This window comes from Aythya fuligula, chromosome 13 (assembly GCF_009819795.1).
Source record: "Aythya fuligula isolate bAytFul2 chromosome 13, bAytFul2.pri, whole genome shotgun sequence".
NCBI classification, from domain to species: Eukaryota; Metazoa; Chordata; class Aves; order Anseriformes; family Anatidae; genus Aythya; species Aythya fuligula.
The window spans coordinates 10,708,996-10,830,891 of record NC_045571.1 but is presented as its reverse complement, the minus strand read 5'-3'; the positions used below and the strand labels follow the sequence as shown (position 1 = coordinate 10,830,891).

General features: G+C 46.1%; 1 protein-coding gene across 2 annotated transcripts; it reads left to right on the top strand.

The window, feature by feature from the left end:
* Positions 1-233: 233 nt before the first annotated feature.
* LOC116494383 (gamma-aminobutyric acid receptor subunit beta-4) lies at positions 234-63,001 on the top strand. Of its 2 annotated transcripts, none has more exons than XM_032196255.1 (9): positions 234-646; positions 4,307-4,395; positions 24,507-24,574; positions 41,948-42,168; positions 53,218-53,300; positions 57,526-57,663; positions 59,260-59,412; positions 61,628-61,872; positions 62,432-63,001. In XM_032196255.1, exons 1-9 carry the CDS (start codon positions 567-569, stop codon positions 62,807-62,809), a joined length of 1,455 nt encoding a protein of 484 aa, XP_032052146.1. In that variant the 5' UTR covers positions 234-566; the 3' UTR covers positions 62,810-63,001. The 2 variants fall into 2 exon arrangements, with proteins under 2 accessions (XP_032052146.1, XP_032052145.1); XM_032196254.1 differs by having other exon boundaries at positions 61,628-61,884.
* The last annotated feature ends 58,895 nt before the right edge of the window (positions 63,002-121,896 follow it).

Genomic DNA, 121,896 nt, shown 5'->3' with positions numbered 1-121,896 from the left:
TAGATAACTCACAGCTCCCCCCTCACACGCGCACACACACACACACCACTCTCTTTCTCCTCCTCCTCTTCTCTGAAGGTGGGTAGCAGGAGCCATGCAACATCTGCAGAACCGGATGGCAAAAGAGCAGGAGGAAAAATAATCCAAGTGGAGTGCTCAGGGGACGTTGAGTTCTTTTTTTTTTTTTTTTTTCCTTTTTTTTTTTTTTCTTCTTCTTCTGCGTACCTGTGAGATTCAATTTCACATTTTGCTAAGCCCATTTTGGGGCATTTTATTTTTCTTTCTCTTGGGATTTTCTCCATTGCCAGAGGATGTCTCTTGTTGAAAGGATGCTGAAAGGAAGAAGAAACGAATTCTTTGACTGGCACTGAAGGAGGGGGGGGGATATTTTTCCCCCACATTTTTTATTTTTTCTCATTATTCTCTTTCTCTAGGAAATCACTAACTGGGGGGGGTTGGTTTCTTTCTTTCCCTCCCCCCCTTTTCTTGGAGGGGGATTTCAGGAGATCCATCCTTCTTTCCCCTCCCCTCCAAAGATTTTTTTTTCATCCTTCGTCTTTGTGGAAATGTGGACATTTCAGGCAGACAGATTGAGTGGAATTGTCTCTGCTTTAGCAGCTCTTTGTCTCGCCTGCTGTGCGCAAAGGTAAGGATTGCGATCCCAGCCTGCAGGGGCAGGGGGGCTGACACAGGATTTGTTTGTTTTGTTTGGGGGGGTTCTCCATCGATCTGCGTGTGGGAAAGGGGAGGGGGTCCTTTCCCCAGATCGCTTTCCCTGCTGCCTGCTGCTGTTATTTTCCAATCCGTGACATTTTAGGGGGAGGAGGGATGCTCATACATGAGATGTGGAGCAGGCTCGCTGCAGACAGAGCCCACCTCACAGCCCACTTGCAGCACGCCCCCCCCCCTCCGTGCTTGACCTGGGGGGAAATGGCAAAAGGAGCTGTTTTGCTGGGGAACATGGTGTCCATGGAAGCTGAGAGAGTGCATGGCACTGAGCTGTGTGCATACGCAGCCGGGCACAGGGCTGCCTTGGCCATGCCTGTGTGTGTGCACACACGGTCCACACGCAGCCACACTCACATCCAAGCGTGCTGTGCCTTTACCAGAGCCCCGGCTCTGCGGTGCACAGGAGGCGATGCCTACGTCTGTGACTACACGCAGATTTATGGCATGCCACATAATCATCCGGGGGGGGCAAGCCACTCAGATACATCCCTGCATGTGCGCATTGATCGGTGCCTGTTGGGGTGCACACGCATGTGTATCACGACATGCCGACAGCACAACACGGGTTACCTGCTCTGTGTGTAGCCATGTAAATGCTCTAATTCCCTGCATACTCAGGCTGCAGCTATTCCTGCTGCATGCCTTGAGCCCTCCGAGCAATCCCAGCAGCCGGAGGCGTAGGCACCCATCCAGCCTGGACAAGGTGTACAGAGCACACCTGTTTGCTCCGGCACAGGCAATTACCTGCCGCCTTCACACACCAGAGCAGCGCTGCCTACTCCTCACCCTCCCTTCTCACGCGTGTGGGCAGGTGCCTTTGTACCTGTGTGCACCAAGTCTGCTGGGGTGGGAGCTGGGGCATTGCCTTGCCCAGCCACGCACGCTGAGCAGCGCACTCCTGAGGCACATATGCAGGTCGCTGCCCAGGCTTGCAGATCTGTATATACAACGATTTATGTTCCCATAGTTATAAACACGCACATGCGCAGTCATGGCCACCTTCTCCACACCATTTGGGCATGGTTCTGCTGGGTACGGACGCACACACAGGCATGCTTAGAGGCGGTGTCCAAGCAATCATGTAAAGAGCAGTGCCCACATCAGTAGCCTGTGCTCAGACACGTCCTTGCATGTGCTTTTGTATCTGCTTGTATCCTGGACCAAGAGTCCCCTGTAGTCCCCATGTACATCCCTGCACATCCTGGGGACAAACCACTCTGCCATGTGCACATGCCTCCAGCTACTCCCACACACCCCCGCCAGCAGCACAGTGTGCATGTATGTGGCTGTTTGGCTGCAAGTGTACGTGTGTATGTAAAGCACATGCACACCCACTCAGCCAGGGACACGGTATTCAAAAATTCAGTTCACAGGCTGGATGTACGTGCTCCCCCTGCTCCCTCGGCGGATGCAGACCCACATTTGCCAGGAATAGCACTTGCATGCAGCTGCTCGCCCACAGCTGGGCAAATGCACAACTTGCCTGTGCAGTGGGAGGGAAGTGGCTTTTTGGATCAAAAAGAGCACTGAGAGACATGAAACCTTGCCCATAAACATGATGCCAGCTTATACCCTCACAGGGCCAGCTGGTAGCTGAGGAGGAGGAAGGAGCCCTGCCTCCCTCTTCCCACTCTGCCCCTTTCTGCAGGGCCCCTGGCATGTTGCTTGCTGTCCCTGCCTCGGTTTCTTCGCCTCTATGAAAGAGGCAACACAGCTTCTGAGCTTGTGGCCTGTGAGGGGCTGAAAGGAATTGTCTAAACCCCCCTGAGAAACACTGAATATGGAAATCTATAAATATGGAAATGTGTACCCAGGAGTGACTATCTAGAGATAAATAAATGCTGGTGCACACTATCAATTCACAGTGAGTGCATACACAAAAACACAGTGCAAAAACTCACCTACCTGCATAGAAATCCACAGGTGCAGCCAGACCTTGCAAGTACAGGCACTGTGCTGTGAAAATGTCCACCTGTGTGCACCTCTCTAGCCTTTTTTCAGTGAACAAAGTGATGCAATCAAGAGCTATCTCTTTGTAAGGTGCCCAGTCGGGAGGGCATCTCAGACACAACCCCAGCACAAGTGCTGAGTGGTTTGTCCACGCACAAAGCTGGGCCTGAGAGGTGTGCTGCCTCACATTCGCACATCACTGCTCAGCTGAGAAACCCCTGCACATCCACAGCCTGGGCATCCAGAACCACAACGCATGCCCAGACTCCCTGGTGGTCCCATTGCCTCCACCCACACCTGTATGGGGAGCCTGGCCACCCGGGAGCCCAGCCTCTGGCACCCACAAAAGCCTGTTTACACGCACCTGCACAAATCTCATCCACACCCCAGCATGGACATCCTGACCTAACCTGACAGAGCAGGTTCTGCACCTGTAACCCCCTCCACGCAGACCTGGAGGTGGTCACGCACATGCACACATGCTCGAGCACAGCTGCCACAGCTGCAGCCCTGACATTTGGTGCTTTCCTGTGTCTGCATGTTTGCGTGCCCACGCAGGAGCCCGTGCATTCCCTGCAGAGTCAGCAGAGGGTGCAGACCTGGCTGTGTGTGTGCAGATGCACAGACGTGTCAGCACAAACCCTGGTGTCCGGAGAGGTGCAGGTCTGCCTGGCAGAGGTAGTGCTATGGTGCGCCTTGCTTTTGCCTTGGATGGATGTGGGAGGCAGTGTTGACAAGGAGACATGCTGTTTTGGTGGGTGACTGCAAAGAGCAGTGCCTGTCACCGGCAGGGCCCCTATTCTTATGCAAAACAAGGGATGGAGGTTGGCACAGGGGCTGGGTTTCAGATGAGAGAACCTATATACCCCGCAGCATTGAATAGCTTCAATATTTTTAGCATCCTCTGCATTCTGGTTTCCCACCTTCAGCTTTGCATTGGCTCATGGGCTGCTTTTACAGAGAGCCCCCTTCTTGCTGGAGGGGCTGGAGCAGAGCTGGGGAGGGCAGCAGCCCCCTGCCCTGCTGTCAGAGGGCTGGGAGGGACAGAAGCCAGGCACTGGCACACAGAGTGAAAGATGGACTCTCCTTCCCTTCCCTGCCTCTCGAGTCGCGTTGCTAAGAAGCCATGGTGATGCTGAGTGGCAGAAAATGAATGTTCACATGCCAAAGACTGTCTGTGTGCTACGGCCAGAGGAGCGTTGCTTTTTCCCGTGCCTCAAGAACACGAAGGCACAGCTGGGCGTGCAAGACAGCAGCGCTTGCACGGGGATGTGCTGGTGCAGGCTGCATGCTGGGGGCAGGTGTGCAGCAGGGACATCGGGGCATGACTGCTCCACGTTGTGTTGGGTGAAATGAGGAGAAAGTGGCCAGCGAGGTGGGCTGGTGGCCAGCAGCACAGGGCGAGCAGTGCCCACACAGGGGTCCTGCAGGATGGCCAGGACACAGACCAGCACCATGAGGCAGCATGGGGTGCGTGGTGCTGGGGGGTGCAGGGCATGCTAGGGGTCCTGGGGGATGCTGTGGGACATGAAGGGTGCTGAGGTGGTGCTGCCTGGCTGGGACCTCCACCCACAGGGCTGGGAGCACAAGGGATGACGAGCAACCTCTCTGTCCTTTTTTGTTTCAGCCCCTCCACTGGGAATATTTCTGTGGTGAAAGAGATCGTGGACAAACTGCTGAAGGGCTATGACGTCCGCCTCAGGCCTGACTTTGGAGGTATTGTGACTGACCAGCAGCATGCTCCCTCCTGCCTCACCTTGCCTTCTTGCCTCCTGGTTTTCCTCCTCCTCTCTATCACCCCTCTCCTCCCACCCTGCCCTTTCCCATCCCTGGCTCCCTGGTCTCCCCAGTGGAGGTCCTCCAGCTCCCATGCTGGGTGCTGAGCTTCGTAGTGCTTGGGTCAGCCAAACTCACTTGGGCCAGGTTCAACCTTGCTGAGAGCCACTGGAGAGCAGAATTGTTGGGGGGGGAAAGAAAAAAAAAAGAAAAAAAAATATTCCAAATTCAGAGTTTCTGTACACAGATGGGGGATTGTCCATGGTGGGATGTTTCTGGGGACTTTTGGCTGGGAGAGATGCTCTGGATTTTCTCTGCTCTGATATTACCTTCATCAAGGACCACAGGTTACACTTCTACCACTTCTGCTGCTCCCAATGCCAGAATTTTTGGCTGTTTTTCCTGCAGAGGGTTGGGGTGTCCACTGGCAGGGCTGTCAGTCAGTCTGCCAGGCTGCACCCCCTCAATAATGATATGGGATAAAATAACCTGTTATTTGCCACCCTGGTGGAAATAAAATATGAAATAAACCTTGGGTATCGTCATACTGCCAGGTACTGCTAAGGTCCATTATTGGAGAGAAGCAGGCAGGGGAGAGCTACCATGGTGGGGGGATTTGGAGTACTTCTGGCTTCACCTCCCAGACTTGGCTTTTTCCTGGGCAATGCAAGTTCCTCCTCGGGAGGATGAGTGTGGAACTGGGGGAGCTTCAGCCTGCAGGAGGACACGAGCCACGGCCAGGTGTTCTCCAGGCAGCTGCTGGGAAGGGATTTCATTTGTGGGATTTTGAGGGGATGCCAGGGCCAGATCAATGGTGGGCAAGGAAGGAATTTTATCCCAAAGGGACTGATCCAAAGCTCTGTGCAGCTGGGGGCAGGGGAATATCCCCACTGATTTCATCAGGTTTTGAAGTTACCCTGGTGCCAGGAGGGCAGTGTGAGGTGCTGCTGGCCCTGGCCTGGTGGGGGCTGTGGGGTGGGGGCGATGCCCATTCCTCTGTGGGGCAGCTGGGTGGTCACCTCAGTGCACGGGATACGGCTTTGGGGGGCTTGAAAGAAAATTGGATTCCCCCCTCTTCCTCTTCTCCTTTGAATGTGGGATATGGCTGGATTTGATTTAAAGGGTCTGTCCAGAAAACATAAAATGCCCTCTTAACTGACCAGCCCCAGTCACGAGAATTGGTGCAGTCACATTTTATGAGGGGGAAAACTGCAGAGGTGACATAAAAACTGCAAGGGAAACCACCTCGTAAGCCACCGAGGTGATTACAATACAGTAAAACAGCAGGTGACCCAGCTCCATGGGAACACAGAGCAGAGAGGCACTGAGGGTGCTGTGGGGAGCTGTGGGGGTCCTGGCACAGCCTGCACACCCTGCCCATGCCCCCAGGACAGCCAGCCCACCCCGGGACACATCGCCCCATCCATCAGCCCAGGTGCTGGCCATGCTGCCGGGTCTGTGCAATGCATGGGCTGGGCATGCATCGCATTTCTGGCTGTAAGATGGATGGTTTGGGGAAACCATCTCAGTTTATATGATTTTACCGTGAATACCCGAAGTACAAACTGCATTCTCCTCAGACAAGCAGAGAAAGGTAAAGACAGCAGTAGCTCTCTTTCCCTGTATGCATCTCACCATCGCCTTTCATCCTCTCTTGGCCTTCCCTCTGCTCAGGAGCGCAAAGTCCTGGCTGGCAGCACCCACAGTCATGCTGCTGGTGCTCAGTGTGCAGGTACACCCTAGCTCTCAGCGTGTCTGGCCCTCTGCCCTTGAGGATGAGCTTCTGTGTACAAAAATTGCCCCTGCAGCATTTATAAACAAGGGAAGGATGGGCTGAGAGGTGTGTCTGAACGCTGCAGATCGTTTGCGTTGCACACTCCTGGAAAAGGAGTAGAGGTCTCCTCGCACCATCGCTGTCCCCAGAGCTCACCAGTTCCCTGAGATTTGGGGCCAAATCCATTGCCAGGATAAATCCAGAGGGATAACAAGAGGGGCTGTCTTGGGGCTGGCCCCCAGTGACTGAGGTCTCTGGCTGGACAGGCAGCTGCCTGCAGGAGTGGGCAGGTTGGAGCAAAGCGGCTCCTCTCCCCTGCTGGCACTGAGGAACACTCTCCCCTCTTTCACTCTCCCACCCTGGGTTCTTTGCCTTCTCCACAACCATGATCTGACCCCAGTCCACCTGCAGTGCCAGGCTCAGATGGGTGCAGAAATCAGCCCACTGGCCTCAAAGCAGAGAATGCTGCTCCCTTCCTCTCCCTGGAGAAGAAAGGATTCCCAACAGCACCTTCTTGCCCTGTTGTCTCCATCCACAGGCCCTCCTCATCCCAGCACCCCCACTAACCCCCGGGATGCGGTGCTTCAACAGCTCCAAAGGAAACTCACAGTTCCCCAGTCCTCTTTTATTTTATTTTATTTTTTTTTTTTTTGAGAGAGAAAGAGAACTCCGACTAATGCCAAAAGGAGGACAGGCCTGCTGGGGATTGCAGTTCACTTTTTAATTTTGAGATGCCTCGTTAGCTCTGGGCCGAGCTGAGTGGCTGAGAAGCGTCAGCCACTCACTCGCCTCCCCTTTCCCCCACCCCCTGGAAACCCATCAGGGCACGGAGCAGGTCGGCTCTCAGGGGCCTGGGAGCTGAGCTGAACAGGGGGAAACATGGGAGAAAAGGGGAAAGTTGGAGCCAGGTAGGGATGACGCAAAAATCTGGGAACACCTCCTCCAGAAAGTCTCCCTGGATCAGCAGAGGCAGCCCAAGGGAGTCCCAAGCCAGGAGAAGTGGAGTGAAGAGGGTGCTGTTGAAGTGGATGCTGTGGGACCAGCAGGTACTTGAGTCTTTGGGACACAGGTGATAAATCCTTCTAGCCCATGGAGCCCTGGACATTCCCTTCTTACCTCCCAGCCACTGTCCCCCAGACCCCAGAGGAGCACACCAGGCCAGGGAGATGTAGGACACCGGCAGGGTTGGATATGTAGTGACCACAGCTCCCAGTTTTCAGGGGCTGGGCAGGGACAAAGGGCCGAGTGTCACTGCACCACGGGTCTAAGGGGCTTGGCCAGGACTGTGGTGGGGCACTGGGATGCCCAGTTCACAGGAGGGATTTGCAGGGCAGGAGGAAGACCCAGCCAACCATCTGCTGGAGATCTCTACCCTGGTACTGCAAGAATGTGGCAGCAGTGGGGAGCGAGGTTTTTTGGCAGGATGAGCTGGGGAGACGGGGAGCCTGTCTCACTGGGACACCAAAGGGCAGGTGGGTGGGATCCAGCTGGCCCGAGGGATGGGCAGCACAGGGGGCATTGCTGCCTTGCAATGGGTAGGTTGCAAGCCAGGCCACGGTGCCGCAAGCAGGATGCTCGTGATTTAGGACTGGAAGAGCAGAGGATGCTGCAGATCAGGTCTGGGAAGCATTGCAGAGCTACGGGTGGGGGAGAGGGGGAGCTTTCAGCACCCTGGTTCTTGTAAATGCTCTTAAGCACTTGCTTCCAGAAGCGTTAGTTCCATAGAAGGGGGAAAAAAAAGGAAAAGAAAAGAAAGAAAAAAAAAAAAAGAGGAAAAAAAAAAAAGGAGAAAGTAAATGAAGACTGTCTTGCCCCAGGGTAGAGAAGGCAATGAAGGACTGGCAGGAGGATCCCGCTTGAGCTCAGTGACTCAGCTGCTCTCTGTTGGTGCAACATCTCCAGCCCAAAACTTTGCAAGAGTTTCAAGCAGATCTTGTCTCTCCGTCTTTCCCAGGAGCTGATGGAAAGGGGACCCTGCATGGCTTCCCAGCATCATTTACTGATCTTAGCTAAAAAAGTAAGGGAAGAATATTCTGTGCTCCTTGCCCCCAGCCCACCTAGAAATTATAGGGTTCCTAGTGTTTCTCCTGGGTGACGTGCACAGTGCCTGAAAATGTGTGGTGAAAAGGGCATGATGCGGAAACCTTCAGGATTACACTGTAATTCCTGTGTTTCCACGCCTGTGGGTCCAGCAGTCTCCCTGCTCGTTTTTATTCAAACCTCCCTAAGGAGAATGAGAACTTGGTGGGGGGTCTGGGATCAAAATGAACCTGTGCTCTGCTCTGCAGCAGGGACCTGGCTTTCCAGCTTTCTTCACTTTGGCCCAATATCACCACTCTCCTCTGAGACACGAACCCCTCCTCAGCTGCAATACCTTGCCCTCCCTGCTTTGCTCCTCCTGCTCTCACCCCTCTCTGCTCCATCACTCCTGCACCCTCTCGTGGTCCCAGCCCCAAGTTCAGCAGACTTGGCGGTGAAATCCTTAGCCACTGTCTGCGTAACGCTATCCCTTGAAGCCCAGAATTGTAAAAATAAATGATTGCTGATGCATAAAGTGTTGCAGTGAAGCTCCGTCGGTGGTTCAGAGCTGGGGAACCAGCGGGGCTGGCAGCGGAGTGGCTGTGTTGGCTGGCACGACTGCAGCAGGAGGCGGCGGGGGCCCAAGCCCTGGCCCCACCAGCCCTGCGTGCCTGGGAAACAACTGGTCTTACTGGTGCTGTACTGGAAGGGAAGGGTATTTGGTGCCTTACGTAGTCAAGGCTGGCAGTGTTGCATATCGCTAAGGCTCCCTGAAAAGGTCCCTTTTTTCCACTGCGTATACAGCTTGGCCACTGAGCTTGTGGGTTTTTTGTTTTAGTTTGGTTTTTGCTTTTTTTTTTTTTTTTTTTTTTTTTTTTTTTTTCCATGTAGCTAGCTTGCTTTGACTTTTCCGAGGGGAAGGGGGAAATTTTAGGCAAAATGATTCAGACATTTCTGAGAAGAAGCCAAGGCACATACGTGCTGTTTTTTTTTCCTCCTTCAAAATGTTGGGGGGTGAAGCTGGCAGCAGGGCTGGCCCTGGTGCATGCTCAGCCAGGTGCCCAGCACCACCACCAACCCAGCTGGCACCAGCATCTCAGCCCCACCACCTCCACCCCAGCACAAAAGCCTGGCTAGACAGGAAATATCCCCTTCCTTCCCTGTACCCAGCTCTGGGTCCGAAAGCAGAGGGGTAAATATATAAATCAGAAGGAAAAAGGGAATAAATTAAGGAAGGAGAAGCCAGAGCTGTCTGGAGAAGTCAGCAAACCCCTGTGCCACCCAGGGCCAAAGCAAAGGTGGCTATGCCAGCAGGGCCACCAGTAGCCCCACTCTCCTTCCTAGGGAAAGGTGCTAAGCAAAGGGTGCTCTTGGTCAGTGAAACTGGCTGCAGCTGCGCAGCCCCCACTGCCTCCCCCATTTACATGACTTCTGGCTCCAGACCATGGGTCACATCCTCTCTAGGGCTAATCCAGAAGGAAGATGACAACCTCCTGCTGTTGTGTCTTACTTCATTAGCTGAAGTGGCAGGAAATGAAAGGATCCAGTCCTTCTTGGGACATATGTGGATGTTAACACATTGCCACATGATGGGATTTCTATTTTTTTCACTTTGCTCTTTTTATAGGAAATACATACTGTGATAAGGGCTTTGAGGCTGTAAAGTCTCAGGACTTCAGAAAAGCCAGAACTGAGGTTGCTCCCTGTCTCTGTGTTTGGTCCCCTTGTGAGGGTGCATCCGGAGGTGAGATCCAGCAACATCTTCCTCCTGCACGCCTCTCCAGAGGACCCAAGAGATACCTTTTATACATAGAGCTGCTCCTTCATGTTCCCCTCATTTAAAACCAGCCCGGGCTGGGAGCATGACTGTGGGGACTAGCTGAGGTGGTCACAGAAGATGATTAGGACAGGTTGAGACAACAAAAAACTGGAGTGATCTGCAAGTCTGGTGCAAAGCCTAGGACTGAGCAGGCGTGAATGTGTTTACACTTCCCCAGTGGGACACATCCAGTCTTGGAGAACAGGACCCAGCTACACAAACAGCTCCTGGCCTTTCCTGGAGGCCTCCCCCTCACTCGCTGCATGGCTATCAGGTTCTTCAGCAAATCAGGCAGGGACCCCACTGACAACGCTGTCCTTCGGCACATAATCCTGCGTCATCCTCAGAGTAAATCCATCCTCTATTGAACAAGGAAGAGGAATGAACAAGGATCCTGTGGATTGTTTAATTAAAAACTGCCTCCATAAGATACATGCAGCAGCGGGCATCATTCTACCTAAATTTTATCCCCTTTGTTTTTTTTGGGGGGTGCAGTAATATTTAATATATTACAGCAGTCCCTTCCTCCAGTGTAACGGAGCTTGCGACTCCTTTTTTTGTGTGTTGAGCATATTTATGTGTCCTTCTGTGGCCCCATGAGATCCTTATTTTCTTCCTTTGGAGACAGGAAGCTCTGGGTGGTATGACAAAGAGAGCAGTGAAGGTGGGTTCCCCCAGCTCTTAGAACAGAGTAAAATTGGATTTGGGTGTCTGAGCAATCTGGATGCCTGCCCTAGATCAGTGCTCGATAGCACCAAGTGTTGTTTGCTGGGTTTGGTAACCAGTGAAGGACATGGAGCCCTGCTGTCATCCATAGAGCCACTATATTTTCACAGCAACAGGAGCTGGTGATTCTCTTGTCTGTGACAAATCTGACATAGGATTATTGCATTCAGTTGCCTTCCTCCCTCCTTTTCCCCCTTTCCCTACCTTCCCACCCCTGACACAGCCACTTTCCGTGCTGCTGGAGCACATCCTTGGCAGTGCACTGTGGCTGGTGGAGGGCTCTGAGATCTCTCTCCCTAAAAGAAAGATGTCAACATTGTTTTTGCAAAGCATTTATTCCGTGATTTTTGCCTCTTTGCTTAGTCTCAGATTTTTTTTTATTACCAAAATAAAATGTATTCAAGTTATTGATTAGCAGAAAAAATCCAATAATTCTTAATTAATTAACTGATCAAAAGCAGGCTGTTGTTTATAGCCAGACTGGAAGATGCTTGCCATCTCACCTGGGCACATCTTTCTCCTTGATTAATATCTACATAACATTCAACCATTTCTGAGTCTATTCTGCCAGTAAACTTGCCTTCTAGGGACTGTCACTGCAAGCAAAATGTGAAAAGAGTGCAAAACCCATTAGTACAAGTCTTTTTGATTACTCAAAATATATTCCCACAGCCCTAGAGCTGTTCATCAGAGCAGCTTTACATATCTGCATTGTTCATTTCCTAAGACTCCCAATATCCCAGCTAGGCAGAAAAATATTTTTAACCCATAGAGCATGAAATGTAAAAGACCAGGGATAAGCTGTAGCTTTACTCTTACATGAAACACAGACTACGTGTGCATGTCAGTTTTCTCACCTATATCTGGTTCAAAGAAAAAAAAAAAAGGCAGGAGGCTATTAAAGTGTCAGGCTGAACTGATGTAATATGGTTCTTCAGCCATAGTGACAGCATTTGGTGTGGAAGACTCTAAGATTCATTCTTGCAGATAGCCCTTGGTGGGGTTTGTTAAGTGTCTATTTATATCTTGATATTTCATGTGAAATATCATGCACTTGTTAAAACATCACTAGAAACATGGGCAAGACAAATGAAGTGCTTAATGATGGCATAAAACCCATTAAAGGGATTCACATCATATACGTGAGAGAGGGAGAAATGCTGGTTGGTGCAGCCCTATAGCATGAATAGATCTGTCAGATAAACAGGTATTCTGTTGATCCAGTGATTGATCCTGTTCCCATTAAATGGAAAGCAACAAAGCTCTGCTCAGCCAGCCCTTCCTCCCAGGCTGTAGGAGCACTGCTGTTTGCTTTGAGCAGGGTATGAATTTCAGGCTGGTTTGGAGAACACTGATCATGCAATTCCTATAGGCTATTCTTCTGATTTGGGCATTTATTCTTGGTTCTGTGTCAGAGCTAAAAACTCTTTTTCTTCTCTGATCTTCCCTCCCTCCCCTTTCTGTTCCTTTCTGTTTCTTCCGCTCTTTGTACTCCTGCAGGAATAGTGCTGTTAAGTAATTGTGCACTTACAGACGTCTGTGCTTGTGACAGGGGTGAGCCTCAGCCAAACCTACCAGGGCTTGAATTTCCCTCCCCAGACCTCAGGACCTCTTAGTTCAAGTCTGGGATGGCTCGGAGTACAGTTATGGTTGGAAAAGAGCCTCTGTAAAAATTACATCTTGTTGTTCCATATTTATTCTCCCTCAGTGGTTTCCATGTCAAATTTGCTCAGTTTACCAGTCAAAACAAGATATTTCTACCTGCCAGCTCTGCCAGCTCAGCCTGGGCTCTGGAAATCAAGCTGTGCTCTCTCTGCTCTGGACATCATCACCAGCCAAAAAGGATTCTCGAACCGGGGCTGAGCTGGATGTGATTTTGATTATGCATGAATATAATTTGTTCTCAGGTAGTATTATGGGCTCTGTGTGACAGCGGCGAGGCCTCTGTGCTGTACAAATATTGACTAACAAATCTTCCACACAACCGGTGGGCTGATGGGCTTCTGCTAGCTCCATTTTACATCGAGTGGACACCAGGAGCTGGCAGCCTGTTGGGAATGACACAGAAAAACCTGGGGCAGAGCAAGGAATAGAATTGGGAGATTCTGCTTCCTGCTATTGCTATTTATTCACAAGAACACACCTGAGGGCTGTCAGTGCTCTGGTCCACTGCTTGGTCACCAAACCATGACCTTCCCTTTGACTGCAGTGGCCTGTGAAATCCCCGGAGGGAACGGGTACAAGTGCCCATTTCTTGCTGCAGGGCTTTCTTTAGGCAGCTTTGCCTCAGTGAGACCACCGTAGAAAACTCCTTCAGATTGGGGAAAGTTGTGTTTTGGGAAAGGCCAGTTTCAGGGGAGGCACTGTGGCTCTGAGCAATTCAGCAAGGAACACACACACAGGAGACTCTTGATTATGGTTTCCAAAGCTCTGAGTGTAAGATCAGAGGCTTCACTCCATGACCAGAGGCCACCCAGGTAATTTACGTGTGGGATCTCACAGCTAGAACAGTGTTAGGTGAGGAAGGAAACCTCCTCCAAATGGGGAGAGGAAGCTCTGCTAGGCAGAAAGGCTGTGTGGCAGGTCTGCAGGAGAGCCCAGTTTGCTGGCCTCTAGGGAAGGGTCTCAGCTTGGCAAGAAATTTTTGGAAGAGAGGGAGAGGGTAGACTATGATCTGATTTTCTCTTCTTATTCTCCTTTCATAGCAAAAATAGAACATTCATCACAAGTTCCCCTACATGTTTTTCTTCTCTACTGCACACTAGCTCCTTGCTAGTATTTGAAGCTAGAGAAAAAAAATTGATGAGTACTCAAGTTAATAATGCGTGATTATTATGTTGATGAATTGCTGGAGATGAATATATATGTAAAAGCTCTGCAAGATTCGCTCATCCATGCATCCTGAGTGAAAGCAATTATTTTGGTGAACAAATTGCAGTTAGTCGTATCTCTTAACAAGAGGTGCTGGGGTAAAAGGTGGCCTGGGAACTGGTCCTGCTGAATCTCCAGGGCGTTTTTGCAAACTGATCACTACCTGATGGAAACACCAGCCTGAGGGTCAGTCTTTCAGAAGCGACCAATGTACAAATCTGAATTCTTCTTCCTACAATGGTCTTGCAATTTTCAGTCATCACTGAATTTAGTGAGACTTTTTCTGTCTTGACACTAGGGGAAAAAAAAAAAAAAAGCAGAACCTGAACGAAACACATCTAAGAAATTAAGAAACTGGGAGATGAAAACGTATAATCCCATATATAACATTTGGAAAGGGGGAGGCTTGTTTGTGTGTGTGCTTTGCTTCTCATGATTTCTAACTCAGGCTCATGATTTTAATGTGAATGTCATGATATTTTCAGACCTGACTCACTGCTTTTTTCACTGGCAATACTTGCACTGTAAATTGTCCTGACTGTCACAAGCCTTGGGCACTACAGGACCCCAGAGCTCTGCTGTTGAGCTGAGCCACATGCTTGGGAAGGTAGGGGTATGGGAAGGAGCAGGTGTGTGATACAGAGAGGTTGTGGGGGGAGGCATCTGAAGGCAGCATTAGCAAAAGCCCTAATAGCAGTGCCTATTGGGAAGGACAAGGTGGACACTGAGAAAAGGTATATATCCACTAAGGACTTGACAGAGGTAATGATAAAGGAATGACTGTCTCTCCCATGGGCACCCCAGCCATCAACTCTGAGCTGTGTTGGAGGATGAAGGACTGTGCCCAGCAACAGCAGGAAATCACCTTGTGGGAGGGATGGCAGGGTGGCTATGGCAGGGCTGTCCTCTGCTCCCCTGGGATGTCCCAGCCCTGATTTCACTATTTTCACAAGTTTGATGTGCCCTGACCTGGTCATTGTGTTTTCTTCAACTGGATTCAACCCAGGAATTAGAGATAGTGGCATCATTTAAAGACACGTCCACAAGCAGTGATGAGGACATGTGACTAACTCACTAAAAATTGAAAACAGGGTAAAAAGGAAAACACCTTCTAGTTGTCACTTTGATAAAAATGATAAGTCTAGATATATTGTTGTTGTTGTTGTTACAAATACTTCCAAGACAGAGTAATAGATTGGATATGAACAGAGAAGCTTGTGTTAACCCATTTAAATTAATTTGGTTCGGCTCATTTTCAGCTAAGGGGATTAGATGGCTCGGGATTTGGTAACGTATGAAAGTGTTTTCCCAGAGAGGTCACATACTCAAGTACAGCCTTGGTCTGCAGTTGTTTGGGAGATATTTCCAGGGTATCACAAAAGAGAGCCTCCTCCACAAAGCAGACATTTACAAGTAACATGCCAGCAAAGCCCAGTGCTGAAGAGGTGAGGCAGGACACCTCTGTGCTCTGAGCCCTCTGGTGAGATGGGAAGCAGACTGGTGGGCAATGTGGGATAAGTTTCACCAGTTGTCAGCTGGTATGGGGGAAAAAGGACTAAATGGCCTCACCTTTGTGCCACCTGGAAGCCTCACCCAATAGGCCAAGGTGGGGTGGGATGCCCCACATATATAGTACCACCTCTGGGCCTGGGGGCTGTTTGGCTGTGGGCAGGAGGGTAGCAGTGGCTGCTTCTGTGGTTTTCCCAATTATTTATTTATTTATTTTTGTTTTGTTTTACTTATTTTTGAATTCCCACCTGCTGGGCAGCTGCAGATGTCCCAGCACTGGGCTTGGACCTAGTGGATAAATGCCTAGCTCTGTCTTGTGGAGTCCAAAATATTTAATGTCTCTGCAATTCTTTCTAAATTTCTGCCCCTGTCTGCATGTCCTACAAAGACAAGGAAAAGGCAGTGGTCTAGGAAATGGCAGCAGCAGGGTGTAAAAGGCTTCCCAGCCTGCCTGAGCTGGGGTCAGGTGGCTCTGGGAACACAAGAGGTGATGAGGAGATGCGGAAAACCTGAGCACTGAGTGCCTGAGTAAAAGCAGAAGGGATGGGTTTCTCCTGAGTTCTTCATAGCTTCCCTGGGTGGGCAGAGCTGTGCCCTGCTGCTGTGTTGGCAGGACTTGTAGGGGAAGAGGCTTGCCAGGATCCTGGTGAAGGTAGGAAGCCTTCTTGGGTGGAGAACTGTGGAGGTCAGTGTGGGTCTGATGGTTCATGTTGCTGATGGAGGAAAAATGCCTGACTTGGGTTGATCTGCTGTTGGTCTACAATGTGTGCTTGCTTGGGAAGCCCTGTTGCACTCCTGCTACCAGTTTTGATGGGGATTGAGAGCTGAAGGAATCTGAGGCACTTGGTGCCTCTGTTTTTCCCAGGCCCAGCTCTGCAGGAAAGGGGATAAAAGCAAAAATAATAATAATAATAAAAAAAATTTGCTCTGTAGACTGCAAAGCCAGGGATCTGGTCTGTGTGTGTGCCCTGGAGGACATATGGAGGAACGTCCCCAGAACTGAAGGGTGGGTGACTGATCCTTGCTCTAGCAACATGGTGCACACCAGGGTGTTGTCCTCACCTCCTGATGGCTGGATGTGGATCTACCATCTGCAACAGCCCTGCTCTAACAAAGAAACCAATGGTGGTGGCAGCCCTGCAAAGTAAACTTGCTGTGGTCTGGCCTGGGCATTGCCTACATCAAGAGATGGACTGTATTTGGAAATTGGTGGCTTTGGTAAGGTTATTCTTTAAAAATTGATTGCTCAGGACCCAATGGTGATGCCAGGTTGATAACTACCAGACTAGGTAAGGTGATACAGCTGTGTATGTTTGTAAATGGGAACAAATATCCAGTTTCTTTTCCCCTCAATTTGCTGTAACATTGGCAAATATATATCAGCCAGGCAAAAGATAAGCCTTCAAAAGGCTTTGGAAGGCTGTCTTCATCACTGAGGGTGAAATAGCTTTAAAAGTCTGTCTCCTGAATACTGACCTACAGTCTGTTCTACCAAGAACTCTGGGAAGTCAGGTTTTTTTCTTCATACTGAATGTCCTGTGCATGTACAAGTGCTTTGCTGAACTGAGCTCGCCAGTAGTACAGATGTTGTAAGGGTTGGTGTCTACTTTCTTGTTCCATTTTTAAGCCTGTACATTAAGATCTTGTTTTTATTCAGCCTGGGTAGCTGTCTACCAGCAATCTTTTAAAATCAACCTTGATTTAGCTTCTTCTGTAATCCTTCAATACCTCTGGGACAACCTTTACACTGTTCTTGCAGCCAGTTGATTGTTGTCTCTCACTTCCAAATTTTCATGGGATATTTGCAATATCCCACTCTAATACCTACTAATCCATTAAAAATACCCATGAGATAGATTAGGTAATCCACTGTGCCTTGCAGATTGTGCTCCTTAGCTCTCTGCTTTCCCTGGAACAGTTGCAGAACGAGCATTACATCTGCATTGGGAGAGCATTGTTCCTCCAGAAGGATCCCTCAGCACTGGTTCCCAAGCAGGTACAGCTTGCTTGAGAAAATCTTCTGTATTCACGTCTACAGGGACAGGCAACATAGTGAAACTGTGGCTGTTATTCATCAGCATTAGCCCTATGTTTGCAGAGGGCATCATGGGATAGTACTTGAGTGGTCAGTTCTGCCTGCTCTGCATGTGCTGCATCTCTTGGCTCTGCTGAAGAGTCAGCTTGATTGCTTGCTAAGATAAGCCTGTTTCTTACTGAAGTCCTCAACTTCCTCAGTGTTTGGATATTCCAAAGATCTGCTCAAGAAATATTCTAGTCCAGCCCTCCTGGCTTGTGAGTTGCCAGGGCCAGGAGATAGTATGACTCAGAAAAATATGTAGCTTGATTATCCCTTAGCTGTTCCATCAAACTTGTGTGCCATCCTTGATGTCACTGTCTTGGTGAGGGCTTATTCTACCTTCCCATGTCTCTTGGGAAGTCACTAGTATTCCCTCTTGTTCAATGAGTAGTGCAAGTTCAGCCATCTGACTGGGTGAGTGAAAAACCAGGCTGCCCTGCAGATCAGACTGGTGCAGGCTGGAAATCCTCATTAGCCTCCTCACCCAGGGTTACCCTGTGTCTGGCCTGATGCGGATGGATGGTGAGCCTGGCAAGGTTAGGCACAATCTTGTTTAGTGTTAGAGGCTCAGTGGCTTAAAAGGTGCCAAGCTATGTCCCTAAGAAAGCATGGCAAAAGGCAGCAAACCTGTCAGGAAGAAGAAACTCTTTTCTGCCAGATCCACCTGGAGACCTGCTGCAATCTACATGAATTGGTGGTGGTGGATATCCCTCTGCCCCTGCTGAAGAGTGGGGAAGCAGCAGGCGTGGCCAGACCTATATATTCTAGAGATCAGAGCCCTGTCTATTAGCTCGAAAACACACTTTCTTCATACGAAGTAAGCAGATTCCTTAGTAGTAAGAGCTCACTCAGCCCCAATGTTCCCCCACAGCCCTGAAGGCAGTGTAGTAGTTGTTGATTTGCCATGAGACCATCTCTGGTAATGTACTGCAGTGGCTAAAGCCCCCTTTTGCTCTTGTAAATTCAGCAGATGTTGTGGAGTGACCTGGTAGGGGTAGTGGGAGATCTCTGATGGATGTGTGCGACAACTCTGGCTGTTGTGCTGAGGCTGGCAAGCTTACTGCACAGCTATCGGCTGCGGGTGGGGGAAGAGGTCAGCAGTGAGTCATAGAAGTAAGAATGAAATAGAGGAAGAAAAAGGTTTGGAGGATGTTTAATGGATATTTAAACCTAGATTATGTTGGAAAAGTTTACGTAGGTGCTTAAGAGACCCTGCTGAACTTGGCACTTCCAGATGTCACCACAAATCAGAGATGCTGGATGAAAGCTGCTCCCAAAACATTTGTGCTCTCATGATATGTGGTCAACTCTTCTTGCTCATCCAGCAGTGTTAATGCTTACTGAGTTTGTGGTTAATGCTGTACCTAAGCTAGAAGGAAAAGAATGGGGAAGTTATTATTGGAAACTTCATGATTTGACTTGTGTTGCCTGCTGGGATGACATCTTTTAGAAGTTTTCCTATTAACTGCTGTAGCAGAGCCTTGGTCTTTCTTGAGATCTATGAGCACAGCAATTATGCAGATAGCAATCTGCAAACTCCTCTTACAGTGTTCTGTTGTGAAAAAACAGGAGCATTTTCATTCCCATGGTGCTGGGCGATAGGTGTGGGCTCCTCCACAGTGAAGGAGTGTCCAGACAGTAAGCTGGGCTCTGAGTTATCTTCTGGGAAGATTTAAAACAAACTATGGCCCAGGAATAATTAGTCTGTGAGCTGAATGCTATCTGAGAGCATATATTTTGGGAAGGGCAGTGGGATTTCTTAGGAGGTTATATGGCAGCATCCCTGCAGCAGCCCCTCTGCTGGCAAGCTGAATGTTGCCCGTTGTGCACCTCTGATACCTGGCAGTCCTTGCCTCCTAACTGTGTCTGTCAGCCCTTGTATAACCAACTCTTCACTGCACGTAGCAGTGACGTGGGCTGTGGTTTTAAGTTGTAAACAAAGCCAGGCTGCCCTGAGGTTCAGTGCTGTGAACAAAGCAGGGGCAGTGGCTCGGGCCAACCTTTTTTTGCGGAAAGAGCAAGTAGGTACTGAACAGTTCCGCCTCCTGCAGGAAAGCAGGAATAACACTGAAGGAAAAAGTCCTGGGAGTGAAATTAGCCGGTGTGCTGGTCATGCCTTTGGCAAGCCTCAGAATATCTTAATGGGCGGTGGATGGGGATGGTGACTAGGGGAAGGGGAGGGGAATCGGTGAAAATACAAGTAAGACGCTGCAGTCCCATAGCTGATATGTACCAGGAAACCTTGCCCTCTCTGTGTCTGTCTGTTCTGCCCTGTTTCTGCAGAGACATTTTTACTAGCCAATGCAGGGCAACCTTGTCTGGGACTTGCTGTTTCTGGGCTCTAGTGCCACAGCTTTCCTCTGTTGTTTGGAGAGCTGGGGAAGAGGAACATGCATGGGCATTGTGCCTCCCTGTACAGCCCTTGTACAGGCACAGCCCTGCTCTATATGTAGATTTAGTGGGTTAAAATTCATTTTTCTCTGACTGGCTTTGTTTATTCACCAGAAGACTTTAAGGCAGTTTTGATGGTGTTGCAGGGATCTTGGAGATCATTGATGCCATAGGCAGGCTCCAAACAGGGAACACTGGGGCTCATGCATAGAGCTGTGTTGAGTGATCTTCACTCTTAGCCAAAAGACAGTGCTGCACTCCTTTCTTCATGTATTGCACTCAAATGGCAAGAGTGGGGCTGCCCCATTGGCATCTCTAATCTCCTGCACAAATTAAGTAGGTCTCAAAATGGGTGTAGTGGATTTGGGTGTATTCATGCCCAGAAGCCTCTCCGAAGTGGTTTTAAGAAAATATACATTGGAGGCTTTTTTATTTCTGTGCTGGTGACGTGTCATCTTTGCTTCAGTGTCTGGTTTCTGGCTACCATGCTTTAAAATAGAGATGTAGACAGATTGGCAAAAGGCCAGAGGAGAACAGCACTAATTGTTATAGCTTTAGAAAACATGACCTCTGAGGAGAGGTTGAGGAACTCAGGTGCATTTAATCTAGGAAAGACAGTATTAGTGGGGGAGGGAGAAGGATGACATGGTTTCTCCGTACATAAAAGCTGTTGTCAAAGAAGGATGATTGATTTATTCTCTCACTATCATTGGGGGAATTATGAGAAAAAAATCAACTATACTTGCACTGCAGAGAAGGTTTAGTTTAGATATTCAAGAAAAGCTTTGAGTGCAGTGGAATGCAGGAGGAGATGGTCCAGGAGAGCTAGGGAATTTCTGGTATTGGTGGTGTTAAGTCTGTAGTCTGCTCCCATGAAGGTTATGGTCTGTGTGACCTCCCAAAGTCCTTGTCAGCCCTTTGTTCCTGCATTTTGGGCTAACAAGTAGGTTTTAGGCTGATGCCTGTCCCTTAACAACTGCAAGCTTTTGCTGTGCCAGCATTGCCAAGTTCACGTGGTCAGAAACGCATGAGCCAGGCTCCTCAAAGCATTGGCTGTAGTTCATAAAAATGAGTGTCTTTAGTAGGTGATAATATAATGTAAGTTCTGTTTACCTGCCCACTGTGTTAGAGCCTTGTCTGTGTCTGTATTGCAGTTGGACATCTGATGGCAGAGAAACCTAAGCTCACTCTAGTTTAACTTTCTGGGTTGGGAGTGAAGAGAGGGAAGTGTGGACTTTAATGCAGTTGTACAAGTAAGCATTGAGTGTCTGGAGACCTATTACACAGAATTTTGTGCTGTAGTCTTTGCTTCTTCCTGCAGCTGAACTACCAAGCTGAGATCTGCAAGAGATGTCTTGATCCAGGTTGCCATCACCTTTGGCTGTAGTGCGGACAGACCCAGACTTGGAAGCATGACCCTTCCTCTGCGGTTGTGCTACAAGAATGGCTTCTGTAGCAACATGATTCTAGGTTCTGGGGCTTTAAAGCATTATAAAATAAAATGTGAAAGTAATAACTAGTTGCTGGAAAAATATTGCAGATTAGCACAACTTGTTCTCTACCTTGGCTGTTTTTGTATGTGACAAGTATCACTTGCAGAAAAAGGGCTGATTTTATTATAACTCCTTTGTCTGCTTCCCTTCCAACTTCCCCTGAGTACATTTTTCAGACGTCAAACTGTTTTGAGGACAAAATGTTGGTGACTTTTCCAGTGGTGATGAGAAGCAGAGATGTGTGATGGTGCTATTCACCGGTGGAAGTGGCAGAATTTCTTAGACTCCCTCGCTTGTGGGCTTGCCTACAAAACTCTTCTACACATAAACATTTTCTTTAAGAGGGGAAAAGGTCTAGTTTGCGTGCATTGGTAAGGTACAGATAAAAGACACGGATCTTTAATATCAGGATTTCTTTTGCATCTTTTCAGATCCACAAACGCAGAGCTCTGCCTTTTGGACAAAGTCACAGATGACGTTATCCTGTATTTTAAATACCCTAGTTTTTGTATCCCTCTTGCCTGAAGCTATTAACATTGGCAGAATTGATGTCCTTTGTTTATTTTGTGTACTACTTACAGCCTGAATGTTGGGCACTGGTTGGTCTAGTTTTTCTATGGTCTGCGGAAAGAGGTAGGGCAAGCTTGTTTCTGCTGGCTGTGTACGTACATGTGCATGCATCCCCCTTCTGAGGAGACAGACTGCAGATTGGTCTTCATGACAGGGATGGAGAAGGTGAAATGACTTTCCTGCAATCAAGCTAAGAGCAAATCCAGTAAAGGCAGGACTTCTGCATACCTTCATCTTGAGTGCTAAATGACAATCTCGTGCTTGTGCCTGCAGGTTGACGGATCAATGCTTGAGGGGCTGCAGGCAGGTGATAGAGCTTCCCATGTGCTGTGATAGATGGGGCACAGAGGTGTTGGCAGTGCCCAGAGTGGCCATTGAGAATATTGTTGACAGTGTGGGGGAGCTGGGTGCAGGTGAGCCCAGACTGATGGGGAGCTGTGTGGTCGATCTCTGCTCCAGCACTTGTCTTGGAGCTGGGAGGTCTGGATCTTATCCACGGCTCTGACACTGAGTCACTGCATGACCTCAGGCGCTCAGATACCATGGTGATGAACACAGCACAAATGTCTAGACAGATAGATTAGATTGGATAGACTCTGAATTTGACAAATATTTGTATATCACCACTGTCAGTGCTCCCCTGTTATTGCCACCCAGTCCAGTTGTTTCAGTGGGTTTCTTGCACAGCAGGGGGAAGAGACACTAATTTTTTGCACCAAGGAAGGGACACCTAACCACAGTACCACAATGACCAGTGTTGACAAACTGGAAATAAAGCAGGTGGTAGGGCAGCTCTTGGAGGAAATGCTGCATGGCAGAAGGGCTCAGGAGTGAGCTTTTCCCCAGCTCTGTGGCAGCCCTGATGTGGTGGCCCTTCTTTTCTCCAGTAGCCAATTAGTCTCTAAGGTCCTCAGGGTAGTGGCGACTTCTTCCTCCTGCAATGGCTTGCATCACAACAGGGCCCTGGCTTCAGAAAAGAAGACAAACTACCAGAAGTGAGACTTCCTGAAGAGCTTTAGTGGTGCCACTGTCAGCTTCTGACACAAAGGAAGATGCAAGATGATCGGCTCTCCTGGGGTGTCTTGTGGTTACTTTCCCACCTGGTTCCCTGGTCACAGCTGAGCAGAGGAATACAGCAAATAGATGGCCAGGAACCTGCCCTGCATGGAGATTTCTGAAGGCTCTGCAAAGTCTCCTGAGCACCCCTCTCTGGTACCACTGACAATGAGCCAGAAGTGCTGGAGAAGAGCACTGCCTCTTTAAGGGGATTTACATAGCAGGGCCTAATTACAGTTGTTGATTCTGATGTTTTCAGTGTTGTTCATATTCCATTAAAGGATAATGCTGCTTAATTTGCAGCAGAGGGTCTCGGTTAACAGTGCACCCAATCACAAGGCAGCCCTAATGACACTACTTCCCTACTTCTGGTAACACATAATTAAAAAATCACTTCATTTCCAGTTGTGTGGTTCTCCCCTCTCCCCCAATCTCCTAATTACTTTCTAAGCTATTTCATGATTATCTGCAAATATTTCAGCATTTAGATCTACTAATGAGTCCATGGAAGAGTTAATACCTTGAGTGGCATCGTTGTTTGCCATTCCCTCTCTACTTCTGCATTGCAAGGAATCATTTTCCCCCTGGCATGTGTGGGAAGAGGGGACTTGGGTTGTGGTGGGATTGTTTGTGTTTTGGCTTTGGAACTGTGGGGATAACTGGAGATGGGTGGCATTCAAAAACCCCATCTCAAGCTGCAGAAGGTCTTTTGCTGTTTTTAGTAGTTGCTGTGTATCTTTGCAAATAGTTTTACACAACTTAAATGCCACTGAAGGGGCTGTTCTGTTGCCTGTCTGTGGGAGCTGCTTGTCAGAGGGGCTGAAGTTGAACTAGGTATAAGTCATTCTAGCTTGGAGGCTCACACATCTGGGAGTATTGGCTGAAATGTTCTTCTGACCTGAATCTACAGGTCTGTGGGAAATGGTAACTCAGCTTTTGCTGCATTTGGACAAGAGGGCAATAGGTCTGGCTGTGACAGCCCTTGGGTGGTATCTCTTCAAGCTCATCTTGCATGCTGCAGTCAGTGGCATTTACTGCAGTGTGAGAGTAGCTTGTTCGCTGGGTAAGGGAATATCTGCATTTCACAGAGAAGTTGTATACGGATATCTATAATAGCCCAGTGGCTGTGGGCAACAGGATGTGGGGTGGGATGTCCTGATACCAACAGTGAAATGGGGAATTTGTTCTCTAATCCCAGCTCTGCTCTGAAAATCCACCGTGCAAATGCTGCTTTCTCACTTCATGGGTCTGGTTCCTGTACTTGTCTGGTATCTTGGGTATTAAAACTCACTTGGGCATTTCAAACGGTGTGCTGCAGAGCTGGCAGGGTGATGGAGGAGTGATTTGGAGTATCTTTCCTGCCCACGTGTTACATGGGCTTGATTGCTGTGTTCTTTGTATGGTCAATCAGCAACACCTTATGCAAGTCCTCTGGGAGCTTTCTGATGTCTCTGAAGGCATTATTTGGAATAACCAGAGATAATTGTATAACTAGGGGGTAATTAACTTCCAGGAATTAAAGAATCAAGCTTAGTCTGCGCTACCCCTAGGGGTGAGTCTATAAAGCTGGGAGTTAGAGAAATCTATTCCTCTTTCGTCATTTGAGCACATGTGACTTTGAAATTCTTGAGACTTGGGGAATGTGAGGCTGCTTCAAATCATATTGCAGCATTTCTAGTCGATGCTGTAATAGCAGACAAGAGGAGAGCTTGAATATGATTCTAATCCAGTCCATTTGTGTTTCAGGTAACCCTGTCACAGTGGGAATGAGCATCCATATCTCCAGCATTGACCAGATCTCTGAAGTCAACATGGTGAGTCTGGGAGGAATTTAAAAAAATATATAAATAAATAAAGCCTAATAAACTATTCTTCCTCTCTCTGGTTGAGAGGCACACCCAAGACAATGGCTCCTTGGAGTCACCTGAGATCTTAGGGTGCCCTTCTAAAAAGAATAGTTACCCCCTGCTTCCGTAAACTCCTTCTGCAGGTCTTCCCTGCAGCTGGGAAGCTTTTGGAGGAAGAGTGGCACTTTTCTGGTATTGAATAAGTGTTTTTTCTTCTGATTTGGACACAGGATTCTGAGGGATGATGGGAGCTCTGATTTAAGACAGTTCTTCCTCACTAAAGCATATGGAATTCAAGCATGATTTCTCCATATGCAGTGGGATGAGAAGTTAAACATCATCATGCTGTACTAAATGAGATTTCCAAATTTCTTTCTCAGCATACTGGTTTTAGTCTGAGCCTTCCTATTTCTGCCCGTTGATTGGCCTTTGTCACTGGGACTGCCTGTCAATTGGCACCACAGCCCAGCTCCAGGCTCAAAAAAAAAAAATTTTTTTTTGCAAGACAAAGTTGGCATGATAGACCTCTCTGGTACACTCTTACCTTTGCTGGCAGTATTTGTGATGTGATTGAAAGACTGTAGTTTGCTTCCAAAGGTGAAGTAAATTCTAGTAGGGTTAGTGAGTGTCTCCACCAGAGATGCTCCTGTGAGCTAGTGTCTGGTGTTGTGGATGGAGAATCTCAGCTGGCCTCTCTGGAGCTAGTTGTATCTTATGCAGGGCAGATTCTCATCCCTTATCTTTCTGTGCTAGTTGCACGGATCTCTCCAAAATATTAATGCTTATTCCTTAAAGTAGGTTCTGATATTTTTCCAGTGACACAAAGGCGGTAGTGGTTTTACAGTCAGCCTGTGATTCCTGAGTTGAAAAACAGGCAGTGGCTTTGTATCCTTTCTGGTGGTAAGATGGCCTTTTCCAGATCTGTACTGGAAAGGAAGGAATCTAATTGTGATCTGCTTGTTTGGGGTGTCATTGATAGGCTGGAGCTTTTCATACCACTGATGAAAAACATCCTCTGCCCAGATAACAGATTTTACCCCCAACTATTCCATAAGGATTTTGGTTATGGATGGGATCCACATCTGGGCTTGTGCTATCTCTCAGAAGCCCTCAGCACCCAGCAGAGGACATGCATTGCACTGATCTGTCACCTAGCCCTGCCTTCCTTTCTCCTGTGCCCAGAGGCTTTTCTTCCAAGTTGCTTTGCTTTCCAGGAGGCTGGGTAAGGGAGAAAGGCTGACGGGGACCTTCAGGAGCAGCTGTTCTGTTCCTCAGTTCCAGACCTGTGTAGGAGAATCCTAGGCCAGTTTACAGTTCTTGCTCATTGAGCCAATTAAAACCTTGGTCTCCCAGTGCTCCTGTCCTATTTATCCGATTCTGTACTCTCCTGACCTGTTTCTCTGTCCCACCAGCTATTTTGCTGTCGCACTGGGGGAGGAGGGGAGATGAGGCAATCATCTGACTTGTCAATTTGTTTTCCAAACTGCTTGAAACTCCTGAATGTATCTGTTGATACATTTCAAGCTGAAGGGATGACCACGAGTCTTCAGGTTCTCATATAAAACAGTTTTTTATATTTTCTTATACAGAAGAGGCTTGGAAAGTGGAGATCAAACAAACTTCTGGGCCTTACTAGGAAAATAAAGATGAGCAGTGCTGATCTATGGGTTAAATCACTACCAAATATTTGCTGTTTCTTATTATTCTAAACTATGGAACATGCAGCAAATTGCAGACTCTCCCCATTCACCTAACCTTTAGCATCATCTATATGGCATGTTACACTTCAGTGTTAACATACAGAAATTTAGGTATGGACCTATGGCCCCATTGCATTGGGTAGCTGTGCTTGAGGTTAGGCTCAGCTTAGAGGAGACAGATGGCTTAACCCAATTCCATCTATCTTGCCTGTCAGGACAGAGCTCATCTCTAAGTCACCTCCTCCCCCGGTCTCAAATTGGATCTGAATTTTCCTGTGTGGTGAACGAGCTGTCACCCTCCTTGCTAGAGTCAGGCTGAACACTTTGGGGTCTGAGAGCATAGTCTAAGACCCTAGCTTGCACAGACCTCACTGGAGGGAGTGAGGGATTTGACTATTTGCCTGCTATAATTGCTCTGATCTTTCACTACAGACCTGAGAAGAGAGCTAGGTGCTGCAGAGGCAGGTTCAGAATGAAGCTCCAAGTGAAGATGTGTGTGGGCTAATAAAGGCTGCTCAAGCTCTTTGCCATATACCTGTTGTCAGGCATGCTGTGTCCTGGGCTAGTAGCCATTCTCTTAGCAATGCTTTCAACCCTTTCCTCATGAAAGCCACGTTCTCCCCTTTCTGGTGAACACCTTCTTTTCCTCTACCCCAAATTCCTGGGGCAAGAGGGTGTTTGGGGCTGGAGAGAAATCCACATCATTGTGGTATGCAGAGGAGAATGTTTCCCAACATGAACCTTCAACCATGTGCTGCTCTGGGTCTTACAGGTTTCAGGCAGCACTGTTGATGGACACTTTTTTTGGTAGTCATGGCTTTGTTATAATCAGGCTGGGCTCTAGGTACTCTGAGTTTATGCCACGTTCCTGTTGATGCTGCTATGGCACATCACTTCTATGCTTTTCTCATCTCTCCTGGCCTTCTGTACAAGTTGACAAGCACAATCTCCCAGCCATCCTTCATGTGTAAGTTTGGGAGGCTACTCAAGGTCAAGATCTATGGGTATCATGGTGAGGCATCTTCAAAAGGGGTTAAAAAATCAGAATCATCTTAAAGAACAAACAGGGAGTGGAAGAGTTCTTGTGTGATGCAAGTTTCCAGGCTGCAGAGATTTATGTGCATTGTTCTTTTGTGTGACAGATGCCCCGGGGAAAGGGCTGTCTTACCCCTGCTCTGGACATGGTTACGGGCAAGAAAAACAAGACATTTTTTGGCATTGTATGTGATTGGGGAAGGGACTGTGCAATGAATAAATTAAAGGCACACAAGTGGAGCTGGGTTGTCACGGCAACCAAATAGCTTCTATTGTTCCACAAGGAGTGTTATTACTTACTGCCCCTTGTAGGATAATTAATTAATCCTCAGACATCCTTTCTGGAACAATGGCCCTGGGGCTGGGCAGGCTGAGGAGAGCCCCCACCTCTCCCATCGCTGGGCTTCCTGGCACCTACTGGCTGCGTGATGGTGGGGAACAAGTGCTGCCAGGGACTTGCCACTGCATGATTCAAAAAGTTGTTTTCCATGGGAGTCCAGCTGGACATGGTGCTGTGGAGGAATACAGCTCCATCCGTGATCTAAGCAGCACTCTTTGCCTTCACTCCCATGGGAACTGTACTGCCAAAATGATGTGGTGACATTTCAGTCCCGGAGGCTACAGGGCTCTCTGCTAAGGCAACGCAGCTATGTCTTTATACTGGAGGTTCCCAGACACTGATACACGGAATGCATTGCAATTGCCTGTACAAGTTCAGTGTGTCCCGGTGCCTTGCTGTTACAAAGGCAATGCCTCTCCACCGCCTTGAGGGCCATGCCCCAGTGCCATGCCATGGTACAGTGCAAGTGGAGACGTGTCGGGTTAAAGGAGGTTCCTAGGTGCACTGTAATGATCTCCCAATGATGAGGAACCAGAGCTACTGCTTTTATTTAATAAAAAGACGCCTTGTTCACTGCAGCTGCTGCCTGTGTGGTCAGCCATATTTCCAAGCTCACTTGCTCAAGTAATGTTTTATTGCTGTGTACTCCTCTTAGCCCTGCTAAGCAATGCTGAGCTGCAGCCTCTGTTCTTGTCAGTGATTAGCAGGATTATTTGCTGAGCCAAGATCAGTGACATCAGTTGAAATGCCTGGGAAAGAATGCCAGGGGCCAGGCCAAACAGGTATTGGGGAGGGCACGTTTTACTGGCAGACCCTCTGGGAAGTGCTGCTCCATGAAGATGAAAGGCCTAGCTGGAGACTTTTCAGATCCTGTACAAATTTGCAAGCTGAGGATTTAAAGGCAGACTGAAAGGAGAAATATCGTCACAGTGATGTTCTGTAGCTTAGATGATATGCTAAGCAAGGAAGAATGGTATCTCCCAGTTCTCCTTTAAGGAAATAGGCTGGATAATTTATCTGGCAAATGCCATTTTGCTACAGGTGGTTGAGTTGTTTTAAGTGTGCAACAATGTGCAGCTATTTACAGATGCTTGGTCACATATTGGTGCTCAGTACTATGTTCAGACCTCTTACTATGGTGTCCAGTTACTGAGGAGTCTAGCAGTACTTCTGAACCAGGAGAATGAGAAGTGCTGTCGGTCTGGAGCTCAAGTCATTCTGCAGCTGGAGAAACATGTAAATTTTGGCCCTTGTGGTATGTGGCCTTAACGCTGTCTGAACTCACCATCAGCTTGGTGCTCTGGTTCAAGCAACCTGCTTTGCTGGATCTAGCTCTGATGGTATCTAGTCCCTACTGCTTCAGAAGGAGCTGGAAGTCTTCCCCTGTATGCTCCTTCAATGGACAGCTGAGGACTGGCCTGTTCAGGGTGGACTGAACTGGCTGCATGGTGGGTGTAGAGGTTGGTGCTTCCAGCCGCAGCCTTGTCTCTCTAATCTTTGCGGACATATTTTTCCAGTTCCAGACCGTTCAGACTCCCTTCAAGCATTAATGAACTATTTCAATAAAGAAAACAACCAGAAGTTTTTTATGCATTTAAAATAAGAGATGGTTACCCTTCATAATGCTTCAATTTTCCTGCCCTATGATCTGTGCAGTCCTAAACCTGCTCCCCCCTGTGTTTCTGCACGCCATAAACAGCTTGGAGCACGCAGCCTTTGTCGTCGTGATTTCTTTGTGGCTCCTATAATTTATTCATCCCAAGATGCTCTCCTACATCTGCAATAACATTGTTTCAGTTTGTTATAGCACTAGCTTTAAAGTTTTATAAACCTGGTGACAAGTTGAAAAGTTACAAGAGAATTATTGTAGAGGGCTAGTGTAAGAAACAAGGCTTCCAAATAGAAATGTCTGCTGCAATATACAACATGCTAAATGAACGATACCTGCAGGATGGGTGATACCTTTTTCTGGGGGACAGCCTGCAGTACAGACAGGTTAGTGTTTGGTGCAGAATACTTGGCAAGGTGCACCTTGATGTTTTGCTTCATTACCTCCTATTCCTGTATCATCACCTCTTGCCACGTTGCTGTCTTGTGGGACTGACTGTGCTCATGCTGGTGTGCTGTACTTGGTCACTTGGGGGCTTACAGAAGGAAGCATGTCTGCTATTTACCAACTTCCCAAAGCTTGTTTGAAAACACAGTTGTCATGTTAAGAAAATAAGTTATCCCTGCTCAGGAGAGATGTAAACTATGCCCAAGAAGTCTGAAGGCTGAGCACTAGGTGTTTTAAATTGCCTTTTAACACAGGACAAGGTGGATTGGGTGTGTAAAGATGTTCTTGACCAGGAAAGATCATTGTACAACTGGTTATGCCATCATCACTTGGGCACTACTCTTCACTATGTCAAATTTTCTCTCCATCAGGAATGTTTGAAATAGCCTCTGTAGAGGAATCTGTCCTGATGAGGCATTGCTGTTCTGTTTTCCCTGAAGTATGAATATGCACTGCCTAGCTGAATCTCACTTCACTATAACCAATGCACACTAATAACTTATTGTCTAGTAGGCATAGCTGGTGAAAGAAGGCAGTGTGAATGGACAGGCTCAGTATGAGAGTCTTTGCACTACACAGTGATTTCTTAAGCTACTTGCTCATGGACACAGCTCTTGGCCTTTGATCCATTTCAGGTAGACCCTCTGTGTCTGCAATAGCAGGCAGGAAACACGTTTGCTGCAATATGTTTCTGAAAAGGATTTTCCATTGATATGGATATCTTGAGTTTTTTAAAACAAGATTTATTTATTAAGGAGAGGTTTCTGCTACCAACATTTATACTACCATGTGTTCTCTTCAAATATATTGATAGTTTTTATTTAACTAAAATTGTTAACATTTTTTTCAATGGAAAAATGACATACAGATATTTTCTAGTTAGTCTGTTCTATGTTTCTGGACATCAAAAGGTCTTAAAACAAAGGTTAAAGCATTTACATCCTACAGTTAGAGGCTTCTGCAGTTATATGTTATGAAATACAGCAATGAGTGTCCTGTCATGCTTGTAACTGTTTCTCTGTAGCCTCAGGTATCTCTAGGCCCATGACACTACAATCTGAAGTGTGTGTGTGTACACTGTATGTAAGGTTGCTGAATATCGAAGACTGCCAAGATATTTGAAAGTTGAGACACTCTTAGTGCTGAGTTTAATGGGTGGTGTGCTGTCATGGTACTGCAGGGGCTGTAGGATTGCTGTAGGCTCCTGAGGTACTGCATGTAGCAGAGGATGCAGTGGTGCCTTGGTGCTGAAGAAGGGCCAGGCTCTCGTACTGTGGCATAATGAGAATGGTACAGCTCTGATTTACAGTGAGATCCCTAGATTTTGTGCTGGTATGGATGGATAGTGTTGTTTTTCTTCATATGCTGGGGGTTTGTGTGTGCTTTGAGTTAAGATATTCCAAGCATGTGGCTGAGATAGGTTTCTTCAGAGTTGGCAATGGTCTGTGCCTTCTGCTGCCAATCATGGCTTCAGTGCTACTTAGGTCATGCAGCTATTGTTGCTTCAAGTCCTCAAGTGCAGCTCTGTGATGCACTGGGTGGCTGCTTGGAAAATCAAATGGTGGCAGTTCTGTACACAGGACTGTTGGGGCTCAGCACCGATACAGTCTAAAAAGCCAAGATGTGTATATCTGTTCATACCACATTATATTTTAACAGATATCCCCCTGATTGTGCTGAAAAGATCCCTTGTACTAACATAGTACATGAGGACAAGCAAAGTACCAGACCTCAGGGCAGCTGTACTCTGTGATGGGATGTGGGAACAAGTATTGAAATTCAAACAAACAGTGGTCCCCTTTCTGCCCCAAAGACAGGGATAGTCCTTCCACAAGAGGGTGGGGTTCTTGTACAAAACAACTGAGAAAAAAGCAAACTACTGTGAATGAGTCCAAAGTACTCCACCTTTATAGGTCCCAAAATTGGTTATGAAGAGACTGGCCTGGCTTAAACTAGAAAATAGGTCAGTGTGACTCATATGTCAATATTTACTGCATTACTGGCAACTTGTAGAAGGGAAAAATCTTGCATCTTCCATAATATTTTGGAGATTATCCTATTCCAGTGACAAAATTCTCCCTGTGTCCTTGGTCTTGATGCTGGTTAACTGCAGAGGCAGCCCAGTAAATTCACTACATCTTAGAGTCAAGTTGCTAAGTAACAACCAAAGATCACCACACAATCTCTTCAAATGCAGTGGCCAGCAGAAAGCCAGTATCTTCACAAAGAGCCAGCAGTTTCTTCTGACATGGAAGTCTCAGATTTGGTGTGTAGCAGAGGGCAGTCAGGTAAAGCAGCAGTCCTGCGGGGAGGTGGCTCTGTGTGACAGGGGACAGCTTTAGAGCTTCTCCTGCAGAGGGGTCCCCTATGTTTGTGCTGAAGGGTGCTGATGTCTTGGTTCTTAATAATGTCCTTGAATGAAATATTTTTGTTGGTTGGATTGTACTGTTTTGACATGGACATAGATCAGTCGATAATGAGCTGTGGAAACCTTGCTGAAACAAGCTCTCAGCTGAAGACAGACTAGGAACTGCTGGACTGGAGTATGACTCTTTCCCCCTGAGGCTTTCTATTCTACCATGCTGATTTCCTCCTAGAAATCCTGTAGCATTCACAGGATAGCTTAATGGGAGGGTTTGCAGGAAGCCTTTTATCTGCGTAACTGGAAATGCTTGGCTATGGGCAAGCTGTTGGATGGACTGGCTGATTTCTAGCCTAAACCCAGGGTTTTTCAGCACTATTAAAACATGGTGGCAATGCTTATTGAGAATAAGCATTTATGTGCTTATTTAAGTAAGCATCCCCCCTGCACATCTTTCCATGATGTTGTTTTCCCTAAGGAGCAGCTCTGCAAGTGCCCCAGTATCACAAGTTTGAGCCTCAGGAGGGCTGAGTCAACCCTGCTTCCAGTACTGAGAGAGTTCAAATGACTGGCTCGCTAGGTGATTTCCCCAGTGAGAATATTTCTGTGCTTTCACTGAAGAGACTTAAGTTCACTCTGCATGTCGTAGATGACTCCACCCCACAGCAGGAAAGAAGTCATATTGGAGAGGATGAGAATCCATGGCTATATGGCTTGCAGCACGCTTTCAGCTGAACAGTGCTATGTATTGCAGTGCTCCATCTGTTCCTGTATCAGCCAAGTTATCTTTAGATCTGAACATGTCAGTGTATGGTGGTGGTATGAACCTCTTTGGTTTGCACTCCAGCATTCTTGTAGTAGTTAGAATTGTTACTGCAGAAAACTTTGTCCAGGATAAAAATGACTTTTTTTCCTGCTTAGGTTTTTATTCAGGTTTTTACACAGGCGGAACTCCCACAGCCTTTATATATATTTATATATATATTTAAAAGCTGCATGTATTTGAGAGCAGTGTTCCAAATGGCCACCTGTTTCAATAGCAGTGCTGCAGCATTGGAGAGGATTACTGCAGAATGCTAAAGTATCTTCCCCCAAGTGAGAGCTTTGTCTGGTTTGATTGAAAACTGAATTAGACCTTGAGGATCTGACCTGCTGACATCTTGTCATATATACATTTAAAGCGTGCAGCAATAGTGTACGTGCGCAAGAGTGCCAGCACCTCAATATAGAACCTAGATTGGAATACAAGTGCGTGCGTGCCGTGTTGCTATTTGAATATGTAAATAAATGGGGCTATATATAGCTCTATGCTATGTACATGTTGAGTGAAGGTGGCAGATACGGCAGCTGAATAGCTTTGCTGTTTCTGAATGCTGGTAGAGGCTCCCTGCTTGCTCCCTACATCTCTCCTGCTTGCTCCTACCCCTATCTGCCTTTCTGCTATCACAATTTTCAGGCCTCTGGAGAAGATCGTGTGTGGGGACAGGAGCTGTTAATATTCTGAGTCTGTGCTGAGTTGCTAGGCTACAGAGAAAAATGAACATTCAAGGAAAAAGGATGGTGAAAGGGAGAGGATCTGCTGAGCTGTTTGGAGACCCAGAAAGGCCCTCTAGTCAAATGAAAGGGATCTTTTTGGGGAAGGAGTCAGCGCACGCACGTGGGATGAAATGTGGGCAGTCCCTGCTGGCCCGGCACAAGCAGACTCAGGACAGCTCCAGACAGAAAAAGGGCAGAGGAAGAAGTAAAAGGATCCTCCAGCCCCTGCTCCCTTCTATGTCACTGCATGCAGGGCATGTGCAGCTGGCTGCCAGGGTGCAATGGGTCACCAGGCTGGGGTATACACTTTTATTCCAGGTTGGACGAGGCCCTGGGCAACTTGATTCAGTGGGTGGCAGGGTGTTGGAGCTGGGTGATCTTTCATGTCCCTTCCAGCCTAAGCTGTTCTATGATTCTATGGTTCTGTGAGGCATCCCTCACCCCTTCTTTGTAGGGTGCTTCACATGAGGCTCTAGTGAAGAGGGAAGCAAACCCAAAGCATGTTCATAGCTTTCAGGTTGGACTTCATCTCCCTCTCACTGCAGCAACCTACCACCAGAAGATCTCCTTTAACCTCAGTGTGACTGCAGGGGAAGGCAACTCATGGCTTTTATCTCCTTGATAAAACCTTTGCATTCCTAGGTCATGGATACACAAAGTACTGACCCTTTTATCCATCAAGAGTTTTCAGCTGAGGTTCAAGCAGACTTGAGGGTTTATAACACATCATCTGCAGTCTGATCCTGGTTTTCCTGGAGCCCAATCTAGTTCCTAAGCACTGACCCTCTTCAGCTGTTCCCTTCTGTAAATGAGCGTCAGGTATGTAGCTGTAGAGGCTGTGAGCCATCAGACCTATGAGGTGTCTTGTCTTCCTCTCTTCTGGAAGGCTGGCTTTGCTCTCTGCTCCCATTCCTGTCTGCAAGATTTGTTCCCTCTCAATATTGCTGGCTGTATCAGAACCCTCAGAAAAATTAAACAGTGCCTTCGGGTATTTTTATTATCTGGATACTTTATTTACCGAGCTCACATGGGCTCCCTGCCAATAACTTTCAGCCAGCTCTGCAAATAGAGCTCCTTGGCTCCAGGACTGTTGGTCCTGGTACTGCAGAGAGCACTCACTCAGCATGGACAAGGACTGCAGCTTGTTCTCCGCCATCCAATTGGCCGTGAAGTCAAAGTCTGCTTGCTTGTGGACCTCCACAGCCTGCTGAAATCTGTTCTTTAACTCCTGCGTCCTGTAATAAACTTGACTTATTCAGCAGGATTGGGAGTGTTTCATACAGCTGTATTTTGAATGCTATTGTCAGCTGCACTGCACCTGTCCATCAGGTTCATGTTTCCCCAGCCAAGACCTGAACAAATAAAGTGGCAGAATGATGGCATAGGCCAAAATGTGTGCAGTGCTGCTGGTGGCACTCTGCTCCATTGGGTTTACCCTGGCTACACCAAAAGCAGACTAACCCAGGACTGCTGGGGCTCTCTATTTCCTGTACCATTTCCACACCATCTTACCTGTTTACTCCTGGTCATCCTTTACAAGATCAAACGCTTGGGCTTTTTAAAGGAAATTAACACCATTTTCTAACCTGTTGATCAAGCTACTCTGTGTCAACATTGAGTTGGAACAGATGCACAGGGGTGTTATTTTAGAGTACCTAATACCAGTGGGTTTCTAAGCCCCTTAAAGGATTTTGAAGTTTCCTTTTCTCTTCCCCATTCCTCTAGCCTCACTTCATATAGTCTCTGGCAGTCAGTGTCTATGTAAAGGGCTGCAGGACCTCTCCTGTCTGGAGTAGGGTGTGATTAGATTGGTGTCCAGTAAAACCATTGGCAAGATGGTGAAAAGGATGTTTCATTTAAAAAAAAAAAAAAATAGTTCTGGGAATATTCTAGTGAAATCGCATTTTTCTGTTACCATGTTGCTGCTGATAGAAGCCTATAAAGTGTTGACCACTTGAAGTGAGCATTTCTCAGCAGGCAAGATGTAAGAAAGTCACTACAAAATTCTCTGAAGGTATGTGCAGAGGCCTTTGAAAGGGTTTAGGGAGCATCGCTGGTCTTCCAGAATCACTTTTCACTTGGCATAATCCAGCTTTCTTCCCCCAGCCTTTTGAGGGCTTTAGAAACTGATATCTTCACTAGTCACTGCTTAAACATCTCACTCAAATTTAATTTAGCTTAATAGGCTAGTTGTTGCATGTTTAATTAAATACAAATGATTATTAAAAACATATTTTTGAGCTTTAATGGCTGTATATTAGATACGCCCATATGTGTATGCAGCAGGGCACTGGAAACAGATGCTGTAAGGCAGAAAGGGTATTGCCTGGTAAGCACAAAAAGATGGGCTGGGGGAAGCTGGGTGGGAGATGGAAGAAGGGATGGGATACAGGCACCAGCACAGTTCCATGGTTTGTGGGTGTGCAGAAGGTAAATATGTAGCGTATCACAATAGTGCAGACAAACAGCAGCTTGCTGCCCTCCCTACAGTATCCTAAGCCAGTTACCTCTCTAATGTGCTTCTTCCCTGCAAGGAATTGCTCAGGTAGGGACCTGTCTGAGCTCCCTTCTGGTTTAAGTGAACATCTTACCTGCTTTTAGCTCCCCCATGTACTACAAGGAGTCCTTACCAGTTTCCAGACCATCTATCAATGTAATTTTGATTGTGCAAGCAATATTCTTTTGATTTTCTGCCTGAAAATTAGTCAAACTCATGCATCAGATACTGAACTTTGAAGGTGTGACCTTGCTTCTCTGGCATTAGTTAGCCATCTGGACAAAGCATGCCCTTCTGTGCTGGCTTGGTGTGGGAAGGTATAGGCACCAAGCATGAATCTGACCACCTCTCGTTCGGTGACTCCTCACTGTGAAAGAGGACAACTTCTCAAGTTATGATGAGATTTGGAGTGAAAGCTGGCTGGTGACTCAGAAATGGGGAGGCCAAACCACGCTGCTTTTGGGAGTAGAACAGGCTCTGGGTTTTGCCCAGCCACTAGCTCATGTGGAACTGAGCACGGAGACCAGACCAGCCGAAATAATATGAAATAGCTCAGAGATTCTGGGGCTTAAGAATAGAAACTGCCTGGCAATGATTTTAAGGTCTTGCCCAAGGAAGATGGCATGCTGCAGGTGGTGACTTTGGGGTTGCTGCCGGTACAACTGAATGAGGTTGCTGTTTGTTTTTTTTTTTGTTGTTCTCCCAGCAGGTGCTATGCTGTAGTCTTCTGACTTTCTCCTTTTAACCTCTGCATCCAGCTCGAATGGGGCTGTTAAGCAGACAACATATAGTGCTATTCTGTGCCCAGATGGGGCTTTGGTACACAGGCTGTGAAGTCTGAAAGCCTTGTCATGGGCAGGCCAACCCCCTTTAAGCAAAGGGTACAGCTAGGTACGTCCTGTCTGACATCTGCGGGACCAGCACCAGTCCAGGTGCTGCAGAGATGGGGCATGGCAGAAGAGAAATAGGGCAACAAGATAACACTTCACTTTCACACCCCTAGTTGTGGAGGATACAGCTGATATGTCCCAGTTTCTGGACATGCATTCAGCAATTAAACACATGCAAATTACTACAAAAGTAGATCAGATCAGTGAGGAGAAACATCTCCATGCAAAGTTCTTCTGAGGTCCTAAAGAAAATGAGTTCAAGAGCACAAAGACCTGCTGTGCAGGAGGGCACAGCATATCATATTTCTGTCCCCTTACATTGTGGACAGGTTGTGGGTGCAAGGTGGTTTTCCTGCTCCCCAGGTCAGGTGGACAATTGGGTATTTGAAATTAAGGGATGTGGAAGGAGATTCTGGTTTTCTCACCTGCTAAGCTGAAGCATAAGGAGAAGGTCAGTATCTAAAATAGTTGTCGCTTTATGTATAACAGTTGTCAAGCAGAACTTCAGACTTGTAAATCAGGCACTGGCTTGCACCAGAAGATAAATTAAAAGCAGAATAAAAGCAGAATGTTGGCAGAATACTCTCCCTATGAAAAGCACAGTAAGTACAAGAGCTGCTGCCTCCTGCCCTAGGCAAAGGTGAGGATCTAAAGCAGACTTTGTGCTGTCTTGGAGCTGGAAAGATTGCTATCATGTGTTTGTCAGATTAACTGGTGCTTGTTAAGGTCTAGAACCCATTGATTTGTCTTATCTACGTGGAAATGGACAATCCATTAGGAGGGCAAAGTAGCTTTCTAAAACAAGCTTGCTAAGTAAGGACTGTGGATATCTTGCTCTGTCCTTCCCATATTCTCCTGTACATTTTACACAGCTCTGATTCCTTGCAACTGATTGCAGGCACATTGTTTAAGGCTCCCCTTAAAAATAATTCTTATTTCCCCTAACACCTCCTTAAAATGAAACATACTTGAGGACTGCTTTGTCCTTTAATTTCTCTCCCAAGAATGACGGGAACAGGAGCTGGTGTTTAATCATCAAAGAAGTCGAAGCCAACAAACTGTTCATTAGTCTCTGGCAGTGGCAGCTTGGTTTTTACTAAGTCAGATGTTTCATTTTTCTCCCTCTTTCTGGAGCATCTTGGCTTTCCTAATGTTCTTTTATGATCTTGGACAAGGAGACCATATGTCATTTTCTTATATGGGGTAGGACTTTTATTTGGTCACTTCTCCAAAAGGAGATGATTTATCAAAGTCAGGGGTGGAGGGGAAATGGGGGACAAAGTGAAGTGGCATGGCTAGTGCCAGAGGTAAGCTGTAAAGCCTCCTTTATCCCCCTCATTGCTTACAGTACCTTATGAGTGCTTGGTGTGGAATGCTAGCAGCCTGCAGTAGTCACCTTCACTTTCAAAGCTCCCCCCAGAAAGGTACCAGCTGTTTGTCATACACAAAGATGGACTAGGCACAGGAGACATTCATATTGCTGGAAATACTGTGTTCTGAGCAAAGATTTGGTCCTTTCTCACGTAGTATTTCATACCATTTCTAGACCTCTGAGTCCACTGTAGCCTGTAACAAGGATGCAGACTTCTGCCTCTGGTAATATTTAGTACTGGGGGCTGTAGAGGTCACAGGACAGAAAACCAATCTGCCCCAACCTGCCAGTGACCCACATCTCCCAGCAGCTGTGCTGAGGGTTTATGAAGCAGCCTGCTCAGGAGGGATGCTTTAGGTGACTTTCTGTTGGAAGCTGGAGCTCCTGCCATGCAGCAGGAGGATCTGCATCCTTGGGTGGTTCTCCTTTCCTGCTAGTCCCTCCCCTTTTATGACTTGGAGGACTGTGTTTTCTACATTATGCCTGCACCTTTCACAGTACTGCTAAGTACCTGACCTCATGCTTTTTCCATAGGCTCTGTGGAAAGTTTTTTCCATTACCTTGCCCTCAATCTGTTCTTATATAGCAACCCGCTGCTGAAAGTCAGATACTCTAATTGTACAGCTGTTTTGTTTTTTAACCTGTGCAAAAATTATTTCCCCTTTGCTGCTTCCTGCTTCTGTCAGAGCCTTCATACTATTTTTGAATATTTACTTATTTGTATACTGCTCAGTAACCCTCAACTACCTAAAAGTGTGAGACTCTGTAAGCTTAAGTAGCACAGGGTTATGATTACTTACTGACTTAATACAGCCACTACAGGGAATCAGATAAGAGTAAGTCTGATCTGTACCTATTTTTAAGTGATGTAAATACAGTGGAGAGCTAAACTGTAGAATTTACTACCTACCACAAGGCTGCAGGTGCCAAAGGCTGAGATATTCTGAGATGAGACAAACTCTCAGAAGAGAAACCGAGTATCTCCAATTAAGAACGTATCAGCTCTGGCTCAGGAGATCATTAAGCCTGAAACAGCTGCAGAATAAAGTATCGCAACACAAAGACCCCATTTTTTCTTATATTTCTCCCTTCTGTTCTCTTGACTGGTGCTGGTGACAGAACGCTAATGTGTGATGACTTTTGGTCTGACACAGTACCACTGTCTCTGAAATGAGCACAAGCACACTTGTAAGAGTATCACTTTGGGCATAATGTGTGCCCTGTATGCTGATGTATCACTGTGTTTATTGTCTTTGGGGTTCTACAGGAAACGTCTTCCTCCATCCATACCTCTCTTGTGCCAACATTTCAGCTGATTACTGTTGTGTCCTCTTACATCTTTTTTGTTTTTGGGTCTCTGCTGGGTTTCAGAAAATACTGTAGTTATCAGTCTCTTCATCTTGCCTAGAGATGTATGCCAACAGCCCTGTCCTCAGTAGCTGGCAGGATGCACTGTCACTTTAGCATGTGAGGCCCCCAGGTAAGCTCCTCGTTGTTCTCTGGGGCTTTTCCTAGCCCCTGAGAGAGCTGTCCTCTCTCCTCGCGGGGAAGCAGCTCTGGAGTGTGAGTGCCTGCTGCTCCACATGTTGCTCTCACCTCTGCTTTGTGGATGCATCATGCAGTGAGGAGGAGGAGGAGAGAGGGAGTAAAGCTTCTGCAAAACCTGAGATGGAGGAGGTGCAGGGAGGGGAAGCTGGGGCTGACAGCTCTCCGCTGCTGGGCAGAGCAGGGTGAGTGGAGGCATGTGAAGGGGTGTCCCATGGGGATGGTCACGCTGAGCAGATTTCCAGCAGGCTCAGGTGCTATCTCAGCTTTGTGAGGGGCTGAATGGGAGCTGCAGTGCTGAGCACAGCTCTGCATGCAGCTGGGCCATGAGGTGTGCCTTGCAAGGCAGCATGGAAGTCTTGTAAATAAATAGAATGGAAATGGTGCATCGCTGGCTGCCTGTCCCACAGAGGAGAGCTGGGTACCAAGTGGGGTGAGAGGCTCCAGAAACTCAGGTGCTCTGCTCATACTGCAATGCAGGTCCAAAGTCACTGGGAGGGGTAACCAGAGAGAATATTTTCCTTAGCAGGGTCTTGACCAAAGTGAGAATGTTGGTGTCCCTGAGAGATGGACTGTGAGGCTTCTGAAGCAAGAGCTTAGCAATCCTTTAAAAAGCAAAGCAACACAGTTTCTTGGCCAGAAACCTGTCACTGTGTTTTTGCTCTTTCCAATATAATACAGAAGGTGACAGATATAGCTTTTGTATCCAGACTACACCACAGGTTCGCTCCATGACCTTTCAGATACGCATGTGGGTCTGGATTTCTGAATCATAGTTAGATACCCGAAAGCTGGCATACCCATACTGTGGGATTATTTGAGCTTGTTTTCAGAGGTGCTAACTCAAACCTGGCTTTGAGTAAAGTCAGTGGGAGAAGACGGGCAGGCAGGATGCCTCTCTGCTCAGCCCAGATGTTAGTGCATGAGCATGGTCCTTGCCAGCCCCTGGCACAGAGCTGGCAATGCAGAGCAGAAATGCCCCTCATGCATGGTCAGGAGGATTCCTTTGGCACTTTAAGTATCTGCTTAGGAAGAAACAACGTGTCTCTGGCCCCAGCAGTTCATTTGCATGCATTTGCAGAAAGCTTTTTATTTAAGGACTTGTGAAAAGTTACTGGCTTCTGTAAGGCTGCTATCAGCAAGACTTGTGAGCGCTGCTTACCCTGCCCACTTCCTAATCTACATCTTGTTAGCTGTCTTACCCAAAAAAAAATCTTGGCTCCTAGCCTACTTAAGACCTGTTGTGAGAAGATTTTTTCATTGATGTGTACAAGACCCCTTCCTGTACTACTCATTTATCTGAGAGGAAATGATTGTACTTCTAGCACAGTGCTACAACACAGTCTGGCTTTGTGGAAAAGCTGATTTGGGGCCTCTGGGTCTCCCCGGGATGTGCAGTTACTGTGCAGTATCTAGAATTTGTTCTGCAAAGCTGCAGCTGTAGGCTACAAAGCAGCTCTCCCTGCCCTTTGGAAAAGTCCTGACTCAGCAGAACTTTTAAGCTTCAGCTTTGTACTGTGGAACAGGAAAGGAAGAGGAGACGTATGGCATTGTGGTTGCTGGGAACGGTGAAGGAACTGCCCTTTACCCAGCGGATCATGCTCCACTGGTGACAGATTTCCTCCACATATGTCCCTCTCTGAGAATTGCACTGAACTCCCAACTTAGCTCATACACCAGGGCAAGTGCTAATAGTTTGTCATGGTTGGCCGGGGTTGACTCTGAATCCTTGGGCTAGAGGTGAGATTTTCTGTGTGCCTTTGGGAATGTCCTGAATTTCTGCTCAGAATGAAAGTGGACTTTACCAAGCGTATTGTTTTCATTTTTGCAGAACGAATCAGTTCTGCAAAATGAGTCCCTTCAGGTGGTGGAGGTGCAGACGCAAACATTTGGGTGCCAACAAATGTGGAGACCCACCAAAGGTCTCAGCAGTGGCAGGAGGGGACTGGACTGCTTTATGTCCCTGCCCTGAGGCCAGGCTGTGACACTAGCATGTTTGTCTCCTAGGACTACACCATCACCATGTACTTCCAGCAGAGCTGGCGGGACAAACGCCTGGCATACAATGACCTTCCTCTCAACCTGACCCTGGACAATCGGGTGGCTGACCAGTTGTGGCTGCCTGACACCTATTTCCTGAACGACAAGAAGTCCTTTCTGCATGGAGTGACCGTGAAGAATCGCATGATCCGGCTCCATCCTGATGGGACTGTCCTATATGGCCTGAGGTAAGTTGGAGGGGAATTCCTGTTGGTTGTGGCTGTGAAAGATGCCTCGTCTAAATTTCCTCCATTTTAAAAGAGTTTCTGGTATTTTCTTCATGCACACTGACTACACAGATTCTGAAGTGTTGTGCAGGTTTAAGCACCTGCTCTTTCTCCAAGCTAGACCTGGTTGTTTCCTTCAGGTCTCTGAAGTTCCCTGTAGTGCTGTAGACAAATATTGGAGATGGGAATAGTTGGTTCTGTGTGTTTCAGGTCACTGTCATTCGTGTTGCATAACACTTCCATTTGAAACACTCATTTTCAGTTCCTTATAATTTTCTGCAAGTTTGGCCTATGGTGATGAGACTTCATTACTCTGGTATCTAATGCTGAATACCTGTAGCACTTGAGTAAAATCACTTTAGTTATTTTTGAGTATGAGATCGTAGACGTTTCTGTACCATTTAAAGAAAAAAAAAGTCTCTTTACCAGAGCAATTTTGATAATTGAGCTTTGAAAGTTGGTATCTAGTAGGGGAATGGTCCTCAGCGAGGAGGCTTTTTATGGTGTCTGGAGTAAATTTACTGGCAAGTACAAAGGCTTTTTGAAAGTGTGTTTGTTTGTAGGGGAGGTGACAGAGTTTGGCCTCGCTGTGATATCTGGATCTGTAGAGGTGCCAGGGCAGGTAGGAACATCAAGTGGGAGGAAGAAGGGGGCTAAAAGGGAAGTTTGCAGCTGTAGATAAGTGTGCACTTTTGGATGTTGTAGGTAAAATCTAAGCAATGATTTCCCCAATCCTGTATTTGTCTGCTTTGAGCTGTTTTCCTAGTGTGTTTTCTTTGTTTTTATTGTTGTTGTTGTTTTTGCTCCTTTTTGACTACCAAAATTCACAGCTGGCTTTTAGACCTGCCTCCACATTCACAAATGATTGTGATAGCAGCTCTGGGCTTACGTCCCAGTGCAGCAAAGGGGGAGGAAAGACCTTTCTTTTTCAAAGAGGGTACACCCACCATTCCCATTTACAGTATCAGCTCCTCTGCTGCTTTGTGTTTTGTGGCAAGGACTGACTTTCTATGATGATTTCTTCCTTTTTAAGTAGCAGGGCTGTTTGGGGGAGGGTGGGGCTGGATGTAGGCACACCAAAGTAGGAGGCTGCACAGGACATCATCCTGCTAGGACAGCAAGGTGGCTGTGCCCAGTGTTTCCCTATGGCAGAGCTCTGGGGAGCTGTAAGAAGCAGTGAATGCTTGTGCTAAGGGACAGGCAGGGGTATGCTCCAGCCTGTCGTGAAGGAGGGGGCACAGAGTGCCATGAGGCTCAGGCTGCTGAGCCAGCCCACCTGAGCACGGAGCTGCCTCCCCCAGGCTGGTGGGCACCCTTAGCGTGTACCTGCGCAGCGCATGGCGCAGAAATACTCGTGTATTTTTATCAGCTGCCATTTAGTCAGCTCTGACAACAAGCAGTGTGGATCCAGCTGCCAAGCAGTGAAAGTCCATGGAGGGTTTGCAGGGCCAGGCTGTTGTCTGAGCACCTCCTGCACCATCCCTGCCCTTGCCCTCCTGTGGGGCCCTGCATTGCGGGTGGGGGAGCTCAGCTCCCTCCCAGACAGGGCCTGGGTGAGATGAGGAAAACTGCATCCAAGCCAAAAGAAAGAAAATGACAGCTGTTTGCCCCTGTTATTTCTAGGGCCATAGTAAGAGCCACCTGTGTTGTTTTAACTTTTGGCTGGTTTTCCTGGAAGCTGCTCTCTTGCCCCTGGAGAAAAAGGCAACTGCAAAAACAAAGCACTGAGCAATTGCAACTGCTCTTCCCAGACTGTGCCTCCAGCCAGGGTGGCTGGCTTTCACTGCCCTGAAAGCACCGGGGCACTAGGGAACAAGCCAGGTGCCCTGAATGCTTGAAGTCCCTCTAGATTTACCCATAGTGGTATGGGCAGTGCTTTCCTTAAGGCTTGCTGTCTGGACTGACTCCTGCACCTGTGATTTTGCTGACAGCAAAGTGCTAGGTGCAGTTTTGCAGGTGCAAATGATTGTGGTCGTATTCAAAAATACATAGACATATGCACAGCAGGTGCAAGCAGGTAAGAAAATGGTCTGGATATTCACCTGTGCTCCCTTCATCTTGGTACAAATACACCCATGCTTGCTCTGCAAACAGGAAAGAAAGTGCAGGTCCTTCTCCTGCATTATGAAGCCTTGTCTTCTCTTGCATTTTTGGAAGGATCTTTAAAATGGAGTTGCCTTGATAGAAGAAGGCCAAAGGAGGCATTTTCTGTTGTTGTTTTTTTTTTGTTTTGTTTTGTTTTTTCCTTTGTTTACCTGCTTATTTGTTTTTCCTCAGGCAAGATGCCACAGCTCTGTTCCTTCTCCTGCTACCTTCTCACCAGTCGCTTCCCCCTCCTTTGAGCTGATCCTGTAGCAAAGTGACTCAATCGTGCTATTTGTGGCACAACAGTCATTTTTCTTTCCAGCAGCCTCTGATGTCAGAGACTGGGGAGGATGACACCCTGGCAGGCCCCAGCTTTCAGCGAGTGTTCAGGCAGGATCAGGCTCAAACCCCGGATCAGACCACAAGGTCCGAGTTAGCTCACATGGAGTCAATGGGTATTTCGTTTGACTTCAGTGAGGACAAGATCAAGCTTCAGATAACTTGTTTCCACGAGTAAATGAAGCTCTTTATTCTGCCGCTCTGCTCCATTGTGGAAGTTGCATGTCAGAAAAGCATATGCTTGTTTTTGATAGAATTAACGAATTAGTGGATGAAGGGAGTGCAGCAGATGTAATACAGCTACATCTTAGGAAAAGCGTTCGATACAAAAGCTTACTCCAAAATTAATTCACACTGGGCTGGGATTAAAAGCCGGTTGCCAGATCTCCGACAAAAGGAATGCATAAACAGCCACGGGCTGCGTCGGGGAGGCGACGCTGGGCTGCAGGACCAGCGCTGGTGTTTCCCAGCTCCGTCCCTTCCAAGCTAGCAGATGGCCCAAATCCCGGGGTCTGGAGCCCAGATCCAGCCCCGGGGATGCTCCAAGCAGCTGAGGATGTGTGGTCTGCAGTGGGAGGATGCAAACCCAGCAGAGCCAGCGGGGTTTTAGGAGATGGAAGGTGGTGAGGTGGGGTTGTGTCTACACTCCTCTGACCCCCAGATACCTTGAAGGGATTAAAGGTACCTGCAAAGTATGGGAGAGGTCACCTGGAGCACACAGCAAGGAATGTGCTAAAGAAACGAGGAAAGGCTGCAACAGGAAGGGAGGCTTAAAGGAGCTGCCCACAAAGATGAAAAGCAGTCAACTGTTGGTGTAGGGGAGGGAGGTGGATAAGATATTGAGGAAGAGCTGTGTAGAACCAGCTGGATTTAATGCATTTTTCCTCCTAATGGCTTTTTGTCAGAAATTGCATTGGTTTCATCAAATTTTAAACAAAAAAAAAAAATAGGGAGAAATTTTTCATTTAAGAAAAAAAAAAATGTTTCAAAGTGTTGATGTTTCAATCCTAATTTTATGCAGGGAATTTTTCACTTATGTCAATAATTCCCTCTCTATTTCATGCTGCTTGCACTACCACTGCTGGAATTTGAGAGTTATAGGGAGAAACATCGAAGCCTTTCTCTGAACCCCCAGAGACTGTCTAGCCTACCTCTGCCATAATATTCAATAAGCTTTACATTAGCACACATATAGGCTATACATTATGGTCTGATATCTGTATTTCCTTTTCTAGACTATGCAGTTTCCATTTGGTAGTGAAGCAAGTTAACATTCATCAAATGTTGATGTCGTCAGTATTTTCCTATGTTTCCAGAGACCTAAAAATAGAAATAGCTGTAACAATGCTGAAATCCTCATATGGTAATTTGAAATCGCATTTGAAACCGGCTTAAAAACACCCTTCGGGGAAATCTCGAAGCTATTTGATTTCGTTCCAATTAAGGACCAAACTGAATTCCAGCAGAACAGGTGCCTCGAGGAGCTCAGCATCCCTGTGCTCACGGGGGAGCGGAGGGCCGGGGCGCGGGGCAGCAGGCGCGGAGCCGAGTGGACAGCGAGCGAGATGCAACGCCTGGCTGGCAAGGAGCCCAGGCGATGTGAGCTGAGCAACTGAAAAACTGCAGAGGAATTTGATGACGGAGACTAAATCCTGTGCAGGGAGAATGAGGGATCTCCTCCTGCGAAGGTGGTGTAGCGGTGGGGGTGTGCGTGTGTTTTGCTTTCTTTTTTTTTTTTTTTTTTTTCTTTTTTTTATTCCTGCCCATGATAGTCACCGCAGTGAGGTGTGGTTTGGAGACAAGGCAGTTTGTGTAGATGCAAAGGAGCCAAGGCACAGCAGGGCACTGAGCCCATTGGGAACGCAGACCCCTGCTTTCCCCATCAGTGTAAATGCCTGTTCAGGGCTTGAAGCAAGGCGGAGAGAGCTGTTATAGATCAGATATCTCAACACTTGCAGTTTAAACCCGAGTGAAGCTGGATATATTTGCTTTGGCAGCACATGGTTTCTGCTTTTCACAGGGTTAAGTTCCCAACAGCCAGCTGCTCCCTGCAGTGTAGCTGCTCCTGGGGGGTGTCAGCCTTTGCACTACAGCAAACTGACCCACTCCTGGGCCAGGCAGCAGCCCGAGCACCACTTGTAGCTCACCTTATGCAGGGCAGAGACCCAGGTGAGCTGAGGCACATACAGCATCCCTCCCACCCGCTCACCCACCAGCAGGTTGCTGCGTCGTGCCTCTGGGACTGCCCTCCCTGCTCAACATGGTTTGGGCTCTGCTGGAGCTCATCTTCTTTATAGCACCCATTTTCAGCCCGTTTCTTGACCAGGACCCAGCTATGTCTGAATTACATTCCCCAAATTCAGGCCTGGGATTATTGGTTCTCCAGTTGGTATAAAGGGTTCTCTCTCTCCTGTCTCGCTCGGAGCCTGCTGTTTGCAGACATGTCCTTGCTCTCCCTATGGGTGTTCTCTGATTTTTATGGAGTAGGGACCTGGCAGGTTATAACTGAGCAGTATTCTCTACACTGAGACCCCTGAGCAGCAATTTTCTCCTTCCATCTTGCAGGCCAGAAGAGAAGAAATCTGCAGTTTTTCTCTTTGCTTCCCCCTCCCTCCCCAAGAGAGGTTTCTCTGGAAATGTGCGAGATGATTCAGTCTCTACCCTGCCTCTAGCAGCTCTGCCTGCTCCCTCCGCAGGTTAGGCAAAGGCAACAGAAATCTTTCCTTTGGCAGCCTGGGTGTAAGCAGCTGGGCTCGTGTCCACCCAGCTGGGCTCCAAAGCTGGTGCTGCAGCCTTGCACTGCTCACGCCACCCAGCTCCAGTTCAGAGATCTGGGTGTGGGAGAAGGGTTTGTTCAGTGGGTGAGGGGAAATGAGAGTTCAGTTAGGAACCTGACAAATCCCCATGTGCATTTTGGTCTTCTAGGGCCAGAATGAGGGACTTAGCTGGAAGCACTAGTCAGGCACAGAAGTGCCTGCATCCACACTTCAATTCCTATCCCCTGAAAACACGTGCTTTTTCCTCTCCCAGGGTGGAAAACAGGTTGATTTCGATTACTGGTACCCTGAATACTAGTTTAGAAGAGCTTTTTTTCTCCTCGTCTAATTTGATTGCAGCGCATACTGCTGTTTATCAAAGGATGCCTATGCAAGCACAGATGCTTTTGGAAACAGAGTGACCTTAGCAGGATTGTGCCAGGACTTATGGAGTCGGTTTTAGGCCAGCAGACACAAGGGGAAAATATTCCATATCCTTGCCTTGCTCTTGGTTCTAACATGACCTCCAGGAGTCTGCAAAGATCAGACCATGTTAAAAGAATGGCAAAATCCACCATGGGTTTATAAATCCCTCCAGGCCCTTCAAAGTTTGTGCTTACTGCCAGGCAGAAGGTGACATTTGCCAGCATGATTTTTATGACTGACTCTGAGAATGTACAGAGTAAAAATTCGATTTCATTTTTTTCCCACATTCAGCAAAAGAGCAATTTTGCCTCTCCTTCTACTCTCAGTTATCAGAATCCCAGTACAAGTCTAACTTATCCCTTGAGGGGGGTCTGCACATGTCCTGTGAAACTCAAGCTGCTTGTGTGCTTTCTCCTCATTGCTACAAATTGAGCTTTGGGTGTCTGTATCACTGGGGACAGGAGCATCTTCAGCTTCTCAGGTAATCTGAAATCCAAAAGGTTTCAACCAACAACTTCAACTTTTTTTTTTTTTTTTTTTTTTAAATCCTTAGCTGTGAGGGTGTTTGAATATTTGTGTTAGTCCATGGATGACGAAACTTACTCCATACCTGCAAAACAGACAAAACTGTAAGTGTAGGCACATGCTGTTCCAGTACCACTTAACATTGACCCCAGAAACCAGTTTCAGGCACATTTAGTTCACTGATATACACATAGTTATGATGCAAACAGTGAAGTATGTCATTTTGTAAGGATGAGTTTAAGGAGAAAGGGACCCTAATTGCTTTAGGAACCCCTCAAAGGTGAATGTCTTTGCTTCTCTCCAACCCAGCCCTCCTTAGAGAGGTTGGACCTGCTTGGATCCAGAGGATGAACTAGTGGCTGAGGGCCTCCAGAGCTGAAGTTTGGTACAGGGAGATCAGACCTGGGGAGCTGAAGGGACAGCTCCTGTGGAGGAGGCAAGCAACAGGGTAGGAGGGAGATGGAGAGGGTAGGATTTAATAGGTGGGAGCTCCACAGCGCTCTGTATTTGAACTTATATAATCAATCTAAATAAGACAGAAGAAGCCATTAATAAGTAAACAGCGATGAGGAGGATCGGGAAGGGAATGAAAAGGGTGGTGGCATTCAGGTCAGAGAACTCACGGAGGGCTGGTGGTGTGCAGGAGTCTGAGCTCTCCCCTTGGAGCTGTAGCCGTGGTGGGATGGTCCCATGCTGCTGCTCACAGAGCAGGCAGCAGGCTGAGGCTGCACTGCTTTTCCATGCCTGCCTCTGCCTTGGTGGTACCAGTGCCAGGTGGGCATCGCCGCCTCCTTGTAACAGAGACCTAGCACTTACCTGGTGGGACTCGGAGTTTTGTGGCTGTCCTTCTCGAAATGATCCCTACCTCCCCGGGGGCGGAAGGACTCTCCATGGTAAGGCATCTGTGTTGCCTCAGCTTCTGCTTGGATCTGCTAGGTGCTGGCAGAGCAGGGGGATATCCATCAGCACACAGCCTGCCAGAGCTGCTTGACAACTCATGAATGCACGTCCCTTCTTTTTCTTTTTGGAAATGTACAGTGGTTTCTCCCTAGCCCTGTCTCCCCTTGATGGACTGCCTGCCAGCTGTGCAGCAGAGTAGCAGGGAGGGCACTGAGGACTTGGCTGCTTTGAAAGCCTGCAGACTTGAGGAGCAATGATTAGGGCAAGGGCACAAAGATGTCTTTTTTGTGGGAAGTGTGAAGGTTGTGATGCGAGGGGGATGACCTGGAGGCCTGCAGAGGGGACAGAAATGGAGGGAGGAGAGGGGAGCTGGAGGTGGCGGGTGGTGGTGGCCAGGCTTGGATGCTTCACTGAGAGCATCGTGTGAAGGGCAGACGAGCCTCTCCCCTCTGATGGGCAGCATCTCTGTGAATCGCCATCAGAGCAGATGGAATTCACACCACACACATTTTTGAATTTAAAAGGGGAGGGATGGTGGGTAAAGAAGCAAGAGAGGGGGTAGGGAGAGGGAAGATGTGGGCTGGCCAGGAGCCAGCACCTCTTGCCAGTGCCACGGGGAAGGTGGCACCCTTTTCTGGCATCCCCTCTGGCCCCACACTCCCTGCTCTGCTCCACTTGGGTCATGTCTCCTCCGGGCACTGCACTCTGTCTAGAGCTGTTTACAGGGTGATGGTTTGTTCTGTCTCCTCATCTCCTTTCACACAGAATGAGTATCCACTCTGCTTTCTGTCTTTTAACCTCTCCTTCTTCTCTGGCTTTCCTTCCCCAAGCTCCTTCACCCCCTGCTTCCCCTGATCCCACCCCTCCGCTCCCTTACCCCGGTGGCCTCCTGTCCTGCACTATGTGCTCTCCTGCCCCTCAGCCCTGCCCCTGCCTCCCCCATCACCACTCGTGCCATCATCACTCTTCTGTCTTCTGGGAGCAGGCAAACAGAGCAGTGATGCTGTGGGTCATGCATGAGCAGGGTATGGCAAAGGGCTGTTGGGGTACAGGATGTTTTTTGAGGTCCGATATATAAATAATTAAACATCCTTCTTTCCTTTCTGTGATGCCACTTTTCTTATCCCAAGAAGGGTGGTTTGTTAAGGCTTAGGAAGCCCAGAGACAGAACCCAGCACCTCAGGCCAGCTGCTCCCCACCTAGTTGTGCTGCAGGAGCCAAACACCCAGGTGGTCCCACAGTGCCAGTGCCCATGGCCTTGCTGGCTGCCCCTTGCTGTGGGTGCAGCACTGCAGCTAAAATGCTCCAGACAAGCAAGTGGCTGCAGTCCAGTGTTTCTCTGCTAGAAAAATAGAAAAAAATATATCTGTGTGCTTACTTGGTCCCAGTCCTCACCTGTCCCAGCACTGTTATGTGGGCAGGTCAGCATGAGCCTGGGGCCTCGAGCCAGCTGTGGTATCTCTGTTGGATGCTGAGCTGTGCAGTGTGGATGTGCCCACCCTTTAATTTGAAGGAAAGAGAAATTCTTATCTGATTTTTAAGGACTGATGCCCTCTTAATCTCATTTTTCTCCTTTCTGTCCTATCTGTCCTGAAGTTCTCTCCTTTTTGAATCAACAGGGATAAATCCTGCTCTGATGTAAATCTCTGCTGATGTAAATTGGTGTGATCTTGCAAAAATCATTGGAGTGGCTCTGGATTTATGTTGGCTGTTAGTGTGAGCGGGATTTGGCGCATGGAGTGTGGTAGCCATAGCTCACTGTGTCGTGCTCTGCATTTCCAACCAGCACTGCAGGTGACGAACAAATCCTGCCGAGAGGCACGAGGGTCCCTCTCCATCCAGAACAGGCTTCCCCTGGATGTCCTTAGCGCAGCCACGTTTGCCAGCCAGGCTGCGACTCAGGGATGGACACCGCAGAAAGGTTTTAGCCTGCAGGGTCCCACAAATGGGGTGGAAAATTTTCATTTAATCCATTTTTGCATCGCACACTTTAGGGGAAAATCGGAGAGCGCGTTTGTCGCCGCTGTTTCCCAGGGGTGCGGTATAATGCATACAGTACAGCCGTGTGCGGCACAGGGGATGACTCACACCCGGCCGTGACTCCCTGGTCTCTGCGCCTGGCCGGGATGGACCATGCACCTGCCACCGTGGGCTCTCCAGGCAAAGTTTGGCTCCCCCAGGTGTGCCTGGGGCTGTCCCCCGTGCCCAGGTGGACAGGGGTAGGAGAGGTGTTGGGTTGCCTGCAGTCCTCCCCGAGGTGCCGAACCCGGCGGCTGTGAGATCAATGCGTGCAGTCCCAACGCCGCGGTGATAATTTGTACGTGGCTCCTGCCCTGTCATCCTTCTCCCCCCCTGTGCTTTCTCCTCCACCCCAACTGCATTATGGATAAAAGGGTTAAGAGCTCGCCCGGGCCCCCTGCTTGGAGAGAGGGCAGTTGCAGTGTTGTATCTAGACCCAGCGAGGATATATATAAATTCCCTCCGTCTCTTCGGATCTATTTATAGCACGGCAGGCAGTGGCAAAGGCTCTCCTCAAGGCTTCATCTCCTACAAACAGTCTTCACAGACAGCAGAGAGATAAATTTAGCACACGAGATTTCTTAAAGAGCCAGCAGCTCCGCGGGGCCACTCGCCCGCCCTGCTTTGGCCCCCACCCCAGCACCCCCGGGCTGTGCTCTCCCACGGGTGCTTGCACCCCCGTTCTGCCACCACCCCCCCTCCAATTTTCCATCCAGCTTCACCCTTCCTGCCCCTCCTTCCCCATTCTGCTCTCCTTTTTTCTTTCATTGATGCTTTCTCTCTTTTGCTGGTTCGCCATCTCATCCTCTCTGCTTCCTTGTCTTTTTTTTTCCCCCCCTTTTCTCTGTCTCCCTGGCCACAGGGCTCAGAAGATAAAGCTTTCTTGTTAACAGTTCACTGGTTATGCCTACATAGTAAAAAATGTGTGGCTTGATTAATGCCTTCCAGATGGTTAATTGAAAAAAAGAGGGGGGGGAATGCACCAATCTCTCCCCTCTCTTCAGCACTCTGCACACATACACTGCATAGGAAGAAAACTGCATTGAAGGGTGAGGGGAGCAATATATTTGAGAAATGGGGGCAGCCTGCTAACTGTAGGGCTGGTAAATTAGCGGCTGTTCTGCTCTGTGCCTGCTTCCTACCCGTTCCCTCATCTACCCCACTGCAAAATGCCCCATCCCAGAGAGCGACGCTTCTCTGTAACACACAAGCACCCTTCTTGCACACGTGTGAGCGCTCCATGGGCACTGAGTGGCTCTGACACCCCCAAAGCAGCACCAACCCTCTTCCTCTCCCCGTACTTATTTTTATAGGAGATGTGCACACGTGCATTCATGTGTCAGGCAAATCTTGCTCACAAAATCACTCACACAAGAGTGAATCTGTGAGCAGCGCCGCCAGCTCATGGTCCAGGAGCAGGAGGGCAGTAGGTACAATGGAAGGATTGGGACTGCAGTGGGGTTCTTGAGGCAATTTGGGAAGGAGAACAAGGGAAAAACATGGTCAGTCATTCTTCCCCCTAGGTCATGGCCAGGCAATTTAATTGATGCATTTTCAGTTTATGGACATGTGTCCTCTGCCTCACTCTAATAACCTGACATGTCTCTCCCCCTCTGCCCATAGCTCTGCCTACTCCCAGTTTCTTTGTCTTTCTCCTGGAGAGACAGAGGAGGAACACAAATCCCTCCCCACCTTGCTAATAGAGACACTGCCTTGCTGACGTGAGTCACGAAGGTTTTAAGCCATGCAGTTGAGGGTGAGCCGCATCCAGCCCCCCGCACACCTCCCTCCCGCCCTCCCACCACGGCTCTCCCTGGTTTCCAGGGAAACAGCGGCCCCAAATGCTGCCTGACTTTCACGTCTGCCTTTCATTTCTCCTTCTTTTTTTTCTTTTTTTTTTTTTTTTTTTGTAATAATAATAATAAAAAATATATATCCTATTTTTTTCCCCTTCTTTCAGGATCACTACCACGGCTGCTTGCATGATGGACCTGCGGAGGTACCCCCTGGACCAGCAGAACTGCACGCTGGAGATCGAGAGCTGTGCGTATACCACGCGATGCCACGCGCCAACCTGCCCCAGCCAAGTCTTCCCAGCCCTGGGCTGCCTCCCCCGGGTGTTAACCCCCATCCAAGGGTGTGCCCTGGGTGGGACCGGGCTTTCTCATCCAAACTCTATTCCCTGGGGACCTCATGGGTGAAATGCCCAGGAAAATAGAGATCTAGCAGCAGGCTGGGCACTAAAAGCACCATTGCTTTTGGTAAAAAAGCCTCCCTTAGACCTAAGCAAGCCCTGGAAAGCTGTCCTCACTGGTGGCTGAGCCTGCTCTTCACGAGAGGTGGGACCAGAGCTCTCCACAGCCCCTCCCTGCTTGGATTTTCCTTGGACTCCCATGAAAAGCCTCCCCTGACCACTCTGGCGAAGGGAGGTTGGTCTCTCCCTCATAAAAATGCACTGCAGTATCCCCGCAGGAGCGGTCCAGAGCAGCAGATCTCACAGTAATGATGATGCAGCTTCAGTGGTGATTATCAGAGAATTGCTTTTTTCATAAAAGAGGTCCCACGGCATCGGTAGCCGGCAGGCACGGTGCTGCCTCCCCAGCCCTGCCCGTGCCTGGCAGCCCTGCTCCCGCTCGGGATGCACAGCGATAGCAGTGCTTGGCGTGGTGGGTAATGGGATGTAAATGAGGTCCTCCTGGAGGCACTAATGGCATGTCATTTCTGGCACTCCTTCGTATTTTGAGAATAGTTTACGGTACAACCAAGAAAACAGAAGGCAGAGAATTACCCACAGTTCCCCATGTTGCGATTTTGTTCTTAATGGGACATGTCAAGCCAATTTGTTAGTTGAAGTTACACTTCCTTACAATATTTCTAAGATCTACGCAGAGATGAAGAGACTCATGGTTCCCTTCCTAAGAGCTTTTGTCTCTCACACTCCTGCACATCACAAATCCACAGGGCTCCATTTTGTTTGCTTCCACATCCACACAACTTTGGAACAACACTCCTTTCATGCCTGGCTTAAAAAAAAAAAACACACTGAAAACGAACAAACAAGAAAAACAAACACCAAAATAACCCTTTTGTGTTGCGGGAGCATTGGGTTTGTGAAGCAGCAGCATGCAGCTGGGGTCTCCTTCCCCACAGCAGCCTGTGGCACTTGCCTGCAGGAGGTAAGCCCGGGCTGGCAGTGCCTGTTGATCCAACCCCCTGTCTCGAAAACAGCCCTCACCCCATAAACCCTCTCCTAGCTGTGTGCCAGGACTGAACAAAAAAGCGATGAGGCAGGCAACAAACAGGCCATTAATCTGACATTTCAAGACATTGTATCAATACTTTATGATATTTCAGGTTGAAATGACTTATCTTTGTGAAAGTTCTTTTGCTTTTTAACATTAAAATGGAAACTTCGTTTTCCTTTCTAAAGCTGCAAATCAAAGTGGAACGTTTATTTTTAGACTGAACAACCTTTCCCTTTAGAATCACTTTAAAAAATGGCTTCTCAGAAAAAAAAAAAAAAGTGTTTGATTTCACATTGCATAATAACAAAAAAAAAAAAAAAAAAGATTGGTACCCAATATCAGCAGGTCGTAGAATAAATGGAATAGAGCTAGTTAACTGTGAGATATCCTAAAATTAGTTACTGTAATTTGACATTTTCACTGCTGATCAGGAAGTAAATTTGAAGTCACTGCTGTTAAATTTGTGGATGATGAAGATAGCAGCCTGCATGGCTTGCTTGCTGCACATTTGAATACATCCCGCATACATCTGAACACAGCTAAATGCAGAGGTCTGGGCACGGGACTGAGGGACAGTCCCTGCCCGAGCATTGGCCAGGGGAAATGATGGAGGGATCACAGCCCCAAGCATCACTGCTGGAGGTTTCGTGGCAGGGCTCTGACAGAAAAGGCTGGAGTGAGCCTCAGTTATATAAACCAGGGGAGCAGTGAGTCAGAGAAGGGAATCGATTGGCCTCTGAATATGTTGCTGGTGAGCCTGGGAAAGGGGCTCTGTCTAATTTTGGTTTCCATAATTTAGAAAGGAAGTTGAGAAATCAGAAGAGGTTGAGAAAAGATGCTAAAAACCGTGCGCAAGCTGGAGCAGATGTTTTGCAGTAAGAAACTTAAATAGCTCAGCCTGGCTTGTTTACTGCAAAGGAGGTGGAGAGGTGACTTGTTTACAGGCTGGGTGCACCTCTGCAGCAGGGCAAGCGCTGGGTGGAAAGAGCTTGGTAACCTCAGAAAAACACAGAGCGACCACCAGTGTCTGAGAGTCTGAATTCAGGTGGAAACTCACACACGATGTTTTTAGCTGCGAGCATGTTTGAGCCACCGGAATCAAGCATCGGGAGCAGTGAGGGCTTTGCTTTTTCATGATTCTTTCCACACTTAGTGCCTTGCTCTGGGAGATGCTGCAGCCAGATGCAAACACCAGGTCCTGTGCACAAAGCCAGGGTAACTAAGGCAGGGCAGCAAGCTGTGACACCTTCGTGTCTGCAGCAGGGGAGATGACCTAAGGGTGCCTCTGAATCCCTGTGGTCTCGTGAGTCTGGGTGCTTTACCACTTAGGGCCATGGAGCAGAAGCAGCTGTCAGGGAGGAGGTGAAGGCCTGGCTTGACTGATTTTCACCAGCAGCAGATCTGGCACAGCGTTTGGAAAATTGTTATTACTTTTTTAGCACCTGTGAATAAGCGCAGTAATGACCGTGAGCACAGGACGTGGGCTTGGACACTACAGAGTCATCAAATAACTCAGTTTGGAAGGGACCTCAGGGTATCTCCAGTCCAGCCCCCAGCTCCAAGCAGGGTCAGCCATGAGATCAGAGCAGGTTACTCAGGGCTTTGTCCACTCAGGAGCTGCAGCGTGACACCATCCTCAGAGGTTCGGATCTGAGCTGGGGGAACCCTTGGCACTTAAGGTTAGGTAGAATAATTCCTGCTCTTCTATTCAGCAGCTCTTCGTTCCCCTGCTGTCACTAACAACCTGGTGCTGGCTCTGGTGGCCACTCTCTGTAGTGGATGTTGGCCTTGCTGGGTGCTGCAAGCCACCTGCCTCTGCTGCCAGGGCTTGTGGCTGAGGCTGGCTGTTGTGCTGCAGCTCAGGTGGTGAATAAAAGCTGTCTGTGGGTACAGGTGAAGTTTGTACTCTGAACAAAGCGTTCCACAGTGCTGTACTACAGCCTGTGTATATGTTGGTGCTTCTCTGAGCACAGAGGTGCTCCCATGCAGCTCTACTCTTTGCTTAGAATAAGAGGACACCCTTGTCCAGTACCAGCCACGGTGCTGCAAAGCCTAGCTTGCCAAAAGCAATGTTAATTTTCAAGTGGAGATGACTCCTTGCCCACAAGGGCAACAGGCAGGGCTGTGACTATCGCTCTAATGGGAGCAGAGCTGCATGATTTTGTCCCCTGGGCCTTGCTCCCAGTGAGGCCAAAGCACCTGGGCAGTCTTTCTCCTGGGACTGTGCCTGTGGGCTCCTCAGCATTTCCAGCCCATGCAGCTCTGCTATCTATAGTTCAGGGTCAAAGCACGAGGCTGTACCCTCAGCTGAGTTAACCTCTGAACAATTCCATTATGCTGAAACATAAGGGATGAGCATTCATCACCATGCTGCCTTCCCTTCCTTTCTTCTCTTGTTAGTGCTCTTTCAGCCAGTGCCTGGCAAAGGCAGTCTCCAATCTCAGAGGCTCTGTCCACTTCCCAACTCCAAACTTTGACTGAGAGTATTTATAAGAAGGAGGTGCTCTGATGCTCAAATTCCTTTTCAATCACTGTTGTAAATATTTTATTTATTTTTTAATCTCTTGGAGTTTTTAATACTTGGAGGCTCTGTTTACCTAGTCTACATCAGAATGTATTGTGTGATCTCCCCCTTCTGGTAAAAGGAGGCAGTTTATAAAAAGCAAATTGCAGTGTTTGGTGCAATTTTTGGTTCAGATGCTCAAGTCCCTGTCACGTTAGCCATGGAGATTATATAGCACAAATCAAGACTTGGTGGACCATTTCCCACATTTTTTTCCTGAATCCTAGACAGAAGGAGGAGTTCTGACCTTTTTTTTTTTTTTTTTTTCCCTTTTCTTTGGGGGACTGTACTGCCAAGCTCAGCTGAAGAAAAGTACGTCAGCAGGGCGGAGGTCTGCTTGCTGTCTGATGGTGTGGGCTTTCTTTTGGATCCTCTTCCAGATCACCTTAGAGAAAATGGGGGTGTCATCTGCTGCAGCTTGTCAGCTTGGTTTTCTCTCTGTGCTTCTCCACCTCTGCAGATGGTTACACGGTTGATGACATTGTCTTCTTCTGGCAAGGAAATGATTCTGCTGTCACGGGGATGGAGGTGCTAGAACTGCCCCAGTTCACCATTATCGAGCAGAGGCTGGTCAGCAGGGAAGTGGTCTTCACCACTGGTAAGTGTCTGCCCCAGGGATGTGATGAAATACATCAACCCTCTGCTGATCTAGGTCAGTGTGATTGCTCCTCTGATCTAGATGCTGAGGCTTTAACTTAGGATCTAGGCTTTAGTTTAGGGTCCTGTTCCTTTGAAAGAGAGGCATCTGCTATATCAACATCGTTTGATTTTTTTGGATGCAGTTGTTTTAATTTCTTAATCAAAACTCCAGCTGAGCTCAAAACAGAACCTCCTTAGAAGGTTCTCAGACTTTACCTTATTTTTACATGGTTTGCAACTGTCTCCTAAAGGCAATGTAGGTGTAGCAGCAGACATAAGAATATTTGACTTGAAAAGCAGGTGGTCTATGGAATGAAAGAAACCCATCTGCACACTGCAATGAAAAGATCTGGAAGGAACGCTTGGGACAATTCAAATACTGCCAGTTGGAAAGTTGGAGGGGTTTGGATTTTGGTTGCTCTGTTCACTCTGATCTGGCATGGAGCTCACTGCCAAAGCAGCAAGCCACACACCTGTTACATGGTTTTTGGAAAGCCGTGAAATCAAAGCCAAAGTCCATCCGTGGTGGTGGCAGATGGTGATGTTGCAACGGTACCTCAATAGGCATGCCAGGGGCAGGGTCCCATTGCAGTGGTAATCTAGAGATCTATAAGAGGCAGTGTTTCTCCAAAAGGAGTTTGCAATCTAGATAGATAAGACCTTCAAAAAAAAGGACTGGTGAAGTACTGTATTCAAGCTGTGCAAATGGCACATGTTGGTAAGAGAACATAACCTCCTTTTTCCCAGTCTACCTCCTTGATCATTAAAGAATGTTGTTCTCCTTTTAGCTTAGCTGCCAACCCACAATTATACTCATATTTCAGGCTGCTGTGTTGCCTAGGGAAGGAGGTGAGAAGGAAGAATGGCCTGGACGTTGTTTCAGTGAGAGACACAGCTTCGTCTCTGTAAAAATGACCATGCTCCAGTGGAAGGACAGTAAAAGTCCTTATTGTTGTCACTGTCCCCATTAGGTTCACTAAAAGATTAGTAGGAAGTTGCAAGAACTTAAAAAAAAAAAAAAAAAAAAAAAAAAAAAGGAAAAAGACCTACAGATTAACTAACAGTACTCTATTTGCATATGAATTTGCCCAGTCTGACCATAACCCATTTTTAGAATAGCATGGGAAAAATACAATTCAGATCTTCATTGTTGTTTGGAGGAAAAGCTAGCACATGAAACGTAGGAAAATCATCTCACTGAATCCAGATATAGGGTTAAAATCTCCTGTGTACATCTATGTCTTATTGGAACGTACCATAATGGCAGTTTCTGCTGAGTACTGAACAGACATTATCCCATGATGTCTGATATAATAATGTAACTTATGTAGAACTTCCTTTCTTCTTAATATTCTGAGCCAACTGAGCAGACTCTGAAGAGCCCCTCCCTAAAGCTGATGAGTCTGCAAAACCTAATGAGAGAGAGATTCCTCATTATCACTGGCTCTTGAGAACGTTTTCCAAATAAAATTTCAATTTCTAACCCAAGCTCCTACCATAAATACAGCCTCACCCACCTCTCAGACAACATCTCCCTCTAATATCTCATTGACAGGTTCATATCTGCGCTTATCCTTGAGTTTCCGGATCAAGAGGAACATTGGTTACTTCATTCTGCAGACCTACATGCCATCTATCCTCATCACCATCCTGTCCTGGGTCTCCTTCTGGATCAATTATGATGCTTCTGCTGCACGAGTGGCGCTGGGTAGGTATCTTTATATTTTACACTGAAGAAGGTGGTTTTTTGAGGGAGAACAGACAGTGCAGCTCTAAGAAAGAAAACACTTTTTTCTTGATGAGGTAGCAACGAAACAAGCTGTTATCCCAAATGAAGAACATTTCTTCTGAGAACAAACTGGAACTTTTCATCCTGAAGTGTGACTTTTTTGGTTCAGAAGTATTATCTCCTAAGTCTGAGTCAGTAAAAGTTACATTATAGATTTCTGTAGGTGCAGGTTCAGACTCTGTAACAAAGGCATAAATGGTCACAGCTTCTCAGACATGTGAGATTGTGACATGCCATGAACCCACCAGTTCCCTCACTCTAGTTTGTACTTGTTTTCTGAAGCAGAGAAATCTGGGCACCTCTTGGCCAAGAGGTGTGCTGGGAGCAGTTTAGTTAGATGGTACATGCTGAGAGTGGATGGCCAAAAAGCAGTAAGTATAGTGAGTGAATGGCTAAACCTTTAAGAAAATAAAGAAAGTAGCATTACACATTTTCATGATATTTTAGGCCCTATACAGACACTTTCTCGTAGCTGAAGACCTTCATAACCAAGTCAAATGTGGGACAGTAAAGTCCAAGTTTTTCTTAAGCATATGTTCCCCTAAATAGAGATGTTTTCCTACGAGAGGAAGAAAAAAAGAGATCTTTTAAGCAACAGAAGGGAAGTGGGGGTGGATTGCAGATGAGGATTTTGAAGAAGGAACAGGAGAAAAGGGGGTTGGCTGGCATATGAGAATGGGGCTGTGCAACATGATAGAAAGTTCAGAGGAAATAAGAGAGCCAAAGAGGGAGAAGAATTTCAGCTGGGGGGGGGAGGAGGGTTAGGACTCAGGGAAGCAATGAGGCACAGATAGAGGCTGGGTCTTACAGAGCAATTTGAGGGTTTAAATTAGCTCTAGAAGAAAAGAGAGTTTGTGAAGGCTCGGAGGAAGCGTGGTTTGTACAGAGACACATCAAGAGATGATTTGGCTGTACTTGTTTGGGAAGTCTGGAGCAGGAAGGGGACAGGAAGAACATGGTAAATTGAAAGGGTAAGTTGCAATGACAAGAGTATAATCAGTGAGAGAAGAAAAAGAGATCGTGGCAGACATTGCTGGCACAGTGAGAGTATAAGCAGAAGGGTGGACACGAGATGCACAGCTGTTGAATTTCTGCTGACATCTGGATTCAAAGGAGAAGACAGAAGCAAAACATCATAGGTCAGAACTGCAACAGCTCTCGCTAAGCCATTCCTGACAGCTCTCTATCTAACTTGTCCTAAAAAAGCTCCAAAGAAGTAGACTCTGCAATCACCTCTGGGCACTGTACCTTCAGATTTGCCTCTTCATACAGTCAAAAATCTCTTCTTCGCCTCTATCCTAGGTCTCCAATGCAATTTGTCTAGTTTTGGTAGACACAGAGAACATTCTATTCCACCTCCCTCCTTCCTCCCCCCCCTCCTATTTTTTTGCACAAAGCTTCTGGATATTGAAAGACTGTTGTCATATATCCCTTCTGTTTAGTCTTCTGTGGACAGAAGATTATGTTTGTTTAAGATGCAGGAAATATAACTAGGCCTAAAAAGGAAAACATGAGAGGAGTTTGTACAGATAACTGAAGTAGTGAGGGGTAAAGCTGGTGAGAGGAAGGTGCAAATGTATAGAGCCAAGGATGTGGACAGAAGCCTATGAGGCAGGTAAAAGGAGGGCCATGAAGTAGGAATCCCTTCTCTCTTTGTCATATTCATGGCACTGGAAAGACAAAGCAGATTAAAAATTCATGTCAAGGATACTGAGGCATTAAGTAGTGCCCAGGGAAACCTAATGAGTTCATGAAGTAGAAAACAGGGAGAAGAGTGAGAGACTAAGAGAAAAACTGTGTATTTCCTATCACAGTGAGTAAAAGAAGGACAATCAGAGAGCACTTGGAAAGCTGAGGTCCAGGGAATGTTGATCCACATTGTTCTGATGATACTCAGCTTCAACATTTTCTCCCACTATTGATGTTTTTTGTTTTTGTTTTTTAATTATTATTATTATATATATATATTTTTCTGCATTAGGCAGCTGGGCTTAGAATAATGACAATTTTCTGCCCAATTGCTTCCAACCTTTCTGAGGTTCAGTCCAGCTGGGAGGAGTGATGGGGAAACTGAGATAGGCATTTAAAGAAACCACCCCACCTTGGTAACAGAACACCTACCCTCTCCTTACAGGGGTCACCACGGTACTTACAATGACTACCATCAACACCCACCTGCGAGAGACTCTCCCCAAGATTCCTTATGTCAAGGCTATTGATGTTTATCTCATGGGTTGCTTTGTCTTCGTGTTCCTGGCACTCCTGGAGTACGCTTTTGTCAACTACATATTCTTTGGGCGAGGCCCTCGGCAGCAGAAAAAACAGAGCGAACGGATCAGCAAGGCTAACAATGAGCGCCACCGTTATGAAGAGAAGAGGGTGAGAGAGCAGGTTTGTCTCCTTCTTTCATTGTGGGAGGAGAATTCAGTCTCTCCACTGCTCATTCAGTCCTGGGTGAGCTGTGGTGCAGCCTTTCTCCTCATCATGAGAGAGAAACTTCAGTTCCCTTGTGTTGTTAACACAGATCCACTGAAGTTTGCAGACAGATGCCCAGAAAGATCTCTCCCCAGTGATTACTGGGATTTTTTTCTCCTTGATCATTTGGTCATCATCCTCAAGCCAATCTCATCAGGACCATCCTCTTACACGGACAGGTCTAGCCCAGAGTACCCCTGTGGTTTTTGGTCTAATCTGCTGGCAAAATCACGTTGCCCCACTCACAAGTTTGTTGCAAGCACAGGCTCCAGCCTGTGGGCAACCAGCATTGATGGACAACCTTTGCAAATGCATAAGTCCAGCTTCAGAGCCCACTGGTAATCCAACCAGTACTGTTACTGGTACACAGAAAACAGTTCAAAATCATCCCTGGTGGCATAGCCATGTGCACACTGTGCACAGGACAACCTTGCTACCTTTCTCTCTGTCTTCCCTGTTCTAGGTTGACCCCTACGGTAACATCCTCCTCAGCACTCTGGAGATGAACAACGAGCTGCTGGCCACGGACATGATGAGCAGCGTCGGTGACTCTCGAAACTCTGTCATGTCCTTTGAAGGCTCAGGAATCCAGTTCCGGAAGCAGCTGGCCTCTCGGGATGGATTTGGTCACCACCCAACCCTGGACCGCCACGTCCCGCTGACCCACCATGCCGCAGCCCGCAACCGTGCCAATTGCCGTCTCCGCCGGCGGTCATCTAAGCTGAAGCTCAAAATCCCAGACCTGACAGATGTCAGCACCATTGACAAGTGGTCACGAATCATTTTTCCAATCACCTTTGGATTCTTCAACCTTGTTTACTGGTTGTACTATGTAAATTGATGCCTGCAGCCTCCAAGAGAGATAGGGACAGACACTCAGACAATGACAACACAGGAGTGTTGTGGTCTTTTGGGTTTGGGTTTTACTCTTTACTATCATTATCATTTATTCCTTTGATTCATTAGATTTATTCTAAGCTTACTCTTCTCTTTTCAGCACATGTAGAACCACGGAGTGTTGGGGGGGATAAGGGAGAGAAGGGTATATGGGAGGGGATTTGGTTTCAGGGAGGGATGTGTTTGTCTTGATTTTGGTTTCCTGCTGAAGGACTTAAATCATTGTAAAAAAGAAAAAGAAAAAAAAAAAATAAGAAAAAAAGGAAAAGAAAAAAAAAAAAGAAAAAAAAAAGAAAAAGAAAAAAAGACATAAAAAGAAAAAAAAAAGAAAAAAAAAAACAACAAAAAAAGAAAAGTTTTAAATGGGGGGGAGGGAGATTTAAAGAAATTGAGTCAAAAACTGGTGGGGGGGATAGGTTATCTTCGGCTGTGCTCACTAATGCGCTATCCTCACTTCCATTTCACTACTGAATTTCATCTTTCTCTTCTCAGTATTACTATATTTTTTTAATCTCTCTTCTGTTGCTGTTCTTAACCCCTTCATGTTTATTCTTTCATAGATTCATGAGATAGTGGGTTTTCATTCTCATGCTATGAGATTTCTCTTTTCTTTTTCTCTCTCCCTCTCTCTTGCTTACAAGCCTAAAAGAATCTTTTAAACCAACAAATAAAAAGAATATTTATTTTGGAAGAGCTGGGAAGGGGGGAGGACAGGGCAATTATTTGGGAGGGAAGGGGCAATGTGGGGGTATAGGGGGGTGGGAGGAGGGAGCTTATCAAAAGCAAAGGCACATTTGCAAGTTGCCTTTTTCCACCTTCAGGAGTCTGCAAGATGTTTTTCCTGTGTGAATGGGTGTGGGGGTGTGTGTGGCGCATCTGTGTGTGTGTGTGCGTGTGGATGTAGATATGGATGTGTGTGTGCAAGCATGTTTTCTGGGGTGGGGAGCTGGGGAGGGGGGTTTTGTAATGTCTTTTGTAGAAAGAGAACTCAGATGACATTTAACCGGCAGTGTTTTGGGGGGAATAGCAGGGTTTTGTTTGCTCATTGCAACTTAGTGAGGTTGGAGGTTGGAATCCCAGCTTGTACTAGAGAAATAGGGCTGGGGACAGTAGATTGTGCAAATATACTTGCTGAGGAGAGAGAGGGCTTTGTGGATCAGCACTGGGATGGTGCCATTGTCCACTGCTGGCATCTGATCTAAACTGGTTTAGTCCTGAAATGAGGGCTTGTTCCTAATCATTTCCACCCTGCATCTTTCTTACTGAGTTTTTGGGAGAAAAGCAGTTACAGGACTCTGAAAACTCAGCCATTTCCCCCCACTACCTGCTCTTTTTGCCAGACAAGGGACTTCACACTCCAGTCTACCAAGTAACCATAGCCTACAGCAAGGTGCAGGAAGGGGTGGATGTTGTTTAACTCATTGTGCTTCAGGATGAAAAAAAATCCAGAAATGATAACTATTCCCTTTCCTAAGAACTTCAGAAGCAAATAGTGGGCTGGCACCCTCTGATGTGTACTGCTTCTATCTGGCCTTGCTTTGTGTCTGTTAAAACACGCGGAGTGTAGAGAAGAGGACTCTGTGTTCCTTCCTGCAGAAGATGCAACTAAGGATACAGTAGAGTTCTGTGGAGCATCATCCCTCTGGAAGACAATGGTCTTCAAAAACTGGGCAGGCTGAAGGTTGCAATGAAAATGCTGAGCTTGTCTGTGCTTGTGGAAGCCCCTAAGTCTGTAGCAGCTTACATCCACAGGCACGTTATTAAGGTACAGAAGGGTAACTTGGCCTTGGATGGCAAGGTCAACTTTTTTCCAAAGGAGCCAGTGACTTTCAGAAAATCACTGAATTATTGGCCACTTTGGCAATCACTTATGATTGATAATCTCCCTTATAATGTTAATAAAAGCCATGAATATAATAAATTCACAAGTGCAAAACTTTAACCTTAGGGTCATTCTGCCATTCCTGGAGTAATGATGAGAACCTTTTTCTTACCTGATAGAGGTTTTTACATGCCAGACACACAGACACAAACACATGGCCTTGAATCCAAACATCCCTTTATTTTCCTGCAAGCATTCTCTTCCTTTTTTCTTAGATCCCATTGTTTGGGAGAGCAGAGTGATCCTCTGAGACCAGGGAAACTCCTGTTTTTGAGATAACAGATGCATCTAATGCACAGTTTCTCATTTACTAATTTATGTCTGTACAGTGCTATGAAAATGTGAATCACTATAGGCCTGACCTAGTAACACTGAAGTCACGGAAAGTTTTGTCTTGACTTGGATGAAGTAGGATCAGGGCTCATCAGAGTAATAAGTATTGTTATTTTTATATCAGTAATGTGTTTTATGCATTTTCTACTGGTAGAATCCTAAACATAAATGTAGAGCATTCATTCTTCTTGATCATCCCCAATCTCTGTCTCCCTCTCATGTTCATGCATGCACACATTTAGTCCAGGCCTCCCTGGACTCACCAAGGTTTTAGCACAACTCTTAAATCAGGATTAGATTCCTAGCTGCCCTGCAGAACAGTCTCTTGCTGGTTTCCACATTTGAGTGATACTGTTGAAACTGGGTTTTCCCAATGTGGTTGCAGTTTATTGTTGACATGGGTCTGTATAGGAATAAGAGTGAAAAGTGAACAGAGCTGGATCATAGGACTAGTGCTGAATCAGGTAGTTTTGTCTGCCTGATACGTAGGAAGTTAAAGGTTGGCCAGAGAAGAAAGTTACACTTTCAAGTGGGGTTTAATTTGGAAATGGCTTTTAAAACCTTTAATGGAAGTCATAAAGTTGTATTTTATGACATCAACAGTATAACGTAGGTGGATATACGCATGCCAGATGGAGGCTATCTAGCAGCAGGTTTGGTTTTTAAGGGGAATCTAACTAGCTGATTGATCATTAAATAAAATATCTAAACACTTATCCTTTATATATGTGATTGCAGTGTAAAGGGTGGTCAGAACGACAGAAGGAAGAAAAAAAAAAGGCAGTTGTAAGAAGCCTGTTAAAGACTGGAGGGAGAACAAATGGCCACATGGTAAGAAATGATGAAGCTGAGGGAGATGACTCAGGAACTCCGGTAAAATGGTAGCTGTAGTAGAAACCTGACAAACTGTGCCAGGAGTTAGGCACCTGAGAGCTCTCTCAGCTGGTCCCAAAGGCCAGCAGTGGCACACAGATGTGAAGCAAAGCTCAACTATGCTCTTTGCTGCTTGGGCACAGAGCCCTACAGGGAGGGGGCTCCTGCCAGCCACTTACAGACCCATCCAGCCCTGCAGGTATAGCCCAAGGCCTCCAGCAGCTGGAGATCAGGCATGGGGGCGTCTGTGTTTACTCTTTGAGGCTTCAATCAGAGATTGAGCCCAGAATTTCATAGTGACAATCCAAAAGCTTTCCAGGGAAAAAGCACTGCTCAGCTGATTTCTTCACCTGCTGGGATTCAAAGCCAGGCTCCTTTGCTATTGCCTCGGTTCTCTGTTGGCTGGGTTCTCTTTCTTATCAGGAGTCATCCTAGTTTCTCTCTTTGAATGTTTCTGACCTGTCATTGCCAGGCCAGTTTTACTTCATAGAGTCAGTCTTAGTATATCCAGACATCTGGACTATTTGGTCCTACACAATAATCTTTGCCAAAGAGTGTGCGGTCAGGACTTTTCACAGTTCAGGAACTGCCTTATAATTTCTGGTGACAGAGCAGGATGCTTGGAGAACAACTGAGTCCTGTAAGTCAGATGAGTAATAGAAAATGTGGTCCTGGATGAGGGAGGATTGCTGAAGGCCTTTAGACATGCTCTCCTCCAGGATCTAGGTGGCACCTCCATTTTCCCCCTCCATAGCTATGTGTCCACCCCTAAGATAGGCAACAAACCCATGTGTTGCTGTAAGGTCCAGTGATCCAGAAAGGAGACAGAGGATTAAAAAAAAAAAATGAGTTTTAATCAAAGAAGGCTGAGAGGTTTCAAGCCATCACAAGCATGAGGAAAGGAAAGGCATGAGCCTCTAATGCAGTGGGTACAAAGCTCATGTTATTGGAAAGTTGGAGGAGATTTCCACTCTGCGCTTGTGTGCCCATTGCTGTCTACCCTTGCTTCATGAAAGGGGAGCAGTGGGAAGGAAACAGTGTGAGCACTGTTCTGAAAAGGAGCTGCTTCTGGCTTTTGCTGGAGTGATGCAAGAGGCAATTCTGAGTGGAGCTTTGTTTGTCTGCAGCCTGGGACAGGGCTGCTGCTTGCAGGGTCTTGGTGTTTGGGCAGACTTTAACACGAGCATGATGGAAGCACCAGGCTGCCTGAGGGAGCTGGTCTGGAGAAGGTTTTGCAGCTTTCCCATGCATAACAGCCTAAGGCAGGCATGTGGAGGAGGAGAAGGAAGGGGAGAAACAGAAATGAAATCTCTCTCAGGATATACATGGCCAACATAACTCTATCGCTTCATTTTCTGATACTGTATAGTGCTGTCACTCAGGGACCTTTAGGAACTAGGACCTTGGGACTGTAATCCTACCTGTCCCTCTCCTATCCCCCCTTCACCTTGAGAATTCCGAACTGAAGAGAGAATGAGAGAAAGAGCAGAAGAGGAAAATAAGAGCCCTGGTAGCAAACCCCTGCTATTCCATGGGTGAAAGTAAAGCTTTGGTTACTAAGGTAAAAGGAAAATATATACCTTTATATTCATGTCTTCAAGCATAAACCAGCCCGTAGTGTATATAGGATAAGTTCACAGTGCATGAAACAAACAGGACTATAGGTCTTAACTGGCATCCAGCTTTCTTGCATGCACATCTGACACCATGCCAGCAGCTTATGTCTTGCAAATAAGTAGGGAACCTGCCAAGGCTTGGCACTTCCTCTGTCCAATGGACAGCACATCCACTTCCCAGAAATAGAGCCATGCGGGGAACTGATTGGGCCAGTCTGTTTGACCAGATCTGCTCCAGAGGCCCTGGTACGAGGAGATAAGGGGTGGGGGAGGGAGTTGGTTTTGTTTGCCTTTTTGTGGGGAGGGGGAAGAGGTGTTAAATCTCTGAGCTGTATCAGGCAGAAGCAAAACCTCTGGAGCTGCAGACCAAAGGACAGTGGCTTTAGGAAAGGTGTTTGCTGAAATCCTGAAGGAATGGATGGGATGAGGAAGAGGTGGTTGGAGGGAGAGAGCTGTAATCTTAGAAGCAGAGCTGAATAGAGAGAAGTAGTGAAAATACATGTGCAATACAAAAGGTTTGAAAAGATTAGAGCACTGGAAACCGGGGACGTGCAGTGAGCCAGACAGGCTGGGTGCAGCTGCAGGCAGCACTCAAGGAAACCCAGCCATGGCAGCAGTCCCTGGTGGGCACAGACCGCAGACTCTGGGAGATGGTGAGGGCAGGTACTGGGAAAGGAGCCGGAGACTCATGGTGCTCTGCTGTCAGAAAGAGCTCAGTCCCTTTAGGCAGGGACAATCATTTGCATCTGGACAATGTTGCAGGAGCTGGGCTGGGATATGCAGGAGAGCCACCGCCGTCCCAAGCTGGGACAGCGGCCGAGCTCTGCCCTGGTGTCAGAGATAAGGGAGAACCGGGTGAGAAATGCCATGCAGGTTACCAAATGCTTTGTTGGAGATGAGACTGGGCTTACCAAGCAGGGTGGGATGTCTTTACAATAGGCATGGAAATTGGGTCGGGGCATGGGTCAGGCAAGAGATCTGAAATCTATGTGTTGGAAGCAGGACCTAACGCAGATGCTGGGAGGGAGGGAGGAAGGGTGGGAACGAGGGAGGAAGGGAGGGAGGGAGGGAGAGGAGTGGAGACTGGGAAGGAGAAGATGTATATAGTGTTGGGGCTTGGTTTTTATTTTGTTTGTTTTTTGTTTGTTTGTTTGTTTGTTTGGGGGTGTCTTTTTATTTTAAAGAAAAATACATGTTTTATTTCTAATGTCTTGATGTAAACCAAATAAAAATGGTTCTGTACATTCAGAAGTAAAGAACAGCTGAAAGGTGACAAGTGTAATAAAGAAGCACTGTCCTCCAGGCTGGTACGATAACGCATTTCCCCAGACTTTTCCCACAGGGGTTGGAGGGCAAACCTGTGCCTGTGCCTGCACAGAGGTGCAGCCTGCCGGGATGGTGACCTTACGGCTGGCGCCCTGATCCACCTCCGAGTGTAGTAAAGAAGAGGTGGGCAGTAGAGGTGGAAGTGATGGTATGTAAGTAACTTTTCAGTGTTTGATCCCACCACCCCTGAGGCCAATGGGAGAAGGCTGTGTATTAGACTGTAATCTCTTGCACATATGGTCTCTTCCTGGAGAGCCAAACTGCACTATGCCTTACTGTATCCTGGGATGTAGTAGCGGAGGGGTGAGGATGATATCAGGTATCACTTGCATAATGAAGTAATGCAGGTGGAGTGAAGGCAGCATGAGCCTGAAGAGTCTTGGAGAAAATGCTGCTGCTGCTTTCTGCCTTGTGACTTAGTGTAGGGTGACAAGAGCTGGGAAATGCCCAGCTGCTCAGAAAGTTACCAAGGAAGCCCTTGAAGTTGAAAGATTTATCTTAAGACCCTTTACAATTCAATAGACCTTTGCCTGTGGGTTCCCAGCTGTTTGGGAAGAGATGGTGAAGGATGGGTTTGGAAGAGATAATACAAAGCAGGGACCTTGCATTAAGCTTAGCTATCTGTTTTAGTGGCCATTGGTCTTGCAGAGACAAATTCTTCAGCAGAAGTACAGGTCAGAAGTACAAATGAGTGGGCATTTGTGTAGGGCATTGATTGAATTTGGTCTGAGGTACACCTGGTTTCCATGCAGTTTCCAGTTAGCAGAAATGAATGATAGGGAAATGCAATGGATGATAATGGTGGTGGGTCTGAGACCTACTGATAAACGTCTGTATTATAGTCCATCTTTGCCTGGACTGGGAGGAGTGTCAAAGGTGTTAAAAAAAAAAAAAATACAAACTGCTTATCTGTTTTATCTTAAGCTTAGTGCTTTGGAAAAGCAGAGAACAGTCTTGCCTCCATGGGGCAGAAGTGTGGTTTCTGCAGCCAGTAAATGTTGTATTGTTTGCATTATTGCAGCAAGGATAAAAGAAAAATCTTTGCATGGAAGTCAGACCAGAGGGAAGTCTCAGTCTTCTTAGGAACGGCCATTCTTCAGCAGTAAGGCTTCTCTCCACTGCACCTGCCACTCCAGCTAGAGTGCATCTGTATGGGGCAGGCTGCACAGCCCTGACTCAGCCTTGAGCAGCTGAGGCAGGACTGGTGGGTACGCAATGACAAAATAGGAAGGAAATGTGTGAGCATGAGTTTCTGCACCCCATTGTGCTCTGGAAGGCCCTGGGGGAAAAAAATAAAAATTAAAAAAAAAAATTGCTCCATCCAATAAGATTATGCTGTCATCATCCCATCTAGAGACACTGAACCTGCCATTCCACATCCGTTCTCAGCTTTGTGATGTGGGCTGCCCACTCCCATCTAAAATACCCAAAACTTGTCAATGCCACAGGTAGAATGAACTTACTATTATTGAATATGTCTGACAAAATGGAGAGATGAGAGGTGGTAGCCCCATTTATGATACAGGGGTGCACATTTTATCATTTGCATGTGCTGAGCTTGGCATTTATAACAGCATATTTTTCCCCTAGAAAGGATGAGATAACACAGAGGAAAGCAATATTATTATATGAAGAGGATGATGATTTCTCCTCCAATGTGTCTTAAACAGAGATGATATTGTTTTGCCTTCTGTAAAGGCTAATTGCCATACTCAGATGCTGGGTCCAGGTTTTATTTGGGGACCTCAATGGTCGTCCAGTGGATAGAGTGTCCAGGCAGGAGTATTGGATATTTTTTTCCCTGACTTTCCCACCCCTCTGAATGTATCTTTGACCCCAGTGTGCTTCTCTGGGCAGGCTGTCATATGGTTCACGTTGCTCAGCTGCACACAAAGCCCAGGTACTGCTGAGCCCAGAGGGGAGGACTTGGGGACAAACAGCCTGGGAGAAGCCAGGCCAGCAAGGAAGAAAAATGTGGTTGCCTTTGGTGTCATGTAGATACCTTGTGGGGATTGAGATGGTCAATGTCCTGCTTTTTCAGCATGAGTAACGCACTTGCTCAGGCTGTCAGGGGCATTTCTTTCCATGTCTAACCTCCACTGGTCTCTGCAGAGGAAGGAACTGCCCTGACAGATGCCCTGCCCCACTCTGGGAAGGACTCACTTGACCCCACTCAGTCCTTAAATGGGTTGTTTTTATGTTTGCTGACAGGGGATGGTGGATTTGGTTGATCTCTCCTTTCTCACCACCACCCTCTGGCTGTGCACAGGGCTGTGAGGCCTGTGGTGCTTCAGCACCAAGCCTTGCTGAGGCAAAATGGCCGTTCCCAGCGAAACCTGAGGGGCTCAGCAGTGACTCCTTGCTGCAATGTGACTGTCACACAGTATCATGACATGCTAGGCAGGAGTCCAAAGAGGAGGCACACTTTGTGAGAGAGACTGTACTGGCGTAGGCGGCGATGGTTAACTTTGTTTCTCCAAAGTTGGTGGCCTACAGGACCCAAAGTTCTGGGGATCATTGTACTACCTGCCTCAGGGACACCTGGGGACCCATTATGGATGCTTTAAACAGAAATTTGTCCTTTGCTAATGCAGCTTCTAGGTCATTAGAGATCTCAACAGCCTCATGCCCCACAAATTTGGAAGCAGAGAGAGGGGAGACATGTCCCAGGGCCTCTTAAAGGGGGAGACTGGGCAGAAAGAGTTTCAGGTTAAGACTAGGTGATGTTGAAGAAAGTGTCTGGGAATGGGGGGTGAGGTTGCCCCAGCCTTTTCCCTCTCCCATTTTGATTGTACTGAGGCAAAAAAGAAATGGGCAAAGCAGAGGAACAGGGTAGGGCGCAACCCACACCATGCCCCGGTCCAGCAAAGCCCAACCCTGTGCTCACTTCTGAGCAGAGGAAGCAGTTCTGATGACTGCTCGTCTGCTTAAAACCATGCCTGGATCCAACATATTCACAGGGCTGGGGCCTATGTGCTTGACAGACTAAAAGAGATGATCTTTAGTGAGAAACCCCATAGAAAGGTTCAGCAGATGTCACAGAGAAGAATTTTGAAAACCTGGGAAGATGAATAGCTAGATGCTGGAGAAGAAAATGGAAAAAAATGGAAATAAAGGAGAGCCTCGAGAATTACCAGGAAAGTATCACCGTTTGGCAAGTATATGTAACCTTGGTGGCATGACCATTGTCTGGTCTACAGTACTTTTTCTTTCCATTGCCTGGCATGTCATAATATTGTGTCCTTGTGTGAAATCACATCCCCTTCCAGAAGTGAAACTTGTTTCTGAAGGACAAATGCCCACTTGCAATGTGCTCACCCAAAGGGATGTTATGCCAAGAGGTATGAAAGCAAACAAGATTAGACCTCTAAGTCTGGGGCATCCTTCCCAGGAAAATGTAGACCATTAATGCCAATGTATCATCCTCTCAAACTCCACTCATCCATCTTCCCTTCAGAGATGAAGAAGCGGCAATGTCTTCTCTAACTGGGGACATCTTATGTGGCCAGAATTTCAAACAAAACCTAACTGAACAACAATGACAACAGAACAGGGAGATCAATGGCAATGTCGATATATTATTAAAGGGACTGCTGTGAACCATCTTGACATACTCTGAGTGGCTGCGTTGCATCCTGTACAGCGTTACAAAAAAAAAAAAAAAAAAAAAAAAAAAAGGCAACAATGAAAAAAAACAGAACACCCATTTTTATGATCTTTAATTTGCATTTTCTGCATGAGATAAGACCTTGATCCTTGTCTTTTTTCACAAAAGCAGATTCTGCTTTAAGTAATGTAAAAAAGGGAAAGAAAATAATGTTTCTAGCAAAGTGATTTAGATGTAGAAATTTTTGTAAAAAAAAAAAGGGGGGGAAAAAGAAAAAAAAGGGAAAAACAACAAAGAAATAAAATAAAATGACCTAAAGAGCCATCTTTGTCTACTCTAGAGGTGGGAAGGTGTGATTGGTGGGTGGCACTCTGCTCTCAGAGCTGTCCTGTGTCAGTCAGAGTGGAGCTGGAGGGCTCCCATGATGGGCGTGCTTACCAGTTACTGCCGGGTGCTTTCAAAAACTGTCTCCTTCCATCTTCTTGCAGAGAAAGTGGGCAGGAGGGCAGGGAGAAGGATAGGCAGGGGCAAGGACAGTTGCCTTGCTTTTATTTTGGGGTTTAGTTTGGGTTATTCCTGTTCCTGCAATGACAGTTTTTGAAAGGCAATGATGAACAAAGTAAAAACAAACTTGAAAATAGTTTACAATTTTGTACAAACCATTATAAATATTAACAACAAATGTTTTTAAAAATGGTCCATACCAGTGCCAAACTAATGTAACGTGTACATTAATTTCTTCTTTCTTTCTTTCTCTTTCATTTTTTATTTTTTTTTTTTGACAAAAAGTGTTAAAACACTAAAGATATTTCATTTTTTAACAAATGATGTATGTGGACATAAATGTACTTGAAAGCTGTTAATTATCAATTGGTTAGGAATCTTTCTTGGGATTTTGGGTTTGCTTTCTTTTTTCCTACCCAGAACAAAAGTAACGTATATAAAATACAATCTTCAAAGGAGAAACAGTCAACTTTTTTTCTGCTGATTTGAATGTAAGAGATGTCCATTTTCAAGGCACTCTCTTTAGGCCAAGTCTGCAGTACTGATCTCTGAAAAGCAAACAATGTTACCATCCAGAGATCTCAAACTTGTCCTGAACTGTGCAACATAACTGTTATGATGTCATTTAATATGTGTGTCCAAAGGTGTGTGTATCTTGCTAAGAATTGAGCAAAGTTTTCTGCATACCTATGTGTGCTGCTGGGTTGCACCAAGAACTGGGATGCACACAAGCTCTATCATATTGCCTAGAGCAGAGGGGAAAATTAAAATAAAACCTCAGCCTTATTTTTCCACCATGAGGTGAGTAACTTCCCATGACTTTGAGGAGCAAAAATCATAGATTACAATTTCAAAGGCTCTTAAGTCCTATTTTCATGAGCAAAGGAAGTACTCAAGTATTTCTGGACCTTGCCACTGCGGAGGGGGGATGCGTGGTCAGCTATGACCATGGGTGAAAGAAAGTAACTGGCTTTGAATGCCTGCTTCCTTGTGGTGCACAATGATTTTACCACCCCACATTCCCTTGCCACAGCTGCACCAGGTGTCCATGCTCCATCCAGGCTGCGTTCTTCACAGGTCGGTCTGCTCTGCACCTCTGTGGCTTTGCACCGCAAGCATACAGCTGAGGAGTAAAAATACAGGGAAATGAGTACTGCAGGGATGCTGGTGGTTCTGCTGGTGCTGCAAGTGTCCTTCCTGCTGGTAGAAACATCCTTGATTCCCTGAGGCAGACAGACAGTGCTTTTCCACTGTCAAGTAGGGAGGAAAAATGAAAAAATTACATTCTCTACAGCTGGGCATTCAGGTGCCTGTATTTCTTCTCAGCCAAGACCTACTGCCAGTGGGATCAGAGTGATGAGCATTCACAGGATGAGAAGTCAGAAAAAAAAGGTCATGTTAGGAGCTGGATTCAACATTGAACATGTGAAATCCAGTCCTTTTTTCCCTCTCCAGTCCCAATCATAGAATCATTAAGGCTGAAAAAGACCTTGAAGATCATCTAGTCCACCTGTGCCCCTCCCACCAATATTGCCCACTAAACCATCCAACCTTTCCTTAAACACCCCCAGGGACAATTAGTTAAATCAGATTAGTTCCAGACTCTGTAAGAATGAGCTGACATTGAATTACCAACTTTGTGAGAAGACAGCCTCAGTCGAAGCTCACTACTGCCATTCAGCAAAATGACTCAATGGCTTTTGGCAGGTTAACGGGGAGGAAGGTTTCTTTTTTTGCCATTGAATCTTTTTTTCACTGAGTCCAAAGCCCACAGATAACATAAAATCATTACCTTACTTTTTTCACGTGACAATTCAACTTCTAGAGTTCTCACATGCCTTGAGGACAGTTCTTGTGAAGGCCTGCTGAGTTGGGAGACTGCTCTTTCCCAGCACAGCCATGGTGGTGGGGTGGCCCTGACTCCAGCTCTAGCAGCACCCACGCGTTTCCTTGTGCCCCTCTCTCTTCTTGGATTTCCTTCCCACTGTCCCCATATTTGCTTAAAGCTGAAGCTTTTTGAGGCCAGTCACATGAGCCAGCCATCCAATCCTCAGTCTTGGGTGTCCAAACACTCGAGGGGCTCAGCCCTTCATGGTTTGTTCACCAAAATCAGAAATGAGTGGCTCAAATTAAAGAGAATTTGCCCACCCAGTAGGAAAAGTAAAAGCTAACTACCTAATATATTTGAAAGAGAAATAACAAGTGGATAGAGTCTGCAGTATTTATGCTTAAGTAATGGGAGAATAAGGCAGAGGGAAGCAGCACTATAGAAACCCTTTTGAGCTGTGATGGTGTTACAGTTCCTGCTAACCTGCCACTCCTGAGAGCTTCTATGATGTTCCTTTTCCTCCTACCTTCATTTTATTAAAGAGATAACTGTGTATATGTTTTGCTGCTGGAAAAGCTACTTCATCTTCCTGTCTCATTTAATTTGAAGTGAGATTTTAGCCCTGTTAATCTCACCTTGCCTTCCTGTTCTCTTCTGTTTAATCTATTGTACCCTGGGTTTCCATGGCAAGATCTCATACTGCAACAGGGAAAAGGCTTTAATGATTACTTCCAGTTGTAGTTCAGGAGAAGATACTAATAACCCCTTCACATCCACAGACAGTCTTTAGGGGTGAGAACTGCCCAAGATAACTGTCCTCTATCCTGTTAAAATGAATGTTTTGTCTAAATTAGAATTTCAGCAATTTTACTTTGTTAATCCATATCCTTAGTAAGCAGCACCAGTATATACCCAGCCTTCCTGGAAGCCCAGATAAGATAGATTTGCTGCAGCAAACGCCATTAAATTAAATACCTGTCTACCTCTGTTATGGGTAGTGAAAGGACTTTTGTTGCTAACATCAGGGATATTGTTAGCATTAATGGTGCTAGTAAACCTATGAAACATGCAAATAATGGTAGACCTCCACATTTTCTAAAGCCATTAAGTGATTAAAACAGCCAAGTTCCTCTGACTTTTCAATAGTTTGGGCATTTTAGTTGTGCAATAGTAATATCCGACATTTTTAAAAATATTAATGTCATGTTCAGATTGGTTTATTCTGGAAATTCTCTTTCTGTTGAAAAAAAGAAATCCTCAAGATCAGTTTTGATAATACCATGCAAAAATAGGAATATACTCCCTCCTAACTCTATTTACAGGAAGTACCACTGCAGATCAACCTCCAAAAGTTTGAGAGGTAACAAGAAGGCAGAGCTTAGTGCATTGATCTGCCAGCTAATATACATTACAGTGAATACACCCTCTTAAATCTGAGAAAGAACAGAGATTCTAAAAAGAATTATTTTAGAAATTTCAAACTAATGTCTTTAAGGTATTTGAAATTTTCTGTAACAAAAAGGTTTCATCTTTTGTTGATATATCTTTGGAGCATTCATGTCCGAGAACAAATAATGTTTTGACTCGTACCAACAAAATATGCATTGACTAATTTCAGGCAGGCAAAGACAGACGGAAAGAAATTCAGAACAGGAAAAACTGAGAGCATGGTTACAAAGCTTGAAATGAAATATTTATTTCAAGGCAGCCGAAAAACATTTCATTGGAATCATCATGACTTCACCTTCTTAAAGTTTTTGAAAGGCTGCAGACTTTTGATGGAAAAAATAAGAAAACCCACAAGCGTTGTCCAGCCAGTTGCCTTGTGAAGTCCAATCTAATAGAACTTGTGCTGAAAAACCCTTGGAAGTCTCTCTGCCTGGAGAGAAGGAGCTGAGACTACTCAGCTGCAGCCCAGCCACGTGGTTTGAGGGAGCCTAGGCATTTTGTGCTGGCTGTTCAGATCATGCGGCTTTCCCCCAGACAATACACTTCTCCAAACGAGGGTGACGCTGAAGCAGCTGTCTAAATCGGGCACTGTGTCAACAGTTTAAATATTAACTGTTCCATGTGCTCTCACCAGCCTGTGGGAAATGCACTATCAGCCGGAGGATTCAACCTTGAATCCCTCACATGGATTTTTTCCCCCAAACAGAGCTGTTCAGTTACAAACAGCCTGGAGATAGCTCACAGACCCTTCCACAGCCAGCTCTGTCACTCCATTTTGTACACCAAAAGAGCTATGTAGGGAGACAGCCCTTTTCCATGGCTGCAGGGTCTGCTTGGGCAGGCTGCTGCAAATGCAAGGCAAAAGAAACTCAGCTTGCCAGGATGTGCCTGCTGAAGGGATGAAGGCTCCTTCATGAAGCTGTTAGCTCCCAAAAGGGTAGGTCTGGGACCTTTGACTTCTTGGCAAAAAAATAAATAAATACAAATAACAAATAAAATAAAATAAAATAAAATAAAATAAAATAAAATAAAATAAAATAAAATAAAATAAAATAAAATAAAATAAAATAAAATAAAATAAAATAAAATAAAATAAACCTGCTTCCTATAAACCATGAGGCAGCTAATGTGCTTGGGGTCTAACAACCCAGCAGCAAACACTGCTGCCAAGCATAATGTTGGGATCTGTACCAGCTACGGCTGATGGATTGGCTTAAGTTTTGACATTGTGCTAGGCACAGTGCAGGAGTTTAGCACTGCAATAATGAAGACACAAATTACGAAAGCAAGGCCTGTAGCTGGAAAAAAAAAAAAAAAATCTCCAGAGGAGCTCTTGGTTAAAAAATGTGATTTATATAAGCTGTTCTTGATGCTGGTTTTGTATGATCACCTCAGTTTTAGGAATGAAAATTTGACTTTGATGAGCTGTATGTAAAATATCACTCTCATTCATGTTGTGTACTTACAGGTCCTAAATCTGGATTTAGATGAGCTTCCTTAAAGCTTATTGCACTTCAGGAAAGGGCCTAACTTCAGCCTCTATTCATTATATGGAAGAAAGATCTACCCATACCTTCCCCTTGTATTTGCACTTGTGTGGCAACACAAGTTCAGATTTATCCATCACACATTCTCTTAGATCTTGTCAAGTAAACGTGCATGACCAATTAGAAAATATAATTCACTGAAATAAGAAGCAGTATCAGCAGATATAGCAGATACGAAGCTGCACTTTTCATGCTCCTGGTCCAAAATCTCTGCTGTACAGACCCCCAGGAAAAAGCTTTCTTCATGCAGAAAATTCCAGCTTCATGGTGGGAATAAAACCCCTCGTGACATGATGCAGAGCCCTCAGCAGAACTGCTTGGAGATGGCCCATCTACCATGTACCCAGTGCCACAGGGTAGATCCATCCTCACCCACCCACATCCTCACACTGTATATTCTCTCACTCTGTGGGTTTATTGGTGAATGATGAGTACATTTTCAACTGGATTCCTCTTTCAGTTGCTATGCAGAGAAGCACCCTCCTTAGGGAGCTGTGAAGATCACAACAGGAGCTGCTGCCCAGTTTGTTAAAACTCTGAGTTTAGAGACAGACACTGCATGTACAACTGGAGCCTCTTTTTAGGAGAGGGGCACAAAGTCAGCACTGCAGAGCAGTTCTGGTTGCACTCCTGCTGGAGCAGGAATTGCTGCCATGTCTCGGTTCTGCACCTGGACATCATCACCTGACAACGACATCCCACCCCTGCCGTGCACCTGCAGGCAGAGCTGCTGGCGAGCCAGCTCTTCTGCGTAACATTGGATGACCAAAGAGGATGCACAGATACTATTACAATTTCATATTTCTATTTCTGGTCTCAGTTCCTTTTCCCAAAGGCAAGCTCTTTTTTCTCTTTTCCTCTAAAGTTTGAGCAAAATCCATTCTGCCATTTTGAAGTCAGATGAGTGAAAATGAGCCAACTTTAAATCAGAGTTGCCAACTGGTTTAACTTAATTTGGTGAATTAATCATGAGCCTAGTTCTAAGTCCTTCAAAAAAGAAAAAAAAAAAAAAAAAAAGAGAGAGAGAGAGAAAAAAAACACAACAACATGTTCTTCGATTCATGGGAATACATCCAGGGCTGTGTTTGCAATTAAAAAACAAAAAATAAGTTTCTGTCATGGAGACAAGCTCTCACTGATGTGACTGGTGGAGCCTGTTATCAGAAGATAAATTAAAGGAATCTGCCATTAAATGTTTATTAATCGTGTAATAACTTTTGAACTATAGGTTAAAAGACATTTGGTCAAAAACAAGATTTTTGGGAAGTCAAAAGGCAAGTAACTAATAACTACTGAATATGTGTCTAACAGTTTTTCTGTACCTATTCCTGTAGGTACAAACCAGTGCCTGACAACATTCAAGAGGCATTTGGACAATGCCGTCATTAATATGCTCTATTTTTTGGTTAACCCTGAAGTAGTCAGGCAGTTAGACTAGATGATCTCTGAAGGTCCCTTCCAACTGAACTATTCTATTCTGTTCTGTTCTGTTCTGTTCTGTTCTGTTCTGTTCTAAATCTCCTGAGGTCCCTTCCACTACAACATACATGCATGTGTACACACACACACACATGCACACCACAGAATTTAACTTTTGCATCTGGGACTCTCTGAGCAATGCTTCTAGTCAGCTTTGCCGGACAAGGAATTGTCTGTATGTTATCCAGTGGAAGCAAGAGTGACAGAGAAGTGCACGAGTGCTCATTTTTACATTTTTGTTGGATAAAGTTTCCACTTGGCTTCAAGTTATGAAACAGTGATGATGATTCACACTACGGGAGCATGTGGATGCCCCAGGAAGGATGTAAGCAGAGCAAGAAGGAGCACCCAAGAATGGCAGAGACAAGAAAAATAGAAAGTAGATTTAGGTCTCCAGCTTCCCTGTACTGTATCCACTGGTGCACTGCAGAATCAGAGAGGGTTTGTGGTCTCACTAGGGAGTTCATAAGGATTCTGCTCCAGAGAAGAGCCTGCTCCCCCTGCAGTGGTGGTGCGGGAAGAGGAGATAGGGTTGTTACCACATCAGCCCATTTTATTTACTGGTCGAGCTGTCCAGCTGGAAGGGGGGAAGCACTGCACTTCCTTGGAGGCAAGATACGGTGTCTGCTGTGTGAGTTAGGGGGAAACTACTACAGAAACCTATTATAACAACATGAGTACTGCATTGGTGGAAGCTGTTGAGCACCCTGGGTCACCCTAATGGTATGAAAAGGTTATCCACAGAATGGCATCAAGAAGGATGAAAGAGAAGAGGATGTTTCACCAATCTTCTTCCTTCCCTATGTCTTTGCACATGTACTGACCCACTTGCCACCACGCATACTTCCTAGACAAAGTCATGTAGAAATGTTGGGATAGTGAAAAGCATCTTCACAGACCTTAGAGTTGAGTGAACAGCGTTTTACAGCGGAGGTTTCTTTCCCTTCAGATCACCACCTTCTCGTGATTGCTTACAGCAGGGAGGGAGTTGATGCATACACAAGCAAAAGAAAGATGAAACTGCTCGCTGCTGAAGAAGTCTTTTGTAATTTCCCCTCAAATGTGCCAAGTAACTTTTTTCAAAGAAGGTCATTCACAAGAAAATCCCCTTCCATATGCAGCTCTCTGGAGCTTGCTAGATGTTTCTGTACTGCTCATAAATCACACAGGCAGCTGTTACCATCAGCATTTTCCTTCTCCCTTGAAGTACTAGCAGCAGCAGCAGCTGCTGAGCCTGAAGTTAATTTCACAAATTAACCTGAGATTCCCTCCACAGTCCCAGGACTGCAACCCTACCTGCTCCACGCACCATCCTGGGGGGACTGAGCTTGCAGCCTCAGCACTTCTGCAAGCTTTCGAACAGGAGGGAAAAACCTGAGGATGGGGAAACCTCAGCTGGCTAAGTGTTTCAGCCAGAAGGCAAATGGAGAAGACAGGATGCATTATACAGCAGCAAAACACAGAGGAGAAATAAAAATGAGAGAAGAGAAAGGCTCCTAAGAGCATGAATGAAATAAAGGAGATGCAGAGTTACCAGAAGAGGAAAAATACTGCAGGAGAACAGAAGAAGGAAGGAAGGAAGGAAGGAAGGAAGGAAGGAAGGAAGGAAGGAAGGAAGGAAGGAAGGAAGGAAGGAAGGAAGGAAGGAAGGAAGGAAGGAAGGAAGGAAGGAAGGAAGGAAGGAAGGAAAAGACAGAGACTGGGGCCAGTGACTTTTTTTTTTTTCCCTTTCTTTTTCTTCCTATGAGGCTAAAAAAAGAATTAAGCCTTCTGTACGAAATGACTGATTCAGTGTAAAGCCACAGACTCTTTTCCCACCCTTCTGTGAGAATTACTTCTTTACCTTGACTGACAAAAAAATAGTGTGTTTGTGTGAGCACAGCCCTACTTAGAAGAAGAAATGAAACTTCAGCATCGTCCACAATTTTGGGCTTTGATATTCTTGAACACAATGTACTAAACGAAGAGTCCAAGCCACCCCTTATAAAGAAAGGGGTTATGTTTGGGATGCATATTTAACCATGCAAAATGTAATGCTGAGTGAGGTTGAGCATCTGCAGAGTAGGAACTGGCAGAGCCGAGGTGACACCCTGCATCCCTCGTTCTTGCGATGACCAGAGAGAGGAATTTGCTTCTGTATCAGCCCTGCTGGCCCCTGGCTGCAGGACCTGAGAGGGATGTGTGCTTGAGGAGATCTGAGCCCTCACATCTACTTACATTTCTGCTTCCAAGAATTGCTCTTAGGTAAAGAACACTCCTGCCTTCGATTAAAAGAACTAATTTACAAAGCAACAATAAGCAAAGAAAACCCTTCTGTACAACAGTCGCAGCACCTCATTGCTACTAAGCTCAAAAGACCAACTTGACATTTTGTGTTGGCTCCTGTGCTGAAGCAACAGGAATAATGGGGACCAGCTGAGTTCAGGCAGACCTTCAGTCCTCCAGGTCCTTCAAAAGCCAGCAACTGTGAGAGGGGCCGTGGTTACCCCGGAACAACGTCCTGTCATGAAGCTCGGGGGTAACAGTCATTGTGCCCTTCAAACTCCTCTTCAGGAGGAGTTCCCTATATAATAGCTCATTAGATTCCCACCTTCTATCTGCTTCTCTATTGTCTTCTTTAATAAATATGTTTCGAGCCTCTGTTTTCCAGTTCTTTTTCTCTTCTATGTCTGTTCAGGCTTTCTCAGTCAGGGCCTTCATGGAACATCATTGGTCTCACAGCTGTAGGTCCACACCTTGATCCTGCTCTGATACATCCCCTGGCACCTTTAGATGTCAGAGATGACATCCTCTGGCATGTTTAGGACCTAACAGAGGCATACTAAGGCAAAGAGCATGCAGCTCTAATTTTGGTTTTCTCTTCACACATCCCCTTCTGCACCGTTCTGGTGCAATTAATCAATTTACACATTGCTGTTACACATGCTTCCACATAATGTTGCTTTGGTGACGTTAATTAAAGTGGTGACAGATGCCATAAATTTTGGTTTGCATCCTGTTTTTAGCTTGGGTGTCCATGGCTGGAAGGAGAGCACCTTAGCTCCAAGTGGAGAGCTGTTGTTATGGAGCGTGTGGTGGCACCATCTCAGGAGGCCCAACTCTGTGCCTCTGCACAATACTGGAGAGAGGAGACAGTTCTGTAAAGGGCTAGCTTGTGGAGAGGTTGCTTCCTGAGGGTTGTATCAGTTAGTGTCTGTAGTTACACACATCTTGATCTGGAGCTGGACCTCCAGGAAGCCTGACTGTGATGCTTGGAGTGAACCCACGGTGCTCAAGGCTGAGGCTGTGCCGTGTACTCTGATTTTCACAGAGGACTGAGAGCCCTTCTTGTGTCTGCGTACGCTCTTTCTGATTTAATTTGGTCCTAATTAATTTTCATAGTAATAGGATGAGAGGCAGAATTGCAACAGAGGAAATTCCATTAGATAAAAGGAAAAAATTTCCATGGGGAAGGCAGTCAGACATCAGAGCACCAGCTCAGGTAGGCCGTGGGATCTCAGCACCTGGAGATGCTCATTGCTTGATGGGACAGGCCAAAGCACCTAAGTTAAGTTCACCTTAACGGAGGTAGTGTTACACAGGTAACCTGTGTTACTCAGTGGTGTTGCGAACTGTTTCGACTCCTGCCTTGCTTTCCTCTGCTCCTCGCCCCATGCTGCCAGCTTTGAGTGCTGCCCCGGCACCACGAGGTGCCAGGACCAGGGTCACACCAGGGGAAGGGCTGGATTTGCAGGCACAGCTCAGGAGCAGGACTCAGTGAAGCACATTGAGCTGGAGGGAGGACAGTAAAGCTGAAGAACTGCCTTTATCAGCTGTCTGTGTCCAGAGGCCAAGGAATTAAACCAGAAACTACACAAATGTTGTAATGGGAACTGGGGAGTGACTTAATCAGCGGGAATTAGCTCTGGGGTTTGTCACTTCAGCTTTTTGTGTTTGGAGTGATTACAATTAAAATGCAAAGATCTGACTGCTTAAGTGCTCCATGCTAATTGGGGGATCAGTGAGCTTTCTTTTCCTTTTCTCCTTTAATTTATTTTAAGGCTTTGTTTCCAGTGCAGAAAGTATGGCAAACCTAAGGATCTGAAATGAGGGAGAGAGGTGGGAAATACCACATCAAAACTGTGTGGGTAATTCCTCCAGATCTGGGGAGAGAGGAAAGCACCGGGCTTTCCCTGCAGAAGGAACAAATCTTTCCAAAGGGGTACAGTCACCCTGCTTTCTTCTCCCCTAGTTACTTTTTAATCTCTGGTCGAAAAGCTCTGGGATTTAATTGGGTGAGATGGGTTGGTCAAGAGTGTGCATGTTTTTGCAGCTAGTTTATGGGCTGGGGCAAAGCACTCTTCTTCAGATAGAGCAGGCAGGGTTTTTTGTGATTTTTTTTTTTTTCACTCTTGGGTGTCTTTTCAGTGGCAAGGTCCCCAGTTTTTGGAGAGAGCAGCTGAAGAGCTATCACACTGATCTTTTTATAGACATGCTCTCATTCAAGCAGCTAGCAGCCACGGCTGGCATTCATGCAGTAGGATGCTGCTGCTCTGATGGTGTGACCCAGGTTGGCTGCTGGACCCCAAACCCTTCTGGGGACAGCTGCATGGCAATTCTGTCACCACTTTGCTTCCAGGCCCTGACAGGCCCCTGCTGGCTGGCCCGCAGTCAGCTGGGCACGCAGCGAGTGCAGACAGCAGCTGTATTTCCACTTGGGTGGGTGTCTCAGCTGGCTCTGCCAAGCACTGGCTCTCACTGGGGGTGCCAGGGTGTGTTTGGGGTGACAGAGCCAGTGCTTACAGCCAGCCAGAGCAGATGGGGGGGCTGGAGCAAGAACCACATGCAATGAAGTGTGGAGGGATATCAGGAGAAATGACTTTATACACACACTTTATACACTCCCCTGTAGCCTCCAAAGCAGGGGGTTTAATGTGACATGGCAAGGCAGAGCTGGGATGAGGAGGAGACGCTGTGGTTGCCCTCCTGGGCCAGACCAAGTGGGGTGTTCCTCTGGATGTCTCCAAGCTGTGGAGCACAAATTACTTAAAGGTGCTTGTAAGGGAAACCTAACATGGCAGCTCATGAAGGCCGGCCTGAGAACATCCCCAGCCTGCAAAAATGGAGAGAAAATTGCATTCAGAGAGGACACTTTTTGCAAAGTTCCGTTAATTGTTGTTGCTGTTAAGGGTGGAATAGAAAAAGGAGCATTTTACCCCCAAATGAAGGTGACGGTGGAATTCCAGTTCCTGGCGCTGAAAATATCTCCTGACCACAGTAAGCCCATGTAACTTCTCCTCGTGAGGGCTGGTTCGTTACCTCAAAAGTAATTGGGGCAGTAAGATGGGGTTAGCCTCTTGTGTCTCATTGCTGCCCAAAAGGACATGTAATGTGAACCACCAGCACTTGTTCTGTTTTGAAAGAAACTGGGAGCACCCCCAGAAGCCAAATGGTGCCTCTGTTGTGAGGCTTTGGGCTCAGCTGTGGCTGGCACTGAGGTGCTTCTGGAGCCAGGAGGGAGAGCAGCCGCTCAAAGAAAAAGTCGGCTTCCTTGTTCTCCTGACAAATGAATTTAAATTGGACCAGAATTTTGAGTGAAGCTGATAATAGCTGTGCTATTTTAATCCATCCGTGTCTCCCTTGCCTCAGCATCAGCGCCGACGTCAAAGGCTGCTCAGCCAGGAAAGACCCCGGCTGGATCTCCTGGAAGCTGGCGCTCTCAGCAGCAGCACGGGAGGGCTGCGATGCACAGACGGCTGCAGCCCTGTCTCTGCTAATTGGCTCTGTTCCTCTGGATGCTGCTGGTTTATGCCCAGCACAGTGAAGCCTCCACAACTGAGCAGAAAAAAAAAATGTTGAGGAAGTTTCCTCCTGCAGCAGCAAATCTCAAACCCATGGAGCCTTGATAAATAAATAAGGATCCACGTTCTGCTCCCAGATGTCACTGTGAAAAGGCAGAATAAGTTCAGTGGATGTATTCCAAAGATACTAGTGTCAGGGAGAGCCAAATTTAGCCTGAATGGCAGAAGAGGGAAATGGGATGCTTTTGCTCACCGCATTGAAGCATAAACATAATTTCCCATGTGAAGTTTTATAGTGATCTTCTGAAATATAACAAAAGGAAGCTGTGGCTCCTCAGCATCATTTCTTTAGCTGCCCATCGCTGATGGTACCAGAAACGAGATGTTACCCACATGCAGCACCACAAAGGAGCCTGTCTTTGGGACTGTGAAAGCCCCGCGTGTCTCGGGGGGGCTCCCTGACATCAGCACTACAAGTCACGGCACAAAGAACAGCAAAATGAAAGACCTACCGTGACCCTGCCCACAGGCCCTTCTGCCTAAATTGAAACCCCATCTCTTGTAATACTCGAGAAAAATCTCTTTTTTCCATGAATTAGGGCAAAGCCTTCCTTGGTCTTTGCATGAGGCACATCAGCTGAATACAGGAAAGTTGTAAGAAAGGCAGAGGTAATGTGGTTTTAATTCATCAGCCAGTTTTGCCTTGTAACTTGCCCCCTTTCATTTCCAAGATTATTATTCTGAGCTCCATTGTCTTTTCCCTTGTCCAACCTAATATTTATCGGAAAGTTGTATAAAATTAAATAAATAAATAGCATAAAAGCCTGCAAACAAAACAAAACAACAACAAAGGAAAACAATGCAAAAGAGTTTCTTTGTAACCAACTTGATGCCAGCATCTGTGGAAATGAAATATTTAGCCCAAGATTCAGTGCTTGTCCTTCTGGTGTCAGCTCTAATCTGAGCCACAACATAAGAAAATGAACAAAACAAACAAAAAAAGTAGTCTAACCTTTTCCCTGATGATGAGAGCTTCAAAGATGTAAATTCAGGACTTGTAATTATCATAATGAGTCTCTCTGCATTTACCAGATTGTTCGGGGGAGCATGCGATGTCCCGCCATGGCTTCTGCGCCTTGTCTGCACACTTGCATCTCATCCCTCCCTGCCCCCAGCTCCCTCTCCCAGTGCTCCCACCCCAAATGCTGGTGCTGACATGCCCCAGGGGAGTGGGGAAGAGCAGCTCTGGGCCCTCAGAGCACTGAGATTTTGGACCTCAGTAGCTTTGTTATTTGCCATCACTGCTGCCCTCACCCTCCAAAGGGTGGCTCTTGGCTCTGGTGGGCAAGGGAGTGTGCTGGCAGGGAGGACAGGGACTTGCACCTCTCCAGGCCCTTGGAGAGCTCCAGGACAGGTTCCCCGTAATAATACATCTTGTGAGGACTCTAAATTGACCTTTAAACTCTCCCTTATGGGATTCTGTTGGGGGTTTGGTTTTGATTTATTTTTGGCAGCAGCAACAACGAAAAACTCAAATTATATTTTTAGCTTTGGGCACCTCAGGAGCCTTAAAAAATCCAAAAATATTCCTGAAAAGCAAGACAGCGGTGGTCTGCTTTTCTCATAAAAGCCACAAAAATGATAACCCCAGGAGAAACATTTTTTAATGCTAAAAGTGAATGTATTTTCAGCCGGAATAGAAGCTGCTGTAATAGATTTGACCTTTCTCGCTTGATCCTGCATGATGCTTGTGCTTTTTTGCTAACACATTGCTAATCTGGGGCCTCTCCACACCACGGTGTAACCTTGCTGTATCTCAGACATAACATGTCCTCTTCCACGAGGCAGTGAGCCGGAGCTGGGGGTGCAGAAGGGCCCACCAGCTCCAGGATTTGCTCTTCTTGGGGGGAACCCCCTGAATCTCTGCGGCTGGCAATGCTGAGGACATCTGGCCAGCCTTGCTGGGGTTCCCTTCAGGAGGCCCTTGGGTTTCCATGAGGTGCTGGGAGCTTTCTGGGCAGACCTGCTGCTCAGCACAGGGCTGCCACATTCACTGGACCGTGTCAGTGTGGCTTTGTCTTGTGATAAACCAGTGAAACAGCAGTGGTGATGGGAAGCTAAGGGAATAACAGGATTTATTTCTTTTCCAGCTGAGGATCTTGCACCAATTATTTATCTCTTGGGGACAAACAGGTTGGTCATTTCCATTTTCCAGGATATGTCGGGTCTCCTTATTCAGAGGCCAGTCTGGGCAATGCCTTTACCTCATTCAAACAGGCCTGTTGCCCCCACCTTGGAAAAGTCACAGCCTCCCCAGGGAGCTGCCAGCTCTCACCTTGTCCCTCCGTGTGTTGGTGCTGGGAGTCAGCATGCTCTGTTTGCTTTTAATGACCACAGCAATGTTCTTGCTGCTGATGAGCCTGCATGTGTTTAAGGCAGCAAATCCCGTTGTCACCCCACCCCAGCCCAAAATGAAAGTACATCAGAATTGGAGGGGAAATGGCACAGATGGGTGTCCTGAGAGCACACCCTTGCTGGAGGCTCCCGTGGGGTTTCTCAGAAAGGTGACAGTTCCCAACCAGCCCAGCCATGTCCCCCAGGGCCAGGGAGGGAAGGGGCACTGGTAGGCATGAGGGGATGGGCAGCAGGGCAGTGGAGATTATGGGAAGGACACAGAATGGAGAGAACCAGAAGTGGGTTGAGAGGCTGTGAGGGAAAGGCACCATGCCATTAAAATGATCAGCTGGGAAATGAAACACCAAAATTACCAGGACAATGCTTCAACAGCCCAAACGTGCTTATTTGGTTCATTTTAGAACTTTTTTTTTTTTTCCACTTGAAATTTCCATCCCCATTTTGGCTGAAAAAAAAATGCATATGCAACATGAAAACCACACCTGAACTGGAAAATATTATTTCCCTCTGCTTTTGAATGGCTCCTTTCCCAGGCTGTCAGCCACCCACCCAGCTCTTTGCAAAGTCCCCCTGGGCACAAGCAGTCTGCCAGCAGCTCATTTCTGCAGTCTCAGGCCTGCAAAGCGCCACTGCTATTCCCAACCAGACCTGATGTCTCAGTGGGATGCCCCAAGAAGCATCTTGCTGATAAGCCACCGTGTGCTGCTGGGTGCACGCTGCTCCCTGTGCCCCCAGCCTGCCTGCACCTGCCTGCAGTGCTGGGCTCCTGCCAGCCAGAGGCTCGTGGTGCCGGTGGCTGGCTTTGTGCCCTGCTCTCCAGATCCCTCTCTCGGGTTATGAATGTAGTGTCACAGTCCTGGCCGTGGAAGGAGCTTGCAGAGCCCCTTGCAAGGCCAGTGGTGCTGCTGCAGTCACCTAGCTGAGGGCACTGGGGGGCTCTCCTGGCACCGTGCTCCTGAGTCTGAAAGGAAATGGAGCCAGTAGGTACCTGGGCCTTGCTGGCCAAGGGAGGTAGGACTGCAAGGGAGAGATTTGGGGCTGCTGTTCCCTCACTTGGGGCTTGCAGTGAAGCCCTGAGATGAGCAATGCTGTCACTGGGAAGCAGGAGGAGGTGCTTCTGGCGCTGAGAGCTTGCACAGGGGGTGCCAAGAAGAGGGTTTGTGCAGGTGTCTGTGCTGGCTGCAACTTCGTGTTATGTAAAACTGATGCAACTTGCTGTGCAGATGGAGTCTCTCCTGCGTAGAAAGGGGGTAGGGGGGATACAGGTTTGGGAGAGCACAAGGAACAGAAGGGGAAGGGTGGGGATTTCTAGCCCATCACTGGGAATACCAGCAGCTGCAGAACAGCTCCTGCATCTTGGGGAAAGGTGACTCTCGCCCCCTCACAGGACCTGACTATGCCAAAACCCAGCTGTAGTTAGAGCAGACAAAGGTGCCATTCTGTGCTTTGGACCTCTCTCTCCCTGGGACATGTTACTGCAAACCTCAGCTGCTCCTCCCCAGACTCCCTGAGGAAAGCAAAGCAGCTTCTTGTCTCCAGCTTTACCTACAGAGCAGAAGGGACAGCCCATGTTAGACTGAGCACTGTTTAAACTGGACACCAGAAAAACAATTTGGGATAACTCCTACCCCCGTATTCTGCTTCATGTAAATAGCTGACGGCCTGGGCTGTTAAAAGGACAGGGGCCAGATTAAATAGCTGGGTGGGTCATTGCTCTCTACTTGGTGAGCAATCCACCCCCACCTCGCTCAGGTTCTGCTGCACCAGTTACCTGGAGAGGTAGCTGCTGCAAGGGAATAATGCCTGTCTGGATGTGCTCAGCTTGGGTTAAAAAGTGCTTGATTTGGAGGCAGGCAAGTTAATTTTAATGTTTTCTACATGGATTTACTCTAAATTGCAATAGGAAATGAGGGCATCCTCGCAGTATTTGCATAGGTCTAATGAAATGCATTTAAAAGCTTAGGTTCAAAGCTCATTTAGGCATTTGTTGATTTCCTTTTTGAAGCTGGTTTAATTATATTGGTTTAGAAAACAAGGTCTTCAGTGTGTTGGATGCTTCTGTGAAAAAGTTTCTCTTTGTCTAGTTATTTCACTAGAGTTATGCTGCTACAAACACTTCACAGAGCATCCAGAAAAGACAACTGGAAAGGACCAGAAGTAACCAGGACCCAGGCACACAGTCGCCTACCCGGATCCCTCCAGCATGTTTATGTGAATGTGCTTGACCTGCTGGGCTCAGCCTATTGAAGTCAAGGCATCTTGACATTGAGTAGGTGACTGCAGCGTGCAGCTGAGCTCCCCAGGGCTCCCCAGCTCCAGTGCAGACTGCAGGGAGCACCACGGGGCAGGTGCCACTGGCTCTTGCGTCTCCTGAGATTCTTGGACTCTGTTTTTTCACACTGACCAGAGCTCAGAAGCAAACACCAAGAGCATGTTAAACAGCGGGCATGTGAGGAAAGCAAGTTAATTCAATTGTATTACAGCTGAAGGTAGATTACATCTCCACAAAGCCTGGCGCTGGCTCCTATTTTTCACACCAAGTGTTCTCTTCAATCTTATAAATGGCTTTGATATGTGCAGAGCACCGGAGAGGCTGTGATCAATTTGCTAGAATGAGTTTATTAAAGAAGAGAATTCCCGGAAGAAGAAATTGGGAATGTGGCACTTGTAATTATCTCCACCAATTGAGATGGATTCTGAAAACAGGAGTTTCCTCTCTCTGCCTTTCCTGCAGCGCTGGTATTTTGCACGCACAATGCATCTCTGAGCACTGTACCTTGTCCTCTGAACACTGAGTGATACCTTTCTCTCCCCTCCCCACCATACCACGAATAATCAAAATAAATACACTAAATTGACGAAAAAAATGGCTTTTTGAGATAGGCACAACACGTGTGTGAATTTGGGTCAAATTCCACAAATGATTTCAGCTGAAAGCAGGCAGGACACATTGAAATATTTTTATTTTGACATCAAACTGAAATGTTTTGAAATGGCCTTTTTTGAAATTTCAAAACTGATGCAAATTTTGTTTAGCCCAAGATTAAAAAGCAGACTAGATAATAGAGGAACTTTTCCTGTTGAAGGAACCACTTAAGTGGTCCTTGACTTTAATGATCTTCAGGGTCTTATTTTGTTTTGCCAAAACGTTGACTCAAATTTCCTCTGAATTGCTGTATATTCAGCCACTCACATGAAAAATAGTCTGTGCACCCAGATGTAATTCATACATCTCTTCCAGTTCCTTGCCTTCTGCCCTGGCTCTCCTCCAGCATGGTCTGTTTGCCGCCGTCCCCGTTTGATGCTGGTCCTCAGCAACCCCCCTCCATTTGTGATACGCTCCCTCCTCTCCAGGCTGTTTCTCAGTGGAGGGCCATTTAATTGTTTGGCGTAATTCCCTTATTATTCAGCACCACACATGTATGTACACATAATAGGAATGAATAATGGATGCTAATAATGCATAATTAATTAACGATAAGTGTCTGTTACAAAGGCAGCATCAGGAGTGGGATCACCGCAGGGAAATTCCCTGTCTCCTCCTCAGGTTCCTGGCGAGGGGCTGGAAAAAACCCGACCAAACTCAGGGTGCCCATGCCTGCTTCTCAGCCCTCCCAGCCCAGGACACGGCACCAGATCAACAGCAGCTGCTCTCCAAGCTCCCACCAACATCAGGGAAAAGGGGCAGATCCTGAACAGAGCCCTAGACCTCCTGCTTAACTGTGTTTGTTCCCCCGTGTCACCATCAGTGAGGTTGGCACTTGCAGATGACAGCTTTGATCTTCCTAACAGTGCTGCAGGAGGCTGGCAGGGCCAGGGCTGCCTGCTGGGGACCATTAAAGCCTACTTGTCAGTGTACCTGGTGGCTGAGGCTCTTTGCACCGAGTCCAAGAGCCAAGGCTAAGCTTTGAAATGAGCACATGCGAGTCCCTACAGCCTCCGACTCCTGCGCTGCTGTCCAGGGAGCACCCATGCCTCCTCCATCTCTTCTGCTTTCTACCAAGCATGAGCAAGGCCACAGATGGCCTCTGGGTAGGACCGGCCAAAAGGATTTGTGATGGGGAAGGAGGCTCCAGCACTAAGGTACTCTGCCTCCCTGAGTATCACTCTCTGTTCAGAGCTAACAGGTCCTGTTCCTGTGAACAAGGGCAATATTCCTCTGTAGTTCACAGGACCTGCTTCTGTGGCAAGTATGGACTGAGAAGAGTTCCTAATTTGTTCCCTGACAAGAAGGCAGAGCAGTTTTATCCGAGTGGACTGTAAGCATCACTGAGACCATGATTTCATGCCCCTTCAGCCTATGCATTCCTCACTCAGCTGTGCAGAAAAGAGATGCAGTGCAACATAGGTGGGCTTGCTGAGGGCCTGGAGAGGAGCTCGGCCAGGCTCTGACCTTCTTCACAGGCATGCAGGACCCCAGCACCACCCACCACCAGCTTCTGAAGGCAGCAGGCAGGGGTTCTGACTCATGTCTTGGAAAACCCTGCTATCACCCTGCTTCCACTGCTGCAGCCAGGCTTGTGAGGATCAGGGACTAACAACAGCTTGAGATGTCCTCACAACAGCACCAGCGATGCCAGCGCTGATCAGCCACTTGGAGCCTCGGCTGAGACATTCAGCAGCTTCTCTGCTGTTCCCTTTCCCCTGACCCTGCTCCCACATGTCCCCATTTCCAGTTCAGCTGATGCCAAAGCTAACAAGCCGTTGCAATGCTGCTGCTCTCCACTGCTGCTCCTTCTGCTCCTCCTTCACGTTCAGCCCCACGCTTCTCTCCACTTGTCATCACCAGCAGTGGAGTGGCTGCTGTCAGCCAAAGCCTTCCTTCGGGAGAATAGAAGTTGCAATAGCTCCAAGAGGGACTCTTCCAAAGGTTGGCTGGAAGAAAGTGAGTTTCTTAACCAAATAACCTTCCTTTGCACACTGCAAAGGGAGAGGCAGGAGGTGGAAGAAATCCCCCGCAAGACAGATCAGATCCTGAGCTATGCTGAGGACCTGACCTGTGCAGGACTGCCCTCTCCAGCAGAGACAGGAGGGCTTGGGTCGGAGGCGGGTTGTGAAGAGCCCTAATTAATGGACCTGAGGGATCAGCATCTCACCTATGGAGCTGCAAATACATTTCCTCCCAGCATAGCGTGCATCCAATTTCCCAGGCAGAGCAAGGCGCGTTTATCCCACACTGTGCAGGCAGCCACCTCCTTGCCATGGTCTGTGCATTCTCACCACGGCAAACTGCTCTCTCCCCAACCTTGGCACATGCTGCCTCCAAACTCCCTGCCTCAATGTGCTGCGATACAGCACCAGCATGCTAAAGGTCAGGTTTCCATTATAAGTGATTCAAGGCATCAAAGCTGTACCAAGCACAGTAAAAGCTCGTGATTTTTCACCACATTAAAAAAAAAAAAAAAAAAAGAAAAAACAGTACAAATGCAAAAATGTGTTTGACAAATTCATCAAGCTACATCAACATAGTGCCTGGTGTTTCTGGATTTCTCCATGCATGCTACTGAGAGGAGTAGGAGTCTGCCAGAGGCTTTCACCAAAGCGGAGCTGCCCCCTGGAAATGCAGCTTTCCACAAGCTAAGCCCACACTCATGGTCAAGCACGTGAGCTGGGCGGTCTTACACCCTCCATCTTTCTGAGGTCAGTTAAATTGCTGTGCATAGTACATGAGAAAGCCTGGTTCATTGTATTCCCCAAGCACCAGCTGACTTATTTCTTTAATTTGTAGATTTGCTTGGTTGTTTGTACAACCATCACAACCTGGCTCAGCCTTTGCTGTTTATCCACAGCATGAGTGTGGGGGCAGGATCTTTTTCCTTCAGTCCTTCTTTTCCCATCTTGCCTCTCTGAAATCTGTCAGGAAAAGAAACCAAGGAAAGGGAAACCATGCTGTGCCCTGCAGGCAACCACAGCACACAGCAGCAGCAGTGCCCTCACCAGCCAGGGTGCAAGGCCACCATGTTGAACATGGCGGACTGGTGACAAGGAGAGGATCTGCTGAGCCTTTGGTCACCATCAGACAAAGCAATATGTTAACCGTGCAGCATTTCAGTCAGGAATAGTTGAAGGCAAAGCTAGAAACTGTGCCAGAGCTTAAATACAGCTCCTGGACTCATGGGTGGTGAGGGAAATCCAAAAGCCAATCACTAAAGGGAAGGCTCGGTGAAATGGCTGGAAATTAGGTGAATTGAGGTGCTGGTGGCAGCCCTCAGCCAGGACATGGTCCGTATGCCAGGAAGAAGCAGACCAGAGCCACCAGGGGCCGGCTGGCTGCCACCAGGTCATTGTTCCCCCAGTACGGAGCCCACAGCGCTGGGCCCCCAGCCCATGCAACTGCCACTGCCACTGCCACAGCTTCTGCAGGGGCTCCTCTTGCTCTGACAGGAACATAGAACAGAGTACAAAGGGTGAGAGGCTGGCATCCGAGAACAAGGCATATGAGCTGGACATCAGACATCACGGCATGACAGCTCTTCAAAAGCCTGCCTGGAGAGAGAGATGCTGCCTTCAGACAAGTCCGGGCTGGGGCAGCACAGCCAGCTTTGCTGCATCCAGAAACCCTGCGTGTGTCTTTCCAGCCCCCAGGATAAACACAGGTACCATTTTCAAATAAATATTTAGGCAAAGAGTAACCTATTATTTAAATCTCTGCTGCTTCTCCTTCTTGCCTGGCTGCCAAATCTCTCCTTGGACAAATCTAGTTGTGTAGTCGGTCCTGCACTGGCCTCACTGGAAATGCTCCACTTCAGTTTCCCCCAGAACCACTGTAATTTGGGGTAGGTGGAACAAGATTTCCCCTTGGATGCTCACTTAGAGAAACACCAAGGGACTTGTGGCCATCTGGCCATGGATGATAGCAGGGCATATTTCTATGGGAACTGTATGTGGGGGGGGGGGGAAGGGGGGAGGTTAGTGTCAGAACATCTCGATGCTCTTGACAAGAAAACTTATTATTTTTCTTTAAGCGGTGCATTGCATGTGGTTCCCTCGCTTGAATCACTCGGGTATCACGTTGGATCACATTGTACCCAAACTAATCTACTGCAACTATCAATCCATCTGTTTGTGTTGAAGAATTCCCAGAATGGGAACATGTCTTCAAATGTTTATTTAAAGTATTTGGCCTGGTTAAAGACTTCATATAGTCTTCAGGGAAATGAAGAACATTGCCCTGGGTTCAGCTGTGCTGCAGATTGCAACAGTAAGTGAAGGGCTGTGTGCTCTTCTGGGCTAGGAAACGGCTAGATGGGCTGGAGGGAAAGGGAAGGTGGATTGCTTAAGGATAGGAGATGACAGATAGCTGTGACAACTCACAGATTAGGAACGATATGGAGAAGGGTATTTGTTGCTAGGAGAGTTATGTCCCAGTCCCCAAACTATTTTAATGCTGGGAGCAAGCAGCAGTAGGAGCTTTCTGTATGATACCTGCACACACTTTGTGGAGAGGCATCAAGCTCTGCCATGCTTCTATATAAACAGTGCTTGCTAAATGGGAGGTATGCTTCTCCCCAACTTCCTAAAATCTCAGATTTGGAGAAAAAAATAAAAAAGATGGTGTGTGATTGTCCCCTTCATGCTTCAGGAATACCTCCTATCAGAAGAGCTGGTGTTCATATGCACAGGGCTGCCTGTCACCCTGCTGCTCACCTGCCCTGTTCAATCAGCCCTGTTTGCTGCAGCTGTCCTAAGTTAGAGATAAAAGGGGTAAATCCCACCAGGCAGGGTCTGCTTTAGGAGGAGGGTTAAGCTGGTGGTGGGTCTTGGAGAGCAGTGTTGTGAGGCAAGCCTTCAGGTGAGTGTTCAGGTGTGCTGTGTTGCTTTGTTAGCTGGGGGCTGAGTTGGGGCAGCAGGGTTCAGTGTGAAGATGAGAGTCTGAGGATGCAGAAGTTGCTGCTAAAATGTTGCCTGAGATGTTGGGTGAGGTGGTGAGGAGGAGCAAGAAAAATCAGAGAAGAAAAGAAAAGGAAAGGTAAGGAGTGGCTTGGGGAACAGAAAAGTTGGTTTTTGCTGTATCTCAAGTCTGCAGATCAGAGCTGGGGGTGCTTTGATTTATTTGTTTATTCATTTCCCACCTACAGCATGGTTGTGGGGGACCAGAAGTGGGAGGAGAGTTTGGTTTTTACTGTGTTCACCATGTACCAGCTCTGTCTGAGCCTAGCCTGAGAGAGCCTGTGGAGCTTGTGGTCTCTTTCTTCTACAGCGTGATCTCTGCTGGTGGCAATTTGATTGTCTGATGCTCTGTTGACAGTTAATGATTGCCACAATTTTAAAAATAAAAAAAAAAAGTTATTTACCAATTTTCTTTCCTGTGGAGCTGAAAATAATAGCAAAATCAATTTAAACCACATAATGCTAAGAAAACAAATAGATTATCCAAGATGACCAAATTAAGCTGCTCACAGAGTTCATGGTGATTCCGTTCAGTGGCTGTTGTGGGGCTATGAAATAATTACTGCTGGTTGCTGACTGTGTGTTGGGGCTTTTGGGGAAGCACTGGGTCTTCAGGAGGGCAGAGGGCTACCCCATTCAGTGGGAAACATGAAGGTAACTGCAGATACCATGTAGGCTTAATAGCACTTTTTTTATTATTATTTTTAACTATTCAATAGAAACACACATATAATAGCAGTGGTACTTTCCACTGTGAGGGGTACTTTCCAAGGTGAAATGCAGAAAACAAATTCGCAGTAGGAACAAGTTTGTCTGGTAATGGTGTGGAGAGTCAGTTTTCTCATAGTAAAAGGCTGCGTGGGGTGGTGGGGAGCCAAAAGAAATACTAGAACAAAAACAAATTTTAGGCACAAAAGCAGAAGAAAGGTGGGGAAGAGAATCAGAATTGGTGGTGGTTGGTTTTTCTAGGCTGTCTCACTTGCAAGGCCACATTAGCTGTGGTAGGGTCAGACTGCTAGATCACATGCTCTTGAATTTCCTTGTGCTTAATGATTTGCTCCTGAAACACTGGCTTCTGGTGTTAGAGAATAAGCTGAGATGCAACATAAGAGAAGGATGAGGCCTGGAGCACAGTGGGTTAGTCAGAGAGGGGCTTCTAATGATTAAAAAAAAAATGTTCTCCTCTCTTTGGGGAATGGTAAGTCTTTAACAGTGACAGTGTTGGGCTGTCGCTCTGTGGGGTCAGAGAAGGGAAGAGAGGGACAATGCCAGCTCCCCTGAGGGGACAGCTGCAGATGGGGGTGAGAAGTGAGGGCGCAGTCCCAAGGTGAGTCATTTGCCCTAGTGCCAAGCCTGGGGTGATGAGTTTTGTAGATGTGAACTTAGTCTTAGATGGGTTTGGGGCACAGACTGTACCTTCTAACTCAAAATGCAGCAGCAATCAGCACTCTGACTCTGGTTTGCTCAGGCATTTTTTTGCTTTATCCACTTGCACACCTGAATGACTTAGTGGTGATGTTAGACCTCCCCTGGGTTGTGTGCTCAGCGCAGGCCAGGTCCTTGTTCCCAGCGAATGCTGGTCACCTGCCTCAGCTGGGCAGCTTTGCAAGATGTGCAGTCTTTGGGTTCAGCATCAATCGCCTTTGCATCACTTGTGATAGGGCTGGCCAAAAGTCCAGCCGGGTTGTGGGACCTTGTGAGCAGCCAGAGAGCCCTGTTAGAGGACTCCAATGGCTGGCAGGAAGCTGGGAATGTCTGCTGGTCGCCCAGGGTCACGGGAGGGGTGATTTATTGTAAGTCATAAGGGCACTGTCACCACAACTGCTCATCCTAAGGTTGAGAGGTAGAGGCTGGTCTTTAAGGAAAAGCTCTAAGGAAGGCTGAAATGTGGAGCCCACCAACAATTATTCCAAAGCCTTTAGGCCTTTTCTCCTCCAGTAAACACTGAGGCACCTCTCTCATCACACTATGGCTCTGTCCAAATATGATGCAGTCCCATTTATACTTAATTTATTTTTCTACTCATGTCCTTTCATAGAGAAGAAAGACGAACTTGCCTAAATCTAATAAGAACAGTTATTCTTTTTCCTTTTTCTAAAGACACGGCTTGAGGAATTGATGCAAACTTGCTGACTTTCTTCAGTATAAAAAAAGGAAAGAAACAGTTGAAACAGTTCCCTTGGTAAACAACAGATCTAAACACCTGGACACTTCAATGTGAAGTGGCATTCTTCATTTGAAAATTGGCTTGCTTTTTTTTTTTAATGGGGGTGAAGTAACTCAAAGAGAAATAGAGTATCAGATGGAAGTGCTACCTTGAGAAAGTGCTCCTACTGCTAACTGCCTGTCCTGACATTGGGAAGATGCACAACTCTCTCCCTTCTTGATGAAAGCAGGTGGCTTTTTTTTTTTTCCCCAGTCTTCACAGTGGAGAGGAAACTGCTTTTGGAAAACTTCTGCTGCTTTCCCTTTGACACCTGGGCTTCTGCAGCTTGAGGTTGCTTTTAATGTTATTGTGTGTAATTAAGTGGAGAAAGAAAGGGGCTTCTGCAACCACAGTGACAATCACTTGAATGTGGAGTACACTTAAAACAGGATTAGCAGCAAGCTGATTTAGGGGATGGAGTTAGACAATGCAATCCTCCCAAATCTGGCTTTGCATATGGAAAAGGAGCTTGAGGAAGAAGGGGCTGAGGGCAAGCTTGCTGCCTGGCTAGTTCTAGGAGGGCAGCCTGGAGGAAAAACCCATGGGCTCAATGGGGAGGCACGAGCCTGGCAGTCTGGGAGGCTGCTTCTGCAAGGAGAAAGAGGCTGGCTTGCTGAGGGCCATGGGATGGGTGGGTATGCGCATGTGGGGCTGCAGGTTGGGTGTGGACAGAGGAGGACATTGAGCAGGCATTGTAATGCAGCGCACCGATGCCTGCTCCCTCTGTTGCTGCACCTCCGAGACACTTGCTGTCTGGCCAAGGGAGATCTGAATGTGCAGCATCTTAAAGAGGTGCATCCCATCTCTGGATGTGCTGTGGCATTCTCTGGTTGGGGATGACTGTGTTTACTGGTTCCTGAAACAGCAGACCCCCCACAACTTCTGATAGCTCATCACCTCCCCAGCATGACATGGGGATGAAAAGAAGCCTTTCCTGGAAAGAAGAGCTTTCAGACAGGTAGGATAAAAGGAAGCAGTGTGTTTATCCACAAATCAGATTATAATTCCAGGAGGCAAAAGGGAGGTGTGAGAATGCTTGGAGTTTGAAGTTAGATTTAAAGGAATAATTAAGGGTTTTGCCACTGAGCGATGGCAATGAGCTGGCTGGGAATAAATCAGATTGCACTTGGAGGAAGTGACCTGGAAATATATTACTGCCTGTCCTCTAGCCAAACCTCATCACCATAGGGCGTCATTGAGTGGTGGTGAGGTAACTCAGGCCAGAGCCGGGGAGGGCTCTGCCGGGGGCCGAAACCTGCTGTGCAGGGCTCTGGGGACTGCTCAGTGGCCTTTGTTCCTCCAGACCACAGAAACCTCTGCTCTGAGTAGACCGGCCCTTGTTGGTACAGTTCTGTCTCTCAGAAATGCACACAATCTTTTATTAAAAACCCTACAGATGAGTTAACAGCTGGGAGAAGCTGGAATATGATTAATGTCTTGTGAATTAGCCCTGGAGGTGCTTTATGGAAATAAGATTTACAACACTATTACACGTGGTCCTGAATGCATTTTACATTTTTAAATGAGGAGAATGAATGTTTCTTTGCTTTGCTCCCTTCCCCCAGGCTCTTGCAGAAGTATGTGCCTGCCTGATGTGGGACAGGAGGCTCTGGGGCGGGGGGGAGGCACTGGACCGTGCAATTAATTGAATGATCTTACTGGCCCTGGCGCTTTATCAAGCAAGAAATCAAAATGCACCCTGACGTGTAGGATGTGATTACAAGTCATTAACAGAGGAATTATAGATGCTAGGATGGAAAGAAGGGATCTATTGGGCTGCTTTGTCCATCCTCTTGCTGCCAACACAGGATTGCTCTTGACAGCATATGCTTCGTTGCTACCAGAATAATTTCGCTCCTGACACCTTCCGAGCAGCACAGTGCTTCAAGCTCTCCCATTTATTGCAGCATTTCAAATGCTCTAGTTAAGAGTTTCCTTTCAGACTTCTCAAGCCTTTCTAGAGGGAAATGGTGATCTCTGTGGAGGCCCTGCCTGGGTACGTGCCCCCTACTGAGGGGAATGCTCCTGGAGACGTTTCTTGGGAGGGAAGACAGCTCCAGGCAAATATCCCCTCCTGGGAGCCCTCTGCAGCCAGACCGTGGTACCCTGGGCTTACCTCGCTACCAGAAGTAGAGTGAATGACCTTATGTAGCAGTAGCAAAACTCCCCCATTCTTTGTGTCACTGCATCTGGAAGAGGAGATGGACTCCTCTAGTCACCTTTGGGGGGAAGGTGACAAACCAGAGGCATCCACTTGAGTATCTCTAATAAAGCAATTGTTTTATTGGTGATTAGGTGGTGGAAGAAGAGCTCTGAACTGGCTTTGAGCTCATACTGATTTGGGGGAGCTTTCTGTGCCCCAAATTCAGTAATTTTCTATGAGAACTTAGTGTTTTACAAAGCTGCATCTAGGTGGAGACTTTTGCCAAAACACCTTGCCATCTGTAGGGGATCCTCAGGCTTGGCAGCGAGCCTTTCTGCTGAAGTCCTGGCTCTGCCCTAGGTGATCTCGGTTATATTGCCCCCCCCAAATGATGCTACCCTATTAAAGGTCCAAGCAGACCCATTTCCTTGTCTGGGATGATACCCTGCCACAGGCAAGCTGCAGGCTATAGTTACCCACTGGCTCACAAAATACTTTTCAGTAGGTGAATCAATCCAAGAGGAATCGGGATCCTTGTAAGCAGCAAGAGAAGCCCTGTTGGAGCAGCATAAAATCCAGATAGCTTCTGGGAACAACCATATCTGCGTGCACATGGAACCAAAAATGTGCCCAAAGCTGCTCAGCAGCAGTGAGCAGGGGCACTACAGGGCATGGTACCATGGATTAGCTTTGTCCTAAGAGCAGCCTGACTGCGGCAGGAGGCGGTCCCGTCCTGCTGGGCTCCCAGGGGACCCGTCTCTGCCCCCTGTGCTCGCAGCAGAGCGGCGGTGCGCTGCTGGGGCGCTCTCCTCGGGGCTGGCAGGGGTGGCAATGCCTCGCCGATTTTAGTTTGTTTTTTCTTGCCATCTAGTGGCAGAATTTGGGAACTGAAGTCACCCTTAAAGTTGTCTCAGAAGGTTCCATGGTATAATCTCATAGCACAATCACATAGCAATGAGGCTCTCGCCTCATTTTTATTTATTTTTTTTTGCCCCCACCGATTTTATCTTCCATTTGTTATTATTCTTCCATTAGCTGTTGCCTTCCCACAAATTCAGCCCGGAATCTTCCATGTGGAAAGGATTACATATGTTAGTTTAATAACCCATGGTTCCCTTGGTGTTTCAGCCCCTTGCAATGCACAGCTTAAAGGCAGCAAAAAAAAAAAAAAAATCCTAAAGATGAATATCCTGTAAATTTTCTGGAAAACAATTCAGAATAGATTGAAGAGAAGCAGCTGACCAGGGACTCCAAACGTGCTAATGTGCTATTTTTGACCTTACCTCTGTACTAGTTTAGGCAAAAGAGCACTAATTCTGCAACTAGCAAAGCTCACATCAAAGTGTAACAGATAAGTAAATATTACTGACCTTTGTTTTTTAATGACTTCCAATATAGCTATGTATCAGTGTATTTCTAAGGTGTATCTTCACTTTGTTTTTAAAGTCCCTGGATTAAAATATAAATTCTGCCCCCAAATATCATATGCATTCACACAGGCATACACCTGCAAACTTTCTATACTGTTGCTGACATGAAGTTCACAAATCTTTAATCTGAAATTGAAATCTTCCAAGAACCCCTATCTGAAGCAACATGAAAGTCACCAGGCACAGACCTGTGCTTCTACCACAGAGGCAAATAATCCTGGAGATGTATTTCTATAAACTCTGCACTATCTTCTACAGCTCACTGCAGCTCTCTTGAAGCTGAAGAAAATATTCCAGGCAGAAGGTCTCCATCCTTGCTGTTCTTCCTACAATAATAAAAAGGATTAGTGATGACTGTTTTCATGATTATAAAACTATTCTTTAATTAAAAAAAAAAAAAAACTTCAGAAATGTTTGCTGGACATTCTATACCTTTACCATAAATCCCAGTGTTGTAGCACTTGCCTTCTGGAAATCTTTTCTTGTTGCCCTGGATCCACTATTCTCAGACCTTCTACAGCTAATCATGCCATAACAGACCAGATGGTACACATGAATATACACACACGGTGCTGATTGATGTAGTATAGTTTGATTTATGGCAACTGATTTTGTTGATAGTTAACAGCATTACAGCAACTAGAAGCAAGTAACTGCAACAGGTTGCTGATCCGTGACTTTGTGTTTTTTACAAAGGGCTCCCAGGGAAGCATGTCAGGCGAAGGTGCTAGAGATGGCTTAGCAACCTCAACTATTTTTTGTGGGAGATGGGGAGGAATGGAAGGGAAAGAATATGACTATTGGACAGAAGAGGGTCTTGCTGCTGAAGGTACAGTAGTAGAATAATAAACCTGTCCTTATTGATACATATGAATGGGTGAAGATTGCAACTCAAAAGAAAAAAGTTGGAAATTACTGGCACAAAAAAAAAAACACCACCCCTGCTGTTTCTTGTGAGGCAGCACAGCTCTCTGTGCCTGTGCTGAAGAAATGTGCTTGCTGCATGCAGGAGTTTTCCATAAGGTGTGTTAGGATTTGCTACTTAACTCCTGTTGTGTGTTTTGGTTTTGTTTGGTTTTGTTTTTCTCCCTGTATTTATACAGTGCCCTGCCTGACTCGGGGTTGCTGCGTATAATGAACGATACGGAATTGTAAAACCTGAATTTCAGAAGTACAGAGGTGCCTGGGGCATAGTCTTTGCACATCTCTCCAAGGACAGGCATTTAGTAAAGCAGTTGGAGGAAGCCTTCTGTCTCATGCAATTTGGGGTCTATAAGGCACTGTTTTACCTGCAGTCACACATGCAGAAAGCATCTTCCTGCTTCCCAAAGTTCACTATTTAATTTTTTTTTTCTGAATATTTAAATGAGAAATACAGCTGATGGAACAAGACTAAGTGAATGGGGATAGAAAAGATGAGGTGCTTCACTATTGGTTTGGGGTAGATTTTTTGTTTTTGTGTTGTTTTTTTTTTTCTTTTCCCCATATAAAATTTTGGCCTTACTTCTCCACAGCATTTGACACTGCAAAGCATGCTTTTATCAGCTGCCAAAATGATGCGTGGTCTTTGAGTGTGCTCATAGAAGTGGATGTGTGTGAGTGAATCTGCCTCCAGTGTGTCACTGCGTGCTATTGCCTTGTGATATGTATATAGGAATTAAAAACAGCAAACACTTCTGGTTTAAATGTGCAGTGTCCATACCAGCCTTTTAGCCAGGCTCACATTGCTGTTTGGACTCTGATGTTTTTGATGCAGTGGCAGAGGAGATGTTTAATGTTCTGGCTCAATAGGTGTTTGGAGGTGAGGTGGGCTTTGGTCTGCCTGGGGAGACTAATGGTCAGTGTCCTGCCAATTGGCACAACTCTTGAGGTCCCAGAGGGTTTTACAAGGGAAGTGCAGTTTGCATTCACCCTGCTGGGCACCTGGAGGCTCTTGGCTTGCAGGGAGGACCCCAGCTGCCAGGGGAGTTTCGCTGGTGAAGCCATGGGCACCCATGGGTGGGCTGAATCGTTCCTTGTTCTGCTTCAGACATGCATGGTTCAGATGTCTCCATACAAAGCTTTCACCCAAAGCTGTGTTTGTAGGCTTTAAAGAGAAATAAGCACTTCTAGAAGATGACTCCTTCCAGTCACTGCAGGGAGAGATGTGGTGTGCTCTGGGAGTGGTGTAAAGTCCTGTCTGTCCCTCTTCTCAGCCTGTGACTTTCTTAGGTCAGGCAAACCATTAATCTATTTTGTGCCTTAACTCGTTCATGATGATAAATAGAAAGTATGTCAAAAGGGCTTCACTGCGTTATAATGAAGTATTCTGTATTTCTATCACACTTTCCTGCTTTGCATCGTGCCATGAGGTTAAGACCATAAAAGCCATGTAGGAGATTCTGACTCCCCCTTAATGATCTTTAACTTCTTCAGATGGTTTTTGTAAATCTTAGCTTACGTTAACTGCTAGCCTATATTTATGGCTCAGCAACCATAAGCAAGTTATAGCTGATAAATGAGGCAAAAGCTAAAAAGGGAAATTTTCTGACATCACAACGGATTTAAAAAAAATCATTTGCATCTATTCTGGGAACTCAGCTGCCATGCTGGCACTACATGCATTGTCGCTGCAGCTTGAAGAGCTGTCGTAACTGTATGTGGAGGATTCAGGCAAGCAGGATTCAGTTTTGTCCCTGCTATCCCATTTCCTACAATAAAACACCTGAAAATTGGAAAGAAGCAAAACCCAGCCAATGTCTGAGGTTAGGGCAGTCGTTGCAGCAGCCTTAGCAGTTTCTCACAGTCATATCCAGCACTTAAGGCTACTCCTCTATCATATCTGCCTCCATCTTATGTTTTCACTCCATGGGGCAGCCCAGCTCTGCCAAGCAGCAATGCTGCTTGGTGGTGCTGATGCCTAAAACAGCGTAAGAAAAGTGTGGCCACCTTCTTTCCAGTTCCTCTGGCAGCAGGACTGGGTGGCTGGGAACTACAGGGCCTGCCCTGTGTCTCTGGGCTGATTCTGGAGATGTGGGTTTAGCACATCCCACTTCATGCACGTGGCCAGCACTGAAGAATGGTAACTTAGCAAAAAACACAGAGCTGGCTTTTAAAACTGAGACATGAAAAATAAGTCAAGTGCACTTCATGCTTCTCTTTCAATAGCTTTCTTGCTACAAACACTACCATGAGAAAAACATCTTTCTGCCAACCAGTGCTGTACAAAAATGTAGCATGCAGGCATCTCGAGGCCTGCAGAAGCCTTCAGATGCTTACAGTTTGCTGGTTATACTAATGTTTTGCCTTGCCTGACCTATCTCCCCAGGGCAGCAATAAATATAACCAGTTTTAGTCCACTACTTGGCTGCTAATAGTCCACTTGTAGATCTCAGTCCCAGCTGGGCCTGCTTCTGCCCAAAGGCGGTTGTGTTCAGTAAGTGGCTGCATGCATTTGCGAACAGCCACTTACAATAGAAGCAGGTGGCTGCCATTTTTCATGCAAGAAAGCTCTTTGGAGAAAAGGAAAGGAGGGAAATGGAAAGAAGAAGGGGGAAAAAAATGCAAGGCATCTATGAGAGGAAAGTCTCTGTGCTGCCCTGGTTAAAATGGATAGAGACAGAAAGTGTGCATAAATTAAAAGATAAAGAGAAGCACTTTCTCAGGACATAGGAGGGAGAGGAAGAAATGCTGCTTCTCTGCCAACCACAGCATCCAGGACAACCCTCTCTGTTTTCAATTTCCATCAGTATGCAACACCTAAGTATTTTGCAGTGAAGCTGCAGCCCCCTGTACAGCTAATTTCAGCCTTCTGATTATGACTTCCTTCAGTGAGTTACCTTGTCTTGACAGCTTACAAGGAGTAAGTATTTTCCCTGAGGTGCTGCAGACCAGAGGTGGAAACCTGCAGCTAAGCACAAAGAGAGAAAATGGCAAGAAATCACTTCGCTGCAAGCTTCAGAGCTCTTCTTCCTTGAGTAGACGAAAAAGGAAACTTCTAAACTGCCTGTCACATCCTCTCACTGGTAACAGCCATCACCTGGAAAGGGGACAGTACCGAGCTCATCTCTGGAAAGAAACAATAGAGGGAAAGTGCTGCAGAATGTTCTTGTTCAATGCCACTGCTGAGCAGGAGCTGTTTTTTTTGTATCAAAGGAAATTCTGCTATTTTTATTTATTTTTTAATGCATAAGTGTCAAAAATGAAGCCTTTGAAATGTCTTTGCCTTGTGACAAGTTGGGGGGAGGCACTATCAGTCTATGAAAAGACTTGATTTTGTTGTAATATTACACTGAATTCCAGTATCTGTTCTGTTCTACTACTCAATACCTCATCTATATGCCCACATCATTTATTTACATGAGCAGATTAGAGAGGGTGGTTAGCCACTAACCTTTGACTTCCCTTTTACTACAGCCATCTGAAGGCATCACACGAAGCCCCCAGGAGCTGGAAGCAAACCAACGCCTGTGATTCTTCACTTGGTGGTAGCTGACCCATGGGCCTCCCTGCAAAGGGACAGCACAAAGGTAAAAGTTTACATAGGATTGAGGGGAAAATGGAACTGAAAGGATTTTGAGAATGACAGAAAAAGTATTGCAGTCTTGCCCTGCTCTTATCTTCCTTCCCTTCGCTGTTGGTTGATGTTAGGAGATACTGGGACTGGTGAACAGTGGTGTGAGTCATTATGATGCTCCCAAAATTAGAATTTTGTCTTATGAATTTTATACAAGTATTCTTTACTGTAAAAATTATGTTTGGAAAGTAAAAGATGAATTCTTACAAAATACTTTAACTGATGTGTTAGAGTATTACCAACTAAATGTTCTTCATTCATCTTTTAGAATAAAATGTCAGTTTTGCATGTTGATATTCCATAATTTCACAAGATGTTTTTACCCCTAAGCACACATCATTTTTGAGCCACAACCAGTCCTAGGTCAGGAATTTCTCAGAACAGTCTTTAACATCAGCTCCTTAAAAAAAAAATGAAATGTGAAAAGCTATCCTGGGTGCAACTAAGATTTGGATGAGTTGTAAATGCTAGTTGTACTGCTGTGTAGATCATGTCATTCCAAAATAACTGCAAAAAGTGCACTTTTCAGGGATGTCTGGACTGGGGGAACCTGCTTGAGCTACCATAAGAGGGATTTTTCTAGTTATGAGTATCTCATGACTCTGGTAGTCAGAGGGTGCAGAAGCTTCCCTGCTCCTCAAAGGGCTGAGGTTAAGACTGACAGTTGGCTATTCCCACTGTGGATTTCATAGCTGGAAAGTACAGCCCTGCTTGTTCATCACTTCTGGGCAGGAGTGTTCAACACCACTGGTTGTGGTGTTCACACAACACGTAGCTGCTCCTTGCTCCTTAGCAAGCATTGGCTGGGCTGAACACTGAGGGCTATGCTTTACAAACTGGGATGTATGCTGAGCAAACGAGGGTCTCTGTGCAAGCTCACCAGTGGTTCTGTCTCCATGGACAAGTACAAAATCTGTTGTTGTGTACCTTACCTTACAGGGAGTCTGAAGATTGATGGAGATGTCAGAAACTAGCTGGAGCACACCCAAAGCAGCAGGAAGTTGAAGATTGCTGGGGTGTCCTCACTCTCTAAATCACAGGTGATAATTTCATTATTACTTTTGCAGATGTTTCTGTGGGTATCCAAGCAGTAGATTTCTTCTTTACTCTTCTAATTGGGATGAAGAAATAAGAGGGATTTTTTATCCACTGGGATTCAGTGAGGATTGTGGAGATGAGATGGCTGCTATTGCTCTGTCAGACCCTAACAAACTCTTTCCTTCCAGGGAGCTGTGAGCTGCTTTCTGCTTGGGCTAGACTGACCTGCAGCTGCCTGGAGCTCTGCAGCAGCACCCAGAGCATGAACATGGGGCAGTGACAGACCCTTTGGACCTTCCCTGATCGGTAAGTCTAGATCTGCTTGATGCATGATAGATTGAGACAGCACAGCAAGCAGTCATAGGCAAATCACACATTTGGGGAGTCAGCAGAGCTCTGGAAGGAACAGCCTGATGAGAGCCACACTGAGCATTACCTCTGCCATTCTGGCCATGCCCAGTTGCTGCTTACTAACAGAGGGAGGGAGGAGAAAACTTTTTTTTTTTTTTCCTCCCAGCCTAGATCAGGTGAAGCCAGTAACAAGTTTCCATCCTTCAAAAAATTATGTATAACTCAAAAACTATGAGACTCAGGGATTAACACTAATTGTATTAATATTTGCTCAGCAGATTAGCTCTGAAGAGCTGATAATTCATCAGCTCTTTGTTCACTGTGGTTTAGTGCCCATAAATTCCCTCTCTGGATGTGGCTTGCTGCAGCATTTCTGTCTTTTGAGGTCAATGTGATGAGCTGCGTGGGTGTTTTTAGACACGAATCACATGCAAAAGGCTTATTTTTTTCTGACATACTAGAGAGCTTTTTTTTAATAATAATAATTTAAAAAAAAAAACTCCATCTTCCTTTTCAATTGAAAAACAGTGCAGCTTCATATTCGTTGATTTATTCTCTGTGCTCAAGAGCTGTGTAATTTTTCATTACATAGAAAGGGCTGGTGTTGTATGGTTTCAGAAGAGATGTATCCAGTTGTTACAGAAAAGGGAAGCTGCCTGGGTGTTGGGTCACCTCCCACCTGCAAGAAGCTGCATCTTGGTTAAGAAGTGGAGCAGCCTCCCAGAGCCATGGGCCCTTCTCTGTAAGTTGCATCAATATACATTATTCTGTTGGTGCTGTAGTGACTTCATTTTGGGTCTAAGCTAGCAGTTTGGTCATTTTTTTCTGTGCTGTTTGTGTTTTGATTATTTAAACTGGAGTTGTCTGACTGAAGTTTAGGTCTGTTTGCTGAGTATAGTGACCCTGGGGCCACACAAACTAGCCTTGAATGTTACCTGCATCTGTGGGCAAAGGAAAGGTAATGGTTGCTAAAGCAAAGATAGAGCCTCAAAGGCATAACAGGGATTATGTTTAGCTTGCATGGTCTTCGCTTTCTGGTGGACCATGTGCCCAGTGCAGAGAATATAGCCATTCAAGGCAGTTGTCACAGGGAGGTGGAAGAGCCCTAGTTTGCCATGGCTGAGCCTGTGACGCTGGTCCTTCTTGCTTTGATCAGCTGAATTACAACCTGCTTTGTGGTGTTTGTGGACTTGCTGTGTCTTTCAGGAAGTCAGGAAATAGATTATGTATGTCTTCAATCATAGCTCAATTACTGAGCACTGCTGACTCCACAGGGATGCTGGGGGCCCCTACCTCTGGCTTTTGTGCCTTGGGTACCTGAACTGAAGCACGGATATTCAAAGTTTCTCAGTTTAATTCCAGCTAATGTAGGCTTTGGGGTTTTACATTGGTTAAAATGACACTTGTAGGATTGGAAAGCATAAGCGCTTGAAGAAGAGATATCATCAGGTATTAAACTCTCATTTGAAAGTTATAAATCCTTAGGCAAATAATATCTTTTTTATTAAAGGAACACTGGCAAGCATCACCCTGATACTATATTTAGCTTTTAAATTAAGCGTTGTCTGAGATCTTCATTTGCTGAGTGGCCTAAACCCCTTGTCTGCAGCACTGAGGCAATAAGTGCTGTATCTGTGAAGAGCTCTAGGACCTGTGGACTGATGTCAGAGCAATGCTGAGAAGAGGCTGCAGAGCTGCAGTGCCCTTGGGGTGAGATGTTTAGCTGCTTTTAAGGTAAGTCATGGTCCGCAACCTCTCTTCCATCCTTCACCTGCTGGAGTGGAATAGTTATGAAGAAGCTTTTAGTGTCTGCATGTGTTAATACTTAAATGTTTGGGCATCCAGACTTATGTTTCTTTGTGACTTGGAATGCTGAATATCTTCTTCTTTGATTCAGGAAAGAGAGACTGTGAGGAAAATGGACACATTCAGCCTTCTGAGTAAGAAGTATCCTAGAGGTAAGGTGAAGCAGGTTGGTGGGACATGCAGACGACACATAGGGACATGTGTCACCTTTACCCTGCTGGTGTGGCTGCCAGGCAGAAGAATAAGCTTTTTCAGATGTAGTTCTGTAGTGTTTGGTGTACACCCGGAGCAGGTCTGCATGTATACAGACCATGCACTGAGCAGTGGCAGAGGGATGGGAATAAGGCAACAGCTTCTTGGCATGAGGGTACCATTAACTGGCACAGCTTCTGAGCTGTGCTGCTCTGTGCCCTCCACTGAGAGGTCAGCAGTACAGCTTCCTGAGGAAAAGAAGGCAATTGTTAAATAGGCACCAGTTTCTGAACTGTAGTGGGTAATGTCATAAAATCCCTGTGTATGTTACCTAATGGATCTTGGTATGTCCTAGGCTCACAGCTGCATCCCACTAGCTATGAGAGCTACCCAACACACAGGACATGGTGCATCACTGGAGGAATTAAAAGGGGTGCCCAGGATGGGTCAGGTGTTTCAGCTTGAGAAGGGTCACTCTTTCCCTTTTCTGAAAAGGAAAGTATCCTTTTCTTACAGGAAAGTATTGGTGTGGAGAAAAGCGTGAAGAGGAAACTTTTGGACACCTTGGAACTCATGAAGAATTTCTTAAGCTGCCATCCAGCAGGTAGGTATAAATGCTTCCTAGACATTTGTATTTCTTAGGATACATCTCACAGGCCTCACTTCTGAGCACAGCAAAAGAAGCCATCCTTGTGTTTTGCCATGAAACCAGATGCTCATGTCCAGCTCAGTTATTGCAGGCTGTAGCACTGGCTGTAGGCTGACAACTGCCAGAAGGGGACTGCAAAGCTTTCTGTAAGATTGTCCCATACCCTTGGTATAAATATATATTGCATAGTGCAGAAAAGACCACAACCTGACTCTAAATTACTCTGTCTTTAGGATATCCATGCATATCACCTATTTAAAGACTTAACATGTTACTGAAATGATGCTATCCTGGATGAAACTCAGGCTTGTGTTGTAAGCAGGAAAAAAAAAAAAGGAATGTGTATGGGCAAGGGAGCTGCCAAGGGGAAATCTCACTGAAGAGTTGCTTCCTTCTGGCTGCAATTTTGCTTTTTGCCTTTTTTTTCCTTCCTCTCACAAGAACCTTTTGTCTACACAGATGATGCTGTGTCATTGCAGCAGAGATAGAAAGAGCTTGAAGCCTCAGCCAGAAGCAAAACCCCAAGCCAGACAAGGAGTGCTGGAGGATACAGAAGAGCCCCAAGCCGGTGAGTGAACAAATCTAAATCCTAATGCCAGGGACGCACAGCAGAAGCAGGGCATGGCATGGCTGAGGCAGCCTGCTAGAGCAGCGCTCTTACCTTTGGGAGCATCCTTGTTGTTTTGCCTACTTACTTTAAACTGAAGTGCAAGGCCCAGGTGTACCTGTATGGATTGCACAGCCCCATTCCAGCATGAGATACCCTCCTGGTGCTAGGACAGAAGAACTTGGCTTCTTCTGAGGCTATTTCTTCAGTCTCTTGTAACTAGGTGGTGCAACCCCTCTTCACAGAGTGTTAAGCTTTCTCTTTGCTTGACTGGCTGCACTGTGGGTAGAGTGAAAGTGCCTGGAGCATCCACACTTCATGTTTTGATATTCTGAAGACCAGGCTCTAGACTTGTCCCTAGTTGCAGTCTCTGCGTTACCCAGGAAAGAGGTATTTTTGGACACACAGGTACTTGTTGCTGTTGAAGAACCCATAACTGATCTCTTGGCAAAGTTTTGACCTGCTGTTTGGGACCATCTGGAGATTTAAAAAAAAAAAAAAAAAAGTGAGCTTGTTTTCCAGATAACCCTTCAGAAGAAGCAGTCGCTAGACTTTGCATTCATTACACATCAAGAAAATGCTGCAGAAGTAAAGAAGCAAGCCCTAAAGCATTTACTTCTTGCAGCACATTTTGTGTTACCCTCAGGCTCTGCCTCCAGCAGCCTGCACTCCCCTCGCTCTTACAAATGATGTTAGTGTACCACCTTGACTCTTTCCTTCTTTTTACAGGTAGTCCTGACAGTAATAACTCCAGCTACTTCCATTAACAGATTCTATCTGGAAAGCTATAAATAACTGTCATAAACTAATATCCATGTCACTGTTTTAATATGAATAAGTACTGGAAAGTGAAACATCCCTCTGTTTTCTTTTCCTTATTGGAGTGTTGAGGGAAGCAACTACCACTCAGACATGCAAGTCAATCTCTGGCTTTCCACCTTTTGGAGCTTGAAAAAAGAGTCTTAGCTCCGATGAGGTCTGAGTGCCCTGCCTACACTTCCTTCGCCCCAAAACTGCCACCTTAATCTCTCAGTGTGGCCACAACAATGGCCTTGTGGAGTGAAATGCACTGAGCTGGCTGGGCAGTGGCAGTGCAGGGAAGCACAGCCCTGCTCTCTCAATGTGAATTAGTCCAGCAGAGCCTAAGGACAGACTGGCACGTTTATCCAACAATTCACTTACCTGCAGTCCTCAGCATGCAGGGCATGGCTTAAGCTCTCTCACATCTCCAGGGAGGCTGAAGTACACCTGGTCTCTTCCCCACTAGACCCTCAACAAGACTCTGTACAGTGCAGCTGCTGGAGGCTCATGGTGTCCTGCACACCAGGCTCTGCTGGGACAAGGGTCCCAAACTCCTCTGGGAGCCCTTCCCAGCACATCTCGGCTCTGGCAGGGACTGAATAGCTGCCCAAGCGTTGAAAATCCCATTTTTCATGCCGGAGAATTGAGACAAGGGAGAAAGCTCACGATCAATCCAGATCAGAAGGCTTCCTATTCATTAAGCTGTTACTACTAAGGGAATCAAGTTCTTACTGTGCCCTGCAGCCTTCTGTCAGCCACATGATGGCAGAAGAAACAAAGATCTGCTTTTAAAATAGCTGCTACAAATAGGGGAGGTACCTGCCTCTGGATGTGCTGCTGAAAATACACTCATCTCTTACAAGCCCAGAACCCACCAGGAAACCAGCCTGGTCAAGAAAAGGGGGTGGGAGGGGGCTGTGCTACCTATCAGTTCATCTATAGCATCTCCACAGAGAGGTCACAGCTGCATTTCTCATGCAGAAGGCCTCACATCACATCATCATAGAATCATAGAATATCCCAAGTTGGAAGGAACCCATAAGGATCATCGAGTCCAACTGCTGGCACCACACAGGTCTACCCAAAAATTCAGACCATATGACTAAGAGCACACTCCAAACACTTCTTAAACTCCAACAGACTTGGTGCAGTGACTGCATCCCTGGGGAGCCTGTCCCAGTGCATGACAACTCTCTCAGCGAAAAACCTCTTCCTGATACCCAGTCCAGATGCCACACAGGACCCCTGTGAGTCTTCACATCACCCAGTGACTACAACAGCATAAAAAAAAAAATAGCTCTAGTATTTCATAACAACAGGCAACTGGAAATTCAACAGCACAAGGCCCTGAGCCACCTGACAGAACCAGACCTGCTTTGTCCCCCAGGCAGTTGGATGGGTGACCTCCAGAGGTCCCTTCCAACCCGAATTACTCCATGGACCCATCTGTTCCAGGTCAACCTCTGCAGACAGCTCTGCCCCATCCATCTCTGCACACTCTGCCTTTGACAATGAGGTGTCAGACAAGATGGGTTTGAACTGGAGAGGCAGTAGAGGTCACAGGTTATCTCCTTACTACAAAACTATTGCTTTAAAAGCCCACAAGCTATGCTCACAGCCTGGAACAACAATGCTTTTCCTTCAATCACCTCACTTCCTACCTCACAGGGAAGAAAATCCAGACACACCAAGCCACGTTCAGGAGATGTCTTTTCACAAGAGACAAGCTCCGCATTAGAGCCCTAGGTGCTCAGAGTAACAACCTCTACTTCAAGCCATCATAGCATGAAAAAAATGTACTGCCCAGCATCATATGAGAGAAATCCAAAGGGCTGTCAATATTTACAATTCCAATGACTTTCTATGCCATCAAATACCATGAAATCCAAAAAATAGCCTTACCATGTGCTGGTTCAATTGCATATTGTTCCAAAGACAAGATGCATGTTGGTCAGCCTTTCACCAGCCACACAACACAGGAGAAACATCAGCATGTGTCTCCAGCGCTGAGGGTGAAGCCGGTCCTTTCTCTTCTGCCATGTCACATCCATTCCGAGCACCATCTGAGTGAGGAACCAATGCTCAAAAGCCTGCGCTGCTGCCAGCACTTCAAAAACAGTTGCAGGACACTGCAAATAACAATAGTATTTAAAGAAGGGTCTGATGGACAGTGCTCAGTTCAGAAAAGCTCCTGTCAATAAAGGCAGCCTCTGACTAGCTCTCATTTACTCTCCCACTCATGCCCCTGGAGGTCTAAAGCTAACTGACCACTGCTAACCAGCACCAGTTTCTGGTTTATTCGGCTGCCGTGGGCTTACACCAAAGGCTCAGAGGCTTGTTATTCTCTGCGGGGATTTTGTTTGCCAATGAAATTAACTGTAACTGCTTACCATAACGTGCCAACTGAATTGGTTTCAGCCTAAGTAAAAACAGCAGAGTCTGCCTCTTCATTTCAAAGAAGCAGGTAAAAGCTCTCTGCACAATTTCTAGGTCTCAATGAAAAGACTTTGAGGCAGCTGCTCCCCAGACTGGTTCCCAATGCAATGAGGAAAATATTATTCATTCTTCAGGAGAAAAAAAAATCTGCTAAAAGGCTATTTATATATATATATATTATATATATATATATTTTATATATATTATATATTATATATATTAAATACAATATACAATATATAATATTCTATTGTATTGTATTATATTATTATATATTACATATTATATTATTGTATATCATATATTACATATTACATTAGATATTATATTGTACATTATGCATATCTATGTATATATACAAATACTTTTTATATATACATATACATATTTATATTTATTTATATATAATATAAATATAAAATATAATATATAAAATTATATAATAATATATAAAATATAATATGATGTGATATATAATGTATATATAATATATATGTTATATATATTATATTGCATATAATATAAATATAAATATATATAATATATAAAAAATAAAAAATAAAGAATAAATATTAATATATGTTACATTATATATTTTTATGTAATATATAATATCCATAACATTATATATGAGATATTATATATATAAATATATACTATATTATATACATAATATAATATATAAAATATATACATTATACATATTTAATATATTATATATATGATTATATGTTATACAATATTATATTATATATCATATTATAATATAATATGTATTATATTATACATTGAATATTATTATATATAATAATATATTATATTATATATTACATTCATATTATATATTATTGTTATGTTATATTATATATTTATATTATATATATCAAAATATTTATGTCTTGTATATAAATCCTCCTTTTTAATATATATACATATATATTTATATTTATTTATATATAATGTAAATATAAAATATAATATATATAAAATTATATGAAAATTATATCAAATATAATATATATAATATAAATATATATTATATAGTATATAAATATTTATTATATTCATATTATATATGTTATATATATTATATATTTTATATATTTTTATATAATGTGATATGATATATATATTATATTTATATTCTGTATAATATATTATGTATATTTAATATTATATATATTATATATATATACAAATCCTCCTTTTCAATATATATACATATTTATATTTATTTATATAAAGCGCCTATCACCGTATTGATAAACGCTCTTTGGATCTGCTCTGACGGCTGGGTTAGAACAGGAGTTGGCCTGTTAGTACCTCAGCACTTCTGTTTCCAACTGATTTAGAAAAAAAGAAAATCAACAAGACTTTGTTCCTTTAAAGTAGTCCCCAGATGAAGTCCCCTCTGCAAACTCTGAGAAGCACAGGGCTTACTTACCTGCACATCCAGAACTCCGAGGGCCAGCACATGTAGGAGCCTTCTGCCACTGCCCAGCCCCAATATCTCCACCAGCAAGCTGCTGTAGCAAAGCAGGACATCAGGACATCATCCCTCCTGGCCATACCGGACTCCAGATCTCTCTTATCTGGCAGATGATCTCACATAGGGAGATCACGTTACAGGAGAAGAGGTAAAATTAAGGCAATAAAAGTTGAGAGAGGATCTCACACAAGAGGAAGGTGCTGTTTAGCTGCGGTCTCTCTAACCAAGGTAGTACAACTCACACACTTGTAAACTTCCACAGATTTCATCTGTTCAGACACAGCTGGTCAGGGTGTGCAAAGGTGTGCTGGGGACAACTATCAGCTTGTGTGCACAAACACTGGGCAGGGGAGGAGATCAAGATGTGCAGGACAAAGCCGCTTAGACTTCACATCCCAGCAGGCCCATAGCAACTCAGTGGCTACCAGGATTTGGAGTAAAAACTGCCGTCAAATTCCCGAGACAGTTTTACTAGGCCTTTGACCTGGGCCCTTGGATGTGTCTAGCAGCATGCACACCATCACACATCTGTCTCACTGGGGTCTGGCTCTGCACTGCAGAATGATGATGCTTCAGGGTACACTATGGCCCACAACAGTCATACTGAAATGCTGACTTTTCAGACACTTGCAAACAGAGCCCCTAGCGTGCACTTTGACAGACAAAGCAGGGCTGCTGTTTTCATGAGCCACAGGAACAGAGTGTTGTCCTCCTAAACCCTCCAAAACTAGACTAGCAGCTCACAGCTGAGGCAAGGTAGCCCATTCAACAGCCAAGATTTTTGTAATCACTGTGTGGAACAGATGATTCACTATAACTTCCTTACTCAAACAAAAAAAATGCTATTTTACCAGAGATATGCAAAGCTTCTGGCTTGCACATAACATACATTGCTGGGACAGTCTAACAAGCTTTGTTTTTCACAGCTGTGACTTCTCATCACAACAGTGGTTAAATTGCACCTCAAACACTCAGTTTCTTCTTCACGATTGTCTAAGCTGACTTCTATAAAAGAATGAAGAGGTATCAGCATTCATACTGAAACTACAACACATCAACCTGGTCTCTACTGAGATTCGGCAGCAGCTAACAGCCACAAACAAGCATCTTTTAGCTCAGCTGTTAGATCATTCCCAGCCTGCAGTGAGGGTCAGCTGTTCTCTTGGACAGGGAGCCAGGATCTAAGGGAATAACACATGTGGCAGGACAGGACCTCACCAGCCAGGACTCATCCCACCATCCCAGGGCAGGAGCCAGGCAGGCCAGAGGGGCAGTGAGAATCAAGCAAGAGCCCAAATCACCAAACACGTCTGTGGGAACAAGGCAGATCCAAGGTTAAATTAGGAAGCCAAGCCATAGGTTAGGGTCAGGTCCAGCAACAATACCTAGGGCCTGACACAACCCCAGGGTGGCCAAGCAGGGCCGTGGTGATGAGGCAGATCCAGTGCCACTCCTGGACATCAGCCTGGGCTCCCAGCTCACTGAGCAACAGGACTGAAGCACAGGCAGCAACATAGCTGTAGCTAAAACAAAACCCATCTTCCCTCCCCAGCAGCTCAAGCAGGTACTGAAGCTCTGGGGTTGGGCTGAAATAGGGTTCCCAATCCCTGGGGCAGGGTGTGGACAGGAAGCCACAGGTGAGGCTGTTCAGGACCATTAAGGCCCATTGGTGCCATCTGGGCTCTGACACTCATTGATTAAATTGGGTCTGCAAGATCATATCCTGCTGAGAGAGTCCTGGCTGCCAGACAGATCATTTTTAACACATCTTTTTTTTTTTTTTTTTTTTTGCCATTCATCTTTTAAAACAGGAAATTAATATCCTCAATTGATACGAATTAAGATTTTCTTCAGATTAATAGTGGTGATTAGCTGCTCTCTACCTGCTGAAATGATTGTCTAAAGGCTTAGGTTACAAAATTTCACAAAATTTTGGTACTCTTTTTAGATCAAGCACTTATGAACAATATCAGTATAATAGACATCTAAGTAGTTTCTTACAGGAAAAAGAAAAAGAAAAAGAAAAAAAAAGTAAAAATAACTTTTTAAAGCTTCTTTGAGCTTGCATGGTAGAGCCTGCTCTGCAAGTTCTGCTCTGGGGCTATCTGTTGCACATGGCATGACTAGAATTCTGCGTCTGGAAACTAGCCTAAACTAAACTAAACTAAACTAAAATACCTTCTGTTCTTGTTTTAAAAAACCCAAGCAGAAAAAGATTCGGGCAGTGACTCCTTTTCCCTAGACAGACTGTATTAATCCCACCAGCGCTCCTCCCTCTGTGGCAATGTGGATATCAGTGATAGCTACAGAGAGCATTAATTGAGCTCTAGGTTTTAGCTGAGCAGTTGAAAATAAGTCTGGAGGTGAAGTTAATTGAAAATATCACGGGTAGCTCCTGCCTGCCCCAAAAGCGCCTCGCTCAGTGCGATGCCTGCGGCAGGTGGCGCTCCCCATCCACAAATACAACAGCCGGTCACCGGCTGCATGCTGAAAAACAGAAGCCGGGCGAAGAAAAGTGTGTTTCCTTCCCTTCCCAGCTGCAGTGAGGAGCCCCTCGCTGTTATCCCTACGGAAGCCACAAACTGGATCCAACCCTCAGCTGTGAGAAATAAAGGCAGGATTAGTGGTGGCATTGGACACCTAGAGCCTTTTGGACAGCAAAATGAGAAGGGTAAACTTCAGGCATTTTGTGTTCTGAGAAGTCTGGGGTTTTTGGCAAATACAGCCACACAGATCAGCAATGCTGCCTCCTGTAAACTGAAATGCCCTCTTAATTCCTCTGAAAAGAGAAAGACATGAATGCAGTAGAGAATAAATAAGAAATGGTGCTAAACATGGGAACATTGTGCTATCATTAGCAATTATCACCCTAAACATCACTGCTGGAATTCAGCATCAGGAATTGGTGACCTATGATAATGAAAACCCTTATGCTGACTTCCTCAGGTGGAGGCTTGACTTATTTCTTTAGATGAATAAAAATAAAAATGTAGTAGAAATCTGGTGACAGACATGGAATACACATGTGAAACATTTCAAGAAAAATTACATGCAATATTGTACAAATATATCCAGCTGATTTCCCTGTGCTTTTCCAACTTTCACAGAAGTTTGGATTCTGAGGGCTACGATGGGTAACATTAGGTTGATCTAGTCTTATCTCCTACATATACAGATTACACAGTTTTTGACAGAAACTGAATTAAATGTATCTTGGAGATGGATTCCAAACAATGACAATCTTTATCACTCAAGCAAGATAGTTCAATGCACCAGTTCAATCTTGCTGGTAGGCAATAGCACCTTCACTGAACATAGCAAGTTTCTGCTTCCAGCTGTTAAACCAGACTAGGCCTTTTGTCAACATAAACAGCAAGGTCTCCTTTACAACTCTTGTTTTATAAATAACTCAATGGACAATTTACCTCTTTACTATTGTTTAATAAACTGAAAAGAGACAGTTTCTCAATTTAACCTTAAAGACTCAGGTTTTTGTGTTTTAATAATAATAATAATTATTATTATTTATTTATTTATTTATTTACATTCCCCTTTCAAGTTCCTTTGAAATCTCTCAAGGTATTCCAGATCCTCCTACAAATTTCTATGCCAGAACTGGGCTCCCTTTCCAATATGCAAGACACCAGTCCTTTTATTTGATTTTTTTTTTCTTTTAACTAAAATACTGCAGCTTTGACATAGTCCTCCACTGACAAGCACGTGCTGGCCTCTGTACACGACAAACCCAGTCACTGCAGTTCCACCTTAGGGAAACGCTGCCACTGAGCTGCCATCTGCAGTGGTGCATAGCAGACCACATCGACAATCCCTGAACAGCACCTCTGCACAAGAGGAGCACAGCAGATGAGAAGCAAAACCAAAACAAAAAGTGGCAACCAAAACATCTTTAAGTCGCATCATCAATTGGATGTGTTTCATTGATTACAAACTCACAACATTAAACAAGTAGCAGCACTTGCGAGCTCTTTTTTTTTCACATTATTTTGCCTACCATCTGCAGTGAGCTGACGTTTGTAGGTCAACATAGTTAAGAAGGACAACAAAGCCAAACCAGGTGCAAATTTGTATGCCTTCACTTACTGAAGGGAAATGACTGACTAGAAACAGTAACATACTTTAAGAAACTATCAAACTTACTCAGTGTTATTTATTTTTCCCTTTCCTTGGGATTGGCATTTTGGGAAACAAAATTCCTCCTTGGTGTTGGTAGCTATTAAGCTTTGCTCAGCCCCATGTGTCAAGCAAGCAAGCACAACCATCTGGAGAATCTCTTTGCTTTGAAAGCTCTTCCTTGCCTGGACTGAGTCCGTCCTTCCTCTGTGGTGCTGCTCTTTGTGCACTGCACAGCTGCCTCTATTGACTCCTGTGACTTCCTTGGGTACTGCGGGAGATGGAGACAATTTCTACTTGGGTTAATTAGAAGAAAGAATTTTTAGCAGGGAGAACAAACAGCAGATGGATGAATGTGACTTAACGTCTCCAGACCTAGGAACAGGAGCCATGCTGTAGGACTGTTTCTTACGTCTTTGTGTCACCCACACCATATTTGTTCCTCAGACCACACAGGCCACCAGCAATGCAGGTCTTCTACATCCTAAAGAAAAACACATTCAAAGCAACATTATAAAGAGAAATGGAAGTTTTTTGGCACTCAGGAAGACAGAGGAAAAGAAGTGGTGTGGGGAGGGAGCAGGTGAATTTACTCTACAGCTGCTTCAGAGCATGAATAAGACTATTTGTGCTACTGGCACATTTTATATTCATGCATCTGATACTGAGCCATTTGTGCAGTGTCACTACTAGGAATTAAGAACTAGGAATAACAAATTGTGCTGTCAGTCAGATACGTCTGGAGAAGTCCCGACATATATTTGTGTACTTAAAGCAAGTGACCTGACCAGAGCCAGAAAGTTAAACCGAAGCTGAGAAGTCTCCACACTATAAAACATTTAAGTTGGCAATACTGGGCCAAATTTACTATTGTGACAAGCAGCACAATTGTCCTTCAGTAGACATACTTCTGTCAAACCCCAAAATCATCTCTATCACTGTTTATAATTCAGTTTGTTTAGTACAGCTATAGGGCAGAGCTTAACATGTCCTTTCCAAAAGCACATTTTCCATTAAGTAACTTTTTTTCAAACAAATAACTTTTCATGAGAAGATGAGGGAATCTGCCTGATGAAATATTGACTCCCCTGATACATATTAAATTTTCAAGCATCATTCAACAACTCTGAATTGACTAATGGCCATCACAGCAAATGGATTTCCACCTTAATCTTTAGTTCTTGTCTGAATGATATTAATACACACTGTTTATCACTAATGAGCTCTAGAATATGATGTTAACAGGAGCAATTAAGGGCCCACCATAACTGTCTGCAACGCTGTGCTAGAGCTGAATATACAGCTAATGAATCACTTCCACAGTTCTGTTCCAGTTTCCTTACTGGAAATTATACTTCACATGAGTTATGCTCATCTTAGCATCCAGGCTGTTAGTTTTATCTTTAAACGCAAGTATTTCTATTAAATCACTTGTGTGTGCTTGGAAGATTGCTTACATAAGAAAGAATCATATAGGTCCTTTGAAGAGCTATCCTATTTGTTTGTTAATTTATTGTTCAGTGATAGTAGCTACCATCAGTGAGAGGTGCCACAGTTAGAGTAGCTTTTCCTGTGCATGGCACAGATTTAAAGTTCTCATAAGGTGCTTCGGCTCAGGAGAACAAAGCTCGATTCAGAGGACTGTTTAGCCAGGACTGCCAGAGCCTGACTTCCTGTGCAGATGACCACAGCACAGAGGTCAGGCACATCAGGTTTTTTTCAGGTCACCTGATGGAACCTCTGCTCAAGGCAAAAGGGCATTTCTCTAAAAGTTTTGGTGAAGTGCTGGCTTCAGGGAAATATCTGCCTATACAATCCTTCCATGCCACTTGTGGTCACAATAATTTAAAAGCTAGGATTTAAGTCAAGGAGGAAAGCAAAGCACAGTGCTGCCCACTCTATTTTGTTTTGCACTCTTCCCCTGTCAAAGGTGGGGCATCCCTGTCTTTAATGAACTATTTTAAATGCTGAATCTTCAAGGTACTCTGGAATTGTCTCAGCCCTAAGAAGGAAACAAAAGCAGCTACTCAACAGCAACATTCCCAGAAGAGAAGATCAGAATTGCTGAAAGCCTCTAATTTAATGACTTGATCCTACACTTGAAGTTAGACAATTTTTAATGTTGACATCTGTGGGAATCTGTTGTAAAGAAAGCTTATCTTGAAACAGATGAGCTTTCCTATGTTCTGCTATCCTGAGTAATCCACTCACACTATCTAGTCTTGAAGGTGAGTGAAGAAAACCAGAAGTATCATACAACACAGTCATTTGATCACATTCTGTGAGAAATTGCTGAGACAAGCCAATGCCAGTTTGAATTTGCTGTTCTCATATATTTTGGTTGGAGGCTCAAATTCTGCCCGAAGGTGCTCTGTCAGTTGAACTGAGAGAAAGCTACCGGCAATTAAACTCTTTCTGTTCATATACTCAGCTTTGTGCTTCACTGCAACAGAGCTGGCATTCTACAGCTGTGATTTTGCCTTAAATAAGTTCAAAAGAAACAGTTTTGCCAGTCTGCTCACCTGTCTGGGCCAGGCTGAGCTGCAGTGCTGTTTCTCTCAGCCTCAGCTCTAGCTGGTGTTTTTAAAACATCCATCTGAAATGCAAGTTGAAATGTAGCTCTTCAACTAGCAAAGTGGAACATGCAATTTCTACCTGTCTTCACCTA

Excerpts from the sequence above, each read along its gene's own strand:
- LOC116494383 (XM_032196254.1), top strand. The coding sequence starts at position 567 with ATGTGGACATTTCAGGCAGACAGATTGAGTGGAATTGTCTCTGCTTTA. Across the intron at positions 24,575-41,947 it reads AGATCTCTGAAGTCAACATG|GACTACACCATCACCATGTA; the intron begins GTGAGTCTGGGA and ends TTTGTCTCCTAG. Across the intron at positions 57,664-59,259 it reads GGAAGTGGTCTTCACCACTG|GTTCATATCTGCGCTTATCC; the intron begins GTAAGTGTCTGC and ends TCTCATTGACAG.